Consider the following 128,929-nt stretch of genomic DNA (forward strand, 5'->3'; position numbering starts at 1 on the left):
CTCTTCATTTCTCTGTAATCATATCGTTCCATAGATCAATCCATTTTCGCAGTCAAGTTCATGTAAAGATTTGTTTTCTGCATCCTCTTCATCTTCGTCTGTCTTTTCATCCATCAATTTCGGGTTTTTTTTTTCGTTAATCCATATCAACATCTGTAAGTATTGGTTTTTAAAATTTTGGTGTAATCGGACTTTATTTATAGATCTGTTGTTTATGTTTAATAACTGTATGTTTTAGGTATAGATTTTGTTTGTGATTGTTAATCATAGCCCTAAATCGATTGTAATTTCTCTGTTATAGAAACCCTAATAATCGTATTGTCAGCATAGATCTGTTGTTTTAGGTATAGATTTTGTTTGTGATTGTTAATCCTAGCCATAAATCGATTGTAATTTCTCTGTTCTAGAAACCCTAATCCTATTGTCAGCATCGATCTGTTGTTTATATTTATTTGTTGCAAGTTTTTTTGTGTATGTTTTGATTGTTTATCATAGATTTAAACCGATTATATAGTATAAGTAATTTTCTGTTCTAAAAACCCTAAATCTGATTTTCATCCAATATCTGTTGTTTATGTTTAGTTAATGTCTTCTTTTGTTATACAATTTTATTGTTACTCATAATCCTAAACTGTTTTTAATTTTTATGTTATACAAACCCTAAATCCGATTGTCAATGTATACATGTTCTTTATATTTATTTATTGTAGTTTTTTATTATAGATTTTCATTGTTACGCATATCCCTTAACCGATTGTTAGGTATAAATATGAAATATGTGATTTACTTAGTAAAAACCCTAAATCCTATTATCATTATATAACCGATGTTTATGTTTATTTTGTGTATTTTTTTGTTATAGATTTTCATTCTTACTCATAGACATAAACTGATACATCACTTTTAATTTTCTTCCTTATGTTAATTTTTTCCTACTGGAATGCAGGTTTACAATATGCCTGGGTCATCTTCATCTTCATTAAGGTATATATATATATCTGTATTGTTTGTTTATTGTTCTTTCATTCTGTATCATTTGTTTCGAACAATAATACATAAAAATGTTTACTTACATTCTAATTTTAAAATCAGTATCAGAGAACCCTGTTTCTGTAGGCATATGAAAAAAGCAGATGAGATAATTCTGGTAAATAATATTTCATATTTTCTGTTGTTATTATTAAATTAAATTTTTTACACTTTTTTTATATTATTTTTTTATAATTTTTTTCTCTAATTATTTTTAATCTTCCACTTTTTGGTTTGTTAGTCTATTCCTTCTGATGCTGCTTGCAAGCTGTGGGGTGTTGATATGGGCCCTACAAATGTGGACATACATACTGATGATGGCCGCATTTTTAATGTTTGTTTAACCTACTCTAAAGGAAATTTCTTCCTTTTTCATGGATGGTCCAATGTAACACAACATTTGGGACTATCAGAAGGATGTTTTATAGTATTCAACCCCATCGATTGCACTACGTTTAAATTAACCCATTTTATTGATGGTGTTAGCGGTAGCTCTTTTTGGACTTATCTCCTACGTACATCATCGCATTTTTATGTAAGTTATCATTTACTTTTAAGCATCTTAAAGTATTTCTGTTTATATTTATTGATATTAAAAATAGTTATCTTATATGATTTAATTATCGTTTTTATAGGTAATACCTGAAGTTATCCTGCCGGAAACCTTTTCTACATCCATTGATTTAATATCCACTATAATGATAAACAACAATCCGTTTCATGTTAGGATTGAAACGGATGGCGGTAAATTCGGATTTACCGCTGGTATTGACGTTATTGTTAGTTTGTTACATTTAGAGCCTGGTTGTTTTTTGATATTTACAAAGTATTTTGGTAATGATTTTAACTTAAAAGTATTTGGAAAAAATTGTGTTGAAAAGAACTTTCTTGATGTAGACGTTGATGTGGTAAGGTTACATTTTGTTATTATATGTTATTTATACAATTGTTAATTTAATAATGTAATATATTGTACTAAATGTGTTATTTAATTTGCAGCCTTTAGTTCCTCCTATTGATGCTTTGAATGAAATTTATGAAGAACCACATAGTCGTGTGTATCGGTTTTCCCGTACCGTTGGTACCGATTTTGTAAGATCTATTAATATTTTTTTTAATTAGATTCATTTCATTATTTATAATCCGTATTTTTTTTATTAATTATGTTTTGTTAACAATACAGATCCTTCCCGATCGTGTCTCTGAAATGGCCATACTTAATATTTGTTTGAAAGATATAACCGTCAGACTTTTGAATCTGGAACCTCCACTTCAGTTTACCAATGGTACAATACGTGAAAGGACACATAACGGTTTTCGATATGCGTTAACGCGATGGTCTAAGTTCATGAAAACTGCTGGAATTAAGGTCCGTGACACCGTTGACTATTGTTTTGACGAAAATGATCAAGTGCTAATTGTTGAAAAGGTTGTACCTTACGTTAGTGGTCGTATTTAGTTATTTGACTCTTTCGATGTTGTTTTTTCCTTTATCATTAGTATATATTTTTACTTTTTACGGTTTTTTGGTTTTCAACATTGTTATGGTTTTCAATATCAAGATAGTACATGTTAATTTACGTTATGTTTGATTTTAACCAATAAAATTGATTTGTAAATGATAATATTAAATTATTAAAAATTCAATGTGTACAATGTTATCATCAAAATTTTGATAAAATACCTATTTCCAATTTTAATAACTTTTCAATACTGTTGATTTAAATTTCTTTATTATGTGTTACGTTATGTATTATGTATAAGTTACACCTTTACGATAATGCTACAGATGCTTATTGCTTATATGTATTATTATTGAACTTCAAACAAATAACTAAACGAAATTTGTATTCCTGGGTTGTTTTCGTATCATTTATAAGTCAATAAATAGATAGAATTTAGTTACTCGATTGCTATTTCTGTTACAATTTCACTAAATTTATCGTTTTATATCATTTGAAGTATTAAATTTTGTATAATTGTTTCACGTTTTTTGTAGTAAGATGCTTAATTATACAAAATACATATGTAATTTTATTACCTTTTCTAAACACCTATTAATTGGAGGTTTCAGGATGTTGTCGATGATGTAAATGACATGCTTTTAGCTATTAAGGAAGTGAGCTATACACAAAGGATATGTCAAATACGGTTTAGATGATACATGTTCAAGTTAATAAGAAAAACTCTCTGTCGAGGAGTGTCCGGGAATGCTTAGTGATAGCATTTTCTTATACTACTCGACAATGTCACCGACCCCTCTTAAAAACTCCATCAAAACTCTCACACCGGTTGCTTCTTCAACAGAGGGTTTTTTTTGTTTTGTTAACTGAACCTGTATCATCTCAACTTTTTTTGACTGACCGTGTATTGTTATTACATCAAGACTCAATTAAGATTAATTTCTTAATTAAAGTTGATCGGAATCACTTTTCATCACCACATATCATCTCATTTTTATGTAAGTCATTTATTTAATTTATCTATCTTAAAGCCTTTCTGTAGCTCTTTATTTATATTAAAACTAAAGTTATAAGTTGTTTTGTTGTTTATCTTACAGGTCATACGTTAATTTATCAACCCCGGTAACCTTTGATATTGACGTTATACAATCATTGATCTAATATACACGATATCGATATCCAACAAAACGTTTGACGTTAGGATTGAAACGGCTAACGGTAAATGCATTTTTACCTTTGATATTTACGTTATTAGCTACTAAATGTGTTATCCGCTGTTATACATAGTGTTTGTTGTAATCGATCTTTATTTTTATTGCTTATTATAGGTAGTGGATATAGTATAATTGTTATAATTATTACTGGTAGTATAGGTAGTTTAGGTACTATAGTTTCTATTTGCAGCTGTTATTTCGTATGTATGAATTATGTATGGATGTCATTATTTGTTTTTTTGGTCGCACACACTATTGTATATAATTTTGGAAACTGTTCAATCATATATTTTTATTTAAAAAACAAAATATGTCCTTCCTTTTAATGATTTTCAGAATTAAGGAAACTGGTCAACCATAATTCTTTATTTTACGGGTATTTTTTTAATTTAGTAAAGGTTGACTATTTATAATTAAAATTCAAAAATTCGTTTCCAAAAGTATTTTGTATCTTTGGTTATAAATAAGTCTAATTACTTATGTTTGATACACAACCCAGCTACGGACTTGGTATAATTCGACTGCATTACTTTTGGTAAGAGTTTGCAGAGTTACAATACATTTCACATGGTTATCGTTTTTATTATTTAACAAATTATGTTCTTTACAAACCTGTCTTAATTGATTTATATATTATAATATTAAATGTTTCTAATGTGATGTTATTTTTTTTTGATTTCAGAAATGGAACAGGCTGCTATAACGCTTTTAAATAATGTTGATCTTAATGTTGATGATTACACTATCAGAATCCGTATTGTTCGGCTATGGACAAGACCTTCTTTCAACAATCCTAGGAAGGTTTATGTGACACCCCGTTGAAACGCTTTCACTTACGCTAGCTTGACAGTGGCTGCCTTAACTTTCGGGACGAAAGTTCCTAAAACTTAGGGATAATGTGACACTTCGGTTTTCCCGGATAACCTTTCGATGTAACTTACGTGTATATGAATGAAAATTTGAACTATTGTGTTACATGTTATGTGTATTTAGGTATATGTGTATATAGATATATATGTGTGTTATATATATAGGAGCCGAAACCCGACTCGAGACCCGGGATGGTCTCGAGTAAACAGTAACAGTTGGGCCGGTTAGGGCCTTGCGACCGAGAACCCAACCCGGAAACCCCTAAGCCCACTCGTGACATTATATAAACCAACCCTCCCCTCCCTTAATCATTTTTACAACACACCACCCACACTCACCCTCCTACTCTCCCCTCATTTCTCCTTCACTAAAACCTTAGCACAACCCCACAACCGGCTGCAAGAACGCTTTCGGAATCGGCTCAAATTCATCACCCGGGACTCCACCTCATTGTTTTCTTGCACACCCTTTGAGTACACTATAACCGGTTAGTGGTTTTAGCTCCTTTCTAGATGTTCATGTGTTAATAATGTCACTAGGATGAATATATATTATGTGTTACTATGATTCTTGTGTATGGATGATGATTGTTCGCCATGTTTTGTGTGAATCAAAATGTGTTAAATGGATAACCGGTTAGCATGTTTATGTTTCGGAATGTTTAGATAGAATGGTTATTCATGATTGTGGTTGATTAAATATAATGTGTCTCGGATTGAATTGTTTACATGTTATATGATGATAGTTATTGATGCTTGTTATCCGGATGATGTTACGTGAAGGAATGAAGGGTTTTTATGCATAATCTCGGGGATGGTTTGTTGATAAATGGGGTTGATTGTTCATAAGAAATTTCTTGAATGTGTTTGAATATGGTAAGAACACTTTGAATGTCACTTAAATATTTTGAATATGCCTTGTTTGATCTGATTTAGACACAAAATAGACAAACAAACATGTTTAGTGGGCACAGTACTATGTTTCATGAAAATGCAATATCATTGGTTAGTACATGTCAGGTTCTAGAAGATTTGTTATGCACGTAATCACGGTTGCGAGTCGTAACCTTTGGTTGCGACTCGAGACCACATCAAGTCTTGTCGAGATCTCCCGGTTGCGAGTCGCAATCAACGCGTGTCGAATCCGGTTGCGAGTCGTAACCACTGCTGCTAAGTCGGAACCGCCGGTTGCGAGTCGGAACCTCTGGTTGCGAGTCGTAACCAAAACGTGATGAACCGAGACCTCGGTTGCGAGTCGTAACCTCGGTTGCGAGTCGCAACCACCCTTATCTCGACTGGGCTATTTTGGCGTTATTGGGCTTTAACTGTTGGGCTTTCTGTTGACTGGGCTGCATGTTTGTCACTGCTGATTATATGTTAGGGCTGACCCAATAACTGTTTGTGTTTCGCATGTTATACGTGTTTGCTATATGTATTGCCATACGTGTTCGCTATGTGTTTACTTGTACCCGACTTGACCCATATTTGGTAACCATGTTAGGACGTGGTGACCAACATACTTGACCGGGTAAAAATGTCTACCGAGCAACCCAAGGTGAGTTCACAACTTAAAAGCATGCGTCCCGGTGGTTTGGGACACGAGACTAAAACAACCCTATCCCCTTGTAAAGAGGATACCATTTACATTCCTTCCCTAGTTATTGGGAACAAACTTACTTTTCCTTCTCTTGTCATTGGGAAACCTTTTAGTTAATTACTGTTTATACGGAATGCAACCAAACGGCACTAAACGCAACTCTATCACTCAAGTCCCTACTACATAATACCGATTAGTCGCCGGGGCCAGGCGAACGGGTTATTAGTTGATAGCGCTATTTAGGTTTTACCAACCTCACACCGTGCCATGGTATGGGATCGGTCGTGAACTAATGTACTCAGGCATCCGTCAATGATGATAGAACATTGACATCGGGGCATCCTGCGGAAACGGAAACGGTTACCTAGTGTTCGGTATTGGAAAAACAGTTTAGTCGCTAACTTTTGGGGTAGCTCCCCATGGCATGTATAAACGGATAAATTAACTGGTGAAACAAGTTTTTGGTAATTAAAACTGGACAACTAGTGAACTCACTCAGCATTATTGTTGACCCCCTTACTGCATGCTTTGCAGGTGGCCAGTGACTGGAGCAGCTGCTTGGGATGTGTAGTGGTCGTCTGCCCGTGTGTTGGGCATTTATCATGCTTACCTTATGAACATTGTTTAAAACCGTTTATTTATGCTTCCGCTACTTATTACTATTTGAACTTGAAACTTTAAACTCTGAACTTGATATTTGCTAATCTTATGGTTAGTAAGTATTACCTTTTGTTAAAAAATTTATGTAAGCACTAAAATATTTTATTTTAGTGTTTGGCATCAGAAAAATCCTTTCGTCGTAGTGGTTGAAACATCATCCAAATGAAGGCTTCTCTGGCGATTTTGGCGATTTTGGCAGATCTCCTAAAACCCTAGCTTGTTCTTGATCTTCTTCCTTAATTTTCAATCGATCTGGGTTAGGTATTGGGGTGTTATCGTTCCCTCTAAGTAGGGTTCTAGATTGCAATCCTGGTTTCTAATCTTTTGACGTTGATTTTAGGGTTTCTCTTTTCGTTTCTTGTTTTGCTAGGGTTCTGCCGTTTGTTTCATTATTGCCGTTGGTTTTGTCTTTTTTGAGTTTGTTTTCACGTTGCATGATTAGGTCATCTGCTTCTTTTTCTTTCGTATGCATGGAGAATACTTATGATAACAGTTTAGAGGATCTAGGGTTTCAGTCCTTCTCTGAAAGGATGCATGGGGATGTCTTTATCAAGTCAAGCAATGCAAACCAGCCGAACCAAAAGGATTCGCGTGATATGTCTTCTTTTTGGGCTAGTCTGGATGCTAAATCGTTAAGCATTGATGGATCGTCGGTGTTGCCGAGGAGGGTTGTCGACCAAAAGGAACCTAGAGTGATTAACATAATTGATGAATTGGAGAAGGTATCGGTTTCGGTTCATGAGGCAAGCATTGATGCAGATCGGAATAAAGAGGAGCCTGCCGTTAAGGTCTCATATGCGGATAGGGTAAGGAATGCTGCCGTTGTAAAAAAAGAGGTGAATTTCCGGAAGATGGATTCTGGAGAGACAAAACCTGATGCTGATGTTGTCATCCCTCGTGAGGTAATCCGCAAAGCTCAACAGAATTTTGTCAATGTTTTATATGGTTACTTCTTGGGTAATCGGTTGCCGTTCCCGGTTGTTGAGTACTATGCTAAGAATGTTTGGGCTAAATTTGGTTTTCATAAACTCATGATGAACGGGGATGGTTTCTTTTTCTTTAAGTTTGATACTAAGGAGGGTATGGAAAAAGTGTTGGAAGGTGGTCCTTGGTTGATCAGGAAGGTGCCGTTATTTCTTAACGTTTGGTCCCCGTCCATTAGCCTTAAGAAAGAAGGAATTAAATCTGCTCCGGTTTGGGTGAAGCTCCATAATGTGCCTATTGCAATCTATAATGAGGATGGTTTAAGCTTGTTAGCTTCTAAGATTGGTGAACCAAAACGGTTGGATGGTTATACAGCGGATATGTGTTCGGATAACTGGGGTCGGAGTAGTTTTGCTAGGGCCTTAATTGAAATCAATGCGGATGCTGATATTAAAGAGTTTATCACTGTGGCTATTCCGAAGCTTGAGGAGGATGGTTATGTTACAGAAAGAATTAAAGTTGAATATGAATGGAAGCCTCAACGGTGTTCGGGTTGTTGTGTTTTTGGTCATAATGATCAGACTTGTGTTAAAAATGTGAACAATAAGAAAGATAAGCAAGTTGTGGTAGATGAGGATGGGTTTGTTACTGACAAAAGGAAAACGGCTAGGCTTGGAACGATGCCGAAGAAGCAAAAACAAAAATTCATATATAGACCAAAGGTAGTTACTATGGGTGCCAGTTCCTCGGGTACAAAGCATGATAAGCCTAATAAGAATAGTGTGGAGATTAGGAACTCTTTTGAAGCCCTTAAAAACACGGAGGGGGATGCTCGGGTTGTTGACACTGAGAAACAACATGATTCGGGTCAGGCTAATGTTGGTAATAAGAATGGTTCTTTTCAAGAAGAGGAGGTTGTTAACAGGGTTCAAACGGAAATGGCTGATTTTATGTCAAGTAAATCGGTGGGAACACACGCTGAGGGGGCAAGCACTCCCGGTTTAAACGGTTTAAATGGGTAGTATAGCTGCTTGGAACATTAGGGGTTTGAATCGTCCCCTGAAACAAAACGAGATTCGGGTTTTTATTACTGAAAATCAGCTTAGTGTTTGTGCGGTTTTGGAATCTCATGTCCAAGTGAATAACTTAGATAGAATTTGTAACAAAGTTTTTCGTTCTTGGAATTGGACGTCTAATGGGGGTTTGTGTGCTAGGGGTACCCGTATAATTCTTGGATGGAATGCGGATGATGTGGATTTAATGGTTCTGTCTCAATCGGACCAAGTTATCCACACTCAGCTCCAATTTAAGGCTGACAGGAAAGTGTTTCTTTGTTCGTTTGTTTATGCAGAAAACTCTTACCAAGCGAGGCGGGTGCTATGGGATGATCTATGTGTTACGGGTCATGCCATGTATTCGGTGGTCAAGAAAATGAAAAATCTCAAACCAGCTTTTCGCAAGATTCTTCATAACCAGGGTAACCTTCATGTTCGAGTGTCTTCTCTTCGAAAGCAACTGGATGATCTTCAGCTGCAAATTGACACTAACCCGTCGGACTCTTGCCTTCGTGAATTGCAAGCTTCATGTCTCCGTGATTTTCAAGTTGCGGCTTATGATGAGGAATGCTTTCTTAAGCAGAAAGCTAAGGTTGATTGGCTTAGTGCGGGTGATGCTAATACGTCTTATTTCCACAAGTGTGTGAAGAGCAGGAATGCGAGAAGTAAAATCTCGTGTATTAAAGATGCTCAGGGTAACCAGTTCGAGGGTGATGATGTCCCTGCTGTTTTTGTTAATCATTACACGGATTTTTTGGGTACTCCGGACTATGTTGACCAGCTTGATATTGATAACTTGTTTATTAATACTCTCTCTACTAATGCTGCAAATCATATGATTCGTCCGGTGACTAGAGAGGAAGTTAAAAAGGCTATGTTTAGCATTGGGGAAAACAAAGCTCCGGGCCCGGATGGTTACACGTCAGCTTTTTTTAAACATGCTTGGGAGACGGTGGGTGAGGAAGTTACGAACGCTGTTCTTACCTTCTTTGATAATGGCCAATTGCTTAAACAGATCAATCACACGATCATTGCTTTGGTTCCTAAAAAGGAGGCTCCTAATTCGGTTCTTGACTACAGGCCGATTTCCTGTTGTAACGTGCTCTTCAAATGTATCAGCAAGATCATCACGGATAGACTGAAAGGTAATCTGGATAGCTTGGTTAGCATTAACCAATCGGCTTTCGTCCCTGGTCGTAAGATATCTGATAACATCCTCCTCACGCAAGAGCTTATGCACAATTATCATATCAATAGAGGTCCCTCTAGATGTGCTTTGAAAATTGATATTCAGAAGGCATATGATACAGTTAACTGGTCTTTCCTGGAAACTGTCTTAATGAGGTTTGGTTTTCATCGTAAAATGGTAAAGTGGATTATGACATGCGTTTCTACGGTTTCGTATTCTCTTTGCATCAATGGTAACATTCATGGTTTCTTTTATGGGAAGCGGGGCCTTAGACAAGGAGACCCCTTGTCTCCGTATTTGTTTACGCTAGTTATGGAAGTCTTATCGCTTCTCCTTCAGCATGCAGCGAGAACTCATGCATCGTTCAAATTCCATTCTCAATGTGCTAAACAAAGAATTATAAATGTGTCATTCGCGGATGACTTATTTATTTTTGCTCATGGAGATCGGCCCTCTGTTAAAGTTTTAAGGGATACGTTGGGCTGCTTTACAAAGATTTCGGGTTTGGTTCCTAGTGCGCCGAAGAGTACCATCTTCTTTTGCAATGTTCCCAACCATGTGAAAACGCAAATCCTGGATTTGATGCCTTTTCAGGAGGGTTCCCTTCCGGTTCGCTACCTTGGAGTTCCGCTTATTTCGACACGTCTTGCTTATAGGGATTGTAAAATCCTGATTGAGAGAGTTAAGCGTCGAATTGACAATTGGATGTCTAGATCGTTATCGTTTGCAGGAAGGCTTCAACTGATCAATTCGGTTCTGGCATCTATGTACACTTATTGGGCTTCTGTCTTTATGCTTCCGGTTCGTATAGTTAAAGAGCTTGAAAAGTCTATGCGTCGGTTTCTTTGGAATGGTGGCATTCAGGGGAAAGTTCGTTCAAAAGTTGCTTGGTCCAATGTTTGCTTGCCGAAGGAAGAGGGGGGGTTGGGTATCCGCAGTATTAAGGATGTCAATATTGCTTTACTTGCTGGCCATGTATGGAGTATTATTAATCATCGTCCTTCGCTTTGGGTGCAATGGATTCATTCCTACAAATTGAAAGGTACGAACTTCTGGGAGGTGACAAAAAGGGGTAGCGTAAGCTGGGGTTGGAGACATATTCTTGCAATTCGTGACCACATCAGAGATGTCTATCTTGAGTGGTCGGCAAACGAATGCTTGGAGTGATAACTGGTGTTCTTGTAGCCCTCTTAGATCCTTTATATCTCCTCGGGCAATAGCCAATGCAGGTTTCAACCTTCGGTCTACTGTTGCGGATATTATTGATGATATCGGACAATGGAAATGGCCTCAAGCTTGGTTCGATCTTTTTCCGGTTCTTATAAACATTCCTTCTCCGCATCCTTTTGTTGATATGGCTGATCGGTGTAGTTGGAAAGATATGGAAGGGAACCTTTGTCATTTTCGGTCTTGGGATGTTTGGAACACTTTGCGGCATAGGGATGATAGGGTTGCTTGGGTCGACTCAATTTGGTTCAGCCAATGCATCCCGCGGCATTCATTTCATATGTGGTTAGTAATGACTAATAAATTAAAGACGCAAGACAGGATGGCTGCGTGGGAAGCGGGTAGTACTACTAATCTGATTCTTATGTGTTGCCCTCTTTGTTACCATGATCGTGATTCTAGAGACCACCTTTTCTTTCAATGCTCCTATGCCACGAAGGTTTGGGAAGCAGTGAGGAAAAGGGTCAACATGGAGAGTGTCAACAACACATGGTCCTCGGTTATGCAGTGGATGATTCAAAACGCAAATTCTAGAACTCTAGACCGGATTGTGGGTAAGATCCTTATTGCGGCTACTTCGTACTATGTATGGCAGGAGAGGAATAACCGGTTATTTTCTAGTGTCCAACGATCCCCTGAGATGCTCTCGCATGTTATTATCAGTACGGTTCGTTTGAAGATTATGGGATTCAAGCTTCGGAATGACCGGAAGCATCGTGACCTTTTGGAAACCTGGCAGATCTTGGTGAAGAGTTTGGATTGTGATCCGGGCTAGTGCTTGTCTTTGTTCGGCTAGCGCGTTGTTAGAGACTTAGTTTTGTCGGGCTTTGATTTTTTTTTTCGGGTTGTATGTTTTTGTCGTTTTGGTTGGTTCTTGGATATTCTAGTCTTGGTTTGTCTTGACTAGTAGTGTGTGTCAATGTCGTGGCACACCCTGTTTTATTTGGTTGGTGATTTATAAAATTTACCGGGGTAACCCTTTACCCAAAAAAAAAAGTATTACCTTTTGTTATCAATTTAATTAGTCAGTATAATTGGTGGCTGGATCCTGGTCAGTCACGCCCTCGAAGCGGGTGTTATCCGCAGGTGGAATTTGGGGGTGTGACAGATTGGTATCAGAGCCATTGGTTATAGTGAACTTGGTTTTAAAAAGGGGAAAAATCTTTTTGAGAAAAACCAGACTATAACCCGTGACTCGTGACGACACTACACTCCAAGTGCAAGGCTCGACTTATCTGACCTCATAGCTCGGACCCATATTTACTTGCTTGTTGTCTTATGCTTTCTGCCTTACTATACGTACTAGTTTGCCTGATTAGATAGATACTCCTTCTCTCTTCTATCTTATTCTCGCTATGTTACGACACCACACTCATACTATGTTTTCTGGTTATGAAGACAATGAGTGGACGCGGACGAGGAAACGTCAACATGACTCAGGCTCAGTTCACTAACCTGCTCAACACAGTGGCTGCAGCTTTCGCAGCTCACCCTATAGGTAAGCTCGTTGTTTTAGGATGTTTAGATCCTACCGCCACATCGTCTTTTCGCCTCTAAACCTATTTCGCTTCACTCCTCACAACAGGTCAGCCTGCACCTGTGCAACCACGTGTCTGTACCTTCAAGACCTTCATGGATTGCAAGCCTCTTCCATTCAGTGGCACTGAGGGTGCCATAGGTCTCCTGCACTGGATCGAGAAGGTCGAAGCTGTCTTCGCTGTCTGCGAGTGTCCCCCTGCTAATTGGGTGAAGTTTGCTACTGGTACTCTTGAGGGAAGCGCACTTTCGTGGTGGAAGGCGCAAATTCAAATGCTTGGTTTGGAGACTGCTAACGCTACTGCATGGGAAGATTTCAAGGATATGATCAAGGAAGAGTACTGTCACAGGGATGACATCCACAAACTCGAGGACGAGTACTATGAACTTAAGATGGTTGGGTCAGAGATTGAGACCTACACCAAGCTGTCCAACGACTATGCTGCTTTGTGTCCAAACATGTCCCGACCCATGTATCGAAGGATCGAATTGTACATCAAGGGCTTAGTCCCAGAAATCAGGAGCCACGTAACCTCGGCCAACCTCCCTACCATACAGCCTGTGGTTCGTCTTGCCCACAAACTCACCAACCAGGCTGTGGAGGAAGGCAGGTTGCCCAAAAGGATCAGTGCTGCGGAAGGAACTTCTAGTGATGGTAAACGAAAGTGGGATGGAAATCAGGGCAAGGATGCTAACTCTACTCAGGCCCCAGCTCAGCAAAGGAAAACTGACAACAACAAGGGCACTCAGCAACAGGGTGGCTACCGGGGAAGCTACCCTAAGTGCAACAAGTGTAACAGGCACCACAATGGGGCATGCAACAAGGGCCAGTGTCAGCGATGCCACAAGATGGGGCACGAAGCCAAGGATTGTAGGAGTCAGTTCCCAGCAAGGCAGAATCAGCAACAACCACAACAGCAACAGCAGCAGGGAAATAACCGAGCATGTTTTAAATGCGGGGCAACAGGGCACATGCGAAAGGATTGCCCTGAACTGAATCAGAATCGCAACAATAATCAGGGAGCTGGGAACAATGAACAAAACAACAATGCTGGGAATGGCGCAAGGGGAAGAGCTTTTGTGATCGGAGCTGGAGAAGCGAGGAACGACCCCAACATCGTGGCTGGTAAGTTCCTACTTGATGATCGTTATGTTTCTGTGTTATTTGATTCCGGTGCCGATGCCAGTTATGTATCCCTTCGCATTAGTAAGAAACTTAAGCACCCGCCTGCATTATTAAGTTCTAAGCACATCGTCGAGATAGCTAATGGTAAGAACATCGAGGCCACGCACATGATCCACGACTGCACACTAGAATTATCTGGCCACACGTTTAGTATCGATCTTTTCCCTGTCAAACTTGGAAGCTTCGACGTCGTCATTGGTATGGATTGGTTATCCAAACATCGCGCTGAGATCCTCTGTCAAGAGAAAGCAGTTCGTATACCTCGTCGTTCTGGCCAACCCCTCATCGTTCAAGGCAACAAAGGTGGAGAAGTCACAGGCATTATCTCGCTTTTAAAAGCCCAGAAGTGTTTGCAAAAAGGGCACACCGCTATCCTAGCACTCGTCATCAATACTCACGAAAAGGAAAAGAGGATTGAAGATTTTCCTGTGGTACGTGACTACCCCGAGGTATTTCCTGAGGAACTACCTGGACTCCCTCCCCACCGTCAGGTCGAATTCCAAATCGAGCTAGCTCCCGGAGCAGCACCCATAGCTCGTGCACCGTACCGTCTAGCCCCTGCAGAACTGAAGGAACTCTCGACGCAACTACAAGAACTATTGGATAAAGGATTTATCCGTCCTAGTTCATCACCCTGGGGAGCCCCAGTACTCTTTGTCAAGAAGAAGGATGGCACGTTCTGAATGTGCATCGACTATCGCGAGTTGAACAAGGTTACCATCAAGAATCGTTACCCTCTCCCGCGCATCGACGACCTATTCGATCAGTTGCAAGGATCGAGCTACTATTCTAAGATTGACCTACGGTCAGGTTATCATCAGTTGAGAGTACGTGACGAAGATATTTCCAAGACTGCGTTTAGGACCCGTTATGGTCACTATGAATTTCTCGTTATGCCTTTCGGAATGACCAACGCGCCGGCAGTGTTCATGGATCTTATGAACCGCGTATGTAAGCCTTACCTCGACAAATTCGTGATTGTGTTTATCGACGACATCCTGATTTATTCGAAAAGTCAAGAGGAGCATGAACGACACCTACGCCTTATTCTGGAACTCCTTCGCAACGAGCAGCTGTACGCCAAATTCTCTAAATGTGACTTCTGGCTTCGAGAAGTCCATTTCCTCGGCCATGTAGTTAATAAGAACGGAATTCATGTTGACCCAGCTAAGATCGAATCGATAAAGAACTGGCCTACACCTAAGACTCCCACTGAAGTTCGCCAATTCTTGGGTTTGGCAGGATACTACCGCAGATTCATTCAGGGATTCTCAAAGATTGCACAACCCCTCACTATACTCACTCAGAAAGGCGTCGCCTACAAGTGGAATGAAGCACAGGAATCTGCTTTTCAGAGGCTTAAGGATAACCTCTGTAGCGCTCCTATTCTCTCGTTGCCTGAAGGCACTGACGACTTTGTGGTTTACTGCGATGCGTCTATCCATGGGCTCGGTTGCGTGTTAATGCAACGCGAGAAAGTTATCACTTACGCCTCTCGACAACTCAAGACACACGAAAGAAACTACACAACGCATGACTTGGAACTGGGAGCAGTGATTTTTGCTCTTAAGATATGGAGACATTACCTGTACGGTACCAAGTGCACTATTTACACCGATCACAGGAGTCTCGAGCATATCTTTAGGCAAAAGGAATTGAACATGCGACAGCGTCGATGGGTCGAACTCTTGAATGACTACGAATGCGCCATCAAGTACCATCCGGGCAAGGCCAATGTCGTGGCAGACGCCCTCAGTCGAAAGGACATTATACCAAAGCGCGTGCGAGCATTGCAACTTACCATCCAGTCTAACCTCCCTACACAGATCCGAAATGCTCAAGTAGAAGCATTGAAGCCGGAAAACATCAGGGCTGAGTCTCTGCGAGGATCGAGACAGTGACTAGAACAGAAAGAAGATGGCGCTTACTATGTAACAGGGCGCATCTGGGTTCCACTCTTTGGAGATTTATGTGAACTCGTGATGGATGAAGCCCACAAGTCCCGCTACTCAGTACATCCTGGTTCGGACAAGATGTACCACGACTTGAAGACTACATATTGGTGGCCGGGCATGAAGGCCCACATAGCAACATACGTCGGCAAATGTTTGACTTGCGCAAGAGTCAAGACAGAATACCAGAAGCCAGCAGGTCTACTCCAACAACCAGAAATCCCGAAATGGAAATGGGAGCAAATTTCCATGGATTTTGTTACAGGGCTACCTAGGTCTCAACGCGGAAATGATACTATTTGGGTGATAGTAGATCGATTGACCAAGTCCGCACACTTTCTGGCTATTAAGGAAACAGACAAGTTTTCTACTTTGGTGGAGATTTACTTAAAGGAAGTAGTTTCGAGGCACGGGGTGCCAACCTCAATTATTTCCGACCGAGACACTCGATTTACTTCGGAATTGTGGCAAGCTATGCACAAATCCTTTGGCTCACGCTTGGACATGAGCACCGCATATCACCCACAAACGGATGGACAGTCTGAACGCACCATCCAAACCCTAGAAGACATGCTTAGAGCGTGTGTGATCGATTTTGGCAAGAACTGGGAGAAGCATCTACCGCTAGTAGAGTTCTCCTACAACAACAGCTACCACACTAGTATTCAGGCAGCACCTTTTGAGGCATTGTACGGTCGTAAATGCCGGTCACCTCTCTGCTGGGCAGAAATCGGTGATAGTCAAATCACGGGCCCAGAGATGGTGGTGGACACAACGGAAAAGATTGCCCAGATCAGACAACGCATGGCGGCAGCTCGTGACCGTCAGAAGAGCTACGCTGATAAGCGTAGGAAACCATTGGAATTCCAGGTCGGTGACCGGGTTCTACTTAAAGTCTCACCCTGGAAGGGTGTGGTCCGCTTCGATAAACGGGGCAAGCTTAATCCGCGATATATCGGACCATTCGAAATTACCGAGAAAATCGGTAAGGTAGCTTATAGATTGAACCTGCCTGAAGAACTGAGTGCGGTACACAACGTATTTCACGTATCCAATCTGAAGAAGTGTCTGTCAGATGAAACGCTCGTAATTCCTTTCAAGGAACTAACCATTGACGAACAGCTACACTTTACTGAGGAACCGATTGAAATCACTGATCGAGAGATCAAGATCCTCAAACGTAGCCAGATACCTCTTGTACGAGTCCGTTGGAACTCGCGGCGTGGCCCAGAGTATACCTGGGAGCGGGAAGACCAGATGAAGCACAAGTATCCCCAGCTGTTCCCAAACGAAAACCCCAGCACTGAAGCTACAACCGAATTTCGGGACGAAATTCCCAACTAACGGGGGGATGATGTGACACCCCGTTGAAACGCTTTCACTTACGCTAGCTTGACAGTGGCTGCCTTAACTTTCGGGACGAAAGTTCCTAAAACTTGGGGATAATGTGACACTTCGGTTTTCCCGGATAACCTTTCGATGTAACTTACGTGTATATGAATGAAAATTTGAACTATTGTGTTACATGTTATGTGTATTTAGGTATATGTGTATATAGATATATATGTGTGTTATATATATAGGAGCCGAAACCCGACTCGAGACCCGGGATGGTCTCGAGTAAACAGTAACAGTTGGGCCGGTTAGGGCCTTGCGACCGAGAACCCAACCCGGAAACCCCTAAGCCCACTCGTGACATTATATAAACCAACCCTCCCCTCCCTTAATCATTTTTACAACACACCACTCACACTCACCCTCCTACTCTCCCCTCATTTCTCCTTCACTAAAACCTTAGCACAACCCCACAACCGGCTGCAAGAACGCTTTCGGAATCGGCTCAAATTCATCACCCGGGACTCCACCTCATTGTTTTCTTGCACACCCTTTGAGTACACTATAACCGGTTAGTGGTTTTAGCTCCTTTCTAGATGTTCATGTGTTAATAATGTCACTAGGATGAATATATATTATGTGTTACTATGATTCTTGTGTATGGATGATGATTGTTCGCCATGTTTTGTGTGAATCAAAATGTGTTAAATGGATAACCGGTTAGCATGTTTATGTTTCGGAATGTTTAGATAGAATGGTTATTCATGATTGTGGTTGATTAAATATAATGTGTCTCGGATTGAATTGTTTACATGTTATATGATGATAGTTATTGATGCTTGTTATCCGGATGATGTTACGTGAAGGAATGAAGGGTTTTTATGCATAATCTCGGGGATGGTTTGTTGATAAATGGGGTTGATTGTTCATAAGAAATTTCTTGAATGTGTTTGAATATGGTAAGAACACTTTGAATGTCACTTAAATATTTTGAATATGCCTTGTTTGATCTGATTTAGACACAAAATAGACAAACAAACATGTTTAGTGGGCACAGTACTATGTTTCATGAAAATGCAATATCATTGGTTAGTACATGTCAGGTTCTAGAAGATTTGTTATGCACGTAATCACGGTTGCGAGTCGTAACCTTTGGTTGCGACTCGAGACCACATCAAGTCTTGTCGAGATCTCCTGGTTGCGAGTCGCAATCAACGCGTGTCGAATCCGGTTGCGAGTCGTAACCACTGCTGCTAAGTCGGAACCGCCGGTTGCGAGTCGGAACCTCTGGTTGCGAGTCGTAACCAAAACGTGATGAACCGAGACCTCGGTTGCGAGTCGTAACCTCGGTTGCGAGTCGCAACCACCCTTATCTCGACTGGGCTATTTTGGCGTTATTGGGCTTTAACTGTTGGGCTTTCTGTTGACTGGGCTGCATGTTTGTCACTGCTGATTATATGTTAGGGCTGACCCAATAACTGTTTGTGTTTCGCATGTTATACGTGTTTGCTATATGTATTGCCATACGTGTTCGCTATGTGTTTACTTGTACCCGACTTGACCCATATTTGGTAACCATGTTAGGACGTGGTGACCAACATACTTGACCGGGTAAAAATATCTACCGAGCAACCCAAGGTGAGTTCACAACTTAAAAGCATGCGTCCCGGTGGTTTGGGACACGAGACTAAAACAACCCTATCCCCTTGTAAAGGGGATACCATTTACATTCCTTCCCTAGTTATTGGGAACAAACTTACTTTTCCTTCTCTTGTCATTGGGAAACCTTTAGTTAATTACTGTTTATACGGAATGCAACCAAACGGCACTAAACGCAACTCTATCACTCAAGTCCCTACTACATAATACCGATTAGTCGCCGGGGCCAGGCGAACGGGTTATTAGTTGATAGCGCTATTTAGGTTTTACCAACCTCACACCGTGCCATGGTATGGGATCGGTCGTGAACTAATGTACTCAGGCATCCGTCAATGATGATAGAACATTGACATCGGGGCATCCTGCGGAAACGCAAACGGTTACCTAGTGTTCGGTATTGGAAAAACAGTTTAGTCGCTAACTTTTGGGGTAGCTCCCCATGGCATGTATAAACGGATAAATTAACTGGTGAAACAAGTTTTTGGTAATTAAAACTGGACAACTAGTGAACTCACTCAGCATTATTGTTGACCCCCTTACTGCATGCTTTGCAGGTGGCCAGTGACTGGAGCAGCTGCTTGGGATGTGTAGTGGTCGTCTGCCCGTGTGTTGGGCATTTATCATGCTTACCTTATGAACATTGTTTAAAACCGTTTATTTATGCTTCCGCTACTTATTACTATTTGAACTTGAAACTTTAAACTCTGAACTTGATATTTGCTAATCTTATGGTTAGTAAGTATTACCTTTTGTTATCAATTTAATTAGTCAGTATAATTGGTGGCTGGATCCTGGTCAGTCACGCCCTCGAAGCGGGTGTTATCCGCAGGTGGAATTTGGGGGTGTGACAGTTTATTGCTACGACATGATATTCATGGATCAGGAGGTTTTCTTAGTGTCTGAATCACATCATATTTTATTATGATTCTAACGTGTTATTATGTTTTATGATTTTTTCTTTATACAATGTCTTGGTGTAGGGCACCAAAATGCAGGCTTTCGTTTTACAAAAAAACACTACTGCTTACGAGCATTTGCTGAAAGAAAATCAGTGTTTAACTATTCGTAATCCTTCTCTTGGAGAAAACCGTCAGAAAGTGAAATACGTTCATAGTTCGTTCAAGATAAATCTAAATGAGACCACGATTGTCGAGCAATCTGCCGAACCTGTTGGTGCTGAATGGGGATTTGATTTTTCTCCATTTGAGTCTGTTGTTGAAGACCCTGATAATGACGGCAAGTCATTCAAAAGCCCTATTGGTATGTTTTAACAAAATGTTTTATTGCATAATTAATATTAAATGTTTTTTATATTTGACGTTGTTTTAATTATAGTTCTGTTTCTACATTATGTAGACGTTATCGGTTTTGTGGTTAAGTGTCTTCCGTCAGAGGAGAAGACTGAAAATAATAACGGGAAAGATGAGAAGAAGGCTACCTTTATACTGGAGGATTTGCAGTACCGTCTACTACATACATAAATTTAATTCGGTTTATTAAATATTTTTTTTGTTTACACCTTCTAACCAAACTCTATAAACTATTTGTTGTAGACACCAGCAGATTTACGTTACTCTATGGGGGGTTTATGCTGATCAGATTATTGAATTTCAAAGAGAACATAAGGATGAAAAAAATGTTGTTGTGGTTGTTCAGTTTGGCAAGTACCGTTTTGGGGAGGTATTTTTTTATATTGATTGTCAATTTAAAAAAAAAACTTCATATTAAATGTTTGAACTATATGTTTTTTTTATACTTTCATATAACTATACAGGAAATTTGTTCGTATCCAATTTGTATACTGTAACTCGAGTCTTCATAAACACTGAAATTCCCGAGATTTTGGAATTTAAAAGAAGGTACGTAATCTTATTACGTTTTTGTTTTATAGTCTACTTTATGTACATATTAGTCTAAAAAATGCCATTATTTCTGTACAGTTTCCTTGCTCAGCTAAATACGTCAACGTCTTCCGGTTACTCTGGTTTGAGTTCCCCTGTTATGAAGTCAATGGCTGAGGAGTATCTTTCTGATATTTCCTTCAGTACAATTGGAGCATTAACCAGAATATCAGAAGTAATATTACGTTTAATAGTATTTTATTGATATACCCTTTTATTTTTTTAAATTTATGTAATTCAATTAAATACAAATATGTATACAGGAAAAGTTTGTTATTATACTTGGAACAATTAAAAGCTTTGCTTCAGAAGACTCATGGTTTTACAATGCATGTAAAACTTGCAACAAAAAGGTTTTTACCAACACTATTTCCAAGGCCAAGGAAGATGGTAGCAAAGGATATGATGAAGTAACTGTCTTGGAATGCCAAACTGATCGGTGCAATAAAAGGACAGTTGTCTCTGTTCCCAGGTGAAATTACTTGATTCAGTTGTTGCTATATTATAAAACATACTGATTATTAACACCATCTTTTTTTGTTAATTTTTTAGGATAAAACTGCTTATTCGTGTTCAGGATTGTACCGGGATTGTTACTTTGACGTTGTTTGAACGTGAAGTTGTTAAACTCCTAAATGTTAACGCAAACCAACTTTTGGATAATAACATGGAGGTAAGTTATAGTATCCAAATATAAGTTTTCTTAATTTCTTTATACGTATATATTTTCTTATTTTCCATTATGTATCTAACTTATATATTAACTCATTTGTAACAGTTAGCAAGCGAAGGCAATTTTCCGAGTGAGCTGAAGGCATTGATAAACAAGAGGTTTGCGTTTAAGATAGCCATAGGTTCGTTTAATATAAATAAGAAATTAGATGGCTACTCTGTTTCGAAGTTGACCGAAAATCCTTCTATCATCAAAGATCTTGATGCTCATTTTGATGTTTAACAGGTTCTATATGTACCCTACACGTTAAATTAAATTTTTTGTTATAGAAATCTTATGTACCACTTATGAATACTTATTGGAGTTTATGAAATACATACAGGCTGCTGATGAAGAACCTTTAGATCCTCATGCTTCTGATCCAAATCCAATTGTTAACGTTAACATCCGGGTTTGTTAAGCAACTTTTTTATTTCATTAAACCTGTATTATTTTTTTGTATTCAACTTTTATGTCCATTTATATTTTTTACTTTTTTAATTTTGTTGTACAGGATTCTGTTTCCCGTGTTGTTGATGAAGACACTCCAATGTCCAATTTGAACAACAGCATCTTTACCACACCATCTGGAGCTCATATTAGTTGTTCTTCAAAGATGCTGGACAATGAGCTGAAGCGCAATTTGGAGGCGGTTTATGATGTGGATCTTTGTTCTTCTCAGTCTTCAACTAAACCGCGTCAGGGTGATTGTGAGAACAATGAAGGTTTGAAGATGAAAGCAAAGCTGGAAGATTAGTAATAACATTTAACAGTCATTTCAGTTTTTTCGAACAATTTGAGATGTTTTATTTTGGTTTGTTTATTTCGTAACATTTATTTCAGTACTTGATGTTTGGTTTCTTATGGATATTTCGTTTATTATCGTGGTATTAAAAGATGATTTGATTGCTTTATTTTTTTTTAAATTTCCTCTTCTTTATTGCATCAATTCAAACCTTTTTATTTTGTTACATGTATATTGAATAGTTTTATGGATTAAATTATTTTACATAACGAGAATAATTAATTTACTTTGTTACATAACATTTAATTTTACACAATTATTTGTTTAAAACTATTTAATATAATTTACAATAAACATTTTGAGATCAAGGAATTTGACTAACATCATTTTTTCGTCTAAAATTCCGAAATCACAACTTATTGGTTTTAATATTCGATCATCTATTCCAAGCGATTGTAAAATATTAGTGACCCGTTACTGTTTTATGTCACATCGCATTGTATAAACTTATATTTATATACTTTTTTAAAGAGTCAATGAAATCATAAACTGCAAATGTTATTTGATGTTATTATTGACATATTGATGATCTACATCTACATTGGATAGTTATGATATTAACTTTTCAATGTATTTGAACTGTAATATACTTTTACAAAATTAAGAAAGATTATTTCCTTCCCTCCCTTTTTTTTTATTTTTTTAAAGAATAATCTTTTACAATTTATAATACACATATTGTAACAAATATTAAACTTTGTTTCTAAAAAAAACATGTTACTTGAAATGTAATAGTGATGATATAATATTTATCCGTTATTTGATTAATGTAATTTATTAAATAACAAAAAGTCAAAAAATAGTTTAAAATATATGTGCTTTTAAATTTCGAAACACTAATTAATAATAAGTCTAGATGATCTACATAAATCTTCCATAAGTTTTGCATTATTTGATGAAATCATATATTAAAAAATTAAGGTTTCCAAAATTGATATCCACTATATGATGAAAGTCCTATAAATACCCATATTTCGTGTAATTCTTGCTCATTCAAAAATTGGTATAAATAACACCTCCACTTACACGGTTAGTTACTTTGAACTGTAATATAATTGTTTAATCTTCCATTGTTAATTATCAATTTTTTATACAATAACTTTGTATACAATCGTTTTTTTTAGTTATTTTTTCAGATTATTAGTTATCATGGAACATATTGGGGATGACATGATATTTGAAGAGATCTTAACGAGACTACCCGCAAAGGCAGTTTGTCGTTTCAAGTGTGTTTCTAAACAATGGTGTTATGAATTATCCACACCAAAGTTTGTTTTCATCCATACTCGGCGAGTTGGAAATTCAACAAAAAAGAAGCTGCTCTCCTTGAAAGAAAATTCCATAGTCGTTGACGACATAGTATCTGGCGACTTAGAAGACGATACTATCAAAACCGTAAATTTTCCTTTGGATGTTCATCCATCCTCTTTAAGCATTATATGTTCGTTTAATGGTCTGATTTTAGTTTGCATTAAAAGGAATCACAATGAACATAATGACCTGGTCCTTTGGAATCCAACGACGAGACGTTTTAAGTTAATATCGGACGACTACTTTATTCGTTATTTTGGTCGACATAACGATACGGGTGGAATGTACTTAGACGAGGAGAACGACCTAAAAGTGCTTCATATTAATTGTTACTGGGACGTAGTTACTGCTCGTGTATATTCACCACGTCATGACTCATGGAGAAAATTAAACTTCTTGAACGGAACTCAATTTGCTTCAAACTTTTATTCATGGTCTTCTGGATTTTATTCCAGCAAAACAATATATTTCATTGTTTCCAATTACTGGATTCCACCTGGTGAAAGGAACATAGTTGCTTTCGATGTTATCTCTGAATCTTTCACTTTACTTCGTTTTCCGGAGCGTACTGAAGTCAATCCTTGCCAAGTACATTTTCTAACAATTTCGAACATGCTCCATGTCATTGTCGTTCAATATGCTGGTGAACTAATTGCAGATTTGGTCAAATTTGAACATGATGATTGGATCAAGGTCTTTTCTTTCAATAAGGCTCGCATAGTTCAACATTTGGACCCTCAGCAAAGGACAAATGTAATTCAAGACAACAAGTGGTTGATAACCAGTATTTGTGGAGATACTGTTGAAGTTCTACTTTGCAATGATTCTTTTAACTACATCCAACATGTTGACAGCTACAACGGACCGAAAGGCGCATTATTTTTGGAGACAATCGTTTCGCCTTCCGATTAAAAATTAGGAATTAATTTGATACTATTTCATCTTTTGTTTCTCCAACTATCTAATTTGTTTCAAGTATCCCAAATTTTATCATTTCGTTACTTTAATAATAAAAGAGTATTGTATTATGTTTAACATCTTCTTATATCCAATGAACGTGTACCTTAAATTACGTATTTTAACATTCATTGTTGTGACGATATTCTTTATTAACAAATACCATCATCGATTAAGATCCATCCTAATAAAATTACAAATCTTATAATAAAAAAAAGTATATCTTTTTGATGTTTATTAATATAGATAATAGATTGTAACACCACCATAAGCATTAACAATAAATATGGAAATTTTTTTTAAAAAAATCGTATAAAATTGATTATACACAATATACATAATAAGATATGTAGTTCAATAGTTTACAAATTATATATATATTTCAATACAAAATATGCTTTGAATATGGAAATTATTAGATTAATGTTTTGAATCTAATTATAGAAAAATGTATTTTTTGTATATAAACATTCTAACGAATTTTTATTTAATTTTCGAAATTATAATTAGAAGTCCGTTTCTTTATTTAGTCACTGTTTCTACAATTATGTTGATGTTATATTCGAAAAATTATTTACTTACTATATTTTCAGTTATTGTTCCAATAATCTTTTCAACTTCACTCCAATCATATTCCAATAAAACACTCGGTTTCCATATAACAATTCATTACTTCAATGGATCTACATATATACATGCTTTTACATTCCTAACCGTGTTCATCTACATTTTCTTTTTATTCAATTGAGTTCTGAATTTCACATATCGATCTAAAAATCTGTAAGTTGTTTTTTGTTAAATTCCATCTGTATTCATCTGTTTTTTATTTTATTGAAATTATTTAAACTATCTTTATGTTTACTTAATCCTAAATCTGTAAGTTTTGCTAAGAGTTCTTAATTTTTTTGTTTTAATAATATGTTGTTGTTAAATTATATGTTGTTTATGCAAATCCCTAAATACGATAACCATTCATATATTATTTTTTTTTGTTTTTTTTTCTTTTGTAATTTTTATTTATTGACTGTAATTTTTATGAAAATCTTATTCCGTTTGTCATAAATATATTTATTAAGTTTTTTTACAATTGATGTAATATAATTTTTAATTAATTCGTATTGTTATTTAATTTTGATCAAATGGTATATGTATTTCATAACCGTATACCATTATTGTATATTTTAAAGAGTGTTAAAATTTGTTAACTGGTAGTGTAAATAAATTGGTTTGATTATTTTTTTTCGATGTATTATAATGTTATATCATATGTTTCCTTTTTTTTAATTATGTTATAAACATGACGTATCATGAAGAAACTATTACATATCTATTTTATATTATAAGATGATGTTGACATATTATTTATGTTGTTAGTAATATCTTTTTTAATGACTCAATAGATGCGTTTTGTTTATGTAACGTACTTTTGTAGGTATTTCTTATGGCTGAAGGGTCATCAAGGTATTTATTTTGAATTTTGTTACTTTATGTAACATCTAATTTGTATTATCTTTGTTTGTTTTTTCAAATTTGTTTATTTTTCTCACACTAACCTTTACTTATTACTCTTTTTTAATGTTGTAATTTTAAAATCAGTTTCATAGGATACTGCTTATGTAGGCTAATGAATATAGCTGACGAAGTTATTTTGGTATTTTGATAACTTACTTTATAATTTATATTTATTATTTTGTTTTTTATCATGATTAGATACACTTTAATATCATTGTATTGTTTATATATTCTTATTATACTAATAATTAATTTTGTATCTGTTTGTTTTTTTAGTCTATTCCGGACGACGCCGCGTGCAAACTATGGGGTGTAGACCAAGGCCCTACAAATGTCATGATACACACTGAAGATGGCCGATTATTTAATGTTTCTTTAAGCGCTGCTAAAAGAAAGTTATTCTTTTTTCACGGTTGGTCCAAAGTTGTAGAACATCTACGCCTAACCAGAGGTTGTTTGGTAGTATTTAATCCTGTAGAACCTACTACCTTTAAATTAACATATTTCGTTGATGGGGTTAGTCGTGGCTGTTTCTGGACTTATATGCTTCCTCCATCATCTCATTTTTACGTAAGATAAAGTATTTCTTTTTTTTTTGATATATATTGATGTATTACGTCACTATTATTAAATACAAATATTTTTTCCTTTTTTTATCATTCCCACAGGTTATTCCTGAATGTATCTTGCCAAAAGTTTATGATTATTCTTCAAATGATGTAATATCTACGGTAATAGTAGACAACAAAACTTATGACGTTGCCATTGAAACGTCTGACAAGACGGTAAAGTCGGGTTTACTGTTGGCTTTGATGTAATTGTTAGTCAGTTACAGTTGACGGACGACTGTCTTTTGTTATTTACGAAAGGGTTTGGTAATTTATTCTATTTAAAAATATTTGGAAAAAACTGTGTTGAGATGAAGTTTCCTGATGTAGATGTCGACGAAGTAAGTTACTTTTTATTACTTAATTGCATGCTTTATATATGTTAATGTAATACATTTTATATATTTAATTTTAAGGGTGATGTTGTACCTACCGATGCTGAAAATGAAGTCAATGAACAAATACATGGGGGTGTTCGTCGTTTTATTCGTATGGCTGGTGATCGTTATTTTGTAAGTTCTAATATTATTTTGTTAAACTGCTAAAATACATTTCTTACTGTTTGTTGTTACTTAATAAACATTGTTGGTTTAGGTTCATATGTATTAATAATGTTATTTTTACGACAATACAGAGGATTCCTGATCCTGTTTCACGGATGGCTAGACTTGATGAAGGTTTAAAAGATATCACCGTTAGGCTTATGCATTTGGATCCGCCACATGAAATTACCAACGGTACCAGACGTGAAAGAAAATCCGACGGAGGTTGGCGATACGCATTTACCAGTTGGAAGAAGTTTATGAAAGCTGCTAGAATTAATGTCCGTGACAGGGTTCACTATTCTTTTGATGAAAACGAGCAGGTGTTGAGTGTTGATCTGGTTGTACCCTTCGTTAGGCGTACTCACTAGATATGAAAGCTGTTACAGTTTATGACATATACTTCAAGTTATCTCCCGTTCATATGTTAGATATTAAATTTTTATATATATGTTTTTTTTTACATCCGGTATGGATTTGACATTTGTTTGCTGTTTATTTACGTTATTAATTTCATCAAAAAGCATTGTAAACACAATTTTATTGTAATCATTTAAACTTTTAACATGATTTAAAAAAAAAGTCTGTAATTATAATAATTGTTATTTATAGTAGTTAATAACTAATAAACTTTTATTATATATAGTGCATAAAATTGTTAATTTAATTGTTTTTTAAATTAATTGTCCGAATTCATTAATTAGCACAACTTACCTTTCGTATATTCATTTGTTTTATTATAATTGTTACATTTCCATATTACTTAAAATATGTTGATAAAAAATAATGTTATATATCATTCCATTTATAATTCTATTTTCAAGTAATACACTATCTTAATATACTAACTACTAATCACGATATTTTTTTAAAATATAAAGAGATATACAATTCTATGTTTAATTTTTTTTAAATTTACGGAAAGTTTCTTAAATTAAAATCTATAATTTATATTGAGATTGCACAAATTCATAGTATTAATTACAATGATTTTTCTGATTGTGTAATATAAAGTTACAATTAGCCATTTTAAAAATAAGACATTTTAATTATTTAAATATACACTGAAAGTATAGTTAGAGATAATATGGGTAAATGTATTAATTTTTGATTATTGGTTACATTTACAAAAGTATTCGATTACAATAATATAAACCCAATCAGTTTTACTAAAATTGATTTAAATTTACCTTAATAACATAACTTTCTATTTATAAAATCATTCTATATGAATATAAATTATAACATACATATGTATTATATATGCAATTTTAAGCTATTCATTTGTTTCTTCAGCCAGGTATTATCCAAAATTTTTAATTTATACAAAATATATTTTCATGTTGAAGATACAAAGTAATGTAATATATGTTTTATTATACGTTTTTATTTTACTAGGTACACTACTAGAAAATTGAGCAATTGTCACTAAAATTTGCTACCGAAAAAAAATGGTAGCAAATTTAGCAACCCGCTTCCCCCAAAATTGAAATTAAGCGTACTTGTTATGATATGGTGGCTAAATGGTTGGAAATTTTGCCACCGTTTAGTTTTGGTAACAAATCCATAGGAAAAATACTAAACAAAATTAAAAACATCGAAAATACATTAGAAATAAAAGGGCCTTTTTTAATTGCCACCGTGTTAGCGGTGGCAAGATTGTAACATTTGTGCTTGTAATCGTTATGAACAGTTCAATTATCAATAAAACAATGTTATTTGATCCCAATGTTTGTTTGGTTGTGTTTTACATTTTTCATGTTTTAACTTTTGTTCAATTTCAAACTCTACATCGCTTTCTGGAGCATTATACGCAAACTGGTGCGTAAACGTACTCAGTTTATTGCGACAAATACTCCGGAACATCAACATATACTCAACATACCTTAAATAACCTTTACATAACTTAGAAATAAGTTTTGAAGGCTTGGTATAGCAAAGACAAGTTAATTCGCTTACAGGGACTAAACTTGACAAACTGCGAAAGTATGCAAATTTGAACTGTAACGAACATTCTGGAACATGTCCATAAGTTACACATACCATAAATATCCTTTACATAGCTTAGAAATAGGCTTTGAGGGGTTTGGTATGCTAAAACAAACTTTTGGATCATTCAGGGGCTAAAAGTGTCAAAAAGTGCACAAGTTTGCACTTTCGCGCATAACTTACGTTCTGAATACATCCGGACATCCAAAAATTTATGTAAGCATCCTAATATTATGCCTTAGTGTTTGGCATGAGAAAAATCCATTCGTCGCGTCATTTGGATCGTCTTTCGCGCTTATGCGCATTCCGTCGTAATTAAGCGAACATCGCAATCGTACGGCCAAACGAACCGACATCCGGAATATTTTTGAGCATATTTCATGTCCCCTACACTTTAACTTCATCTTAGAGCCTTGAAATGAGGTTAACGGGGCTTAAACGTGCCAAAAATGGGCCAAAATACGTGTTTCTGAAGTGCAGGGACCAAAATTTGTAAATTCTGATCTGGGAACCTTAGGCGGGGCGCGTAAGGATTTACCAAATCCTTACGCGGGGCGCGTGAGACTGTCAGACAGATTCAATGTATCTATTTAATGCAGTTGGCCTTTCGTTCGATCAAGAGGCAATGCCCTTTCACCTAATCAAGAGCCAAGGGGCAATTTCTGACTTACCACAAGAATTTGACAAGTGTACGCTCGAGATCGCGGCACGATATTCGATAAATGATCCTAACGGTTCCACTTTTCCTATAAATACCCCCCTTTGTGTAAAAACCCACAAGAATCAGATCTAAAGCTCTAAGTTGGAACCATTGTTTCATACCTGAGCTATTTGATCTAGATTAGCACTCGGGGACCCTCCGTAAGTCTTCTTTCGCTCTTTTATTCGCTTTTCGAGTCTGAAAGTCAACGTTTTGTTGACTTTCTGCATTGACCAGCTTATGGTCGATGCGAAGTTCATAGGAACTTCATAACGTGAGCGTGATCACGATGGTTATGGTCCGTAGTGACCATACCTACTGATTACCCCGTTATCTAGGCTCAGTGACGAGCCGTAGTTTCGGCCAACATGCGCATTCTTGCGTATTTTGTAACCAAACTACTCGTGAGCATCAAAGCCGTTTGTTTTGATGCCAAACCTGTTTTCTAAACTTAGTTAAGCATGTTCTAACATGCTTAGCTCGTCACGTTTAGTATAGTGCTTATATAGGGTCGTAAGGTAAGCGATCTAAACCATCGCTTATACTTTCCGAACGCGTTCTACGCGAACGACGCGTTAGGGTAGCGTAAGCTACCTAAACAGGTCGTGATGGACCGTAAGCACTTAGGTTAAGTTTCATTTTAGTATGTAGGCTTTGTTAAACCATATTACACGAGTCTCCATACTCGTTTGGTTTTCGAACCCGCGTACTGTCCGATCCTTCCGATTTGGTCCGGTATATTAGCATAAGCTACCTATTAGGTGCCGTTGATATTCCGTGATCTTTAGCACTATCTGGTTATTATACAAGGAACTCAAAGCAATCTCAGGTGAGTACATAGAACCCCATCTTTTACTGTTTTCCAAACTGTTTTGGGGTGAAACACATGTGCCTATCTGTTACATTCATGCTTTCCATGTTTTCACATCATATGCCTGCTATGTTGTTAGTACATTATAGTACACGATTTCATTACATTTTATGCTATGTATGCCCATTGTGTGCGTACTTAGTGCATCGATTTACATAACATTTCTGTTGCATATGTTTACTCAGCATATGGACACATCGATTTACATGAACATTTCAGTTGCATATGTTTACTCAGCATATGGACACATTGATTTACATGAACATTTCTGCTTCGTATGTTTACTTAGCATACTTAGTACAATTGTTTACATCACATGCCTTCATTTTGTTATGACATTTGGTTTGTTTAACATGGGACAATACATTCATTAACATTAGCTACGCCGTTCGTTAGTAGGTAGTGGTACCATAGGAATTGACAACTCCCATTCCTGAAGTCCTGGGTTTGATAGGACTGGAAGGAGTGACCGAATTCGATATACATAACTTAGATAAACCTTTAATTTGTTTAAGGGTTTATCGCCGCAGTCTCAAGGCTTGGATGTATGCATAGTTTACAATGCCACATAAATGTTAATATCAATAGAGCATGCATTTTTCCACAGAACATAACGTTGATTTAAACCACGTGTTACTTCAACGACTTGTTTCGTGCAGTTTACATATGGTTTAAGTTGATACATTTTGCTTACCATACATGATTCATTTTGGGATACACATTACATGATTTACATTGAACATAAACACGTTGACATTGACATACACATTGGTGGTTTACATTTGAACATAAACATTTGACATGGTTTACACAATAACACTTGACATTTGGTTTACACATGAACAATTTACATGGTGGATTGGTTTGGGTAAATGATTTAAGTAACGTGGCGTATGTAATATGATACAAACATGGTGGATACGCCACTGGTACTTCCTATATATAAATGTTTGTATAATATTACATATCGTGGCGTTATCTAAGTCATTTCAGTTTAGACACATTACATTTTACATAAGTAACATATACTTCACAAGACATTATTTTCACAAACAACTTATCTTATTCAACTCATTTTGCTTGGTTATTCATTTAACCTTGCACTTATTTATACATACCCTTTGATGTTATCGTTTTTCAAATGGTTTACAAAGCAAGACAAATTACAAGGTTCATGACTGACTGTTATTAAACATTCTTTAAACACAAGTCATGAATCCCATTTTCACAAAACCTATGTATCTCACAAGCATTTTTATGCTGACGTACCTACTTTCACATGTGTTTTCAGGAGCTGTTCCATAGGACGATGAACACGACACTAGGGCGGACCTGTGCCTTAGAGACTAAAAACTGAAGATAGAACTAGAATAACTGTGTTTTGAATTCTGTACTTCCTTTTAAGACAATGTAACACCCTTGTTTAATAAATAAAATGTAACTTTAATTTCCATGGTTATATAACAATTATTTCTGTCCACAACACTCCCCGACGTTTTCCGCCACGGTTGCATGTTATACGCGGTCGGGGTGTGACAAAGATGAAAACTTAAATTAAGCGGGTTAATTTGTTGAGGCCCGCTCTTAATTTCACATCACTCCAAATCTCCAATATAGTTAGGGTTTTGATCTAATGAGGAGGTAACCCCCCAAAGTTAATTTCCTCTTTCGCACAACCTCAATATCCTTTAGATTTTCTACCAAGTCAAAGAACTCAGCTTCATTGTTCGAATTCGAATGTTGCTACACGGTTTTCAATCTGCTCGGTTTGTCAGCAAAGGCGGGCGGATAGCTATTTGGCTCATTCAGTCTGTAGCAACAGCCCCCTTACCAAACCGAATCTAAATCAAAGGTGGAAATTAGTTGGTTTCATTCCAATCGTTGCTCCAAGTCTTGAAACCGGAATCGTAATTGCCCTTCGCCCAAAATCGCAGGTCCCGACTGAAGATGGTGACGATCTGTTAGATCCTAGTCTACTGGAGGTTATGATGATCGGAGAAAACGCAACCTCAGTTGTCGGAGATCTGAACCTCTTCGAATAAATCGATCCTTTTTTCTGGAACCTCTATCGATATTTTTCTGGGACCTTTATTGGAGGTTATTAATTTTCATTCAGTTAGTAAGTTTTTTTTTCGGGTTACTGTGTATGTTAAGTTTAAATTTTAATTTATTAATTTGGAAAACCAGACAGGGACGGGTGTAAAACGAGTTTTATATTGCTGCTTAAACAGGTGTAAATGATAGATTAATTAGGTATTTAGGTTTTCATTTGTTTAATTTGATATTGCTCCGAAACAGGTGGATATGAATTTCTCACTAATGTTGATACCCTAACTCATAGGGAGCCTCAGTCGATGCTTGCTGCCATGTTCAGTGGTCGCCACACTGTTTCCAAAGACCCTGAGAAAGTGAGATTATAGACAAAACTGGTATACAACATATTTGTTTAAGTTTGATAGAATACTCGGATTATACTTAGTTTCTTAGATCATTGAACATGAAGTTTTTTTCCACTCAAAAGGAACATGTTTTGACCAATCTGAGTTTTTGCAGGGGTATGTGTTTGTTGACCGAACAAACACCAAGGACGGTATGTTTGTGTTCATTCATTTAACTTTTACCAACATAAATGAACGAACATAATCGGACATTCAATACATGTGTTCATGTTCATTCTTTTAATTAAATGAAAATAAAAAAATTGGTCATCTTTATGCTTTTATTAGATAACTAACTTCGCACACATGAATAGGGATGTTTGTTTGATAATGGTGGTTTAGACATTAGCACCGATTTAGTGGAAGTTCAAACTTAATTCTGTTATGGAATTAAATTGTTTTTCTTGAACGTTTGAAACAACTGTAGTGTAATGTAGTTCTGCACATTTGCAGGATGGGAAGGTGGCTCAGCTTGAACATGTGTTTATTCGGGGAAGCAAAGTCAGGTGTGTATTCGTTCTTTGAGATTAGCTATTGGGCGTTTTTTGAGAAAATACTAAGGCATCTTAGGTAGTAATGTTTTGTTTATATAGTTATTATATGTTCTAGTTATCTTCTTGGGTTTAAAAAGCGCGAGCCTCAGGGACTTGAGTGAGTGCCTCTTGCACATTTGGGTTCAAAATTGATATGTAAATACAACCAAAGGATGAAGAAATTATGAATGGGTTACTAAGATAAAAAGGCTGATATTTAAAAGATATGAGGGGATCGGTTAACTATTTTTTATCAATCAACTTTTGTCAACTGTTTGGAACAGTCAAACTAGTCATTTAGAAAAGTCATTGTATCCAATACTTAATACTCGTATGTACACGTAATCTAACAGCAACACTTGACATTGTATTCTAAATATGCCACTTACACATTGTTCTTTCTTACACTAGAATGATGCACTCACCTAATTAAGTTGAGCTTATCAAATCTTTTCAGGTTCATGATCATACCAGACATGCTTAAGAACGCCCCAATGTTCAAATGTTTAGAAGCTAGAATTAAGGTACCATCTTTGAGTCCCTCAAATCCTCAACGTGTCATGTGTGAATAGGGGTGCAAATGAGCTGAGCTACTTGCGAGCTACTCGAGCTCGGCTCGAAAAAAAGCTCGAACGAGCCGAGCTTAAACGAGCTCGAGCTCGAGCCCGAGCCTAAAAACAAGCTCGTTTAGTAAACGAGCCCGAGCTTCGCTTATCGAGCTCGAGCCGGCTCGCGAGCCTAATCGAGCTTTCTGTTTATATATTTTTTTTTATTAATATATTAAACATATATCTATATAATAATAATTACCATTTATATAAATATAAAAAAATAACTAAATGATATGTATAATAATTATAATTAATATAAATTAAATCATAAATACTAAACGAGTCGAGCCCGAGCCGAGCTCCAGCTTGAAAAATTACCTTCGAGCCGAGCTCGAGCTTCAGAAATAAAGTTCGAATCGAGCCGAGCTCGAGCTCGAGCTTTCATATGTTAAACGAGCTCGAGCTCGAGCCTGGTCAAGCTCAGGCTCGGCTCAGCTCGTTTGCACCCCTAATTGCATATATCTCTAATTCATACAATTTTGTTTTCTTGTAGGGGAAAGGTTCATCACTTGGTGTTGGTCGGGGCCGTGCTGTTCCTATGCAAGCTCGGGTAAGTATTACAATTACTTTTAACAATATTATTATTACTTGAAACAGATTTCAAGTCAAAGCCCATGAGAGTAGAGGGTGTAGGTAACAGTCAAAACTGGTTTTCTGGAAACATGTACAAAACTGGTTCGGTCTGGGCTAATCCACAAACATGTTAGTGTTCTTTTTTGGTACATTTTTCTTTATAATCAGTTAATGAGTTAGTTATTAGTAGAAAAGCAGTATTATCACTTTAGTATTCTTGATCTTGGAATAAAAACAACCTAGGAATTTTCAGTTAACGATTCAGTTAATGAGTTAGTTTTTTGGCTTCTTTATAATAATGATTTTTTATTTTTGTGTACAGTTATGGCAATTCAAATGTTTAATACTTGAGTCTGAAATTTGCATCATGAGTTACACTATCAGCTACTATGGTTACTATGGTGAGACAATATCCATTTGTACAATTCTTGTTTCTTTTCTATGCTGGTAGTAGATAAAAACCAGTGAGTCTTTTTGTATTCAGATTTTTTCTATGGTGAGACAATATCCATTTAGCTTCTAGCACTTGAATTGTAGCTTACAATTGGATATTGTTATCTTTGCAACCAACTTGACCCGTTATTAGTTTTCATTAATTCTGAATTCTTTGATTTAATTCATTGATTGTTTTGTAGATTGAAAAGTTGAACTTAGTTATCAAGGAGCTCGTTAAGGAAAATGATGAAGAAAAAGAAAGGCTAAATGGAATTATTGCCGGGTTGTTGGCTGAAAAAGAAAAAGATAAGGTGGATAAAGATGCTATGCTCGATACGATGTCACAAATTGAAGCTATGTTAACAAGTACAATTTGAAGATAGGCTACAAACACTTGGTTTTGAATGTGTATCATATTAGGATTTTTTAGTTATTTGATATTTTAGCTGATATTTCTATTAGAATGTTTTATACGCTTTTGATGCACATATGTTTTATATAATTTTGGGTTTTTGTGATCTTATTAAACTTTTTATATAATTTTGTAATTTTATTGATTATGTAATTTTTATGAAAAAACCAGGGAAAAATGAAAAATCAAGCTGAATAAAAAACCAATATTCAAGCAATCACAAAATGGTAGCAAATAATTCAACAAGCTTACTAAAATGGTGGCAAATCGGTAGCAAACATGGTGTTTAAATGGTGGCAAATCGGTAGCAAACAAGGTGAACCGTAGCAAACTTTTCAATGAAAATGGTGGTTAAATGGTGGCAAATCGGTAGCAAACATGATGGTTAAATGGTGGCAAATCGGTAGCAAACAAGGTGGAGCGTAGCAAACAAGAAGCAAACAAGAAGCGGTGGCAAATAATTTTGACCAATTTTGTGGTGGCAAAAGTAAGGTGGCAAAATATAAAAATGGTGGCTATTTGGTGGCATTAGGGCAATTGACACGGGTGTTTTTGTCACCGCATTTTTGGTGGCGAAATGGTGACAACAGGGAAATTGCTACTGTTTTGTGACCAAAAGTTTCATGACAAAAACCCTCTTTTCTAGTAGTGGTATTCCATATAATGGAACAAATTCCGTTTGATGTTGTCATGATGGAAATTTTTGTTAGGCTTCCTATGAAATCAATATGTCGGTTTAGAAGCGTATGCAAAAAATGGTATGAAGATCTTTCAAGTTTTGAGTTTTTACAGAGACACACCAATCGCGTTAGTAGTAGAGTGGTAAGATAATAAATTTGTTATATAATTTCAATGATTACAATATTAGTATTTCGTTAACATTGTTCATACTTATTGTTAAATTTATTTATCATATATGTTTTAGGATGAACTATTGGAACAAGGCATGTTTCCAGATCCTTTTGACGTTTGAGAACCTGCATGGGTGTACATTGTCTTTATATGTTTTGAATTTTTCTATTATTGACCATTTTTAAGGATTAATGAATAATTTATCAATCGTAGTATTTGTTTCATATATTCAAGCACAATGTTTATTTTATTTTTTTTGTTTTGCAATCTTATTTATTCTTATTATATATATTTTGTATTATTTGTATGTATTATTATCAATCAAAACCCATTGACGTGCATACCACAATTTTATTTTTAATCCATTAAAAATTAAAACTATTAATATTATTCAAACATAGGAAACACTTATTATAACGAACAAAAAAGCCAGAACGCTAATGTTCGAAAATACTAATTCTTTTTTTCCCCAATCGTTTTATCTTCTTCAATTGCCTCATATTCTTCGATTTTGTTGCGTTTCGATTCAGAAGTAAAAAAATCTTTATAATGTTCTCCATTTAACGATAGGCAATCCTCCCAAAAACTTTCCTGTGTGCATAATTGGCAAATAAATTTCAATTAAAAAACCAACAATTTTCATACATTTAATTTAAATTTTGAAAATTAGAAAAAAACAACTATAATATAATACCAGACATTCGTTAGCGTAGTTGACGTGTAACCATTCAAACGGCCATGATGTTAGCCCTTCATTCCACTGTTTGCACACACATTTGTTTTGACAAATGTATCTTACATTGAGCCTAATCAAGATTTCAAAGAGTATAATATCGAAAGGAATATAAACCATTGTTTATAAACTTCAATACATATAACTGAATATGCAAAGTATATCCTTTATATAATTGTTTATGTTTTGCATTATAAAAAAAAATTTCGATTTGTATTTAAAAAGGCAAGTCGATCTTTGTAATCACAAATTTGAATATGTTAATGTTTTTAATTATAATTCAAATTTATTTATACATCTATCTAAGTCAAGTTCATTATTTTTGGCGGAATTTTATTTGTAATTAACAACCATATTTATTTAAGTAAACCTAAATATCTAACTTTAGAATGTAAATTAGATTTTATTTTTACTAATTCATTTGTTAGTTAATGATGTTTTAACCAATAAAACCGTTAATATTTATATACATAATTTGTAACATACAAAGATAAAAACATGTTGTTGTAAGTTAAATAGAAATCCATTATTAATGTAATTTTTAAAAGTTTGTGGGTTGTTTATGTAAAATATTAAATGACGGTTGCTTGAAATATAGTCCATCATTACATAGCAACCTATACCATCATAGCATGTCTCAAATTCTCACGACCAGTCACTTCATCGGCGACGGAAACTAGGGCTCCGATACTATCCATTTTCACCGATCTTAAGCTTGCCGTCGGAGTTTTCTTAGATGGATTCCTCATCTAAAGGTAATAACATTCCACTTCACCGCGATTTTTCTTTTATTTTGTTACTTAATCGTTTGAATCGTTGATTGATGATATATAATTTTAGATATTTTACATCTAAACCGGTTGTAGTGTTGTTTTTTTAGGGTTGAATCTTTAATTGTTTGGGATTTATTGTTCGTAGTTGTGATTTGTTATGATTTCTTCATTATATACATTCACTTATAATTTCATAGATACAGTTATTAGAACATTAGATTTCAAAATCATTATAGTTTTGTCTTTGTAAGATTCAGTCTTTATTTGTCCGAAATTAAGTGTTTGTAGTTATCTTTTGTTCAAATTTTGTTTACATACCAACCGTAATTTAGACATTATTTACATTGATTATTTGATTTTTAGTCATTCACTTAGAATCTCATAGAACCTTTATTAGGAACAATAGATTTCTGATTCTTACAAATTAGTTATCGGATTGAATGTAATAAGAAAGAAAATGTATGTTTTGTTAACCTGATACATTTTGTTTTTTTTCATGAATTCAACTTGATATGTTAAGATGTAACAAAAATATATATATATCTTCAAAATTCAGGTGAATTCATGAATGTTTCGTTTGTCAAGATCCTAGAAGATCCAAACTCTTTAAAGCTGGTATGATTAATTACATTTTACTGAATAGTATGATGTTTTGTACCCAAATTCATATAATATTTATTTAACTTCATTATATATACTTAATAGTATTATCTTTGTGTTCAGGAGTTACCTCTCAGTTATGTTTATAAACATTGGGGTCGTCCATGGCCACGTATTCATCTCAAAATAGTTCATGAATCTGGTAAGTCTTGGACCGTAATTATGAAAACATTAGACTCTAGACCGGCTTTGGCTGATGGTTGGGCAGCAGTTGTTAAAGGCCTTCAATTGCCAAAGGATTCACTCTTGGTTTTCAAGTCGATCCTACATGATGTTTTTGAACTGAAGTTTTTTATTGACGGTGTATGCGGTCAATCGTATTTCACATATCAGCGATACACACAATTGGGCTTGACTGTATGTATCTTTATTTCCTTTTGCACATTATTAATCTAACTGTATACATGTTATTTAGTATATATTTATGTTACATTATATTATTAGTTATGTTTACTATAATGAATCAACATTCGCGGGAAGTTATTTATTTTAGTTTCATTTAATACAGGTAATTCCAGATGCTTTTATTAAAAAGTTTTTTCAAAAACAAAATCTAAACGGCACTTATGAAATACTAGCTGCTGGTAATCGATGGTCTGTGGAATCTGCTAAAATACATAACTGCTATGGATTCACGGACGGATGGCCTACTCTTTGCGAAAGGCTTAAAATCGTTGATGAAGATTTATTGATTTTTAATAAGATTGATAATGTTTCCTTTCAATTATCAGTTTATCGTGATTGTATTCCTGTTGGTTTGGTTGACGAAGTTGATTCAGTTGATGATGATGAGGTTGTTGAAATAAGTCATGGTCAATTTGTTGATGAGTTAGACAAGGTATTTATCTTTTTTTTTTTGTTATATACACCTGATTTTATTAAATAATATTTCAGAAGTTACTACAATGTTTTTGTTATAGGCATATGGTATACATTCTGGCGACATCATCCGACATGAACTAAAAACAGATAACAAGGTAATGTTGTATTTGATATTAGTATTTATAATGTTTACACTTCATAATGAAATTAAGGATGTTACATAATAAAGTTATATATTTATAATAATTTGTTTGATTGTTTGATGATTGATATGTGTATCGACGAAGCTACCTGACATTCATAAAGGAAAAGGTATCATGATTAAGAAAGAACTTTTCAAACCAATGAAAACGAGAGAAGATGTTGTTCATTGCACTTTAAAGGTATGTATCCGTGTTAAGTATGACCATGTATTTGAAAACGCTCATTTTGTGTATGATACTATTTTAATTTTTTTACGATTATAAGTATTTAGTATACTTTTTTTTAACATCTATCAGGATAAAAAGATCAAATAAGTGAAGAAGTATAGCCTGCCGAAGAAGGTACAAACAGGGAATGTTAACACGGACTCGGAATTTTTCGACTTTACTCGGAAAGGAGAATATAGGCTGGTATGATTTGTAGTATATTAAAATCTGATATACATTTTGGCAGTTAATAATTAATTTTAAATATTGTTTATTTTTAACGTATGTTGCTAAGCAATGTCTGTTGTTAATGCAGCGTCTACCCGTCGAAGTTGCTAATCGAGCTGGGTTCAAGAAGAAGAGACATTCATTGAATGTTCAGAATTTGGAAGGTGAGGTTGTTGTTTACACTGCCAAGATTGAAAAAAACGGAACTGCGAACCGTTATTCTGTTGAAAACTGGCAAAAATTCATGGATGACAACAAATTGATTGATGGTATGATGCTTGATTTCACCTTTGTTACTTCGAAAAACACCATAATATTGAAAAACGTCCGATCCGGTTAGTAAAACTTTTGATATTTGTATTTCCAAGTTAAGTGGAAGTTGACATGAACTAAACTTTTGTTGGTTTGTTAACTTTTGTGTATTTGAACCAGTACTTTAGCATTATTGTTTTTGTTTGTATGTTACTCTTTGATCTTTTAAATCTAATTGTCAAGAACTTGATTAAACCATTTTGTTTGTATGTAGCGTTATTGGGTTTTCTTATGCAACTAATAATATATAGTATTAACATAAATGTTACTTATCAACGTAAACATTAACTTGCAATAATCATACGAATCCATGTTTGTTAAAGTTATTAATTAATGTCAATCGATTTTTTAAATGAATTTAATATATCCAGTTCATATTATTTCTTTCTAAATGTTTCATTACTTATATAAAGACATTATAATTATATGCATAAATATAAGCAATGTAAACATTTATGATTTTACACACAATATACCTAATAACTTTACAACATACTTTACAAGCATAGTTCAGAAACAAGTTATTCCGATACATTGTTTTATTTGATAGCTATAGAGACATTAATATTTCTTTACACAAACAAATATAATTTTCAATTTAATATCTTTTTTAAAAACAGACAAATCGAATTTAAAAAAAAACAAAAAAGAATAACGTGTTTACTTTGTAAATTTAAACAAACTATTGTAATTATTATTTTAAATTGTTTGATTTCGTTTATATTTAGCAATGGATATGCAATACATATTTTTAGTTTTTAAATTAGATGATAAATATCTTTACAAATTTAGATATTAATATGCTGTAAAATTTTACATAATATGTTTAACTTTTAAATTTGAACAACTAACTTTTCTTATTACCATAAATTAACGTTTACATTATTTTTGGGAACTGCTAAATCAAAGAAATTATTTAACGTTGATTTGAGTATTTTAGTAAATTTTCATTACCAGATTTTAAAATTTAAAATTGATTGATAAAATTTCAAACCCATCCTCTATTATAAATACCTTTCTTTCATTGTGTTTCATTCACATCTAACATTTAGAGTTTCTGTCAATCCATTCTACACGATCAAAAGGTAATGCTATTATCTATTTCATCATTCATCCATTGTCCGTTACTATCAACCTAATTTCTTTGATTTCTTTTCATCTTTTGTTTTATTTATTTATAACAATGTTTTTTTTAGAGTAAACGTTACATGATCATGTACTCTTATTAGTATTAGTATTCAGTCTACCTCTTATTTCCAGATTACAATTTAAATTGTTATACGGAATTATTAAGTTTAATGCGTATGTGGATTAATATTTTTTTATAAATCAGTATCTTATTGATTTTTATTTTATATACTATGCAATTGGTTCCGGTTATACTTAATTCCGATTATCTTTATACATAATAAGTTTAAGAGAAATAATAGTTACTGGATATTTTTGAATCTTTTAGCTTTATATTTTTATACCATGCAATTGTCTCCGGTTGTAGTTAATTTCGTTTAATGTAACACATCCTAAGTGAATATTATAAAATTTTATTGTATAAGCATATATAAATTTTAATGTGTATTACAATTACAATTTGTTTTTGTTGTTATTCTTCTTTTGAACTAATAACATTAGTATACATTCATATATTGTTTAAGTTAACAACTTAAATTTCCGTTATTATATATTTTGATACCATTTTAGAGATTTTTAATTAATGTTCTTCTATGTTGTAATACACAGGTACAAACATGCTTACGTGATTTTTGTATTATATTTAATTTTTTTTATTCTCATACATAATAGGTTTTTGATTTAAAAAATTATTGTGTAATTATAGCAAGAAATAACATATAGTTTTTTTTAATATATACATAAAGTTTTTTTTATATCTTATATCTTTTATTGTAGCAAATTTTTAGCATAAAATGGAGAAGCTTGGTTCTGAATTGATTGTGGACGAGATTTTCATGAGGCTGCCTGCAGATGTGACAACCCGAACTTTCAAGGTTAGTTACGTTTAACCCTTGTGCTCTTAATTTCGTTAATCATTGGTAACTCCGTTGTGTATGGTGCGTTGGGCCATTGGGTCACAATATTTAATCTCGGTTGTTGTGTGTTCGATTGGGCCGTATGTGCAATTGTTTCCGTTCATATCTCAAGTATTCTCGGTTGCCTTTGTAAACCGACTCACCACATCAAAACTAATTAATAATAAGAGTCCCCCCACATCACAATTGATTAACAGCAAGATCTGGCCCAAACCTTTATTATACCCGAACCACTTTCCCGGCCCAAATGCATTATTATGCATAATACACGTAACCGACTAGATGGCCATTCAAAGTAAACCCTACTTGCAAACTCTTGAGCGACGGTAGGAGAACCAAGATTCTGAATCGCACGGTTCTGCGGAGAAACCCCCCCTCTCATCGTGACTTACTGTATTCGATTGTCTTTTGCCTCTCGGTTAGTGAATCATACTCTTATTCATTCGTGATTGTACGTGCCTTAATCTTTTGTTCGTTGCGATTGTATGTGCACCGGTTCTTGATTTGTTTATGATCATATGTACTGTTCGTTCATTCATTGTCTAATATAATTGTTATGCATTGAATAACACGTAATCGAACATTTATATGTTAGAACTGGCATGCTACAGGAATTCACGGGTAAGTGAAATCACATGTCGCTTGTTTGATTGGTCATTAGCTGCTGGAAACGTGTATAGTCGTTTGGATGTGAGTTACTCGATTGTGTGGTTTCCTTGTGTGGTTTCCGATGATCTTGCTATGCGGCCGAATAACATACGGTGGTGCAAATTTAGGAAACTGGGTAGTAGTCTTATGTAATGAGATTAAGTGCTCATACAGTATGTGTAGTAATTGCATGTGAAGATAGTGGGAAGTATGGTGGTCCAATGATATCCATTCGATAAACAGATATTTGGATGTTAGATTTAGGTGAGGTCCAATAGCATTACAAAATTCAAAACAGTTGTCGGCCATTTATGGATGTCATAATTCTTTTAAATCAATCTATTTCATGAGTGCATGTGACAAAAGGCATCTTTGTAGAACACTATAAAGTTCATCAGCTAGAATAGATGATTGACGGTACATGGTAGTAGTAAAGGTATTTGATTGAGAATTTTGATTTCTAAAAATTGTCATACAAATAATCAGATATGTGATGACCCCTAATATGATAAATGGGTTGGTATAGTTTGTGTGTAACTAAGTTGGGCCTTGCTAGATTGGACCGCACATCAGGCCAGTGGGCCACTGGTTTTGGGGTCGCGCAACAACAGCAAATGGGTCATGTAATGATAATGAATTACAAATAATTGGGGCCGTAATCTTTAATTAACTCGCATCAGTGAGCCGGGTATTCAAAGGGGGGGGGGATGCACGAGGGCCCAAACGATTGATACATAGTATGGGCATTGAAATAATTGTGGTCAAGTAACTCGGGCCACACATGTTTTCATTGGCAAGGCCTAGTGGGCCATACTTTAGGTGGATTGATGTGTTAAATTTTCATGAATTGTTCGTCAGTTATACTTGTGAAACCAAGTAACTTGTGACTCGAATGGTCATCATGAAATTTGTAGTCTAGCTTGTGAAGTTGATTGTTAGTTTGCATGATATCGGAAAATACAAACTTATGACATGAGAATGTTTGGGATTTGTACACTTGTTATGATAAGCAGTAGGAATATGTGCCACACTTGCTTGTTACTTGTATATACGTGACAATCTACGCGATGTAATGTGAGTATAAACTGAACGTTGTTGTTAAACAATGATAGGACGTATTTGACCGACTATTAAGCAGTTAACTAACGCTACCGAGCAAAACCAAGGTGAGTTCACTGCACTTTTCTAAGCATGCGTCCCGGTGGTTTGGGACATCTGGTAAACGTTTCTAAAGGGAATACTGGGTAAACTGTTTATTTGGGATGTTGGTTATTGAACACAGTATAAATCATGTAAGACCCCATACATCTACCGTGTTGCTGAAGAAGCAACGAGGTATTTAGTTAATAGCGCTATTAGGTTTGGCACCCTCACACCGGGCTGAAAGGACGGGCATGAACTAATTACCTGGACCTCATGACCAATGCCTAATTAGAGGCATTGGGGTTGGGCATTCACATCGTGTATATATAAGACCCCTTACATCTATTCAAGGTTGTTTGATACCTTGGCAACATGACCAATGCCTAATTGGAGGCATTGGGGTTGGGCATTCACATCTAGTCGCCACATACGGTAAGCGAGTAATAACAACATCAAAACAAATCGTTGAACTGTTTTATGTACATATTTGGTAACTAAACGCGTTAACAAAACTTTGAACTCACCAGCGTCGTCTGACACACTTGTCTGCATGCTTGCAGGTCTATAGGTTTATATCATGGAACTTGCTGTCTGGAAGGCTGGAGTGGTCATGGGTCGAGATACATGGAATAGTAACACAAGCTTAATGGTTTTTGAACACGTGGTTTGCGAAACGAGTAACAAGTAATTTATGCTTCCGCTGTATACAATGAATTACATTTAATGATTTGTAGCACTTTATGGTAATGAATGAAAGTTTTTATTTAAATATATGTTATAGTTCAATGTGATTGGTGGCTTGGATCCTGGTACGTCACATGTCCCGCGGTGGTTCCGCATGTGGTATTTTGGGGGTGTGACAGTTTGGTATCAGAGCCACTGGTTATAGTGAACTTGGTTTTAAAACGTTTTTATAAAACCAGACTATAACCGAACAGCTCTGAATACGTGAATACGACCATGACACTCAGCTCCAGATTGCAAGGTTCGTCTTTCTCACTTGTTGCATACATTACATGACTAGTACACATTTGTTTATGACGTAACATACAAACACACACTCGTCGCTATAGCATGATTACCTGAACTACTTGCTTACATTATGATGCATTGATAGTTTGTCATAGTCCTTGGATTTCTATGGTTTTATCGTTTTGATAACCTCTGATTGGCATTCGAGTTTGAGGAACCATTTGACATGAGTTAAGAGGAACTGAGATGAGCATTCAATTCGCAATATTATTGTGGGTGCACACGCAATAATAATGTGGGGTGCATGTGAGTCCCGGTGAGGCTTAACAAGTGGAAAAGGGGTTCTGCTCTGTTATTTGAATCAATGTGAAACGTAACAAGTCTATAGGAGTCATAGCAGTAATTGTCTCCTACTCGAACGTGATCTTTCACCCCTCTCTGAACCCTTTCGAATGTCGATGCTATCGAGTATTACCTGAGCACCCATCTGAACGCCTAGCGAACTGTGTAGAATGTTAGGTGCTAGTACGAACGTCCCTGAGTTGGATGTCACAGCGTCGAACGATTGGTCGATACCTTTCTCACTACTCTTCGTTTGCTGGAACTCAATGTATTGACGTCTTAGATCCCGAAGTGTGATCCCTTCTGCAACACTCTGGAAGCATACCGTGTATTACTCAGTCAACTTGCAACATCGATGGACAAGAGAATGAGCGCAGTACTTTACCGACCTCAGTATTTGGACGACCCTGTCTACCGGCAGCAGTCACCAACAGATTGACTTCGATCGAATCCTTAACCCTAGTCAACGACTTATGGGAGTCAACTCTTACGAATCAATCAGGACATAAGCGATGACAACTGATCATAGTGTGGAATGTGTAACTGCCAGCATAATGAGTAGCGCCTTAGGACGTGGCACAGAAGGTGAAAGGATGGACCCTGTTGGTGAAAGATCGTAGGGCTCCGTTTCAAGCCACAACGTTAGAGGCAACGGACAGGGCGACATCAAGGTACTTATAAGTGTAGCTAGCAGTATGGAAACGAAGGTGACATCGGCAAGGGTTGACTGTGTTAAGTCAACAACCAAGGGAACAATGACAGTATTGGTAAATCCACGTGACCGTAACAACAGTAGGAATGATGCTCATGGAAGGGCATTTAGGATCGGCATGGACGACGCCAGGCATTATCGCAACATGGTAGCTTGTATGGTAGCTAACCACTTCATCTCTGTTCTGTCTGACCCTGATGCTTCTTGAAACCAAACCTGTTGTGGAACCGACTGATGGCAAGTCAAAGGAAACCTCCTATGTTCATTGGGATGTAAACTCGACCTTGTGGGACAAGTGATCGACATCGACCTTCCTTCTGCTATTCTGGATCGTTTCGATGCAGTAGATAGTATGGATTGGTTATCCAGGTGTTGTGAAGATATACCTTGTGAGGAGAAGATTTTGCGTATCCCTCTCCTTATTGGAGAATCATTATTTGTTCTAAAGCATCAGTGTGGTGTAAAGGATAGTATCATTTCAGCAATGAAAGCCAGGACCGTCTACGGAGGAACTACTCCGCTATGTTAACAACCGTTACCAATGTTAAGGCTAGGAAAAAGGAGGATCAAGGATCCACCAAATTGTTCGTGATTCCTCTTGGTGTGCTACACGAGGAACTTTCAGGTTTACTCCCACAACTGTTAGGCAGAATCTCAGTTTGATCTCACGACAGGGGCAGCCCTGATTACTCGTGCTACACACCGTCTTGCACCAGGAGGGTTGCAAGGACTATCTACAGGAACTGTTGGACATGAGTTTTATTGGACATAGTTTTTGTTCGCTTTGTGGGAGTCCCAGCTATATTCGGGAAGATAAAGCCTTTTCGTGTGTGTACTGATTATCCAGAACTCAGCAAGGTGACATCAAGAATTGTTTGCCTCGACCTTGTATTGACGAAAGACCAAGAGGATAATGTTCCTGAAACGGCATATCGAACGCAATACGGCCATTGCGACTTTGTACACCATTACCATTGAGTTAATCAACACACCAACAGCTTTATTGACCACATGAATTGACCGTGTTTAGTGATAACGTTTCCAATCGTTTCTAGGGGAAATGAACATCATGGGCGGCGTGTGTAACTTATCCTAGGGCTTCTAGGGGAGGAGCAACTCTACACGAAGTCTACCAAGGTGTGACCTCGGGAGTACACTTTCTTGGTCACATAGTCAACGAAGAGGGAATACACGTGGATCTCGCTAATATCCATTTTGTTAGGGGCTGATCAATGTCTTTAACACAACAGTGTGTTGTGTATCCGTGGGAGACGAAACAGGAGAACGTCTCTTCAAGCTTGAGGCTCAACACTACAATCAACTGAATATTGCCTTTACCCGAGGATATGGGTGATCTAGTGGTGTACCATGACGGTTCGAATCAGAGTTCCTGTTACACGCCGACGCAACACGAAGAAAGTAATGATCTACACGGTGGATTTACAAGAAGATTTGCACGCGTCACAACCTATGATGGAAGCTATGGTCTCTGGATTTAAGCTGGAGGCATTACTTGGACGGTACCAAATGCACAACTTAGACCGATCACAAAGGGCCTCCCGTGTACCTTTGTTTCGGAAAGAGCTAAACATATAATAGCATCGCTGTATGGAATTTTGAATGATTGCGACGGTGAAACCTGAACGTGCACGAACCTTGCAACTCACTATCGACTCTAACCTACCTGTTCAGACTCGCTATGTTCAAATTGTAGAACTATAGAAAGGGAATTTTCAAGTTGAACCCATGCGGGGCATGGAGAAGCAACCTTTGGCAGGTCGGACGATATTCGCTACCTCATGGAACGAATGTGGGTCTCATTATACGGCAACTGTAGGGAATTTATGTTGACCAGAGCACACCGGCCTCGATATTCTAGTCGTTTGGGTTTTGATGAGAAATATTAGAATCAATGAATCTCGTACTGATGATCGGGCATGAAGGCCCACCTGGAAATGTATGTGAATGATGTTTGACTTGCGGGAAAGTCAAAGAGGAGTATCAGCAATCAGAATCACCCATATGTGAATGATGTGAATGATGTATGGAAATGATGTTTACTTACAACTCGAAACGGAAGCAATATCACCTAGGTGATCGTTGATGGTCTCACGTTACCAGCACACTTTCTTGCAATCAAGGGAACTGACGAGTCTTCACCGCTTGAGAATAGTCCTCTGGGAGAGGCGGTGTCCAGGCACGAGGTGCCAACTTCTATTACCTCTGATTGTGACCTGCGTTTATACCTGATTTTTGATAGGCGACACACAAATCCTATGGTTCACGTTTAGACGTGAACACTGCTTATCACCCACAGACGGATGGTCAGAGTGAGCGCACCATTCAGACGCTTGAAGACATGTTGCGGGCATGTGTGATTGATTTTGGGAAAGGATGGGAGAAACATTTGCCGTTGATAGAGTTCTCCTACAACAACAGCTACCATACTAGTATCAAGGCAGCTCCGTTCGAAGCATTGTACAGGCGGAAATGCCGTTCTCCTCTCTGTTGGGCCGAAGTGGGAGACAGTCAAATTACCGGTCCTGAGCTTGTACTGGAAACTTCGGAGAAGATTGTTCAGATCAGGAACCGCATGGCAGCAGCGCGTGACTGCCAGAAGAGCTACGCTGACAAGCGTAGCAAACCGTTAGAGTTTGAAGTAGGTGATCGTGTTATGTTGAAAGTTTCACCGTGGAAGGGTGTTGTACGTTTCGGGAAGCGTGGCAAGCTTAATCCGCGATACGTTGGGCCATTCAAAATCCTGGAGCGGATCGGTAAAGTCGCTTACAAGCTTGAGTTACCTGCTGAGTTGGGTAATGTTCACGATGTCTTTCACGTTTCACAGTTGAAGAAGTGTTTGGTTGACGAAACACTAGTTGTACCGTTTCAAGAGCTCAAGATTGATGACAAGCTACAGTTTGTTGAAGAGCCTATTGAGATCATGGATCGGGAGATCAAGGTACATAAACATAGTCGTATTCCGATTGTTAAAGTTCGTTGGAACTCAAGACGTGGACCGGAGTTCACGTGGGAGCGGGAGGATCAAATGAAGCTTAAGTATCCTCATCTTTTTCCTAACGACAAGTCTAAACCGGGTGAGACTAGTGAATTTCGGGACGAAATTCCTCTTCAAGTTGGGAATGATGTGGCACCTGAGCAAAATCCGCAACAATCCTGATTATCACTTCACTCCTTTGTGCTTACTTGTCAAATTTCGGGACGAAATTTCTTTCAAGTTGGGGATGATGTGACAACCCGCACTTTCAAGGTTAGTTACGTTTAACCCTTGTGCTCTTAATTTCGTTAATCATTGGTAACTCCGTTGTGTATGGTGCGTTAGGCCATTGGGTCACAATATTTAATCTCGGTTGTTGTGTGTTCGATTGGGCCGTATGTGCAATTGTTTCCGTTCATATCTCAAGTATTCTCGGTTGCCTTTGTAAACCGACTCACCACATCAAAACTAATTAATAATAAGAGTCCCCCCACATCACAATTGATTAACAGCAAGATCTGGCCCAAACCTTTATTATACCCGAACCACTTTCCCGGCCCAAATGAATTATTATGCATAATACACGTAACCGACTAGATGGCCATTCAAAGTAAACCCTACTTGCAAACTCTTGAGCGACGGTAGGAGAACCAAGATTCTGAATCGCACGGTTCTGCGGAGAAACCCCCCCTCTCATCGCGACTTACTGTATTCGATTGTCTTTTGCCTCTCGGTTAGTGAATCATACTCTTATTCATTCGTGATTGTACGTGCCTTAATCTTTTGTTCGTTGCGATTATATGTGCACCGGTTCTTGATTTGTTTATGATCATATGTACTGTTCGTTCATTCATTGTCTAATATAATTGTTATGCATTGAATAACACGTAATCGAACATTTATATGTTAGAACTGGCATGCTACAGGAATTCACGGGTAAGTGAAATCACATGTCGCTTGTTTGATTGGTCATTAGCTGCTGGAAACGTGTATAGTCGTTTGGATGTGAGTTACTCGATTGTGTGGTTTCCTTGTGTGGTTTCCGATGATCTTGCTATGCGGCCGAATAACATACGGTGGTGCAAATTTAGGAAACTGGGTAGTAGTCTTATGTAATGAGATTAAGTGCTCATACAGTATGTGTAGTAATTGCATGTGAAGATAGTGGGAAGTATGGTGGTCCAATGATATCCATTCGATAAACAGATATTTGGATGTTAGATTTAGGTGAGGTCCAATAGCATTACAAAATTCAAAACAGTTGTCGGCCATTTATGGATATCATAATTCTTTTAAATCAATCTATTTCATGAGTGCATGTGACAAAAGGCATCTTTGTAGAACACTATAAAGTTCATCAGCTAGAATAGATGATTGACGGTACATGGTAGTAGTAAAGGTATTTGATTGAGAATTTTGATTTCTAAAAATTGTCATACAAATAATCAGATATGTGATGACCCCTAATATGATAAATGGGTTGGTATAGTTTGTGTGTAACTAAGTTGGGCCTTGCTAGATTGGACCGCACATCAGGCCAGTGGGCCACTGGTTTTGGGGTCGCGCAACAACAGCAAATGGGTCATGTAATGATAATGAATTACAAATAATTGGGGCCGTAATCTTTAATTAACTCGCATCAGTGAGCCGGGTATTCAAAGGGGGGGATGCACGAGGGCCCAAACGATTGATACATAGTATGGGCATTGAAATAATTGTGGTCAAGTAACTCGGGCCACACATGTTTTCATTGGCAAGGCCTAGTGGGCCATACTTTAGGTGGATTGATGTGTTAAATTTTCATGAATTGTTCGTCAGTTATACTTGTGAAACCAAGTAACTTGTGACTCGAATGGTCATCATGAAATTTGTAGTCTAGCTTGTGAAGTTGATTGTTAGTTTGCATGATATCGGAAAATACAAACTTATGACATGAGAATGTTTGGGATTTGTACACTTGTTATGATAAGCAGTAGGAATATGTGCCACACTTGCTTGTTACTTGTATATACGTGACAATCTACGCGATGTAATGTGAGTATAAACTGAACGTTGTTGTTAAACAATGATAGGACGTATTTGACCGACTATTAAGCAGTTAACTAACGCTACCGAGCAAAACCAAGGTGAGTTCACTGCACTTTTCTAAGCATGCGTCCCGGTGGTTTGGGACATCTGGTAAACGTTTCTAAAGGGAATACTGGGTAAACTGTTTATTTGGGATGTTGGTTATTGAACACAGTATAAATCATGTAAGACCCCATACATCTACCGTGTTGCTGAAGAAGCAACGAGGTATTTAGTTGATAGCGCTATTAGGTTTGGCACCCTCACACCGGGCCGAAAGGACGGGCGTGAACTAATTACCTGGACCTCATGACCAATGCCTAATTAGAGGCATTGGGGTTGGGCATTCACATCGTGTATATATAAGACCCCTTACATCTATTCAAGGTTGTTTGATACCTTGGCAACATGACCAATGCCTAATTGGAGGCATTGGGGTTGGGCATTCACATCTAGTCGCCACATACCGGTAAGCGAGTAATAACAACATCAAAACAAATCGTTGAACTGTTTTATGTACATATTTGGTAACTAAACGCGTTAACAAAACTTTGAACTCACCAGCGTCGTCTGACACACTTGTCTGCATGCTTGCAGGTCTATAGGTTTATATCATGGAACTTGCTGTCTGGAAGGCTGGAGTGGTCATGGGTCGAGATACATGGAATAGTAACACAAGCTTAATGGTTTTTGAACATGTGGTTTGCGAAACGAGTAACAAGTGATTTATGCTTCCGCTGTATACAATGAATTACATTTAATGATTTGTAGCACTTTATGGTAATGAATGAAAGTTTTTATTTAAATATATGTTATAGTTCAATGTGATTGGTGGCTTGGATCCTGGTACGTCACACGTCCCGCGGTGGTTCCGCATGTGGTATTTTGGGGGTGTGACAAAAGCTATAGGCCGTTTCAAGTGTCTATCTAAATTTTTTCGTGATGAACTATCAAATAACAATTTTGAGATTATGCATTCTAGGCGAATTATAACTTCGCTACAAAAGAAGCTTCTTTCCTTAAAAGACAACACAATTATTGTTGACAACATAGTAGGGGGTAATTTGCAAGCCGATACAAGCAAAACTATAATTTCTCCATCTAATGTCCATCCTTCATACTTACGTGTTTTAGCGTCCTTTAAAGGTCTGATCTTAATTTGCAATGAAAGGATGTTTTGTGAGCTCATTCTTTGGAATCCAACAACAAGGCGCTATAAAATTTTGGCCGATGATTACTTTGATCGTAATTTTGAGCGAAACGCTTCTACTGGTGGAATGTACTTTGACGACTCGAACGATCTCAAAGTTCTCCACATCAAACGTTACCGTAACGTTCTTACTGCACGAGTTTACTCACGTCGTCATGAGTCATGGAGAAAGATAAATTCATTTAACGTCACTAATTATGCTTCAACATATTATTCATGGTCTCCCGCAATTTATTCTGGTAGAAGCATTTATTTTATGGTTTCCAATTATTGGTTTCCACCAGGTGAGAGACACATGGTAGCTTTCGACGTTGTCTCCGAAAATTTCAGCACAATTCCTTTTCCCGAAGCATAGAAATGAAGCTGCACGTCATTGTTGTTGGACGGTCTGAAAACCTATATGCTGATTTGTTCAAATTTGAAGATGATGCTTGGGTAAAGGTGTTTTCTTTCGATACGCCTCATGTTGTTGATTATCTTGAAAGGCGTCGAAGGAATAATATAATTCAAGACAACAAGTGGCTCATAACAAGCATCTGGGGTGATATTGTAGAAGTTGACCTTTCCAACGAATCTTTTGAGTACCTACAACATGTTGATGACTACACTGGTCCTAAAGGAGCTTTATTTATCGAAACCACTATGTCTCCTATAGTTTAAATATTTTTATATTATTGTTTCAACCGCTTAATCTTATATCCTATCTTAAACTGAATAACTAAAGACCTTATTATACTTTATTTTTTTATTGGTTTAATAGAGCATTTGAAGTTATGTATTCACATCAATTGTGTTTTGTTTCTGTTTGTGAATTTTTTAATTTTTGTGATGCATTTATATTGTGGTTGTATAATGTTAATTTAGGATAATATAATTGACGTATCAATTACTATATAATACATAAGAATAAGAATGTTATACATAGATGTATTTAAACTTTACTACAATTTTGGAATGTCGTATGCTTAAATCGTATCACATTATGATTTCAGGAATGTCTAAAAGAAAAAACGTGTTTTCAACTGAATCTTACAACAAAGGAAAAGAAAACATTTCTAACGGTAATGTCGTTAATTTAAATATCGATTTTTATTTCATATACTTATATTTTTTGTACATCTTTATACATAATTTAATCATGTTAATTACAGGTGTTCCAGCCATCTTAAATACGAATGCATCTACAAATATTACAACTGGTCATACAAATGGTAATTTAAGTTATTATAAATACTCAAATCTTTTTGCTTTACCATATGATTATATTAATTTTTATATTGTATTACGTTTACTTTTTATCATGTATATCTTAACAAACAATCTGTTTTGCTAAACTGTCTATATTTTTCCCTTACAGTTCGTAGAGGTAGAAGGCCATTATCGACAATTACTAATGGTACTAATTTACTAACTTTTTTTACTTTCCTGTTTTTGTACATTCATGTTCATTGATGTGTAGCTATTTTTTCCATATTCTTTATAAAATTAATTTTTATGTATGTCGTTGTTTTAGTTGTTGTTCCCACTGTAACACAAGATCAGGCAAGACATAGTCGAAAAATTAGGAAAGTATTATTGGATAACAAAAGATCAAAATTAGATGGATGTCCATCAAATGTTGACCATACAATGGTCATAACAACTGATTCGATACCCACTCCTTCTATTCGACCGTTACCCAACAATTATCGGCTTTATCTGCAGGTTAGTTTGTATTTTGTTTTTTTGTAATTTTTAATAGCCGTATTTAAAATACCTTATTTTACTAAACTTACATTTCACAATATGTTTAATTCAACGTTATCATATATTTATTTAATGTTATTTTTATATAACAATCTTTAATAATTTGTATATATAGATAACAGCCGCTTTAGGGAAGTAAATTTGGAGAATACAAGATCTCCTCTGAGAAATAGTATATCATATTCCAATAGGAGTATACATCGCTCTCCTGATCTAGAAGCAACTCCAAATGTCATTACTAATCGTACTGCATCATTCATGGGAACAAGTAAATACTTATTAACTTTTATACACTTCAATGTTTTTGTATATAAATTTATATCATCAAGATTATATTTTATTTTTTATATATATTATAGGAAATTTAAGTTGTGTTACGAACAACGGTACACCACCAGCAGACGCTACTCCCGGTCATATTGCATTTAACATTACGTCATTTAGTGGCACCTCCGGTATTCTTCAAAATTCTTCTTTTGAAAGGTTGTCATCCGGTAAACGTAAGTTAATTGGTAGACCACGAATTACTTCTCCAATACCAATTATTGACTTTACCACAGAGCAAATTGTGGTTCAAGATCCCTTGAAAGGTGTTTCAAAAGGTGCATTTCAAATAATTTGTATTCTTATGCACAAAAAGTATCAAATTTGTCGATATAATGTTATCTTCTTTATTAAATAACATTGTTAACAATTTTTTGTTTTTTTTTTCATAACAGATTATTTGGACCATGGTGACCAATGCGTTACTTGTGAAGTATGTAATGCAAAGTTGTGGAATGCAGAAAAAGGAAAAGGAAGAAAAAAGGATGGAAAAGTTTGTTATTTCATTTGTTGTTCTTATGGCATAGTAGAGCTTCCAGATTACAAAGATGCAAGAGGAAGTTATCGAATCCTGTTTACTAACAATGGTGATGAAAGCAAGCACTTTTTGAAAAATATTCGCCGTTACAATTCTATGTTCGCATTTACTTTAATGGGTGGTAAGGTTGATTCGACGGTTAACAGAGGCGATGGTCCTTTTTGCTTTAGAATTAGTGGTGAGAATTATCATACCATTGGAAGTCTTATGCCAATCAACGGAGCTCAACCAAAATTTTGGCAACTATACATATATGATACTGAGAACGAAATTTCAAACAGGCAATCGATATTTAGGTAAAGTCCATTTTATATTGTTACCATAAATCCATTTTTTCAGATTAATAGTTCATATTTTGTTAGACGGTGAATAATCTTTGATAACAATTTTGTAACAGGGGTTCAGATGGTGCATCTTCTTCTTCATCGGCAAATGTTGATATTAAATTAATCGAACATATAAAGGATGTACTAGACAATGACAACGAGTTGGTCAAAACTTATAGAAGAGTTAGGGATTCCTTCCAAGACAACCCTAATGTAAATGTGAAGCTTCGAATAATTGGATCAAGAGAAAAAGATGGTCGCACGTATAACTTACCAACGGCTGGTGAGGTCGCTGCTCTTATTGTTGGTGATATCGAAAATGTGGTTGACAATAGAGATATTGTAGTTGAGACTCGAACAGGTGAACTAAAAAGAATTAGTGAGTTGCATCCATCATATCTTGCACTACAATATCCGATTCTGTTTCCGTATGGAGATGATGGCTACAGAATTGATATCCCTCATAGAGGTGTTGTTGATGTTGTTAATAAAACACGTCCAAAGTGTACTATGAGAGAGTTCTTTGCCTATCGTATCCAGGATCGTATAAATCAGTTTTCATTAATCCTTAATTCTAAGAGGCTTTTCCAGCAGTTCCTGGTTGACGCATATACTATGATAGAGAGCGAGAGACTTAGGTACATACGATATCAACAAAAAGATCTTAGGTCCGACACATATGAAAGTCTCCGTAAATTACGAAGTAAAGGTCAAGATGATATATCTAAAGCTGGAAAACGCATTTTTTTGCCATCTTCTTTTACTGGTGGAGCACGATATATGATGCAAAACTATTTAGACGCTATGGCTCTGTGTAAGTGCTTTGGTTATCCAGATTATTTTATTACCATAACATGCAATCCAAAATGGCCAGAAGTTCAACGGTTTCTCAAAGACACCAATCTTAGTCCGGAAGATAGGCCTGATATCCTGTCTAGACTCTTCAAAATAAAATTCGATTCAATCTGCAAAGATTTAAAAAAGAATCATCTATTAGGCAAAGCGTCAGCAGGTAATGTTAACAAAATAATTCAATTATTAGTCATCATCAAAGCTAACACTTTGTTTTATTTTTCTGTAGTTGTTTACACTATTGAGTTCCAAAAACGTGGTTTGCCTCATGCACATTTATGCTTATTCATGGAACCTGAATTCAAATTACCTACTGTGGACCATGTTGATTCATTTATATCTGCTGAAATTCCAAACAGAGATGAAGATCCAGAATTATTCATCCTGGTGAAAGAGTATATGATACATGGTCCATGTGGTAATGCTAGGTTGAGCTCTCCATGTATGGTAGATATGAAGTGTTCAAAAGGCTTTCCAAAAAAGTTTCAAGATCATACAACACTTGATTCAAATGGGTTTCCATTATACAGAAGGAGAAACAATGGTTCTTCTGTTGTGAAAAATTAAATTGAGCTTGATAACAGGAGTGTGGTTCCTTATAACAAAAAATTATTGAAAAGATATCAAGCTCATATCAACGTTGAATGGTGCAATCAAGCCGCGTCTATAAAATATCTTTTTAAATACATCAATAAAGGTCCTGATAGAGCCACTATAGCTGTTGTGCATGGTGATAATCAACCGGAAGAGCAACCACAAGACGAGATCAAAGAGTATTACGATTGCCGCTATATATCAGCTTGCGAAGCATCTTGGAGGATATTTGCTAATGAGGTACATTATAGAAGACCTTCTGTTATGAGGCTTCCATTCCATTTACCTGGCCAACAACCTGTTGTTTTCGGCCCTGACGAGGATATTAACTCCGTTCTAAACAAACCTTCAGTTAAATCTTTAATGTTTCTATCATGGATGGAACGTAATAAAGACCCAAATGACCTGTTGGCACGTACACTTACATACGTTCAGTTCCCTATTTTTTATGTATGGAAGCTTGACAAGCGAGTATGGGAACCAAGAAAAGGGAAAAAATCAATTGGCAGGATTCATTCCGTATCTCCATCTTTAGGTGAAGCGTATTTCTTGAGAATTCTTCTTAACAAGGTTAGAGGACCAACATCGTTTGACGACATTAAAACAGTTAATGGTAAAGTTTACGATACATACAGAGATGCTTGCTACGCACTTGGTCTTTTAGATGATGATTCAGAATATGTAGAGGCAATAAAAGAAGCAAATTTAACTGGAAGCGCTTCATACATTCGCAATTTATTTTCTACGATGTTGTTATCCGGTAGTCTATCTAGACCTGAGGTTGTTTGGGAAACTTCGTGGAGATACATGGCGGACGATTTTGTTTACAGATTAGCAAAATACCATCGAGTTACAGGTACGTTTTGTTTACACTGAAATTTATTACTTATATTTTTTGAAAAAAATAATTTTATGTGTTCATCATTATTTAAGTTATTTTATCTTATTATGATGAAATGGTTTCCATATTCATTAGATGAATTTGTTTTCTTTCTTATTTCGTAGCGTTATCAATTCCGGATCACCAACTGAAGAACTATGTGTTGGTCGAAATTGAAAAGTTTTTATTGCGAAATAATTCTTCTTTGCGAATATTTGAATCAATGCCATATCCAGATATGTCGTCTTCAGTTATTTCCGATTGTCGTTTGATATACGAGGAGCAGGCATATGATACAACATACCTTGGAAATCTGTACGATAGTCATTTGACAATGTTAACTGATGAACAACGCTCTGTTTTTGAAGAGATTATGGCAGCAGTAAACAGTGATAACGGTCAGATTTTTTTCCTTTATGGCTATGGCGGAACAGGTAAAACATTTCTATGGAAAACATTGTCCGCTGCAATTAGATCAACAGGTCAAATCGTGTTAAATGTGGCTTCAAGTGGAATTGCATCGTTGTTGTTAGATGGTGGCAGGACTGCACATTCCAGGTTTAGCATACCGTTGAATCTTACTGAAGATTCCGTATGCCATATAAAACCAGAAAGTGATTTGGCTAAATTACTTCACGAGACTAAATTGATAATTTGGGATGAAGCACCTATGGTTCACAAACATGCATTTGAAGCGCTCGACAGAACAATGAATGACGTTTTCAACATTGACACATCTCTAAATTCTGAAATCCGCTTTGGAGGTAAGGTTATTGTTTTTGGAGGGGATTTTAGACAAATATTACCTGTTGTTCCAAATGGTGGCAGACAAGAGATTGTTAATGCCTCCTTATGTTCGTCTTATTTGTGGAGTAAATGTAAATTGCTAAGACTAACTAGAAACATAAGGTTAACGGTTGGAAGATCTACGGCTGATGTTGATGAAATAAATAGTTTTGGCAAATGGCTTTTGGATTTGGGTGAGGGTAACGTTGGTGGTCCAAATGATGGAGAAGCAACTATTGAAATACCACGAGATCTTTTGATTACTGATCCATCTGATCCAATTGGAAGTTTAATTGATTTTGTTTATCCATCAATCTTGGAAAACGTAGACGCCCATAACTATTTTAGTGACCGGGCCATACTTGCACCTAAAAATGAAGTTGTTCATGAGATTAATGACAGGTTACTAGCAATGTTTCCTGGTGAAGAAAAAGAGTATCTTAGTTCTGACAGTCTTTGTCCGTCTGAAGATGTAAATTCTACACAACAAAGACTTTACTCTCCAGATGTGCTCAATGGTCTTAAAATATCTGGCCTACCAAATCATAGGTTAGTCCTTAAAGTTGGTGTTCTAGTCATGTTATTAAGAAATATTGATCAACGGAATGGATTGTGCAACGGTACAAGGCTACAAGTAAAGAAGCTGCACAACCGTGTAATAGAAGCAGAGATAATATCTGGTTCAAATATTGGTACTTGCACATATATCCCTCGATTAAACTTGATACCTTCTGATAAAAAGATTCCTTTCTCTTTTCAAAGAAGACAATTTCCACTGGCCGTATGTTTTGCAATGACCATCAACAAAAGTCAAGGTCAATCTCTTTCAAGAGTAGGTTTGTACCTCAAACAACCAGTCTTCTCTCATGGTCAGTTGTATGTTGCCTTATCAAGGGTGAAAACAAGAAATGCTGTGAAGATACTCATACTTGACAACAATGGAAAACCTACGGATAAAACAACTAATGTGGTGTATAAAGAGATATTCAACGATTTGTGATATATACGTTATAATTGTTAATAAAAAGTTATTACATGATCTGTTTAAATATGTGTATATAGTCATAACATTTAATGTAAACAACTATTATTAATCCATATTATCTTTTAACAACCCGTGTAATACACGGGTCCTTAGGCTAGTTTGTGAATATATAATTAACAACAATCGTAATTGAACACCTAAAATGCCTCATCGCATAAATGCATAATTGCATGTTGCATAGCAAGTTAATAAAGTAGGATTTTATAAACTCATAGTTACATTTCATTTACAATATAAATAATATTTACTGAAAACATGAAAAATAAAATTAAGAAATTCATGATCAATACCAACATAAACAGAAAAAAATAAATTTAAGTGTATAAATAAAGAAACTATAAATCTTATATAGGCTGTAACTTGTTAACTAATAAGATAAAAACAGTTAAAACATTAATATGTATTTAAAGTTCAGTTGTGAGACATCTGTCTTAATTAAATTGGTTGCTTGCCCAACTGTATTTAAAGTTCGGTTAGTAAATCACATACATATTTGTCTAAATTAATATTTTTTTTGGCGTTTTTCTTAATGGTTTTGTATGGTTGATTTTTTTCTAGCTTCCCGCTAGCCGTATATGATATAATCATTGTTGTCGTTTGAAAAAAATAATCTAAATTAAAATTTAAAAAGATCAAGTTGCATTATTAATTATTGTTAACATAGTGTATATAGATATAAATATTTTTTTCTGCTTATCATATAACTTATCAAGTTTTGAACTAAAAGATTGTATATCTAATAATTAAAAGTATGTTACATTAATATAACTTAATAAATTATGTACATGATAGCAAATGATCATAATCTATAAATATACAATTACTTTTATTAGTAAAGTTTGGACGTAAAAGGAATAATATTAAATGAAATTTTAACTAAGCTTTCTAATGTCTCATTGGTCGTTGAAAATTTGCCACATTTTGTAAAAAAGAAGTGTTAGAATAGAGACTCACTTTTTAATAAATTATTTTTTTTTTTGTTCCAGCATGTTGGATGCAGCCTTTGGCTTTCAAATTGTGGCAGAGAAAATCGACACGTTGTCAATTAAAACAATAAACATCAAATGATGCGTTGGATTATTTCTAAGAACCACACATGAAGCTTCCATGTAGTTTCCCACACACCAGGTGCTCTCTCTGTGTGTAATATCCCTATATGTATATATAGTCCCTATGTACAACCATACAACATACCACATATTCATATTCATATTCATATTCATATTCATATTCATCTCCTTTAAACACACACACATCTCTCTTAGTTGTGAAATATGAAGATTATGAAATCAAACTCCATTTTGGCAGTTGGTTTTCTTTTGTTTATGCTTATTTTCTCTTATCCACCATCTATTGAAGCTCAAGAAGTTGGTAATGCTTGGAACACAATTATATATAATATATGCTATACATTTAGATCAATGGTTTTTAGTTTAATAATATCTAACCTTGTTTCTAAACCTAGTAGTTTAATTACATGTGTTTTTTTTATAACTTAAGTTATTTTTGTGTGGGTATATATGCATGTGTAAATGTAGAGAATCAAAGTGGATTTGATTATTTGAGAGGTAGCACGATGGGACCGGATAGATGGGGTGCGATGAGGAATGAATGGTCGTTGTGCAGCAATGGGACGATGCAGTCTCCCATTGATATGTCGAGTCGTAGGGTGGAGATGGTGCTCCATCCTAAAAATATATACAAAAACTATAAGCCTTGCAATGCAACCATGGTTAATAGAGGTCATGACATCATGGTAATTACTATTTCATAATTAATCCATATATAAGCCTTGTATCATTTTTTGTTATTATTGCATGTTTCAATCACTGAAATTTACAATGGATTTGATGTTGCAGGTTAAATGGATTGGAGATGCGGGATCAGTTATCATCAATGACACCGAATACGCTTTGAAACAAGCGCACTGGCACTCACCTTCCGAGCACACCATCAATGGCAAAAGGTTTACTTTGCCTTCCGAGTATATACATATTTTTTTCAACGGTTAAACGTACTTTTAAACACCTTTTGTTCATTACGGGACTTAACCTCTGTAGACACTTTTTTCAAACATCTTGATACCGCTAGACCAAATACCTTTAGTATCTATCTAGCATAGTTTATTGGCAGTTGTAGATAAGAAAACATGGGCCCAGTATCCCAATTCAAACAAATATATGGTTTTAGGTGTTGAGCAAATTAACTCATTAATATATGAACAGGTTTGACATGGAACTACATATGGTCCACCTCAGCATGGACAACAAAATAGCTGTCATTGCTGTTCTTTACAATATTGGCAGACCAAGCAATTTTCTTTCCAGGGTAATCTATTCGATTCTCTCTAGTTTCTTACTGTAATTCCTAGTTCTATTTATATATACATGGATCTAAAAGAGACATACTTTTGCTTGTTAGTTACTTGAGATCGACTTGTGAAAAGCTTGAATCGAATCGAGTCGAGCATGCACGAATTCGAGCCTAAAATAAGTTCGTTTAACTAACGAGCTCGAGCATCTTTAATCAAGCTTGAGTAGGCTCGTGAGTCTAGACGATGATCATGTTATTTCTATAATTTAACATAATAATAACTATCATATAAAACTATGACAAATAATTAAAATGTATATAAAAGTTATAAATGTAAATTAAATAATTAATATCTAACAAACAATTTGAGCCGGAACTTTAGATCGAAACAAAGTAAGAAATGAGCCAAGCTCGAGCTCAAACTCTCATAACTTAAATAACCTGAGCTCGAGCTTAGATGAGCAAAGACTCAACTCGACTCATTTACGCCTAGCATATCTTCCCCAAGTAAATAAAATATATTTTGATACATGTGTACACACATCATAGAGAAAGGATCATGCAATAATCATAAGGTTTGTTGAGAACAAAGGGAACAGCCATCAAACAAGCAATTCTTTACACTTTTTTAAATATTACTAAGTTTTACGAAAACAAAAAAAATTACAAATATATTGATTGGCGAGCTACGTATATGTGCCTCATTAATACACACACATACACACACACATATACATCCCTAAGTTTTTTTTATTTTTACAATAACAACTTCTTAATAAAAAAGTTGAAAAAAGTAGATGGTAGTTCTCTAATGATCTGAACCAATATATCATATTTGTTAAATACAAAACTGATTGCAATGATTCGTTTAAGCACACGTTTCACATTTTCATTACAATTTTTTTGACTTGCAGTTAGCTGTAAACATATCGTCTATGATAGATCAAAAAGGCATGCGTGGACACAGTGGGATTGTAAATCCTAGAGAGATTCAAATGAGTAGTAGGTTGTATTACCGATATATTGGTTCACTCACGGTCCCTCCTTGCACCGAAAAAGTTGTTTGGACCATTAGTAGAAGGGTAACAACCAATACTTTTTGTAATTACTTATATGAAAATCTTTTTTTTACACAAACTTATTATTTATGTTCATACAGGTAAGAACGGTTTCAATACGTCAAGTTAGATTACTTCGAGAGGCTGTAAAGGATGTAAGTATATACCGTATGAAATCAAGTGAATGCCAAGTTCTTATTGTTTTCTTTACGGTAAGATGAACAAAATAAATGTTAATTGGTGTTTATGTTGTAGTATGCAGAACATAATGCAAGACCAGTACAACCGGACAATCTACGAGACATTCTTCTATATGCGCAGGCTCGAGAGAGGAAATAGGAACGTGCGTTTACACACATGTTCCACTACTATGGTGTAATACATGAAATCTATATATCTTAAATTTTGTTGTATTGTTTTAAAAATTTTGTTTTTCCATCTGTACCCTATTCATATCGTGAGATTATTATTATTTCATTTATTTTTTATCTTTAAGTTTTCTGCAATGTTTTAAAAACCGGTAAATACCGGCCGGTTATACCGGTATTACCGTTTTCAGATATAAATCTGGTACGAAACACCACGGTAAATAAGTGAAACGGTATAAGGTTTGTACCGACGGTAAAATCCGGTATACCGGTTTTAAACGTAATACCGGTACCGACCCAGGGTTATTTTAGTTTGGGTTGTTACTTATTTTTATTATATATGTTATTTATCTTACGTAATTATTATATATTATGATTATTCGCATAGTTATCAAAGGCGCGAAGCGCACTCTAAGCGCATAGGCACCGATTAGGGCCTAGGCGATAGGCGCAAAAAAAACGTGGGCCCGAGAAAAAAAAGCGCACTTAAAAGAAAAAAATTAAAAATATATTTCGTAATGAAAAATAATATTTTCTTCAAATAAATTAAGCAAAACTTGAATGTAACTCCAAAAAAAAGAATATAAAAATAAAATAACAATAAAAATAAAATAAAATTTGCTTATTAAGAATTTACTTGATAAAAAAACATTATGTGTGTCTCCTAATTTACTTTCAACAAGAATGTGGGTCATTCAAAAAGAAAACAATAATTGCCTATGAAGAGTTTAGGCAACACGAACTGAACAGTCCTGATATTAAGGACTGAATAATCTTGGTGATAATGTGATATACGAACTTAAACTTACAGCCCTATAAATACTGCAGAAAAAGTGGAAATTACCAATTAAAAAAAATAAAAAGCATCTATATATCTATATATCTATCTATATATATATATAATATGAATAAAAAATGTGGGACACGTGTCCTCTCCTGATGCAACCATTTTGATGTTTTGGCGGGAAAATGAGGGAAAACACGTATTTTGGCATTTGGATCCCGCACTGGGTATCCATACCCGTATTTTTTACCAGAGTATATAATGAATGATAAAACCCTAGATCTTCTAATCACTCATTTTTCACACTGTCATCCCCAAAACCAAGATTTCCTGTGTAGATCATACCTTCTTGATTCGTGAACCTCTTAAGCAACTAAATAACCCTAATTTTCGTAGCCCAAGCTTGCATCTTCGATCTCTAATCGCCACGATCTCAATCTTGGTTTTTTGACTGTCACCGCCACGTTTTACAAACCCTAGATATCAACACAGGTGCTTCTTCTTTCTTCATTAATTGTTATTCTAACACTTCATTTTCATTTTGATTTTTAAGATTTCATTGATTTTAGATATCAATGTTTCTTCATTTATTTTTTCCAGATTCAGCATTTGTTTGAACGTTTATCCGACCCGTTGATTTTCTCTCACATCTTAGTTCTTCCAGGTATGTTGATTTTGTATTTGATATGGATTTTATACCTTCATTCGATTCTTCTTGCTCTCAAACCCTAGATTGTATCTTCCCCTTCATGTTTCCTAAATGTGAGTTTTTCTTCTTTTTTCAATCAAACCCTAATTTCTAATCGCCTCCTGCATGTACTCTATCCGTTTTACTCTTGGATCGAAGAAAAATTGGAAAATGTTTCAGTCATGCCAAATCGACAAGGAGCTAATTGGTAGAATAGTGGGCTAATTGAATCCATGAAGCTTACACTGTAAGTTTGTAACTAAATGGTTTCTAACTTTTGATTGTAAACAAACAATTGGCTGTATGAATTGTAGCTTAGGGTTTCGTTTTAAGACGATACGACAATAAACATTGTTGATAATCGATTTTATTGAACAGAATTATCACTTTTGAATATGGATTTCGTTGTTAGGGTTTCAGATGACGTCAATTAATCAGTTCAGGTTCCTTTATATTAGATTGTATTAAAATGTGAATATTATGTTATACAGTTGCCATTTTTTTTTGTGGGATTGTTTAAGATATGAAATTAGGTACTTGATATTGTTGAAAGAAATGCAAACGTAGATGAAATATATAGAAGACTTGGTGAGCTCTTGATGTTAAGGACTTGATAAGTATAATGACAAAAATTACATAACTAGAAAAATTATTGATGAAAGTTCTTTAAAATATTGACATGCTTGCTGACATGATTTTTACATAATTGTAGAACTGGCACAATCGACGGTACGATGGTACATGGAAGGATGAAGGTGTTCTTCGATTAACAATCAGGTTTGATGTCTACCCTCATGTCTTTGTCAATTAAAGTCTGATTAGTCTTTTTACTAATTGAATTCATGAATATGTCACATTCGTCATCCGTTAGGTTCTGTATGGTGATGTTGTTTTGCATGGAATCTATAAACCTGATTATTAAAGGTGTTTTGGTGATGCGATTGATAAATGGTTTAGGTAGGATGTGGTTGAAGAATCTGTAAATCTGATTACCACAGGTGTTTATGATGTTGTTTCATTTGAATTCTTGAATATCTCACATTCTGTCATTGCTTTTTTGCATTGGTGTCGGCTGTTTAGTTTTTGGGTCTAGAAAACTTGGTTTGAAAGAGTCAGTTTTCACAGTTTCGTTTTTCGTAGCAGGTTCTTAGCTTGATCATATCTTGTGATTTAAGGTAACATTATTGCTTGGCTAATTATTCCTCTTCTTCAATCATCGCCACCACAAACCTATCTTCAAAAGATTGTCTTCAAGTAAGTTTATGGTTCCAATTTGTAGTTACGAACGTTTGATTTTGTAATTTTCATCTTCACCTTCAAAAATCTTGGTTTAATTGATGTTAGGTTATGTTTAGACTAGAGTTAAAACAACAAACGTGAAGATGTAGACGAATTGTTTATACAAAATTTCTTTCAAAGAAGAACTTAAAATCAAATAAGGTTGGATTTGCTTCGTAGGTTGTTGAGGTGGTAAACAACTCTGACCCACGAAAATTAGGCGGGTTTGCTGTGAAATTGATTTTTCGTGTGTGTATTGTTTTCCTTTTACTTGAGGTGTATTTGATTCATATAACATTATCAGTTTTTCTGTCGAAGTTTACAATCGAATTTATTTTTTGACAGATGGTTTTGATGTATTATCTCTTAACAAATCAGTAAGGAAGCACCAGGAAAATAATATAAAACAATTTTGCTGAAAAAGTTAGTTTTGTTAATAAACCATGAAATAAATCGTCAAAAAAGACCTTTATACCCTCTGTTAAATTTGCTTGATCTGAAATATATTTGGTTCTATCACACTAAGGGCTATTTTGGTACATGATTGTTGCGATTCTTGATTTTTCTTTATTATTTCCTCTGTAATCACGATAGTACATCATTGGCAGTGGTTTCGTTGTTCATTCTAGGTTGCACAGGATCTGTCATGTTCCTTCATGCCACCAATTTCATGTTCCACCCTTTCGCTCATCAAATTGCTATTCAATTTCTCATGTTTACACTTATTCCCTACTCATTTCCTTTTTAATGTTTGATTTTTATTGGTGAATGTTTATTAAAGTTTATTGACTAATTTTGAACTCATGTGACTTATTCATTGGAAATTCGGAACTGAGCATGTATGAAGTTTAAGAATATAACTAGATGAAAATCAGGTCTTAGATAAAGGCTCTTTTTAACCGTGAAAACGAATCTTTATTGCCACTCAAAAATCCATCCTTAGCAAGAAACTATGGGGCATCCCATACAAAATGAAAGGATACAACAACCAAAAAAAAAAAAAAAACAAAACAAACAGTACAAGACCCAGATCAAAGATCTAAACATCTACTTTGCTGAATTGTTTCCGGTTATCTCATAGCTCAAACAACCTTTGGGACGTCAAGTGCCAAGATTGTTTCAATACGAAAAAGTCATGTTTTGTTTACCATTGAATTTCAAATAAGTTAGGATAAGTATGGTTTATTTATTTTAATGTGTCGTACTCCTAATTGGGTTAGGATTGGAGTTATTATAAATAGTCTGCTAGGGGCAGGGCTATTGTTTATGTTTTTTTTTCGGTTTATTCATATTATGAAAGTGTCAATAAAAAATTGAAGGAAATTAGGTGAAAAGGAAAAGTGCTCTTTGATGTTCGGTAAAATGGTAAACGATATTGGGGTGTCGCGCATGGGTTAGCTGAGGTTATGCCCGTTCTCATGCATTTTAATCTTAAACACAATGCTCATGCAGATGCAAATGTGAAGAACACTTTTAAATACATGATCAACAATCGCTTCTCGAGTGGGAATTACTCGCGTGATGAAGAGAGGAAGAGTGATGACCTTTTGTATTGGTGTCATGGAGCACCTGGAGTAGCCCTCATATTAGTCAAAGCTGCTGAGGTACTAAAAGGTGTCATCTTTGAGAGGATTATCCATCTTTTTTATCGTAAGTTTCCATAAAGCTACCTGAAACACTACTTGAAACTGATACAAAAATAATCAGGTTGTGTTTCGTTGCCTTTTTAACACTTTTAATTATACGCTGCTGGGCTACTAAGTGCATATATAATAAAGAAGTTATTTTTTGGAAGGTATAAAGTTCTTTTATACGTTGATGAATAAATAGAATGAGATGGTAATTTTTTGCGTTTAATATATTATCAGAGTGTCTTGACATCTTAACTTGGTTATTTAGTTTCCTTGAGAATGGGTCAAACAAGTAAAATCTGGAAATTATGCTGAAAATAAAATGGGTTAAAAAGGTTCAAACGTCAAAAGCCTCCTAGCGTGTTCAAACGTAGACATTATTGATGACACTAACACTTCTTTGGTCTATTGGATTCTAGGCAATCAACGGATGGAGAAGTTGCGATCATGATACTCATGGCTATTCTTTCTTAAATGCTAGCTGAGGTATATCTTTCTCTTTGCTTTAATTATATGTCTTTTTTATTATATTCTTTGTAACATTTTGAACTTTTGATACGGAAAATGGGCCAAAGACTGCTGAGTGTATGTACACGATCAAGTAAAATTAAATTAAAACTGTAGGTTTAATGGTTCAAAGTGTCTTAAAGTTTAAAGTTGACACTAATAATTCATAAGAAAACATTGAAAGTTTTGGTGATGATGATTCTCAGGGAATACCAACAACAATGAATTGGCTTCTATTGAGGGAAAAGATTATAGTGAAACAACTGTTAAATGTTTTGAAAACAGCATGGCGTTTTCATCACTTCCATTGGCTATTAAGTGGTGGAGAAATGCTGCTAAACAGAACCGGTATGTTCAATTTCAACTAATTAATCGTACCCGTTTATACTTTTAATAATTTCTTATTTAATACAATAAAGATGAAACATATATTGAATTCGCTGTTGAACGGGTTGGCTTACGTGGTATGGTATTCATTTATCAAAGATAAAAGAAGGCATACATTGATTTATGTGGTGTACATGCGTCCTTTTTTCTTTCCTGAGCTCATTTTGAAGTCTATTGGTGGCAATTTTGCTTAAAACCTAACCATTGGGAGAAAAATAGATATAGTTAATATGCATATACGATCAATTGAGATCGAAATTGAAGTGTTTGGAGATAAAATTGACCTTGCGAGAGGAAACGGAGGAGGCGGTCATGGTGGAGGAGATGATGCCTTTGGTTTGTACCGGAGAGAGTGTATTGTTGGTACAATATTATTTTATATGATCATGATGTGAAATTTCCTTAAATTAATTTTTTAATGGTGAGTCGTTTGCAAATATAATTATGGTGGTGCAGTATAATACTCTAATTCATAGCCGAGAGCACCGGTCTATGGTTGTACAACTGATAAAACCGAAGAAATACTGCTCGATAGGAATGAAATTGCACAAGAACATGGTAAGGAGAATTTTGGGACTATATGAATTTAAAAAATAATAATCGTATATTTTCTTTTATAACTTTTTGTAAATTCTTTACTTGCAAGGTAAGTTCATATGGGCTTTTCATACCCGATACGCAAGATTATAATATATGTTTCATTTTTAGATTTTTAGATGATTGTTAATAATATTTTTCGCTCTTTTCATTCCATGTTACTTTTTTAAACTTGATTCTTCTTTTGTAGGTTTCATTTCGCTACAGTTCAAGCCCCACCAGACTGCTGTTGGAGCTGCATGTCTTGCTGCAAGGTCCTTAAATTTGGATTTTGTTTCATGTCAAAATAAAGGGCAAGAGTTCTACAAACCACCATTTGTGCTCAGGGGTATTTATATCATTCTTGCCTAAGGATGGCGGAGTTGGGCGAGTTGGGTAACGGGTCAGGTTAATACCCTAAACATTTTTTTGGTTACTTTTTGTTCTTTTAAATATTAAAATATTGTTTGATTCAGGGAGCAAAAGTTGTAGGTGGTAAGAGGAATAACCTAGGGTTTAATTTTTATGAGCCTACAGTTATAAGTGATGTCAAGAATGAGATGCTCATATAAAGGTAATCTCAAAACTTTTTATGGTAGTTTTTATGGTATTTGGGTGGCTATAATATTTTGTTGTAGGTAATTTGATACTATTTTTAGACTCAAGAGGTGGTAAAAGAGATAGATTGGGTTTGGGCGAAAATAGTAATTTTTATGTACGGTTCAAAATGTGTCAGGTCAGGTGCTAATCATGACCCGTTCTTTAGAAAGATGGGTTGACTTAGATAACTTTTGTTTAGTAAATATGTTGATTTGGGTCTATTCAAATTATACAATAGATCAACATGGATCACTTTTACTTAGAATGGGCCCAAATGGGCCAGCACCACCCACTGCCACCACCTACTTGTCTAAGGCTCTAAGCCGCCACAACTTCCATCACAGTTACCTGCACCCTTGCTGACCTGCTGTCACCTCTACCTATCGATCACCACTAGCCGCCATACAAAAACATATAAAGTGGGATAAACCACTTTTATACCTTTTCTAAAACCTATTATTATACCTTTTTTTCTAAAACGAGCTCATTTTATTCGTAATTCTTTTGGTCCAAACCAAAGCGGTACTTTTTAACACAATCATTTAATTTTTTATATTTTTTTATAATGCTAGCTTTAAGTAGTTTATCTGGTAAATTGGAAATGTGCACATTTCGACTAATCAAAACCGAACCAAACTCTCTCCAAAAACTAAGTTAACTGAAACCGAACGGATTGGAATCCAAAAAATCCAAACTTTTCGGTTTAGTTTTAGTTTTACACAAAAACCGACCCGTAAATGATACTTTCCAACTGTTGTATTCACATCTTTCTATTTAAATTCAGGGTTGGACTCTTACAGTAGCCGGGATTACTATAGCTCTTTGCGCTGCACCATTCACTGCCTTCTTGAATTCAATCGCAATTGTTGTTTGGCCTACTTATGTAGCAGTCGCTATCTCAGAGACTGTTTGGAAGGTTTGTTTATCTATTTCCTTGAAGCTATTGATTCATTTCCTTAACTTCGTTTTGTAGGTGGTAACATATTCTATTCAAACTGATTTTAACCCATTTGGGTAAATTCGTTGATAAGGTATGCTGTTTATTGATCTCTCTTTGATTGGTCAGAGGATGCTTTTCAGTAATCAAAAGATCTTATTAATTGATATTTGCTTAAAATGTATTGTTTTGCAGGTGGTAACATATTATATTCAAACTGATAGTGTGGAATCTCAAAATGTTTCGACTTCTGGACCAGATATGAATAGGTTATCAAGCACATCTTCACTTCCTTCAGGTGATGATGATCTGCGAAACGGTATACAGTCAATGAAAGTTCAACGAGCTCATACTCCGCCCATTGATGCAGTTGCTCCTTATGACAAAGTCAAGGTAATTCAATGTTGTCGTACTACTTTAGTTCTTCATGTTTTTCATTTTATATCTTGATTTTAAAAAAGCGCATCTTTGTACATATGCAGATTTTGTGCATCAGGAGGTTGTACAAATAGCTTATAGAGGTTATATATATCAAATCATATGTATATTAGCGGATATTATATATATCCGCAAGTTTATATATAATACCCGCTAATAATGTAGAGGTTATTTTTATATTTAAATTTTGGGCACATGATGATAGAAAGTTAGAAACATATGAGAATTATAAGAATAGCTATACAAGAATATTGCGCCTTGCGTACATGATGCCTTCGCCTTGCCCCTCGGCTTAAAGAACCATATTGCCTCAGTGCACCTCTTGATTTTTAAAACCACATTTAGAATACGTATTCATGTTTATTTGATACGCGGAAAACTGGGTCTGGGTTGAAGGTGTGATGCAGTTGAGGAAGGTCCCAGAACGAGCAACGCCTCTCTTCCCAAAGGAAGAGGAAAGACACACTTTTCTTGAACAGATCCGGGCCAAGGTACAAATTTAAGTTGCTTCATGTTGTTTTCTATTTTACATAATTTTTACATTTTATTAGGAAAAAATAGATATTTGTTTTGACCCATATCGTAGTTACCTGGAAAAATATATATTTGTTTTTGGACTAAAATGTTTCGTATCGATACACCCTGGTCTATTTTGACCCGTATCAAAATTATTATAAATAATTGACTGAATAACACTTGTGTTTGGGCAGTCCTCCAACTTGAAGCCAACTATCAAAAGCAGGCCCATTGTTATTCGGGGCCCCATGACGAACTTGAGGGTAGCTGCCATTTTAGAAAAAGCAAATGTAATTCGTCAGGTATTTGGTGGAAGTGATGATGATGAAGATGACAATGATAGTTGGAGCGACTCATGAGAACATATAATTGATGCTATATCACCATATCTTGTGTAAATGTTTGTCCTTTTCATCTTGTATACCTGTTTGTCCTTTTCATGGATGTTACTTGGGCTGTATCATTAGGTGCAAATATGTAATTTATCATTTACTTTTTCGGGTTTAGATTATGTTATGTATATAGGTGTTTTAATGAATGATACATGTTATAATTTAAACCATTATAATAATTTAACCTTGGCCATTTGCTTAACAGGCCCTAACATTTATTTGATTGTTATTCACAACTTGATAAACACATGCAATGCGGCTGCCACAAACGCTGCATGGCATGGATGTTGCGCAGCGCAGCCATGTCTCTGGGTGTTATATTACGTATAAATAAAGTGTAGGAATAAATGTAAAGTTTCAAAATATACCAGTTTATGGAAAAAAATTTGTGGCCAAATTATAATATAAAAAAGCTTAGTGATTCAATTAAGAAAAGTTAACGCTATACTATTAACAAAGTGGGCTTTTAAATAACCATATCATGTAATATAATGTAATCTTATTAAGAAGCAAAGCAAATTGTATGCTTTAGTTTAGTATTAGTGCCAATGTTATTTGATCATGCATGTGGTCATTGGAGTCTTTGAAGTTTGTTTTCCTTATTGTATGATTTTTTAACTTCTTTGCTTCAAATGATGAGGGGAAATATGTTGTTGAATTAAACAATTTGTGCAATCCAAAAATTTATGGACAATTGGCCCCTTCGGCTATTCATCCACCATGGCGTGTCTTTTTTGATGTATGAGTTTCGAAAACATTTTTATACAGAGATCTCATTATGAATTCAAAGGGAATTAGCTTTACATGTAAACTTTGAATACATATGGAGGCAAAGTTGGGATACTTATGAAACCGAACTAAAAATTTGTGGTGGAGAAGGGAGAGGATACTTTAGAGGTTCAAAGTGTTATTTATGTACTTTTGTTTATTGTAAATTAATTTTTCCTAACCCGGGATGTTCCCGGGTGATAGCCTAGTAAAACAATAAATACGCATGGGATGAAATGTCTGCGCTATAATTACCTAGGAACCATAAGCGCATTTAATGCGAGTCGCCCAGAAAAAGCGCCTAGGCGCCAAAAGCGCTCGCTTTTGACAACTCTGATTATTCGTAACTAAAAGTTCTTATTTAATATTGTATGAAACGAAAATAGTTGATGTATTCAACACTCAAATGGCTTAAACATTTCGTACGCTTTCATTTAAAAGAGCTTGTTGGAAAATTGAATGATTTTCGATTATCTTTTGGATTATTTTTATTATGGATTTTCTTTTGGATCATCTTTTAATATGTAATCATTGCATTTTTGGATTAACTTTTGAATTGATGTTGTAATTTATGAAATTATAGAGTGAGCTAGTCAACCCGGTTGAACCGCTCGGTATAACCTGGTTCAACCGGTTGGACCATTTTTTAGCCTAATCCGGTTTGATTTAAAAACCGGTTTCTAAAACATTGGTTTTCTGTGACTTTGGAAATCAGTTGCATACTCATGCATCAATGCATATACATTTGTATGTTATTATTTAAATTTTTTGTTGGTGATTTTAATGTCTATGGCATAAAATACGGATACGGTCATACGGATACAATCTGAATATGACATGCAAACAATAAGGTTTTGGGCGGGCCAATGCAACCTGTTTAAAAATGGGATGTGTTTGCATTGACAACCTATATAATAAGGCTGGAGGGTGCGGGAGGGGTTTTATCAACGCCACGTCATACAGGGGCTTTAAGGCCTCTCCCTTTAACTTGCAGAGTGTGGGATAAAGCCCCCTTTACACTATAGCGCCCCCTTTAACCTAGCTCAGCCGCCTTTTCTTCCCCTTATAGCGCCCCTTTCTCTCGTTAACATCTTGGCGAAATCACCATGGCACCCCCCCCCCCCCCCTAAAGATGGTGGTATGGGTGATGGAGCCCCACTAGCGCTATAGAAGGTGAGGTGACAGGGGTGACGCCTCCACACCCTCCAGACTAAGTGGATTGAGCTGTGATCCCATTTAATTAAGTTTGTTTGCCATTAAAAAAAAGTTTGTGTTCATTAATATTATTTATTTCAACATAAATCTTATAATTGTTAATTTATTTGGGTTAATATTATTTAATAAATCTTATGCCTTGAATGTCAAGAAACGCGAATCAAAATCGTAATCCAAAAATTCAAAAGCAATAACTCTTTCTAAATTCAAATAATTGGTAGAGCATATATTTGTCCTTGTTTTATACAAAAACAATGCTTGATTGCTTGTGAATTCAGTTTATTAATATAAACTAGGTTATAACCCCGTGTATTACACGGGGTTAAATAAATAAATTTTATATACTAAATAATAAAATAATATATCTTTAAAACCTCATTTATTGTACGCATTGAATAAATATAATTTTATATATTAAATAATAAAAAGTTATATCTATAAGAACCATATTGTACGGGTTGAATAAATGTAGTTTTATATACCAAATAAAAAAGTTTTATCTTTAAAACCACGTGTATTACACGGGTTGAATAAATGTAATATTGTTTACCAAATAATAAAATAATACATGTAATTTTATATACCAAACAATAAAAAAATCACATCTTTAAAAATATGCGCATTACACGGTTTGAATAAATGTAATTTTCTGTACTAAATAATAAAAAAATATATATCCTTAAAAACCTCCGTGTATTGTACGAATTGAATAAATCTAATTTTATATATCAAATATTAAAAAGTTATATCTTAAAAAACCTCATGTGTCACTGGTCGAGTAAATGTAATTTTGTATAGTGAAAATAAAAATATTTAATATATTAATACAAAGTTTGGTTTTCGTGATAATAATAAATTATTCTGTTGTTGCAAATTTGTTAACGAAGTCTAAATAAATTTAACCCTTTATTTAAAACTCCGTAAATGTATAAATGATAAATAATATTAGTTAATTTTATTTTAAGTTTCGTAAAATTTATTTGATACCAAACTAAACAAAACGTTCAAATATAATTAATTCAAGTAAATAATATTATAAATGAGAAGGAGATTAAACTTAATAATAATTATCCATCAGATATTAAACTAATAATATTTAGTAGGAGGGTTATTTATAATATAAGATATTAATTTAAAAAATATTTAGTAGGAGGTTATCTATTATTAATTAGAAGAAAATTAAATTAAAATAATAATTATCTATAAGAGATGGCCTAATATGATGACAAGTGTCTCTAAAGTGGTTTCTTTTATTATTTAGTAAGATTATAATATAAATTTTTATTATCAATAATTTTAATCAATTAAATGAAAGAATGACAAGTGTGTCCCAAAACATGTTTCTTTTATTATAGTAGATAGATTAACAATTTAGATTTGAGGATAATATTTTATTAAAGTATGATAAAATTTAATATTAATTTATTTTTTATTTAGTTAATATAAGATAAATATAGATTTGAGTAAAACTTCAATGAATGACACGTGTTCAAAATTTGATTTCTTTTATTATAGTAGATAGATAGATATGTTAACATATTAAGTACTCAAAATATGTTTTTAATGCCACCTTTTTTATTAATGGCATATTGTATTTTTTTTATTTAAACCATTCAATCACATTAAATATTTTTTTACTTTAACTAATATACTTTTGAACTTATTATTTAGAGACTTGAATAAAAGCTTTGATATAGAGTTTAGTAACGAAAAAAATAAAAACTAAAGCTATATAAAACAGATTTTATCCAACGTTATAACGTTTATTTGGAAACAATATCTTTTTCATTTGATAATTTATCCCTGAAGATATTTTAGTTTTTCTATCCTACACCTTCATATTATTAATTATCTTTTTATTTTCTTATATATTCTAATACAAATTTTTATTATCAATAATTTTAATCAATTAAATAAGAGAATGACAAGTGTCCCAAAACAGGTTTCTTTTATTACAGTAGATAGATAAGGAATGTCTTCATTATCAAAATTACAAGGAATGTCTTCGTCCCTTCGTTTTCAATTTGCAGCTTCTTCCAAATTTCAAATTCCATTCCATTCCAGTGGATATAAATTGTAACAATTTTCATTTCAAAGTAGGTTATAACAGTGTCACTTTTTTTTTTTTTTTTGCTAAATCATGAGATTGCAATACACTCCTAGTTACCTATTAAACATGTTACCTATTAACCCATTTACACCTATCTATTGGACTAATCTTGTCATGGTCTAATAGTCAAATGAGTTAACTAGTAAGTTTTATTTATAGAGTTGTATTTTAGATAAAAATGAGGTTTTAGGACCCGCACGTTGCTATGAAGAAGAAGAGAGGATTCGACAAAAGTAGGCAACATTGGATCCAGTCTCATTTGGCATGAGAAAGAAAACGGAAAAAACAAGTACTTGTGTTTTCTTGTCGGTCGAAGAAGGTTGTTGAAGCGGGAGTGTAACACCCCAACCCGTATAGGGTTGGCGTGTCATAATATCAGAGGTATTTAGAGACATAAGACATACTTTCATTAAGTTTTAAAGTCGGAAATACATGACATAAGTTAGATCAACCTCAAGGTCAAACACAAATTATTTAGAGTTTCAAAGCTAACATATAACATTATTAGATTAATCCTAAAGCATGACTAAGCATCTTCAGATAACACCCTAGAGTTTTATTCCACTCTTTCCATCCCGTCCAAAGTAACTTGTGAACCTGTGTGGGGAAAAAGGTTTACGGAATGAAAATGCTTAGTATGAAATAATAGGCTCGAAATAACAACGATAACAGTAATAACAATGGAAACTTTAACAAAACCATCAACATACACAATTAACAGAAACATAGTCAGTAATAAGATATGATACAAAGTAACTCAAAACAACAGATCGTGTCTGACGAGGTGTGACCCACATCGGTCAACCCGACCCGGTTACAACCTTTTATATTTATATAAATACAAACGTTTATTCTAGAACCTTCCATATCTACATGGAAGGTGCACAACTAAATCTCCAACTTTTCGGGAAGATCGTGTAAATCTCTAATTTATCGGAATACATCCTGGGATAAAGGAAACCCTAATGGAAAACCTATATATAGAGACAAACGTATAAGGTATGATTATCTTGTTCTCATACATCTTCTTCTCCAGAAACTTTTCTTATAATCCAATACTTATTCTCACGCCGGAGGGTGGTTACAGGAATAACCCCATTCCTGTAACGAGTCCTAACGGTGTTTCTGTTTTGCAGCCAAGCGTTCGAGTCACTAATCATTGAAGCCGTAGGTGCTGTTTAGGTCAGTGTTTCTTCATTGGCGCCATCCGTGGGACCTATTTAGCGACAAGAACTTCATGGCAAGTGACCAGAACATGGCTGGTCAGACGTTGGCAAATAATAATTTGGCGCTAGGGGCGGGAACTAATACCGTTCCACAGTCTTCCCCGGCCGTCACGAGGTCGTTAGATCCAGAGTTCGAGGCGGAAGGGCCACCTCCAGGTTTTGACAATATCACCACCGTCTCTTCCCAGACTGTGGTTACAAGCCCTTTCCTCTATATGCCCTCACAAACACCACCAAGGAGGTTGGAAGGGACTGGCGGTAACACATTCGCCCCGGGAACAACTGTTTTTTCACAGGCTTCACGCCTCTACTCCACTCCTGTTATCACCTCGGCGAGCCCCAGTATCTTAGTATCAGAAACCAGTACGCCTCAATACTACCAGCCGTTGGTTTCTAACCCAATGCCGCCGCTATACTCAGCCGCGCTTACGGCGGCATTATCTACACCACCTCATCAGCCGGTTATCATGCCAACGGGGGTAATGAATGCCCCTGTCACACCAGGAAATCAGATGTATTTCCCGGGGTATTGCTATGCGCCCCCATTCGGGTATTTACCCTCATACGGGGGAACAGCGTATCCGTTTCAGGGAACAGCGCAAGGAAGCTCTCAATCGCCTTACGCGGCTTACATGCCGCCATGGTGGAATTTTCCAACTCCACAACCAATGTATACCCAAGCGCCAACTGAACCTGTGCACGACAGAGAAAACGCGGTCAGACCCCGGGTGACCCCTTTGGAAAACTCCAGTCTGGTGGCAGGACCTGCCCCGGGTGCGAACGTTCCACCTGCACAACCCGTGAATGTGGAAGAAGACGAATTAACCAAACCATACAAGCCGGTAGACGCGACGTTCCGATCCAAATTCACTCGTAGGATCGCCGAAGCTCCTATCAAGGAAAAACCTAAAATGCCCCAAACGGTCGGCAAGTACGATGGCCTCACCGACCCGGATGACCATCTCAATTTATTCAAGAGCGTGGGTGAAGTGGCCTGCTGGCCCATGCCCCTATGGTGTAAAATGTTCGTACAAACCCTAGTGGGAGCGGCACGAGTATGGTGGGACAGCCTGCCCACAGGTGAGATAGACAGTTTTGAAGATTTGGAATCAAAGTTTATCCTACAGTTTAGTCAGCAGCGCCGACACACGAAAGATAGGAACGAACTCCTTCATATTCGACGTCGAGACAATGAGACGGTAGAAAACTTTATCATCAGGTTCAACAAAGAAAGCCTGGCGATACCAGGCGTCACCAACGATCTGGCATGCGGAGCATTCCTCCAAGGGGTTAATGATGACGAGCTACTGAGAACACTGCATGGAAGGGATGGGGTACCCCCAACCATAGATGAAATATTGCGAATAGCCAAGGTATATGTTATACAGGAAAAGGCGGTAGCGGCCAGCCACGCAGCCAACAGAAAGAAAGAAGCCCTAAAAAGTCAGGAGGAAAAAGATCACCGAGGGTCTAAAAGCAAACATAGGGGAGACCGATATCAGAGAAACGACAAGGACTCGCGATACGACAGACACCGAAGCTCCTATTCAAAGAACGAGACGTCAAAACCTCGATCTGAATATCCCAACTTAAGCAAGACCCTGGCTGAAATTCTTGCCTCAGAAAACCTCAGGCTTAATCCACCAAAGCCGCTGAAAGATAATCCGAACAAAGACACGAGTAAATACTGTGAGTACCACAAGGGAAGCGGGCACGATACCAACGACTGCTTTCAGCTTAAGAAACAGATCGAATATTTCGTGAAGTCGGGTAAATTGGCACACCTAGTGCGAGATATCAAGCAAGGCCCGCCTGTGGTCAAGGAGGAGAGCGACAAGGCGGTAGGCAAAAGGCCGCGCGAATTGAACATGGTTCGTGCTGACATAGGAAGGGGGCGAAGCGGAGTTTCTCCACACTCGAGCCTTGGATGTTGGCAACAATGACTATAGAACCACGAATGGAGGATTTGCACCTCACCACAGACGCCCTGATCATCTCCGCGGCAGTAGGAGACTACCGCATGAGGCGAATCCTAGTCGACACCGGAAGCTCAGAAGATATCATCTATGAACATTGCTTTAACAGAATGCAATCAGAAGATAGGAAGCTGCTCGAATCAGTACACGCCCCTATCAAAGGTTTCACAGGGGAAAAGGTCGATCCTATTGGTCAAATCACTTTCCCGGTAACTTTCAGGCAAACACCCAAAGAAAGAACCATACTACTAACTTTCTTTGTGGTCCGCGCTGAGTCATACCACAATGTGATTATCGGAAGACTCACCCTGGGAAAGTTAGACGCCATAGTCTCCACGGCAAGAGGTTTTATGAAGTTCCCAACACCGCAAGGTATCGCTACCGTATTTCGCGATAAAATCGGAGAAGTATTGAATACTAAACGATGTCGCCAAGGGCCCACCGGGGCCACAGGACCAGAAAGGTGGGTATTGAGCACGCGCCACCCGGACCAAATGGTCACAATTGGGGACACTCTGTCCCCAGAAGTTAAGAGCGATTTGAAGCAATTGCTAAAAAGAAACGCGGACATTTTCGCTTTCGAGCACTCCGATATGACGGGAGTCCCCCGTGACAAAGCGGAACACAAGCTCGCCACACTACCAGGCGTTAAGCCAGTCGCTCAGGGTAAGCGCAGCATGGCCCCGAACCGCCGGGCAGCGGTCGTTAAAGAAGTACGCAAGTTAGTGGAAGCTGAATTCTCAGGGAAACACAGTACCATACTTGGGTGTCTAACCCGGTCATGGTGAAAAAACCGGACGGCACATGGCGAATGTGCATCGATTTCAAAGACCTGAACAAGGCGTGCCCGAAAGACGCGTACCCGTTGCCCGAGATTGATTTAAAAGTCGATTCCCTGGTACCCTATCGATTCAAGTGTTTCCTAGACGCGTATAAAGGGTACCACCAAATTAAGATGTCCAAGGAAGATGAAGAGAAAACTGCGTTTCATACCGACGTTGGCATCTTCTGTTATACCAAGATGCCTTTCGGACTACGAAACGCAGGAGCTACCTATCAGAGGCTCATGGACAAGGTGTTCGAAACACAGATCGGGCGAAATTTGGAAGTCTATGTAGACGACCTTGTAGTTAAAAGCAGCGAAGAAAAACAGATGTTGGCAGATATAGAGGAAACTTTCCAGCGGCTCAGAGAATACAACATAAAATTAAATCCAAAAAAATGTTCGTTTGGGGTGGAAGAGGGGAAGTTCCTGGGGGTAGTCGTCACCCGAGACGGTTTTAAAGCTAACCCAGAAAAAATAGCCGCCATATCGCGAATGCCTTCTCCCCGAACGCTGAAAGAAGCTCAAGCCCTAAATGGACGACTGGTAGCAATCAACAGGTTCTTAGCGAGGCACGCCGAAAAGTCATTGCCATTCATAAAAACATTAAAAGATTGCCTCAACAAGAAGAATTTCAAATGGACCAGCGGAGCGGAACAGGCTCTGCAGGAAATGAAGCGTTTTATAGAAAGGTTACCTACGCTGACCGCGCCCAGACCCAATGAAGTACTAAAGATGTATTTAGCGGCAGCTCACACGGCGGTGAGCGCCGTGCTCATGGTCGAACGAGAGGGGAAACAAACACCAATATACTACATAAGCCGGGTGCTAGCGGGGCCTGAAACGCGCTATCCTACACTGGAAAAGCTAGTCTTAGCATTAGTACACGCCACGAGGCGATTAAGAAGGTACTTTCAGCCACACCGTGTACAAATCTTAACCAACTACCCGCTACAGCAGGTTCTGCACAAGCCAGAGGTTTCGGGCAGGTTGGCTAAATGGGCCATCGAGCTGGGGGCTCTAGATATTGAGTATCAGAAGCGAACGGCGGTTAAAGGGCAGGTGATTGCTGATTTCTTAGCCGAGATACCGGAAGGAGAAGTCGTTACGGACCCAGTCATTCAAGATACACCAGAGTCCAGCACTACAAGGCAGACTTGGAAGCTATACACTGACGGATCATCTAGTGGAAAGGGGTCCGGTGCAGGCCTAATGCTGATAAGTCCAGATCAAATCAGGCTAATGTACGCCCTACGTTTTGAATTTGAATGTTCTAATAATGAAGCGGAATATGAGGCATTATTAGCAGGGTTACGAATGGCAAAATCCATGGGGGCGGCCAGAGTAGACGCATATGTCGACTCGCTGCTGGTTAACAATCAGGTAAACGAAACGTATGAAGCTAAAGACGAGGCAATGGCGAAATACCTGGCGAAAACCAAAGAACTCATGGATTCCTTCGACAAGGTCACGCTCAACCATGTACACAGAGGGAAGAATCAAATAGCAGACGCCCTAAGCAAACTCGCCACCTCAGGCATGGAAAAGGAAGTCAAAGTCGAAACGTTACAGACACCCTCAATCGAACCACGAAGTGTCTCCGCTGTCACAATAGAAGAACCTTGCTGGTATACTCCTATCCTACGCATTCTCGTAGCAGGTGAACTACCTCCCGCCAAGGGCGAGGCACAAAAGGTACAAACGAAAGCGCTACAATATGAAGTCAACGATGGTGTCCTCTACCGAAAATCTTACTTGGGTCCGTTGCTCCGATGCGTTTCCCCAGTAGAGGCAAAGTACCTCCTCAGCGAGATTCACGCGGGTATATGCGACATACACGCCGGACCTAGAGCAGTGGTTGCCAAAATCCATAGTGCGGGATATTACTGGCCCGGGATGCACGAAGACGCTGTAACGGAGCTGCGAAAATGCCGCAGTTGCCAGAAGTTTGCTCCTCAGACGATACGGCCCAAAAACAGCCTGGTACCGGTGACAGCAGCGTGGCCTTTCCAGAAATGGGCCGTGGATATCGTAGGACCTTTCCCGCCGGCCCCCGGAAAGCTGAAATACCTAATTGTGGCGGTTGATTACTTCACCAAATGGGTAGAAGCAAAACCTTTGGCCAAGATAACGGCGGAAAATGCCAAAAAATTCCTCTGGGAGCACATCGTATGCAGGTTCGGGTTACCGCTCTACCTGGTAAGTGACAATGGGACACAGTTCACGGACAGAATTTTCCAGGAATGGTGCACCGATCTCCACATCCAGCAGATTTTCACGTCGGTAGCACACCCACAGGGTAACGGACAGGTGGAGCGGACGAACAGGAGTTTGCTGGAGGGCATCAAAAAGCGACTGGGGCACGAGGGAAGCTCGTGGGTGGAAGAATTGCCACATGTCCTTTGGGCACATAGAACAATGCCCAAAACTAGCAACAACGAAACCCCATTCAGCCTCACCTACGGAATGGAGGCAATGATACCCGCTGAAGCAGGGTTACCATCATTACGCCGTCTCAGCATAGGCAATGACAACGACCAATCGCTGAGAGAGGGTTTAGATCTGTTGGAAGAAAGGCGTGAGGCGGCCGCCATCAGCGAGGCACGATACAAGAAAGCGTTGGAAAAATATTACAACAAACGGGTAGCTAAGCTAAGTTTCCAGGCAGGTGATTACGTCATGCGTGACAACGAAGCAAGTCGAATGGAACCTTCAGGAAAACTGGGTCCAAACTGGGAAGGCCCCTATGTCATTCAAAAAGATCTTGGTAAAGGGGCCTATCGCCTATCCCGACTAGATGGCACGCCTGTACCGCGCAGTTGGAACATCGCCCAGTTGAGGAAATGCTACCTGTAAAACCTTGCTCCTAACAGCAAGAGTTAACTATCTTCTCAAATTCACATTTGTAACCCGTGTTGGGATTTTTCTGCTTTTCTTTTATTGCTTCATGCAAGTTTAATAAAGATTTAAGTTTATTTGTTACAAAAGTACCATCGCACGATGAACGCATCAAACAATAAAAACACAAACAAAACCCTTAAACACGAAATACTTTTCATTCATATAAGTCATAGGGTTAACAATAACAAGCGCTTACGGCGGGTATCTTGGTAATAGATACATACACCGCCCCAAAACAGATAGGCATCATCACATGTACATGACCTATCTCAAAAAAAAAAAAAAAAAAAAAAAAAAAACCAAGTACTTGTCCCTATCCCTAAAAACAAAACATAGGGGAACCAAAATATAAGACAGGTTCAAAACACCTACTGAGGAAGGCTGGGCGCCATCACCACTGCAGGGGTATGCACCACCACCTCATCATCCACAACTGGTCAGATGAACCATCAACCATCGGGGCCATCGTACCTGAGCCATCCACCTGCTGCCTCCTCGTCCGACCACCAGAATGGCGCTGGTACGTTAGACGGTATCGCTGTTCAGGGTCCACCGGAATTAGACCAGACAGCACATCAGCTGATAGCTGCGGCACTCCGGGATCCACTGGTTGAGGATCCTCAATAACAATGCTCTGACAGGCTTGGTTGGCACGAACCGGAGCAGCATTGGGAATGGGTCTTCTCCCCCTAAGCATCAATTTTGTCACCGGGTGTTGCAGCATTAGCAGGCCATCGGCAGCGTCAAGAACCCGGAAGATCTCGGAGAGTCTTTGTCTATATCGTTTTCTTTCCATCATAAACACACAACCAAAAAAGGAAACGAAAGGTGAATTTATAGCAGTAGTTAAAAAGTTTTGGCAGTGGTGACGTCGGATGTATTAATGAAAAACAATCATCACAAGTCACAGAGCCATATTTTACAAGTCGGCGGTGTCAGAAATCATGACATCTGCATTAATTTAGCTGTCAAATCAAAACAGAAATGGGCACTAAACCCAATTCAAACAGTGTCATTAACAAGGCAATAAGAGTACATAACAAGCAACAAAAAGAAAAACGGAGTAGTCATTCTTCTTCAGATTCATCCACGGGGTCCAGCATCAGACGTAGCGATTCTATTCCATCCTCATTGACTTTATCCATTAAATCGCCATAGCAAGGCAGCGGCTCGGTATACGCCGCCTCAAGGGCGCTCGCCATATCAGTCTGCAACTTACCCTTGACAGCTTGAAAATCCGGCGGCACTCTCTCCAACTGCTGACAATCCATGTAGCCCTTATATACACCATCATGATGCCCGGATTGGTAAGCAGCTGCGGAGAGACGGTCAATCAGGCTAGTAAAGTGGGACGATTCACGCAGATACTCAAACGCTCCCACAAGCCCATTAGTTATCAACCAATTCCTGTCTCCCCGCATAGCCGCTAGCTGGCTGGTCAAATCATCGACTTCTGCATTGGATTGTGCCAGAGCGTTTTCCACCTCTTTTAACTTAGAGGACGACGATACAGCAAGTTTGTTGTTTTGAGTGACAAGTGAGTCACAATGATCCTGCAACTCCTTGACTTTTCCTTCACGCTCCCCCAGCTCTCATTGCATCAGCCGGAGCTTGGTATGGGAAGCTTCTACTTCAGTTGTCAAACTTTGGTACCGCTCCTGAACCTGAGACACAAAATCAGTGTCAACACGAAATTTTTCCAATTGGGCTGATAACTCGAGTCTCACCTTCTGAGCCTCCGCTATAGCCTTACGTTCCAACTCCTCCTGTACATTCTTAGCCTGAGCCAAAACCCGATCTTTTTCCGCCATATCGCGGGCCCATAAGATCCGTTCCTCAGCAAGATGGTTAGTCACCCTCCGCAAATCTTCCTCAGCCTTGTTTTTCTCCGACAAGAATCTTGCCTCCCTTAACCCCACAGTTTGAAGTTGACTTTCTAGGCGATGCTTGTCGTCCCTCAATTCTTGAATAGTCGCTCGGGCCTGATGAAGTTGGGTGTTATCATGCATCCACCTGCGACGGATCTCTACCAACCTTCGTGGTAGGTTCACAGAGTCAGATATTGAGGAATTCATCAAATCTTCATTGTTTAAACCCTCAACGTACGCCGCTTCGGCAGGAGGATACGCCCGCTCGACCCAGTGTTGAACCACAGGGGGGAAGATCAGCCTTGACGATTCAGCGATTTTCCATTGAGGATGGTAGCGTCTATCTTGAGCATGGGGATCCCAACGAACAGTTGGTATAAATAGGTCGTCAATCAGACGGACACCGTCGTCAGCAATACCGCTGCTTGATCCCCGAGTTTCGCCACCACCCACGCTGGTCACCTCCTGCGCTGCCGACACGGTAGCGGCATCTTTATCCACATCAGCAAAAATGCCCCTGGGCGAGTCATTTACAGGTGTATCAAGACCGCCTGTCCGAAGTGAAGATAGCGGATCAACAGTTACAGCCACTGATAATGTAGGAATAGGGAGGGGCATGACACAGCTCACAGCAGCAGTAGCAGAGGCCAAGGACTTCGGGTCCGTAGACATACTAACACTGGTACCAGGGCACGACAACGCCACGGTCGGCACAAGGGTTGGTATCACAACTCCAGATGACACTCCCACAGAGGTACCTGCACCATAAACGTAGTAGGATGTTAGTAACATGAACGCTAGTATGCTATAATGGTAGTTAGCAATAGATACCTGGTGAGAAAGCACAAGCAGCCTGTACCGCTTCAAAGGCGCTTAGAGTAGGCGCGACAAAGGTTTTTCTTTTCTTCGAGGCACGACTTGGACTGGTCAGGTCGGCGACCAAGGGAACATCACGCCCAACACTGGACGTTTCCTCCATTATGGGCACACTCCCATGGATTGCTGCATGTTTCTTCCCGGTAAGCTTTATTCGGGCAGGTTTTTTCTCCGACATCGACACGGCGGTACTCGCCACACTTGACAACGGAGTAATGTACGCCGCGGGGTCCGCCGGTATAGCGGGCAGAAGAAACTGCTCAAGATGCACCTTTAGCACGTCCGGTTCCCCTTCGTCCAACACGCGGTCGGCAGGCTTCAACGCGAGGTGCCGCGGTGGATCAATAAAGTCGAACATACCCCACTCCCCTGCGTGACATATGAGGATAATAATAAAAAACAATAACAAATAATAAACACTGCAAAACTAGCGAGGCATGATGATGTAAACATACCTGCATCGTCTCTTTGAAATGAGGGATAACGCTTAATATCAGGCCACAATAAACTCATGCTGGCCATCACCAACGCACCTTCTGGGATAATTGTGCACTCAAAGGGGCGGCCACATAGCTTCACGTATAGGGCATTTGATGTGTACGAATCCTCAGGAGGAGCATCGTCTCTCACTTTATCCTTTGGCCCTTTCTCTCTCCAGTGCATCTCCCCAGGGATAACAGTGGCATCAAGATAGAAGAATTTTTTCTTCCAATCTTTGTCCCTCGAGCTGGTGGGAATATCCCTTAAGCATGACGCGTCCGTATCCCTCCGATCGAAAGTAAAGAAAGGGGATTTCCACACAAGCACAAAGAAAGCCCTAAAGACAACCAGTTCTGGGATATGGCCCAGCGCTATACAAGCATACTCAAATTGCCGAAGTTTCACTAAGCCAAGGGGATGTATTTGAGAGATGTGGATACGGTAAAAATCGAGAACCGATTTCAAAAATTTGGTGATGGGTAGCCGGAAATTGCAGAATTTGAAAAAATCACTGAACAAAGTGATTTTACCTCCCTTCAAGGGAAAGGCAGTGTCGGCCTTCGACGGCAAAACAGGGTTCCATTCGGCCCTAATGCCGTAATCATGAACAAGGTTATTGAAGGATGTTACGCCCCACTTACAAAACAGTATGTCGGTAGGGGCGGTAGCGGTGGAAGACGATTCATTTGTTTTCAAAGCCATTGAGTAGAAAGAATAACGAAGGAGTAATTTGGGGGAAGGGATTTGAGCTCCTACATAAGGAGTCGTTATTTATACGCAAAGGCAACTTTTCAAATTCAAAAAGATGTACGGACGGACACACGTGTCCACGCGGGGTACAAAACAGCTGTCACCGATATGATGACCCAACTGTCACATCCTGTATTCTCGCCGTCATTTTCCAAAGCCGTTGTAACAATCATCATATGCTAATTTTTTCTTTTTTCTCTTAGTCCGACCTAATGGATTTTTTCCATGAGCTCGGACTGGGGGGACACGACGAGGTGTGACCCACATCGGTCAACCCGACCCGGTTACAACCTTTTATATTTATATAAATACAAACGTTTATTCTAGAACCTTCCATATCTACATGGAAGGTGCACAACTAAATCTCCAACTTTTCGGGAAGATCGTGTAAATCTCTAATTTATCGGAATAAATCCTGGGATAAAGGAAACCCTAATGGAAAACCTATATATAGAGACAAACGTATAAGGTATGATTATCTTGTTCTCATACATCTTCTTCTCCAGAAACTTTTCTTATAATCCAATACTTATTCTCACGCCGGAGGGTGGTTACAGGAATAACCCCATTCCTGTAACGAGTCCTAACGGTGTTTCTGTTTTGCAGCCAAGCGTTCGAGTCACTAATCATTGAAGCCGTAGGTGCTGTTTAGGTCAGTGTTTCTTCAGTGTCATATGGATGTACCCACGAGCCCATATAAACAGTAAACAGTCCGTGACGATACACATACGACCATTCATGTATACCAATTACATGAAATGGTACATGTTGGCATACCTGCAACTATTTCCCGTAACAGGTCAGTAAATAGCTAGAACCAATCCATATGCCTCTTAATAGTCAATGGGCCACACTTGCCCTTAAAAGATGTCGTGAACTAATCTCTCCATCTTGGGGGAGCACGTGTTGTTGATGCCATAACAACACACTCATCGGACACTCCACGAGAAGCTAGAACCCAGGGTAACAGAGTACAAATATCTTAATCCCAAAATTGTATACAATAACTATAGTAATGGAATAACATTACAACATGTAACATATATCAGAGCATGCGATAATGAGTTTAGGAAAGTTTAAATCTACTGCCTGAAACAACGTCGAAGTTAAGACATATTATTGACCAAAGCATAATAGATCCTAGAAGTAATCGTAACATGAAATTCGCATGTCTTGATTAATGGTACCTTGATAATGTAGTCGAGTGTTTATGTATAGGAAGTGTCGCAACGGATCCACCTGACGTGCTTAGATAGTAACAATAAAATTGACACAAAATGCACGTTCTAGGCAAGCGTACCTAACACTATATAATATAGCCTAGGTAAGTACCTAAGTTATCAATCCATGGACACTACAAGTATCAAGTACTAAATCTATTACTTAATATGCAATCTATTAACTAAGAGAATAAATACATAAGATCTAACAGCCTCAACTGCTAAGAATTTGTCACACCCTGATTTTCCGGTAGGCCCGGACCTGGGGTTATGTGTGACGATTGATAACAGATATTCATATATAGCACAATGGAAGTCTTGGGATTATAAAATAATATTACAAAGTATAATCGTCCGAAATGTTCAAAATAAATATACAGACCGAAAGTACTAAAAAGATCCACAGGCAGATCGGAAATAACAAAAATGAATGTTAAGACTACTAGGCTTTGCGTGGAGTCACAAATTCCAATATGCATAAACCGAGCAGCTCCAACCTATTCCGTATTTGCTATTAAACCTATGCTTAGTCTTTTGAAAATACGTCAGTTTTCACTGGTAAATACAATTAGCCGACACATTTTGAAATCTTTTCAAAATCATTTTATACCATTTGGTATATCATTTTCATAAATAACTTGGGACAAAGTAATATCTCCTATTACCATTTTCATAAATACTTGGGACAAAGCAAATTTTACGTTTTTGATTTTTATTTAATATAAATTTGACTCGTCATTTCGCCTACTTAACGTGATCTTCAGATGGTGTTACCACAAGGGATTACCACCTTCATTATTACGATCACGTTGTAAAGTTCGATTCGACGGGTTTAGATAAAGGGGATAAACAACTCATGTTCAGGTTACATAAATATAAGTGTATTTAGGTTAGGTGTAATATTCTAGACAAGAATAAAAAGTGTGTTGTGTTCGGTTAAGCAATTCAACCCATCAATGTGCAACTTGCATTCTTATTCTTCTACAATATTTTATGATTTGTGCATTTTCCGATATCCTGTCACATTGCGTCGGAGAATTCTGCTAGTTAACAACTATTAACAATATATCTTATATTTATATCTTGAAGTTCTATCTATATTACTAAAGATTAAGTTATAAGTAGTTTTCAAATCATAACAAATATAACCAAGAATGTCTTAATTACTATTTCACTACCCATCTAAACTAAAACCATTTCATATCCATCCGGGCATTAACATCACATGAATGCTGAACTCTTCTTTATGCTGCTTCTGAGTGAAACTTTTACATCCAAACTGATCACAAACCCTTTTATTGCCATCATCAGCGTACACTTGCACCAATGGCTTCTTGCATTTTTGCCAAATAACAAGCATCTTACTGGGTCGTACTTGTGGGTTATAACTTTTGGTTACAATTTCATACAATGAACATACTAACGGCTTGTGAGTCACTTAATTCCGCATTATTGATGAATAAATCAAAAGCATCTCAATACTCACGCATCATGCATGACGCCATTGAGTCGACAACTAAATTCAACAATTACCCTATCCTGTTTTGTACCTAAGGATTCAACCAATCCGATAAGTGTGTCCTTTTTATCATGAGACTAGAACCCTCAATCATTAGAAGATGAAGATTTTTACTACATTGATAATGCTAGGCTACAGCCGTTCGGTACCACCTACGATTATGTTCCTGGTTGAAACCATTGTTACTGGTCAATCCCAAAGATTGAAATCTATTAGGAACTAAGAAAATGCCAAATCTGATATTAATTCATTTGTTGTATTGAACTCAATGGAGTAGTTTCCTCAAGTCACGTGCACTACACAAGAGTAGTACCCAAGTCATAAGAGACGCCAAAGGCAATGACTCCCACTCTCCCATGGTATCCGCTACTAGTATAAACGGGATAAGTCACTAATGAGCTAGTTGAGATTGGCTCGCTAAAAGTTTGAATCGAGGCAAGCCAAAAATAAGTTTGTTTAATAAACGAGCTAAAGCCAAAAATAAGTTTGTTTAATAAACGAGCCCAAACTTCACTTATAGTGCTTGAGTTGACTCGCGAGCCCAAACAATCCTATTATATATATATAGTTCTTATTTAATATATTTATTTTTATATAGTATCTGACACACATAACTTATGAAAAACATAATCAAAGAATGTATATTTGTTTCGTGCCTGCTTTGTAAACGTCTGTGGTATTTTTTTTTAATAAATTCACCATGGAATCTTTTTTTTTTTAAATAAATTCACCATGGAATCTTATTATAACAACCTTTTGATGTATCAGTTTTAAGCGTTTATTTGAAGAAATCTTTCAAGATGTCTGGGTGGTGTAGTCGGTTATCACGCTAGTCTCACACACTAGAGGTCCCCGGTTCGAACCCGGGCTCAGACATTTTTCTCAATTGTTTTTTCTAGAATTTGTTAATTTGAAGAAACATTATAGCTGCTGTGTTAAACTTAAAAAGGGTTTATCTTACAAGTAGTAACCATTAATTAAATAAAAATGATAGCGTCACTTTATCTTCATTAATAAATTATCGTAACAAATATATATTTATATATATATATTTTTTTTAAATCATCCATTTTCATAGGTCAATCCCGTGGATTATGGCTCAAAATCATGTTTTGAACAAGGTTTGATCAAAGTGTTTTTTCTTTTTTTTTACATTGTCATTGTTTTTGAACAGTGGAAACAACCCAAACCCTCATTAATAATCAATAATCCGAAACTCAAACAACGAAGCAGTGGCGGATCTAGAAACGAAACTAAGCCGTAACGTTTTATAAATAAGCCGTAACGAAATCGAAAAAATGTCGAATTTTTCCAAAATTTACACTAATTCCAAATTTTTCCGCGCCAAGCCGTAGCGGAGGTTGCCCCCCGGTAAGCCTTATGTCCGCCACTGCAACGAACTAGAAGAAGCCGAATTCAAAGTCACCTGAACCCGAATTAGAGAATACCCGAAAAACCCTAACCCAACCAACGTAAACCTTCTATAGGTCCGTTAGCGAGTCACTTTTTCCGTATCAGAAACCCGAAAAGTCCAACCCGAAAAACCTGAATAAAAACCTGAACACACCTTGTCAACCCAACAAAAAAGTTTGTTTACTATTGATATCCACAGTAACAAAGCAGCAGTAACAAAGCAAATAAAATACTTTTGCTTTCTATTGATATCCTTCTATTTCGTGGCGATTGAACTAAAATATAAAGGGGGATTTACAATAACTTCGATCGAACAAAGGTGAAGGAATCAATTTGGCCGGCTGTAAAAAGAAAACTAATTCAAACCATTTTTTTCTCTCGCGTTGTATTTCTCCCGTGTGTAGCGAGCCTAAACTACGATACTCACTTGTTAGGATTGAGTACACGCAAACACAAACACGAAAGCGATAACAAACACTTGAATCTTTGTGTTCTTTCACTGTTTTTATTACTGTTTGTGTTTGTGCGTGCTCAATACTAACACGAAAGTAATAAACAATTGTGGGAGCCTTATACAATGGTTTTGCCCTTTTATAATTGTTGGAATGGAATTGAGAAAGTTCCGGATTTTGCGTCCGTCGATAAAGGACAACTTGTTTAAATGGATCAGGAGGAAAAAAAATGAAAGAATTTTTGATAATCTATGAAATAATTGTTTATATGGAAATACAAATATACCATATTCCGATTTAAAGGTAATTTATTATTGGATTAATAAATTTTGAGCTTGCGTTGCACGCTTATATATTGTATTTTCATTAATGTTTAAACACTCAACTTGCGTATATTTTTGTTAACTAATGCCCGATCGATTTGATTGGTAAACCGTAAAATGGGCGATTTGATGATTGTCTCTGTTGATAGCCATTTAATCTTCGCGCTAACATTTCTTGCTACAAGATTATATTATACACATAAGTAGGGATGCAAGATAATATGATACCACATAAGTAGAGGTGACATTGAATTTGGTATGCTTCAAGCATTAACAATTTCAATCTCTTATGTATGTGATTATAAAACTATGTTTCATACCTAACCTATTACACATGGGATATTAGGTTTATCCGTAAGTTTTAGAAAATATATTTGTCGGGATTTTGTTAAGATTTTTTTTCTTTCCATTTTAATTTTTATATACTTTATAATACATATTACAAGGATATAATTGGAATTTGACATCAATTTAGTAAACTTCATTAAATAAACTCTATTTAGTAAACTTTTCGTAACTAAGATATCATTTAATAAACTCTATTTAATTCACGTTTGTGTTTTGAATAAATAATAAATAATAGGTAGTATCCACTTGGGAATAGCCCAGTTGATGAGTTTGGATAGAGCTTAATTAGAATAGGAGAGGTCAGAGTTCAATCCCCATAGTATGCAAATTTAGCCATTAAAAAAATAATAGGTAGTAAATAATAATTATAATTGTATCCATAACCACAATTTAATGAATTAAACTTAACTATAAGTTTAGCAAATGATTTAATTATAAACAAATCATAGCGGTTAGTGTGTAAGTGGCCTTGAACTTAAAGGTACCAATACCGATTCTGTATCGCTTGGCACCGAGCTCATCCCTACCACTGAAACTAAAAAAAGAAAAAATTAAAAGCTGAAGAAAATCAACAAAAAAAGTTTTACGATACCGTTGTTCGTACGGTAACCGTGATCAGGGACGATCAAATGGTACCGGGTAGCAGCACTGAATTTTCCGAACCAAAAGATTCCCAACATCAATTTGGCACCAAGTTTCGGCGTTTTCTGTATTAGTGCCGGTTTTTACCTTCATGTACTGATACCGAACAGGACCGTCCCAGTATTTTTGATACCATTACTGGTTCGATACCAGTTGACACCAAGCTTATGCCAACCCCTAATATTAAAAAAAAAAAATTAAAGTTAAAAAGTAAAGAAAATAACTATTATTATAATATTAAAATAATAAAAGTATTAAAAAACTATATATTATTATAATATTAAAATCACTATTCATTTCAATTCGTTTAATAATACTAGTGGGAAACCCGCGCGTTACAGCGGAGTCGACAATATGGGCCGAGAACATAATTTAAACCTAAAACGTTAAAAAATCATATATACATGTGTGTATATATAATAGTTGGAATGTCTGCGCGTTGCGGAGGGTATCCTAACTGATATCACAGAAAATTATAAGTCACTAAAACTCACTTCTTGTTTTCGACATACGTTCCAACCACCTTAAGCCATTTCAAGATCGAGCCAGCTTCTTAGAACAGCTTTTCACATGCACTGACATCAGCTGCTTGCGACTCCAAAACATCTTTCTCGTATGTGGTTGAATCAACAATCCTTTTAACACATGTAAATATCGCTATTTTGGGTATGTATGAGTTCACTTTACAACGGTTTATAAGTAACTCTTTAATTGGTGAGTTTAGGGCTATGCACGGCAGATCTCAGCCTTTTTGATGTCTGGCAATGGTATTTCCACATGCACCGATCCATTCTTTAGTGGTCTTGTTGGTGCACAATTCCCTGACTGCTTCTTCATGTATCAAAACAAATTGACTCGGTTTAATGTAAATATTCAGTTTTTTAAACTTCCAGGGTTCGATTCTCTTTGGTTTTGACTTCGACCGAAATTACTTGATGAACATCCACAACTTTCACAGTCAGGTATAAAACTGATAGTACCAGTACCTATCTCATACGTGTCCTGCAGGAACATAAAAATCAAATCTTTTTCCAAGTCGAATTAGACTCGAAACCAAACACACTACCATAAAGAGACTGAACGTTTACATAGGTCATTAACAAGCTCCCAATATAAGTTGGGACTTACAAGCTCCCAATATAAGTTGGGACTTACATAGGTTGGGAGTTACATAGGTCTCTAAACAAGTTCATGAAATACAAAACCATACATGACACACAGCTAAGTGAAGCAGATTTCTCCAAGCATTCAGAACGGGTTTAACGCGCTCTGTAATCAACATCAACTTCATCATCTTCAACAGGGACCCCGTCATCATCAACGGTGTTAACACGTTCACATTCATCGATCCATTCACTAAATCTACGTGTTATTAACGTTCCACCATGAGTGTGTGTGTGTGTGATATATATATAGAGAGATAGGGGAAGAGAAGGGTGTAGACATTGCACTTACATGTCTATTGGCTCAGTCAAAGCTGCAAGCCAAAATAAGAAAAAAAAACAGTTAGAAACAACGGTTATTGTTTTCCAAAAATAACTTAAAAATAAATAAATGAATAAAAAGGCTAAACAGGGCCGGTTAGGTTCACACTGCCAAAAAGTTGGTTGGACTGTTAAACCGCCAAAACATCAAAACCGAACCGCATAAATATCTAACCGGCCAAAATGGAATACTTGTTTTTGTTTGGACGATTCTGTCAATTTCAAAGTTTTATGAACACTCCTAGTCATGACTCATGGCTATCACAGATCATAACAATAAGCTTTTATGTACCGAGATTTAGAGAACACAATAGTACCTGTGACAGTAGTGCTGAAGTTTTCCTAGCAAATTCGGCAAGATGCCTCACCAATCAAGTTCTTCACATCACTGAAATCAAACAAGTACCAAAAAGGCAAAAATAAATGAATTCTACTTCCAATTATCTCATTATTATTTCAAATGATGACTTTAAAAATGTACATCCAAACATTGTATTACGCTTGGCTAATCATAAGAGATCAGCACCCAAAAGGAACCAGACAACAAACAGATACTTACATGCGACATTCAACGCTAGTTCCGTGGTTGCAAAAGGGGCAACTGAATACAGTGTCAAGTTTGTCCATCCGCTTCAAAGGAGCCGGCTTTGCTCTAGACTTCCTATTACCCATACTGCAAGTAACTTCCCTGAAACCAAAACCATGTCACCAAATAAGAATTGCAGCTATTCGATGAAACATAAGGTTAGGGAAGATTTATTATTCTATAAATGGGTCATAATCCTCATAACTCATATGAAACCAAAACCATGTCACCAAATAAGAATTGCAGCTATTCGATGAAACATAAGGTTAGGGAAAATTTATTATTCTATAAATGGGTGATAATCCTCATAACTCATATACTTTGTAAGTTGGGGCTAACAACCTAACGTAAAATAAGGCATATGCACATTGAAGATATTTTTTTACTACAAAGCTTAGTGGGCGGGTCGGGATGGGTAACGGGTCATTTTAATCCGAGTCCAAACAGTGTTGACCCAAAATCCTTTTGTACAATTTTTTATCTAAAAATAATAAATGTGGAAAACATTGATTACAGAAGTTATATTATTTGAATAATAGTCCAAATATTTAAATAAAAGTATAGGTGGTTGTATGCAAAGATATATTTTTAAGATGAATTTAGATTCATTAGAGATATAGAACGTACTCGAAAAGACCAATTTATAAGTAAGAGTAAAGTACACGAACGATTAGTCAAACATCTTTTTTACCAAATAAATTTATAGATTAACAATTTAACGTACACTGAATTCAGAATTTCCTTTTCGAGAAAGTGTCTCCACATAACTCTCTAATCCAACAGCTGTTACAGAAACGTCATCAAAACGAATAAATTCAGTTATCACAAAAGGCACAGCCTAAAGTCAACAAAAAAATATGAGTAAAAGGAAAGAGAACAAACCGGGCTGTATCGGACAATCTGTCGTCACAATTGACTTTTGAGCATTTGATATAATATCAACTTGCAAAATTCGCCCAACATCATATGGCTCGGGTGCACAAACTGATTTGTTCGCACCTGGTGAAAAAACAAAATTTTGTTATATAACGTAAAATAAGACATATGCACATTGAAGATGCTTTTTTACTACAGGGCTTAGCGGGCGGATCGGGATGGGTAACGGGTCATTTTTATCCGAGTCCAAACAGGGCTCATCAACATTTTTTTAACTGAGGCATTTTACACATTAAATTAAGGTTTTTATCAAAATATGTGCTAAGTCAAATGTTGCAAATTTTTTATAAGATACCTCTTGCTGAAGTTTTACGGAGAATGAAGACTTCTCTTGGATTTGTAGCCTCAACGCTCGAAGCTCATGTTCCATATCCATCACCTAGAAAACAAATGCATAAAAATCAAGATTTTGAAATGATACATAGGCGCCTAGCGTTTGTCAAAGACGCCTCAGCCTCACTTTGCTTTGATACATAGGCGCACACCTGAGCACTTTTGATTACATAGATAAACTGTGTAAAAAAGGCTTTGAAAGAAGGGCTCAAATATGGTGGTGACACAAGTTATGAATGACAATAATCAGTCACCACTCCTTCTCCCCATGTTCATATATTCCTTACTTTTGTTTTGTTCATCTATTTTAATTAATAGACAAATATATATACCGCACATGTAGCTCATTCGAAAGATTGTTTAGGTTGAACCAATGACTGAAGTTTAACTAAGATTAAATAAACACATGGCCACATTAGAGTTCATGATTATAGCAAGGCAAGGCTAAATAATGTAACCAATTTTGGTCATTTTATGGGTTTTAAGAAGCGCGCCTCAGGCACCCTGAGGCGCAAGGTGCATGGTCCGGGACTTTTCGCTCAGCGCCTAAGGCAAATACAAGAAGCGTACAAAAGGGGCAGATTTTAGGGGGAGTTTTCGGCTTTTTCTCCATACTTTAAGTTATTTATAATACATAATAATAATATTCTAATTGGTTAAATAAACCTATTTAAAATGAAAATCAATATTTTTACAAAACTGAATACATGTGAAAGCCATAATAAGTCGAGAAGCATACCTCTGAAGTTGCCATGGAGTCTGATACCCCATAACCCTTGTTAGTGTCAAGAAGTTGTAATTTGCAAAACCTCTTAACCCTAAATTCAATAGCCATGACTTTTCAACCACAAAACATAAACTCACAAACAAAACAACTTATAACCCTAGAAAATAACAGATCAAAAACAAAACCCTAAAATTAAAAAAAAATCAGGATCTAACAGATCAAAATCAAAACAATACCTGCACTGCAAGAGGTAGGAGGATCCTTCTGGAGATCCTTGAGTTCTTTCAAGATCCGTTTCGAAGCCATCAGGAATTCCTATAGTTTACAAAAGTAAAAACCCTAATTTTGAATCTGATCGTATATAGAAACAATAATATCACGAGAAAAGAGATCGAAAGGGGGGTGACTGGCGGAGCGGGGTGTAGGCTCTCTCCCCCTTTGTATAACCGAAAACGGATAGGTGCTCTTGATTTCTCCGGCCGTTGAAGGGTGGTAGCCTGCTGGGGGAGGGTAAAGGTAACGACTGTCTTAATAATCCATTTAAGGACACCGTGAGCGAACACCAGATTTAATTCAGTTTTGAGGGTTTGACATTATTACCATTCAATAACTTTGGAATTAAAGAATTAAACTCAGTATTTGTAACTGATGATAGAGTCTCAATCATGCAACGTTTCAGTGATGCAAGAAGTCTCAATTTCAATACTTCAATACTGATGTTCGCTGATGTAGGGTAGAACAAGGGCAAGAATGGAAGAAAAGGGCAAAGAATTTAGGATTTGAACCGACCATTCACATGCCATCTTAAAAATTGAAAGGAAATTACATTTCTATCCTAAGGAAATGCTTATTATAGATATAAGATATAGTAATATTCATTTCAATTTGTTTATTAATATATAGTAATAATAATTGTGACTATCAGAAGCGCTAAGCGTTAGTCTCCTGTCAACTCCATCAAGCAATTAACGTATCTCTTTTTACCCCCTATCAAACTTTAAGATCAATAACATAACAAAAATATAAATATACGAAACATAATATGATAAATAGATGAAACTCGAGTATTTGGTTTTTAAATTCGTGTATCCATCTAAATTGTGTTTGTTTTAAAAAACGAACCATGCACACATTTGACGATGATTGTGTTTTGCCGTATCACGTGAGCATCCTTCTAGTCTAACAAATACAAACAACTAAATATGATGTTATTTATCGTCTAAGGGTAATGCTCCATAGAAAACCTTATATTTTTAGAAAACTTTGCAAACCCATCTAATGGCCTACATTTGGCCACATGTCCCAGCTTCCATAATATCCTTTTTAATCTTGAGGGCACATTGGTAATTCTACATATTCCTAGCCCACTCAAAAAGTTATCTTGTCCAAAGTGATTTGACACCCTCATTAATATCTAACATCACATCATTCTCTTTCATCCTCCTCCATTTTCGATGAACCAAATTCAAATTAGAAAGGTTGTTTTTTCATAATTTCTTCATCTTCTTAAACCACTTATTTCAAACTAGATCCACCATTAATGAACTATGGAGCATCCATCAACAATGGTAGATCTATGGAGCACCATTAATGTATTGTGGAGTATTCATCTTCCTAAACAAGATCTTTACTACAATCTGGGCTAGTGGGCTTTGGTTCGCTTTTCTTCTTCTTCTTCTTCTCTCACCTTCCAATGTTCGTCCAGATCTTGTGGTGAATAGGGGTGTGAATAAAGTTTCTTCCTTTTTTATTATTTGATTCGATTTGAGTCCAATATTTGTGGTGATATTTGCGATGAGGTAATCTTGATTTAGTTTCTTGATTTGATTATTGCATTGTGGGTTTTTGTTTGTTGTTTGGATATGATGATTTAGGGGGATCTCGTTAATGTGAAACACGAACAACTAGTCTATTAATGTTCACGTTTTTATCTTGCTTGTTTGCTTTAGTAGTTTTTTTCTTTTCAGCCGATTATAGAATATGGGTTTTAAAACACGAACACCAAGTATAATAGTTAATGTTTGTAATTAGACCGTTAATGTGTCTTATAGATTACAGATTACAGTTTGTATAATTCCTACCGTTATTGTGAAACACGAACAACCGTTAATGTTCGTATAGATTACAAATTATAGACCGTTAATGTTTCGTATTTTAGATCTTTAATGTTTATGTCATTATCTTCATTTGTGTCCTTATTTGATGTTGTTTTCTCATTTTCAGCCGTTACACTTGCTGAATGAAAAAACCATGGTTATGAATGTGTTAATAGTTATGGATACAAGGGAAACAAGATCCAATTCTCGGGACCATTGGTTTCGTCAAACGTGGATCAGATGCTTAAGGATCATGACCAAGTTTATGTTACAGCACAACACAACTAACACGTGTTATAGTTTGAACTTCTAGACATGCATGTGTTACATGTGACATGAAACCCATGTACAACATAACACGTGTTACGTGTGACATGAAAACACATTTTTATAACTTCCCTGGCATACGCACACCCACATGTTTACAAACCGTTTCAAGACCGACCCAAATAATAAAGCAAGGGTAGCCGCTGAAAAGCTAAGGCAGCAAAGGTAGCCGCTGAAAAGCTAAGGCAGACCGTCAAAGGAAGCTCCACCATTTTCTTAGTGCTATGTATTTTCGTTTACTAGTAATATGTAATGTGGGACTCATATTATTTTGTGTATTACATGATGTTAAAACGGTATCGACTTAACACATTTTGTGTTGGAGTCGGCCGTGTTGGTACTTCTGCTGTTACTAAGTTACTATTGCTGTAACATTCACCAAAAACGGGTGTCTTAACACACGTTATAATAGACGCTTAACACACGTTATAGCAGGTATACTCTGCTGTTAATAAGTTACTACTGGAGTTTATGCATCCATTCTGAAAGTCTTAACACACGTTATAATAGAGGCTTGACACACGTTATATCAGGTATACGGGCATGGGTATAGTAAATGGCCCACCATTTTCTTAGTGCTATGTATTTTCGTTTACTAGTAATATGTAATGTGAGGCTCTTATTGTTTTCTCTAGTACACGATGTTAAATCGGTCTAGACTTAACACATTTTCTGTTGGAGGCACCAGTATTTGTACCTCTGTTGTTACAGTTACTATTGAAGTAGGCGCTAGTCGGGCGGTGGAGTACCGACTAGCGATTAATCGGGATTAGTCGGATTGAGATATTTACATGTAATTTTTAATTATATATATGCACACCCATTTTTAAACGTGGTTTTTAAAGTAGACATGCTTTAACACCTTATTAACCAATTGTTTATAAGTAATTGGCATAAATTTATAAGGTTTGGTCAAAAAATAGCCGACATATGGCCAAAATTTGGCCAGAATAGGATCGTCATTGACCGCCTAGCAATTAATCGGTCGTTAATCGGTGAACCACCGATTAGTGATTAATCGGGGACTATTCGGAGACTAGTCGGGATTTTTACAACAATGGTGCTATGTATTTTCGTTTACTAGTAATATGTAATGTGAGACTCTTATTGTTTTCTCTAGTACACGATGTTAAAACGGTCTAGACTTAACACATTTTCTGTTGGAGGCGCCCGTATTTGTACCTCTGCTGTTACAGTTACTATTAAAGTCTATGTATCCATTCTGGAAGTCTTAACACATGTTATAATAGAGGCTTAACACACGTTATATCAGGTTTACTCTGTTGTTATTAAGTTACTATTGGAGTCTATGCATCTATTATGGAAGTCTTAACACATGTTATAATAGATGCTTAACACACGTTATATATTTCAGTCGCTTAATACATGTTACAGTATGTATATACACATCATGGTGTTTTGGAAACCACTAGCTTATACATGACACCATGTTAGGTTAAACCAAGATTATAACAGAAGCTTAACACATTTTATCCCAGGTATACATGACACCATGTTAGGTTAAACCAAGATTATAACCGAGGCTTAACACATGTTATACATTCCAAAATGTGCAAAACAAATGACCCGTTTCATATTATATGTTCCAAAATTACCGGAACATGTGTTACCATAAATGGCTCGTTTCATATTACACGTTACATACTAACTTGTACAAGTTTTACGCTCAGTATCCACATTATCGGATATTTTAAACATCAACAAAAATAAAATAGATATTACTTGTTTTTTTTAATTAACAAAAGGTTAACACACGTTATATATCATTCTAACAGGGGCTTAACACATGTTATACATGAACACATGTCAGGTTACATCATGGTGTTCTGTTACAGCATGAACCACCAACACATGTTATAAATGAACGAAGACTTCTTTCCCAAAGGATGTGACTTATTCAATGTCACGCATTAACATCGCCTACATCCATCCAGCTTGTCAATTGAATATCTTTTATGGATCTGTTTCTGTAAATCAACACACGTTATATATCATTCTAACAGGTGCTTAACACATGTTATGGGTCTGTCTCTGTAAATCAAGCAATCCAACAAAAAAAAAAAAAACAATTATTGTTAAGATCAAAAGCCCCAAACAAACAACCAAACCAACAAAAAAACTCGTTCAAAATCTCATCCTAAAGTTTTGGATTTATTTAAAAATCATGAACATTAACCATTACTAGAACACGCATTAACTTCGCCTACATCCATCCAGCTTGTCAATTGAATATCTTTATGGGTTTGTTTCTGTAAATCAACACACGTTATATAACATTCTAACACGGGGGCTTAACACATGTTATGGGCCTGAGTATGTGAATCAAGCAACCCAACAAAAAAACACTTACTGTTCAGATCAAAAACCCAAACAAGCAACCCAAACCAACAAAAAAACAGCTACTGTTAAGATCAAAAGCCCCTAACAAGCAATCAAACCAACAAAAAACCCGTTCATGCATAACGTCCTAAAGTTTTTGATTTATTTAAAATACATGAATATTAAGCATTACTAAAATACTTTTAGCACACAAAAACATATTAACAACCATTTCAACAAAAAATTAAGTGTGAAATGATATTTCAAGAACACTTACCGGATCTATACCCGTCCGATGAACACAGAGAAGATCTTCAAACCTTCTTCTCACACACACACTCGTGCGTGTGTCTTTGTGATAAAGATTGTTGTTTCCCTATCTAAACATCAACTTTCTCTCTCTAAAAACATTCATCTTGTCATCGTTCTCTCTCTAAAACAACATACTTCAAACTTCTTCTCTCTCACACACTTGTATGTGTGTTCTTGGTGTTATAGATGAACATGATGAAGATTGTTGTTTCTCTCAAAATTCATCTCTCTAAAAACTTGTGTCCTACCATCATTCTCTCTCTAAAAGATCTGGGATTAGTGTTTCTTGGAATCTTGAAGGTAGATATTTGAATTTTTAAATGAGATCATCATCTTCTTGTTCTTATTCACGTTTGTGGGGTGGGGAGGAAAGAGAAAGAGGTAAGAGAAAGAGAAAGAGTTGGTGATTTGATGGTAATGCATGAGGAAGTGGAGTGAGTTATTGTCAATGGTCAAAAGCCACTTTTCACTACCCAAATTGCCCTTTCAGTGGTTCTAGACAATATATAAGAATTATTTTAAATATAGTAATTACCTAAAAAAAAGTAGAGCCATTGATCAAACACAATCAATGGATAAGGTTTAGTTTCCAAAGTTTTTAAAAAAAGATGGGGTTTTCTATAGAGCACAACCCTTTTGTCTAAATCTTGAAAGGTGCAAATATTGATGGTTAATAGTTGTAGATTATTAGCACTATGTGCCGTTTGAAGTATATAAAAAATATAAAAATAAATAAAATAAAAAATAAAAAACTTAATAATAAAGAAAAACTAAAAGGAAAGGATCGATGTAACCATTACCCGCGTTTTAATCAAGAAATAGAATTTCAGTATTTCATAATGAAATCTCACAAATTCTAATATCCCCTATATATACTATTATAAAACCCTAATTTTACTCCGTCGAGTACACGCATCTGCGGCAACCGTACACAAACCTTGCACCACCACAACGCCGCCTATGCAGTGGAGCAGTTGCAACCGCATACACCTTTACAACCTGCGGTAATGATTGTCGAACAGTTCCTAACCTACAGGAACGGTTGGTGACGTTAGAGGAGACGACGTCGTTTTCAAAGTTTCCAACGATTCAGTTATCGCCATCTCGATTCAATTCATTCGTAGAAGGCTACTAGAACTATCGTCGCCGGCCAGGTTACATACATATTTATTCAGTTTTAGTTTATATAAGTTAAACATTACGGATTTACGATAGTAAGTTGTATTTAGATTTTATATGAGTTTCATGGTTCGATGTTTGTGATTTACTAGAAAAGTTGGTCAGTGATTCGTTATGGTTATTTTGATGATGCATGATTTGGTCTAGAAGTAGTAGTTAATATCTGAACATTATGTCATAAGAACGTGGGGTATGGTGGGGCGTGGGTTGGGGTCATGGTGCGACACGTGGAGTATAGGGCACCCTAGACCAAAATTAAGCTAATTTCAAAGGGGTATGGTGGGGCGTGGCTGGGGTGGAATGGCTAGTGCTCTTGGTCAATGCGGTTTCACCATGTCATGTGGGTAGCCCCACCCAACGCCCGGGCTGAATCCCACGCCAATGGGGCCACGCCCAAATCCAAGCCCACCCGGGGTGGTGACTTGGGCGTTTCTCTCCAACCCACGCCCCATACCCCATAGACTAAGTTGTTTCTATTTTGAGTTTTTGACTGATATCCTAACGGTTAGACTATATATGTGCTCTGGAATAACAATCCCGCTCAATAACTAGCAAAAGTGATGCCACCTTAGCGCCACGTAGGCAGAGAGTTGCGAAACGAAGCGTTGTAATATGTTACTTTGCGATACGAGACGTTTTATTTAGTTATTTTGCGATATACGTGAAACCGCTACTTTATAAACCCACCCTCCTCTCCTTTTTGCGCCACCAACAAGCCCAACCCCCACCCCAATCCCCTTGTGCGAAATATCAGGCCCAACCCACACCCTCTAGGGTTTTTGTTGTTGTATGATTAGTTTCGGGTATTTAGGCGATTGTGTGAATTAATTGATGATACGCGTGCATACATGATCATTGGCTGCGTTTTTGTGAAAATCATGATGTTTTATATCTAGGGTTTTGTGATTATTGATATGGTTAGGTGATAATTGATGGTTAACCTGCTGTTAGTTGTTATTAGGAAGTGTCGGGATCGTTTAAACGTGTTTTGGTGTCGTTTAACTGAAAAACAGAATGCTGATTGATGAAAACAGCCAACTTCAGTTGACTGTAAACAGACCGTTAAAAATCGAAAAATTGATTTTCTAAAGTCTAAATTATACTTTTTCGAAAAACGCTTCAAATGACGCTGGAATCACATTTTTCTGAGGTCGTTTGCTATTTATAAAGGCCCGTTTTTCACACCAGCAAAAGCAGCGTTTTTCCTTCAGAAAATGTGTGTTATGTTTTTCGTCATAACTTGTAATCTGGATAGAGTTAGGTCATGAAATTCGAATAGTAGATGGCCACGGGTGTCGTCGTAAATCTTCAACTGAATTTCGTCAAATCGGACTTGCAATGAATTTTAAATGAATTTTTCCGTGGACTGCAGTCAAAAAATGACGAATCTGACTGCAGCCCAGTAAATGATTTTTATTTAATAATCGGTAACGAATTGAGTCCCGAGATTTTTACACAATGCAACGTGGACCGTTTAGAACTTTCTGTAAATTTATTAGAATTTTTGGAATAAGTTAACTATTTTATAAAAATACCGAAAACAGCCCAGTTTTGGATGTTAAAGCTGAAACATTATAAGTTGTGAATTGCGTGTCTAAATGTCGGTTATGCTATCTAATAATGATCCAACTTGTTAAATGTTAACGAGAGTGTTATGTGAAATACTGTGCGCTTGTTCATGAGTAGTTATAGGGGGAATATGTATATGTGCGTAAACTGTCAAAGTGAATGCATGTTATGTGGTAGATACGTGTAGAAGCTGCATGCCTTATTTGAACACACTAATGAACTGAATGCTAATCATACTAGGACGTGATTGACCTACCTTGACTGTTAACCATTTTAAGAGACCAACCGAGCAATCAAAGGTGAGTTCACACTTTCGTCAAAGCATGGGATTCTCGGTGGTTTGGAAATGGGTTAAATAAGAACTATCCCCCTTAGGTGGCATACAACCTGCGTATTCTCCTTGGGTAGAATACGTACCTCCACCCTCCTTGGCAAGGGTGACAACCATTATAATTCATGTCTTAAGCTTACTAGACAACAACTCTATCTTAAGTCCTCCATTTTTGCATCGACTTAATCGTCGGGCCAATAGCGAACGGGTCATTAGTTAAATAGCGCTATTAGGTTTCCCAAGCCTCACATCGTGCCGCAGATGATGGGCGTGGACTAATGTACTTGGGCACTTAGTCAATGACGATAGACATTGACACGGGGCACTAAACATAACTACAGTCAGTAGTCGGTACGGTAACGGGTCTAGTGGTTTAAAACAGTGGGGTAGCTCCCCATGGCATGTTTTTATAAAGAACAAGGAACTTAACAACTTTTGGGTTTTTGGAACAACATTAAAATGAACAACCAACTGTGAACTCGCCAACCTTTTTGTTGACACGTTACCACATGCTTTGCAGGTCGTTAGGTACATGGCTGAGACTTGCACGAGGAGTGGGCGTTGTGGCAGGGAACCAACTGTTGGGTTCCTAACATTTAAACTTTATGCTTCTAAACTGCTTTATGGGTTTTGATACTTTATGCTTCCGCTAACTTTTGAATTTGGTTTTGGACTTTGGTTTTGGGAACACTAAACGTTTTGTTTGCTATGGTTTCACTTTACTTCACTTTACTTAACGTTTATTATGATTGGTGGTATGATCCTGGTCAGTCACACGACTCGCGGTAATACTCCGCTTGCGGATTTTGAGGGTGTGACAGATTGGTATCAGAGCCATTGGTTATAGTGAACTTGGTTTTAGAAAGGGAAAAATCTTTTTGACAAAAACCAGACTATAACTTGTTCAGTGCTCAACGATCCACAACGACACTTCGCTCCACGTGCAAGGCTCAACACTTTAGATGGTATGATTTATGTTATGTAGCCTACTTGTTAGTTTGCATTTGCATGATGTGTTGCTCATGGTATGCTTAATTAACGTGGTAGCATGTTACCTTTATTAGTCCTAGTGTGCTCGCTTTGACACTTAACTGTTTGCATGAAACCCGATGTGCTTACTCTTTTCTGTCATTCTTTTCCACACTTCTGCGTCGACGTTCTCTTTTAGTGCTTTGTGAATGTGTGTTCTTTTGGTTTAACGTGTATGTTACGTTATTAACTCGACAAGCATGTCTACATCATCCGCATCATCCGACCAGTCCCGGGTGCGAGGGAAGGCACTCGTTGCTACTCACTCACCCTCGCGTCAGGTGGAGACGCGTGCGGCTTATCGAAAGAGACTCGCGCAGGACGGGGAGTCGTCTTCCCGACCTACACATGCACTGCCAGTTAATCCGATCAGCGCCCAAACCGAGTCTGCTGTGATAAAGGCTCTTAGGGATTATAACCAGATGTTGATAGAGCAAAACCAGATCTTAATGGAACAAAATCAGTTACTGCTGAAATGAGTTGCTACCCTAGAAGGGCAGGTAGGATCTCAAGGAGAGCAGATACAGGTGCTCTTTGAGAGAACGGTTGACTTGAAGAAAGAAGCCTTAAAGGGGCGCGAGGTACAAGGTCTAATAATGGGAGACGCATGGCGAGAGGATTAGTATGTTGCATTAGAGGGTCCATCAAGCCTTTCCCTATCCGCACACACCACTAATAATGGGAGACGCTCGTGAGGATAGGGAAAGGCTTGATGGACCCTCCAATGCAACATACTAATCCTCTCGCCATGCATCTCTCATTATTAGACCTTGTACCTCGCGCCCTTTTAAGGCTTCTTTCTTCAAGTCAACCGTTCTCTCAAAGAGCACCTGTATCTGCTCTCCTTGAGATCCTACCTGCCCTTCTAGGGTAGCAACTCGTTTCAGCAGTAACTGATTTTGTTCCATTAAGATCTAGTTTTGCTCTATCAACATCTGGTTATAATTCCTAAGAGCCTTTATCACAGCAGACTCGGTTTGGGCGCTGACCGGATTAACTGGCAGTGCATGTGTAGGTCGAGAAGACGACTCCCCGTCCTGCGCGAGTCTCTTTCGATAAGCCGCACGCGTCTCCACCTGACGCGAGGGTGAGTGAGTAGCAACGGGTGCCTTCCCTGGCACCCGGGACTGGTCAGATGATGCGGATGATGTAGACATGCCTGTCGAGTTAATAACGTAACATAAACATTAAACCAAAAGAACACACATTCACAAAGCACTAAAAGAGAACGTCAACGCAGAAGTGTGGAAGAGAATGACAGAAGAGAGTAAGCACATCGGGTTTCATGCAAACAGTTTAGTGTCAAAGCGAGCACACTAGGACTAATAAATGTAACATGCTACCACGTTAATTAAGCATACCATGAGCAACACATCATGCAAATGCAAACTAACAAGTAGGCTACATAACATAAATCATACCATCTAAAGTGTTGAGCCTTGCACGTGGAGCGAAGTGTCGTTGTGGATCGTTGAGCACTGAATAAGTTATAGTCTAGTTTTTGTCAAAAAGAGTTTTCCCTTTTTAAAACCAAGTTCACTATAACCAATGGCTCTGATACCAATCTGTCGCACCCTCAAAATCCACAAGCGGAGTATTACCGCGAGGCGTGTGACTGACCAGGATCATACCACCAATCATAATAAACGTTAAGTAAAGTGAAGTAAAGTGAAACCATAGCAAACAAAACGTTTAGTGTTCCCAAAACCAAAGTCCAAAACCAAATTCAAAAGTTAGCGGAAGCATAAAGTATCAAAACCCATCAAGCAGTTTAGAAGCATAAAGTTTAAATGTTAGGAACCCAACAGTTGGTTCCCTGCCACAACGCCCACTCCTCGTGGAAGTCCCAGCCATGTACCTAACGACATGCAAATCATGTGGTAACGTGTCAACAAAAAGGTTGGCGAGTTCACAGTTGGTTGTTCGTTTTAATGTTGTTCCAAAAACCCAAAAGTTGTTAAGTTCCTTGTTCTTTATAAAAACATGCCATAGGGGAGCTACCCCACTGTTTTAAACCAATAGACCCGTTACCGTATCGACTACTGACTGTAGTTATGTTTAGTGCCCCGTGTCAATGTCTATCGTCATTGACTAAGTGCCCAAGTACATTAGTCCACGCCCGTCCTCTGCTGCACGGTGTGAGGCTTGGGAAACCTAATAGCGCTATTTAACTAATGACCCGTTCGCCATTGGCCCGGCGATTAAGTCGATACAAAAATGGAGGACTTAAGATAGAGTTGTTGTCTAGTAAGCTTAAGACATGAATTATAATGGTTGTCACCCTTCCCAAGGAGGGTGGAGGTACGTATTCTACCCAAGGAGAATACGCAGGTTGTATCACACCTAAGGGGGATAGTTGTTATTTAACCCATTTCCAAACCACCGAGAATCCCATGCTTTGACGAAAGTGTGAACTCACCTTTGATTGCTCGGTTGGTCTCTTAAAATGGTTAACAGTCAAGGTAGGTCAATCACGTCCTAGTATGATTACCATTCAGTTCATTAGTGTGTTCAAATAAGGCATGCAGCTTCTACACGCATCTACCACATAACATGCACTCACTTTGACAGTTTACGCACATATACATATTCCCCCTATAACTACTCATGAACAAGCACACAATACTTCACATAACAAGTTGGATCATTATCAGATAGCATAACCGACATTTAGACACGCAATTCACAACTTATAATGTTTCATCTTTAACATCCAAAACTGGGTTGTTTTCGGTATTTTTATAAAATAGTTAACTTATTCCAAAAATTCTAATAAATTTATAGAAAGTTCTAAACCGGTCCACGTTGCATTGTGTAAAAATCTCGGGACTCAATTCGTTATTGATTATTTAATAAAAATCATTTACTGGGCTGTAGTCAGATTCGTCATTTTCTGACTGCAGTCCACGGAAAAATTCATTTAAAATTCATTGCAAGCCCGATTGACGAAATTCTAGTTGGAGATTTACGACGACACCCGTGGCCATCTACTATTCGAATTTCATGACCTAACTCTATCCAGATTACAAGTTATGACGAAAAACATAACACACATTTTCTGAAGGAAAAACACAGCTTTTGCTGGTGTGAAAAACAGGCCTTTATAAATAGCAAACGACCTCAGAAAAATGTGATACCAGCGCCATTTGAAGCGTTTTTCGAAAAAGTATAATTTAGACTTTAGAAAATCAATTTTTCGATTTATAACGGTCCGTTTACAGTCAACTAAAGTTGGCTGTTTTCATCGATCAGCATTCTGTTTTTCAGTTAAACGACACCAAAACGCGTTTAAACGATCCCGACACTTCCTAATAACAACTACAGTAGGTTAAAACATCATGATTTTCACAAAAACGCAGCCAAAAACGCTAGATAATCACAAAACCCTAGATATAAAACGTCATGATTTTCACAAAAACGCAGCCAATGATCATGTATGCATGCGTATCATCAATTAATTCACACAATCGCTTAAATACCCGAAACTAATCATGCAACAACAAAAACCCTAGCATAATAAATCAATATCATAGCCATGTCTACGCAATTTTCACACCGTGAATCGCAATCCAATCAAGAATGGTAACCTTGGAGCGAAGAGGAGGACTAACGAGGAAGAAGGAAGCGAACAAGAAGCTGAACCGGAAGCTTGTTTGCGCAAGGGGGGGGGGGTTCTCCTGGCCGTCGCACACAATAGGGGTGTTAGGGTTTTGGTTCTTATTATTTGCTCTCCATGCATAATACGTATAATAAAACATAAGGGGGTTTGGGCTTAATGGGCTGCAAAGGACTAGAGGGTGTGGGGGGGCCTGATATTTCGCACAAGGGGATTGGGGTGGGGGTTGGGCTTGTTGGTGGCGCAAAAAGGAGAGGGGGTGGGTTTGGGTTAGGTTTATAAAGTAGCGGTTTCACGTATATCGCAAAATAACTAAATAAAATGTCTCGTATCGCAAAGTAACATATTACAACGCTTCGTTTCACAAAAACATGATTCATACAACCAATTCCATAAAGCACGAGGCATAAAACACAATTCCCGGGACCATAAATCTTGATCTCTAAAGTGTGAAACATGAAGCCGAAAGCCCGAAGCCCATTCTTATGTAAGGTGAATTCACTTTTTCTTCAACTATTTACTTTTTCTTGTCAAAACATATTTGCTATCTTGGAGGGAGCCGCTACTGCCTTTTAAGCCCGCTTGTGGATGGAGAAGAGCATTGTGTGAAAGATAACTCTTCAGATTTAAAAGTCATTATGTTTTACTCATTTGTTTGCGTCTACTTGTTTTGAATTAACATAGGAGATGTTAGACTCAATCGGGTTTATCCACAGGACAGGAAAATCCGAACTTGGTGTCCACGGGTCCGGGTAATTCTTATTTGGTTCAAGCGGTAGTTTAGGTTTTTTGTTTTCGTACAACAACCTCCCTAGTAAATCCCACAAAATAGCAAGATATTGATAGGGTTTGGGAGGCTGGGATGTAAACAAACCTTACGCTAGGAGGCTTTATTTCTAACAATTGTTATCAACGCTTGTTGCGAAAGTATTTGAGAGTCGACTTTCGGGAGGGGGAACAACCTTTGACGAACAATTCTTTTGAAGATCCATAGCCAACAAGCAAACTACTAAAATAAAAGAAATAAAAATGTCATATATGTACCAAACAAAAAATAATTGCAACTACATAAATGTATAAGATTATTTTTTACTATCTCTTGAACTCACTTAATTGCTTACACCCATCATATATTTCAATACATCCTTCCGTATCTAGGAGTGTTCAACTAAATAATGATTTTGCTTTTGCTCAATTGGCTGCCAAAGAATTTAAAGCCTTTGGTATTTCATAGGGTTCTAAACCCATCGGCTCCAATTCTTTTTAAATTTCCTCACGTATTTTGGTGTTGTCATTTTTGTGCAATCGGGCATTTCTTTCTTTAGCATTTTTAGCATGTGCACCAGATGGTCCATCCTTTGCAAATAGTTCTAACATTTCATTGTAGTTTGACACTTTTCTTGTCTATAACATTACAAACTCAGGCTTTTAACTTTTTTTAATACAATAATAAGAATTAGTATTATAAACTATAACATAGATATTTAAGGAAATAACTAAAATACTTACACCTATCAATTATTCTATACTCCCTCCTCTGCTTCAATTAGTTGAATATTAGAATTCCATTTCATTGAATAGGTTCTATGGAATTCAAGGGCATCTTGTGATTATAAAAAAAAAGTAACCCTAGATGAATTGCACAAGGTGTCCAAGTAATTAGAAACATTATGGATAACATTTTGAACTACATTCTTAACCCTAACCAATTCAAGAATATCAACAAACAAATTACACAAATTCATAGAATTGCTCTTTGTATCAGATGCATCTACAGATTTAAGAAATGAAATACCTTTCTCATAACAAACCAAGAAATTAATCAAATGACGGTGCCTAATATTCATCCACCCATCACTCATAATTGTGTAACCACTTTCAACGCAGTCAAAGTTGCCCTTGATGAATCTTGTAACTTAAGGAATCTTGTGACTGCATTTAAAGTAGTAACTTGCGAATCTTGTTACCGAGTTGAAAGTGGATGCATGATTATGAGTAATGGGTGAAGGGATATTGGGCACAGTTATCTGATTAATTTCTTGGTTTATTGTGAGAAAGAGATTTCATTTCTTAAATTTGTAGATGCATATGATATAAAGAGCAATTCTGTTAATTTGTCTAGTTTTTTTGGTGATGTTGCTGAAATGGTTGGGGTTAAAAATGTAGTTCAAATAGTTAAATAGTTAATGACAGTGCTATACTAGTTACAAGCTTGCTTATAAAATGTTATCTGATAGATATCCTTCAGTTACCTTGATACCTTATGCAGCTCATTTTCTTAATCATGTGTTAAAGGATATTTTAGAGTTGGATAATGTTGTAAGTTTGGTCAAACTAGCATCTAGGGTTTACTATTTTCATTTATAATCACAAGATGCCTTGAATGTCGATAGATGCCATATCATTGAGTGGGTTCTATGGGATTCTAATACTCAACTAGTTGAGCAGATGACAACGTATGGAATAAAGTAATAGATGAAAGAGTCTTGGTATTTCCTTGAATATTATCTAATTGTTTATAATACTAGTTGTACTTGTTTTGTTAAACAGTCAAAGGCAAATGTTGTAATGTTGAAGATGAGAAAAGCGTCAAACTACAATGAAATGTTAGAACTATTTGCAAGGGATGGGGGCATCCGGTGCACCTGCTCAAGCTGAAAATGCTAAAGAAAGAAATGCTCGATTGCAAAATAATGACAACATTAAAATGGATACAATTACAAAAGCTTTTGACTATTTAGTTGCCAATGAAATAACTTTGGATAACAAATAAAGTAATGATGATGATATTCAAGTGTAATGTACCACATCTTCTCCATCTGAGCAGCAAGTAGTCTTATAATGAGAAAAATATATATACATAAAAGTAAAAAAAAAAAAAAAAAAAAACCTGAACTAGAAGTTGAAACATTTAACTCAAAAATTATGGATTACGCTGACATTAATGTAGCTAATTGTCACACACTCCATTATGAAAATCCAGAATTATCTATCGGATGGGGAACAACCCTCCCCATCTAAGTTTAAAAGAGATGACAAATGAAAGCAAATCGGATAAATGTTGAAGTCAAACGTCATCACCGGCAAAGGAGATGACAGATCCTTCATCGTCACTTTCATCCGGCTCCTCCTCCGGATCCTCCTCTGGTTCTTTTTCTGGGTCTTCTTCCTCCTCAGCATTGTTTAACACATCGTTCAGTCTTGTATTTAGCTATTGGTTGTTTACATGAGCATGTTCCAGACTAGAACGCGAACGCATCCTGAGCACCTGTGCCTGTAGTTGTCTCATGTAGGCGACCAAATTGTTGTGTGCCTGCTCCATAACAACATGTCTCTCTAATAGTGTCACACCCCAACCGATGGCGGAAACATCAGGTTGAGACGAACAAATTGCTCAAAACTTCATAACACTATGTGACAATATAATTTAAATTCAAATTTCATTGCAATACTAAATTGTCATACAAAGATTCAAATACAAACAACATTGTTTCATAACATAACATCATATAACAAAATTAATCTAGGTGTGTTTCTAAGTCCACCTAAATTTCGTTTCTTCATAACATCACCTCGTCTATCAACCTGCAACATGTATTAAAATATATCAACAAAAAGTTGGTGAGTATACAAGTTTCGTTACATAGCATAATATAGAATAAAAAGTTTAAAGTCTCATATCCAACATGAATCACAATATGCAAGTTACTAATATGCTGAAACGGTGTTCTATATGTTCAAACCCAAGTATACAACGCGTTAATTTTGCCTATCCCAAAGAATAACGGGAGGTTAACATGTTTAACTTAACAATACCCCAAGTTTCATGGGCGGTGCGTTAATCCTATAGCGGTATAATTGTTAAGGTAGGCTAGCAAAGTTAATGAGCATATATCGACACAATAGTTTACATAGCATACAAGTCTAATAAGCATCATATAGTTTCATGTTAAGCATAGATAGAGATTAAAAGAGTTTAAGTGTCGTGAGATTTGTATAACATACATGTTGCACCCAAAGTATCCTTCTACACGAAGAAACATAGGTGTGTGGGTATTGGAAGTTAACGGAGGAGTAAAGATTCGGAGTTTAGAATACATGAAAGTAAACATATGAGGAAAATAATCATCTAGTCTTATAATACTTGTTTTGACACTATGAACCCAAAAGGGTTAAAATATGTTTATGGGTCGAATTACCCATTAGAATCATAACAAGTTATTAAAGTCTAAGATGATGTAACCTACTATCTTGACGAATGACAACTAGTTCATCATCAAGAGTTTGGTTACTTGAGTATTATATAAGTTATATAGATATCATATTGTCATATAAGTCAAGCATGGGGTAGGAGGATAAATCCTCCATTTAGGAACCTCTTTTGTGTATCATATAAGTCATGCATGAGGTAGGAAAGACAAGTCTTCCATTTAGGTACCTCTTTGTGTCCACCACTACACATGTTGTCATAGACAACAAGGAGGGTCATGAACATACTATAAAGAATAATTTAACTACAACTAATCCAAGAAATCATCAAGTGATGTGTGGATTTTCAAGTAGGATAGCCAAGCTAACCTTATAATCACACAAACTACAAGCTTTAAGCTTGTACACCACTTGTGGGTTAAAACCCTAACCAAACAGGATGTTTATGAGGTTTAAACCTCTAATTTTACATGTCACAACCTTGTTTTTAAGCCCAACTAACCATAGATTTGATTAAGAGCATAAGGACATAGGAATGTGTATGAGAAACAAGTTTAAGTAGTTTAACAAGTGTTTATATCAAAACAGAAAGTTTACTTCACTTTGGAGCCTGTTTTAGTGATGTTCTAGGTCTTGGTTTTCCATGGAAAACCTGTGGAAACACACCTAGGCTTGTTCCAAGTGATTAGAAAGAAGAATCAAAGAAAAAGGATGAGAAATGATGAAGTTATGCTCACTTAAGTGACTTGATATGATTCTGATCTTGCTTCTGATTTCCAGCAGATTTGAGAGTGAATTAAGAGTGTTGTGAGTGAGTTGTAAAGTGGAAAATGTGTGGATGATGCTTGGATTTTATAGGGATGAGTTAGGGTTAGTGGTTGGTGCTTATTTAATGCAAGAAGCACAATAAACACTCAACAAAACACACATTTTGGCCAAATCCCGTAACCAGCTGTATTTTCAGTGGATTTGAGTCCATCGCGAGGCGCGACTCGCCCAGAAGTTGTCTTCGCGGGGCGGGAGCCTTCATCAGCTCGAGTTTTGCTGTTTTTTACACTTTCACCCCTTGAACCCTCATATATTTGATGTTTTAAGTTATTTTAGGGTGCTATAGGTATAAGGAATCATATTTAAAAGCATATTATGTAATTTAATCTCAAACCAAATATAAAACAAGTATAAACATATATATTTGTCGAGAATAAGTGTCGTATTTGAGTAAGTTGAACATATAAGTCACTTGTTTGCATGTTTAACGTATTTAGCACAAATTGTTAATAAAGTGTCACATGATTAATTGTTTTGAACGTATGAACATGTATACTGCGTGTATAACGTGAATGTAAGAAAAATACGAATTTCATTATGATCCAAGTCTCGGATTTTTCAATGATTACAACGAAACAACGATTACAAGAGTACAAGACTTCTAAAATTAGAATACAAGCAATGGTTTCTAATTATGGAAAGTATGAAAACGCAGGGCGTTATTGTCTCCCCTCCTTTAGGAAATTTCGTCCCGAAAATTAGGAAGAAGTAACGAAAATTTGCGGATACTTGGTCTTCATATCACTCTCGAGTTCCCAAGTAAATTCAGCGCCACATTTTCCTTCCCATCGAACCTTAACGATAGGAATTTGACTGCGCCTCAGTTTGTTGACACCTCGGTCCATGATTTCGACGGGTTTCTCCACAAAATGCAAAGTGTCGTTGATTTGGAGATCTTCGAGAGGAACTTGAAGTCCTTCTTCAGCTAGACACTTCTTGAGATTCGAGACATGAAACGTTGGATGAACGTTGTTGAGTTCTTGAGGTAAATCGAGTCGATAAGCCACTTTGCCAATCCTCTTGAGTATTTATAAAGGACCAACATAGCGAGAGGCAAGTTTTCCCTTTTTATCAAAACGAACTACTTCTTTCCAAGGAGATCCTTTAAGTAGTACATGATCACCAACGTTAAACTCCAAGGGTTTGCGTCTCTTGTCAGCATAGCTCTTTTGTCGACTTCTAGCCTTGAGTAAGTTGTCACAGATTTGAAGAATTTTTTCCATTGTTTCTTGTATGAGCTCAGGGACGGTAAATTGTTTGTCACCAATCTCATGCCAGCTAATAGGAGATCGGCACTTGCGACCATACAATGCCTCAAAAGGAGCCATTTGAATACTGGAGTGATAGCTATTGTTGTACCAGAACTCGATCAATGGTAAATGCACATTCCAACTACCATCAAAGTCGATGACACAAGAACGGAGCATGTCCTCTAGGGTTTGGATAATACGTTCAGTCTATCCATCCGTCTCAGGATGAAAGGCCATACTGAGATTCAAATGAGAACCCATAGCGGACTGGAAAGTTTGCCAAAGACGCAAAGTGAAACGACCATCACGGTCAGAGATGATGTCGATGGGTATGCCATGACGACATATGATTTCATTTGTGTAGAGTCGAGCAAGTTTCTCAACCTTGAAAACTTCACGAATAGGAAGGAAATGAGCTGATTTGGTCAAACAATCGATAATCACCCAAATGCTATCGTGAACAAATGATGTACGGGGAAGTTTGGTTATGAAGTCCATATCAATGCTATCCCATTTCCAAACGGGGATTTCAAGTTGTTCGAGTAGCCCAAAAGGGTATTGATGCTCAACTTTGACTTTCGAGCACGTGAGACATTTCGAAACGGAGGAGTAAAGATTCGGAGTTTAAAATATATGAAAGTAAACATATGAGGAAAATAATCATCTGGTCTTATAATACTTGTTTTGACACTATGGACCCAAAAGGGTTAGAATGTTTTCATGGGTCGAATTACCCATTAGAATCATAACAAGTTATTAAAGTCTTAGATGACATAATCTACTATCTTGATGAATGACCACTAGTTCATCATCAAAAGTTTGGTTACTTGAGTATTATATAAGTTATATAGATATCATATTGTCATATAAGTCAAGCATGAGGTAGGAGGATAAATCCTCCATTTAGGAACCTCTTTTGTATATCATATAAGTCATGCATGAGGTAGGAAAGACAAGTCTTCCATTTAGGTACCTCCTTGTGTCCACCACTACACATGTTGTCATAGACAACAAGGAGGGTCATGAACATACAATAAAGAATAATTTAACTACAACTAATCCAAGAAATCATCATGTGATGTGTGGATTTTCAAGTAGGATAGCCCAAGCTAACCTTATAATAACACAAACTACAAGCTTTAAGCTTGTACACCACTTGTGGATTAAAACCCTAACCAAAACAGAATGTTTATGAGGTTTAAACCTCTGATTTTACATGTCATAACCTTGTTTTTAAGCCCAACTAACTATAGATTTGATTATGAGCATAAGGACTTAGGAATGTGTATGAGAAACCTCAAGTTTAAGTAGTTTAACAAGTGTTTAAATCAAAATAGAAAGTCTATTTTACTTTGGAGCCTATTTAGGTGATGTTCCAGGCCTTCGTTTTCCATGGAAAACCTGTAAACATACCTAGGCTTGTTCCAAGTGATCAGAAAGAAGAATCAAAGAAAAAGGATGAGAAATGATGAAGTTATGCTCACTTAAGTGACTTGATATGATTCTGATCTTGCTTCTGATTTCTAGCAAATTTGAGAGTGAATTGAGAGTGTTGTGAGTGAGTTGTAAAGTGGAAAATGTGTGGAAGATGCTTGGATTTTATAGGGATGAGTTAGGGTTAGTGGTTGGTGCTTATTTAATGCAAGAAGCACAATAAACACTCAACAAAACACACATTTTGGCCCAATCTCGTAACCAGCTGTGTTGTCTGCGGATCTGAGTCCGTCGCGAGGTGCGACTAACCCAGAAGATGTCTTCGCGGGGCGCGAGCCTTCATCAACTTGAGTTTTGTTGTTTTTTTTACACTTTCACCCCTTGAACTCTCGTATATTTGATGTTTTAAGTTATTTTAGTGTGTTATAGGTATAAGGAATCATATTTAAAAGCATATTATGTAATTTAATCACAAACCAAATATAAAACAAGTATAAACATGTATATTTGTTGAGAATAAGTGTCGTATTTGCGTAAGTTGAACATATAAGTCACTTGTTTGCATGTTTAACTTATTTAGCACAAATTGTTAATAAAGTGTCACATGATTAATTGTTTTGAACGTATGAACAATGATTACAACGAAACGATGATTACAAGAGTACAAGACTTCTAAAAATAGAATACAAGCAACGATTTCTAATTATGGAAAGTATGAAAACGCAGGGCATTACAAATAGTTTCTAAGCCTTTTATGTCTCCCCTTCTGTGTTTTGCTCTCGCGGTTTCTTACTAGGACTTGTAGCAGGCTCTTCATGAGTAGGAATCTCGAGTAGGCGTTTCTCACGTCGGTTTAACCTAGACCCAAGATAGGATCTGGGGGGGGGGGGCTGTGGGGGTGAATCGGTAACGGCTGGTTCTTACCACTAGCGTGTTGTGAAGTAGACATATCTAAAAAGCAATGCATGTGTGAGTGTTAAGTGGGTATGCGTGTAGTGCATGCAATAAGAATGATGAACCATGTAATTTAAAGTGTACTATCAATGTAGTTTTTTCCAAAGAAAAAGGTTATAGTCTGGTTTTTCAAAAATTTAAGCCGAGATCACTATAACCAATGGCTCTGATACCAATCTGTCACACCCTCAAAATCCTCATGCGGGTTTTACAGCGAGGCGTGTGAGAAACCAGAGTTAAGCCGCTAATCATGTTGAACCATTGATAAATAATTGATAAATATTAACTACCACATTCAACATGGATAGTGATAATATTTTAAATGTTCCAAAACGAAATTTTATGTTTGACAACGGAAACTAAAAGTATAAAACCCCCAGACATGGCAAAAACCCATTGCTTTATTAAACTGTTTTCTTTTGTTATGCAAAACAAGTGTGGGTTTTTGCCATTTCTGGGTTTTTATACTTTTAGCTTCCGCTGTCAAAGTTAAACTTTCGTTTTGGAACTTTTAAAATATTATCACTATTCATGATTAGTGGCTTGATCCTGGTTTACCACGCGTCTCGCGGTAAAAGCCCACATGTGGAATTTAAGGGTGTGACAGATTGGTATCATAGCCATTGGTTATAGTGAACTCGATTTATTTATTTTTTTTTTGAAAAACTAGACAATAACCTTTCTCTTTCGAAAAACTACAATGACCCTACACTCCAAGTTGCATGGTTCATCATTCTTATTGCATACCCTACACTCCAAGTTGCATGGTTCATCATTCTTATGTCTAGTTCACAAAACGTTAGCGGTAAGAAACCCGCCGTTACCGATTCACCCTCACAGCCCCTGGATCCTACCTTGGGTCTTACCCTGGGTCTAGGTTAAGCTGACGTGAGAAACGCCTACTCGAGATTCCTACACATGAGGAGGCTGTTGCGGGTCCTAGCAAGAAACCGTGAGAGCAAAACACAGAAGGGGAGACATTAGAGATTCAGAAACTATTAGAGAGATAGGCTGTCATGGAGCAGCAACACAACAATTACACCTACACGAGACAACTACAGTTGGGGGTGCTCGGGATGCGATCTGATCTGGAAGATGCTCATGCAAACATTCAAGAGCTAAATACAAGACTCAACGATGCATTAAACCATGTTGATGAAGAAGAAGACCCGAAAGAAGAACCAGAGGAGGATCCGGAGGAGTAGCTGGATGAAAGTGACGATGAAGGATCTGTCATCTCCTTTGCCGGTGAGGACGTTTAACATCACCATCTATCCCTTTTTGCTTTCATATTCCATCTCTTTTAAACTTAGATGGGGAGGGTTGTTCCCCATCTGATAGATAATTATGGATTTTGATATTTGATTTAGAATATTTTTAGACGCTTTCAATTAATTCTAGCAAAGAATATTATTGGGATATTATATATTGTGGTTTTATCTTCTTTTATTTTACTTATGCCATCATAATGAATTGTGTGTGTTATATTTTTCTCGTTTTTTGCATTTATGAATGAAAAGACAATGAGTGGATGAAATGGAGGATGTAACGGTGGACGTGGTGGACGTGGAAACATTAACATGACACAGCGCTGAGCTTACGGCCCTAATCATCGTGTCGCCAAACCTCTGCAGCATATCAGGCAGCGCATCCTAGAGGTAAATCTGCTGTTTTAAACTGATCTAGAATATCTATTTCTATTCTGATTCCCTCTTTACATTCTCAGTCCAGGTGAACCTGCTCAACACCAGTCTGCACCTTTAAGACCTTTATGGACTGCAAACCCCACCCCTTTAATGGCACTGAAGGAGCTGTTAGTCTCCTTCACTGGTTTAAGAAAGTGGAGTCAGTTTTCGCCATGTGCAACTGTGTCATAGAGAATCGGGTCAAATTCGCGACATGAATTTTGGAAGGAATCGCGTTATCATGGTGGAATGTGCAAGTTCAGATGCTCGGATTAGACGTCGCCAAAGCAACCCCTTGGAATGACTTCAAGGACATGCTCAAGGAAGAATACTGTTGTGACAACTCGTATTTCAAACCTATCTTTGTGTTTAATGTAACGTATGTGGACCTTATGTAACTATATGAACTTGGTTGATCAATTAAATGTTATGTGATTGAATTGTAAGTTAATGGGTATAAAAATCCAATCGCACAACACCCTTGGGCCGTACACAATTAATCCGACCGCACAACATCCTCTCGGCTCATTTTGCTTGAACTCGAAACCAATGGGCAGCCCAATTAAGGGTTCGGCCCACTCACTTTTATATGCGTACAAGCACCCATGTGTGGGGTTGCTTCTCATTTGTTACAAAACAAGAACACACAAAACCCTACTCGTTCTCTTTCTCTCCTCTCGAAGCCGACGGCACACATCTCCACCTCTTGAAGCTTTTGGTGTTCGGATCATCCTCATTCTATCTCTAATCGGTTAGTGTTTGGGTTTATCGATTACATGTTTGATGATGTTTTTATGTGTGTGCTATAATAATCTTGCATGATGATCTAGGGTTCCTGTTAACATGATTGATTATGATGTTGAATGATAGTGTTCTTGATAATCGGCTCACATGTATGTTGACTATGATCAATATAAGATTTGATGATTTTATGATATTACCGCTAATTTAGAACCGAATAGATGATTAATCGGCTGAAATGTGTTCATGTGCAGATGATTTCGTGGTATTGTTATGATTAGATTTCATGCTAGTAATCAAGAACACGAATTGTCTAGTCGATATTGTGTTTGATCATGTCTAGGGTTCATAAGAAATTGATATTAAAACCTTGTTTGATCGATTACTGTTTGGTTTGGAAGTTGTTAGCATTTATTGATAAATTGTAAATTTGGAAACTAATTGAATAGATGTAACTGATTGCATGAATTACGGAAAATAGTTAATCTATCGCACAAGCCTCTCGGTCGCACAAGATCAGGTCACACGAGACCAGATCTGATCGCACAAGACCAGTTGCACAACACAATCGCACAACAAGGGTACTAGTAGATAAGCATCATGTACAATTAGTATATGCATGATCGCACAAGACCTTGTGGATCGAACAAGACAGTGCCGATCGCACAAGGCTTGGGCCACACACGAACATTAGACTGTTGGGCCTTAAAACCCACTATCCACTCGCACAACCCAACTGGATCGCACAAGTCATCTGGATCGCACAAGTCATCCGGATCGCACAAGTTGTCCGGATTCGCACAATTCAACTGTTGTCTATTTGTTGGGTCGTATACGTGTTGGGCTTGGACTGTTTATGTTATTTGGGCCGGGTATGATTGAATCGCACAACCCATTGTGGACCGCACAAGTTATGCTGATCGCACAATAGGTTGGGCCGCCTGTTCTTTTGGCTTATCATTCGGATCGCACAAGTATGAAAATGCTATGTTAGGACTGTTAACGTGTCAATACGTGTTTGCCATGATCATTGCGTGTACATAACCTGTTAGGCTATGTGTAAACCTATGTGCACTACTTGAACCAAAACCTGACTTGTATGGTAACCATGTTAGGATGTGGTTGACCCCTCTTAGCTCAAGTAACCTTTACGTATCCTGCCGAGCAAACCAAGGTGAGTTCACACCCTTTCCAAGGCATGGGATTCCCAGGGGTTGGGAATGGGATTGAATAACTACTCGAACTATCATTACTATTGAACTACTTACTACTGTCCTCGGATTGAAGGGCACGTACGTAAAACCTACGTACACGATCATAAGACCATCAACTCTATCACTTTAAGTCCCTCATTTATCGACTCAATCGCCGAGGCCTATGGCGAGCGGGTCATTAGTTAATAGCGCTATTAGGTCTAACAAACCTCACACCGTGCCAGTCGGACGGGCGTGTACTAATGGACTATGGGAAAAGGGTCAATACTGATAGACATTGACTTAGGGCACCTCTTACATTTTCGTAGCAGTCGATACGCGTGGTCTAGTAATACATGGGAAACCCCCACCAACCTTCGCAAACATGTCTGGGAGACCGCGATACTAATTAACACAATACATGGGTTACAAACGAATATACGATTTACAAAACAAATGCTATAACTAAACAACCCACTGTGAACTCGCTCAACTTTGTTGTTGATTCGTTGCTACATGCCTTGCAGGTCGTTAGGTACTCATGGAGCTTGTATAGGGAGGCACGGTCGTTGTGGGACATGGCAGTGTGTGCCATGCTAAATACATTACTTTATTTCGTACTTAATACTTACATTGGGTTTTACAAATTATGCTTCCGCTAAACAGTTACTATGCTTTGTTTTGAACACCTTTCATATTGTTTGGTTGAATTACATTTATTACTTATTATGTTCAATATGATTGGTGGTTTGATCCTGGTCATGTCACGCCTCCAAGCGGTGATACTCCGCGTGTGGATTTTGGGGGTGTGACAGATTGGTATCAGAGCCATTGGTTATAGAGAACTTGGTTTTAATAAGGGGAAAAAGTTTTTTTTTTGTTAAAGCCAGACTATAACCTGTATAGTGCTCAACGATCCACAACGACGCTTCGCTCCACGTGCAAGACTCAACATTCTAGGTAATGTGACTATGTTTAGATTGCCTACTTGTTAGATTACATAGAAACTTTGCTCAGGGTATGCTTAGATAAACGTAACAACTATTGCTTGAGAACACGTATGTGCTTACTCTCTTCTGTCATTGCACTTCCGCGAACCTCTCCTTACCCATGTTTTCTTTGGTATGAAGATCATGGCTGGACGCGTTAACCTAACTCAAGCCCAGTTGACGGCTTTGATCAATGAACGAGTTGCTGAGGCACTCGCAGCCGCTCAGGCAGGAGGTATAACCTGTTATGGCAGCTTACTCTAGGATCTTCAGATCCTACTCTCTCAAACCAACTCTTATGTTTAATTTTTATTCCCTCTTGTCTACGTAATAGGCCAGTTTACTCAGCAGCCTGCATGCACGTTCAAAACTTTCATGGACTGTCGTCCTAGCACTTTAAGTGGCACAGAGGGAGCAGTTGGACTTCTCCACTGGTTCGAGAAGCTCGAGTCAGTCTTCGAAATGTGTGAATGCCCTGAGGCACGAAGGGTGAAGTATGCCACTGGTACTCTCGAAGGCATCGCGCTGACTTGGTGGAATGCGCAAGTTCGGATGCTGGGGTTGGCGGCTGCCAATGCCACCCCATGGAACGATTTCAAGGAACTGATCAAGCGGGAATACTGTAGTCGGGATGACATCCACAAGCTGGAAGTGGAGTTCTTTCACCTGAAGATGACGGGGTCAGAAATAGAAGCGTATACGAAGCGGTCAAATGAGCTGGCCATCTTGTGTCCAACTATGGTGGACCCTCCCATCAAGCGTATAGAGCTGTATCTCAGAGGCTTAGTACCAGAAATTCAAAGCCATGTGACATCGGCCAACCTTGTTACCATCCAGGATATTACTCGTCTAGCTCATCGTCTCACAGACCAGGCAGTGGAACAGAACAGACTGTCTAAACGTATCAGTGCTACCACTACCGTTACTCCCAGTGACAACAAGCGAAAATGGGATGGAACCTCCAGCAAGGGTTCAACTTCGGTTCAGTCCCAGGCGCAGCAGCGAAAGACAGATGACTACCAGAGCCCCAGTCAGCAGTCTTCTGGTAGTCACGGGCAGGGTGGATATCGAGGAAATCACCCAAAGTGCAATAGATGTAACAGACACCACAGTGGTCAGTGCAATAAGGGTCGTTGTCAGAGGTGTCTCAAGATGGGTCACGAAGCTAAGGATTGCAGGAGCTCGCGACCTGCGAATCAGAACCAGCAACAACAACCACCAGCTCCACAAAACCAGCAGCAACAACAGCAACGAGGCAACAGGGGATGCTTTCAGTGTGGTGCTGAAGGCCACTTCAAGCGAGACTGCCCCCAGTTAAACCAGAATCAGAACAACAACAATGATCAGGGCAATAGGGACAACAACAGGGGAAACAATGATGGAAACAACGGCGCTAGGGGTCGTGCATTTGTGCTAGGTCAGGGTGATGCAAGGAATGATCCTAACGTGGTGATGGGTAAGTTCCTTCTCGACGACTTTTATGTTACTGTATTATTCGATTCGGGTGCCGATACCAGTTATGTGTCTCAAAAAGTTAGTCAATTGTTAAAGCGTACACCAACACCTTTAAACACCAAGCATGTCGTAGAATTAGCTAACGGTAAGAGTCTAGAGGCCACACACATAGTTCAGGGTTGTAATCTTGTCCTCGCTGGTCAGACTTTCTCTACCGATCTCATTCCCATAGTTCTGGGTAGTTTCGACATCGTCACTGGGATGGATTGGTTATCCCAACAGCGAGCAGAGATCCTATGCAAAGTGAAGATCGTTCGTATTCCTCGTTCCGGTTAGGAACCTCTCGTGATCCAATATCACGGCCCCCGTGCCCGGTTTGACCCGGTCCAGGAGCCGCGGGACAGAAAATCCCGTGGTACTCATTTTCACAGCGGAAGTCTTATCAGGATCGTTTTAAACTTGAAAATGCCCGAGTTTTATTTATTTATAAATCGGGATAAACCCCGTAATTTACAGTAGAAAATTTCATAATTTCTTTATTTTACAAACATGTTTATTTCTTTATTCGAGCCACTACTTTAAGCTTCGGAGTGCTCCTGAGCACTTGTACTTGATTCAAAGTAGATCACCTGAAACATGTTGTAAAAATATTTTGTCAGCGGGGAAATACTGAGTGAATCATTCATTTTAATAAAACGACACATAGTTATAAATTACAGCATAAGAGCGATTACTATGGCAATATCTTATTTTTATCTGGCGCCTTGTCACCTCCTGGTGACTATGGTCATGCCACTATTGGGTCCTTTCACCCAAGTAGTGACGATTATCACTGTTAGGACTTATTTGCCTAACCGTGAGAAACTATGTAATGTGCACAATACCCCACTAGCCAGTGATTCAAGATAACCACGACTTAATCCCTGTAATTATAACACTTTGAAAATAATTTGGAGTATTGTAAAACAGTTGATAAAAAGAGAATGACTCACATTGTAAGTTTAGACGGGCAGCACTTAGCCTACTGGTAAGCCGAATAACCTAGTTTAACAATAATGCACACAACCAGGTTAGTAACTAATACAGCAGTTACGATAATTCACGAGATACAACCCTCACAACAAATGACAAAGTGCGATACTTAATATCCAGCGGATTCACAACGAATAACAGAGCATAACTCAGATATCCTGTTGGAATCACGACGAATAACAAAGTATAAACCCAGATTGAGCAGCACTTAAACACTCGTTGGATAGTTTCAATCGATCGGATATCGAATCGTAATAGCGCTCGAGTTATTACCCGGTATTGTGGCAGCACCTCGCTACTATATGAAAATTATAATTTTTCACAGTAAACTTTCGTTTGGAAACGAATTTGAACAACACGGAATGAAAGCTCCTGAGCTAGGCTATTTATAGCCAGAAAATGATCCTGACGTGGCCCGCGTGGGATTACGCTTAGGCATTACGTGGCCCGCATTGCCGCCTAATCTAGGCGTAGGCCTGATTAGTCATGGGCTAGGTTTAACAGGTGGCCAAAAACGTGGCCCGTTTGCGTTACCGGATAACTATGAGTTGTCGCGGCCCGCATTAATTTACCTTCATCTTATACGCGGCCCGCCCGGACTCATAAACTCATCCGGTTTAATTATTAAGTTGAAGCGGCCCGCATCGAGATTAAGTTATCTCTTACGCGGCCCGCCTAAAACCCAAAAATCTGATTTTTCTTGATTTTTCATGTTGGTTAGGGTTTTAGGGTCCGGGTTTTTATATACAGGTATACTAGAGATATTTTTGAAGGTCCTTACATCCTCCCTACCTTAATAAAAATCTCGTCCTCGAGATTTACTGAAATAAGTGTGGATACTTGCGTTTCATTTCCGATTCCAGCTCCCAAGTATATTCAGGTCCTCTCTTTGAATTCCACTTGACCTTGACTAGTACTAGTCGTTTATGCTTGAGGAACTTAATCTTTCTATCTTCTATTTGGAGTGGTTTTTCAACAAACTTTAATCTTTCATTTACCTGTACATCTTGGAGAGGTACTACCAGAGATTCGTCAGATAGACATTTCTTAAGATTGGATACATGAAATACATCATGTACTCCAGATAATTCTTCTGGTAGTTGTAAACGGTAAGCAACTGGTCCTATTCGGTGGACTACTTGGAATGGTCCTACGTATCTTGGACTTAGCTTTCCTTTCTTTCCAAATCGCACTACTCCTTTCCAAGGAGAAACCTTTAAAAGTACCTTATCTCCTACTTGGAATTCTAACGGCTTACGACGGTTGTCTGCATAACTTTTCTGGCGATCCCGAGCGGTCTTTAGTCTTTCTTTGATTTGAGTGATCTTGTCGGTAGTTTCTTGCACGATTTCAGGTCCTGATAATTGACTTTCTCCTATTTCTGCCCAACAAACTGGAGTTCTACACTTGCGTCCATACAATGCTTCGAACGGGGCAGCTTCAATGCTTGCATGATAACTATTGTTATAGGAGAATTCAATTAAGGGCAAATGATCATCCCAGTTTCCGCCAAAATCTATTACACACGCTCTAAGCATGTCTTCCAAAGTTTGAATGGTTCTTTCACTTTGTCCGTCTGTTTGGGGATGATAAGCCATACTTAAATTTAATCGTGTACCCATGGCCTCTTGGAAACTTGTCCAGAAATGTGAAGTGAAACGACTATCCCTATCCGATACGATCGAGAGTGGAACTCCATGTAGGGATACTACTTCATCCACATATAATTTTGCTAATCTTTCCATGGTGAAAGTTTCTTTCATGGGTAGAAAATGAGCTGACTTGGTTAATCGGTCCACAATTACCCAAATCGCGTCATTACCTTTTCTGGTTTTGGGTAACTTAGTAACGAAATCCATGGTTATCAGTTCCCATTTCCAAACAGGCATTTCTAATTGTTGGAGTAACCCTGAAGGTTTCTGGTGTTCAGCCTTAACTTGTGAACAAGTAAGACACTTAGATACATATCTAGCTATGTCCTTTTTCATACCTATCCACCAGAAATTATTTCTTAAATCTTGGTACATCTTATTATTTCCAGGGTGCATGGTATACCTAGATTTATGGGCTTCTTCTAAAATCTTATTCCTTAAATTTCCCTGTTTAGGTACCCAAATTCTTTTCTTATGGAATCTCCAAATTCCATCATTTCCTTGCTCTAATTCTTTTGTTCGTCCTTTCATTCCTTCAGCATCATCTTTGATTGCTGTAGTTTGAGCATTCTTTAATTGTTCCATTAAATCTATCTGTAGATTTAATCTAAGAGCACGAATTCGCCTTTGCTTTTCATGGTATTTACGACTTAAGGCATCTGCGACTACGTTTGCCTTTCCTTCGTGATATTGAATATCACAATCGTAATCGCTTAGGATTTCCATCCATCTTCTTTGTCTCATGTTTAATTCTTTTTGCCCAAATATGTACCTTAAACTTTTATGATCTGTATAGACAGTAAATTTACTTCCGTACAGATAGTGTCTCCAAATCTTAAGGGCAAAAATTACGGCTCCTAATTCTAAATCATGAGTTGTGTAGTTTTCTTCGTGCTTTTTCAATTGTCTTGAGGCATATGCAATTACCTTTTTGCGTTGCATTAGCACACATCCTAATCCTAGCATGGAAGCATCACAGTAAGCTTCAAAATCTTCTGTTCCATCAGGTAATGCTAAGATTGGGGCATTTGTTAATCTTTGCTTTAAAATCCTAAAAGCCTCTTCCTGTTTTGATCCCCACTCAAATTTTACAGCTTTACAGGTTAGCTTGGTTAATGGCATGGCTATCTTAGAAAAATCTTGAATAAAGCGTCTATAATAACCAGCTAATCCTAGAAAACTTCTAACTTCCGTTGCTGATTGCGGGGCTTTCCATTTGGTGATGGCTTCAATCTTGGAGGGATCTACGTGAATACCTTCGTGATTTACCATGTGTCCTAAGAATTGCACTTTCTTGAGCCAAAATTCACACTTCGAGAATTTGGCATAAAGCTTTTCTTTTCTTAACAAAGTTAAGAGCGCATGTAGGTGCTCACAATGTTCCTCCTGACTTTTGGAGTAAATAAGTATATCGTCAATGAAGACGATCACAAATTTAT

The 128,929-nt window shown here is 37.1% G+C and overlaps 5 protein-coding genes, 3 long non-coding RNA genes, 1 other non-coding gene and 1 pseudogene across 12 annotated transcripts; 9 read left to right on the top strand and 1 right to left on the bottom strand.

Annotated features, from left to right (window-relative positions):
• The first annotated feature begins 943 nt into the window (after window positions 1–943).
• LOC110887419 lies at window positions 944–1,379 on the top strand. Its single transcript, XR_004873277.1, has 3 exons — window positions 944–984; window positions 1,093–1,147; window positions 1,271–1,379. It is a non-coding gene; the product is annotated as an uncharacterized LOC110887419 (long non-coding RNA).
• An 18,445-nt stretch (window positions 1,380–19,824) lies between these two features.
• LOC118484200 (replication protein A 70 kDa DNA-binding subunit B-like) lies at window positions 19,825–21,001 on the top strand. The gene is made up of 5 exons (XM_035980192.1): window positions 19,825–20,155; window positions 20,252–20,354; window positions 20,449–20,555; window positions 20,670–20,754; window positions 20,836–21,001. Exons 1-5 carry the CDS (start codon window positions 19,885–19,887, stop codon window positions 20,999–21,001), a joined length of 732 nt encoding a protein of 243 aa, XP_035836085.1. The 5' UTR covers window positions 19,825–19,884.
• A 208-nt stretch (window positions 21,002–21,209) lies between these two features.
• LOC118484305 lies at window positions 21,210–21,607 on the top strand. Its single transcript, XR_004873278.1, has 3 exons — window positions 21,210–21,268; window positions 21,349–21,469; window positions 21,575–21,607. It is a non-coding gene; the product is annotated as an uncharacterized LOC118484305 (long non-coding RNA).
• A 12,079-nt stretch (window positions 21,608–33,686) lies between these two features.
• On the top strand, window positions 33,687–34,938 carry LOC110887420. The gene is made up of 3 exons (XR_002563292.1): window positions 33,687–33,747; window positions 34,232–34,298; window positions 34,879–34,938. It is a non-coding gene; the product is annotated as an uncharacterized LOC110887420 (long non-coding RNA).
• An 18,148-nt stretch (window positions 34,939–53,086) lies between these two features.
• LOC110888909 lies at window positions 53,087–59,775 on the top strand. Its single transcript, XM_022136406.1, has 13 exons — window positions 53,087–53,339; window positions 53,722–53,790; window positions 53,881–53,940; window positions 54,087–54,125; window positions 54,243–54,433; window positions 54,591–54,610; window positions 54,667–54,743; window positions 54,835–55,077; window positions 55,195–55,633; window positions 55,735–56,675; window positions 56,745–56,943; window positions 57,100–57,965; window positions 58,115–59,775. The coding sequence occupies exons 1-13, from the start codon at window positions 53,087–53,089 to the stop codon at window positions 59,773–59,775; spliced, it is 5,058 nt and encodes a 1,685-aa protein (XP_021992098.1).
• A 1,234-nt stretch (window positions 59,776–61,009) lies between these two features.
• LOC110891294 (alpha carbonic anhydrase 7) lies at window positions 61,010–63,686 on the top strand. The gene is made up of 7 exons (XM_022138991.2): window positions 61,010–61,191; window positions 61,359–61,576; window positions 61,680–61,786; window positions 62,046–62,148; window positions 63,048–63,215; window positions 63,293–63,346; window positions 63,447–63,686. Exons 1-7 carry the CDS (start codon window positions 61,095–61,097, stop codon window positions 63,528–63,530), a joined length of 831 nt encoding a protein of 276 aa, XP_021994683.1. The 5' UTR covers window positions 61,010–61,094; the 3' UTR covers window positions 63,531–63,686.
• A 4,539-nt stretch (window positions 63,687–68,225) lies between these two features.
• Window positions 68,226–72,478, top strand: LOC110891296 (protein SCAR2-like). 4 transcript variants are annotated; one of them, XR_004873279.1, is made up of 11 exons: window positions 68,226–68,275; window positions 68,360–68,426; window positions 68,654–68,795; window positions 69,291–69,392; window positions 69,622–69,685; window positions 69,887–69,984; window positions 70,795–71,041; window positions 71,143–71,340; window positions 71,430–71,446; window positions 71,782–71,876; window positions 72,096–72,478. XR_004873279.1 is itself a non-coding variant. In XM_035980335.1 (6 exons), exons 4-6 carry the CDS (start codon window positions 71,044–71,046, stop codon window positions 72,258–72,260), a joined length of 546 nt encoding a protein of 181 aa, XP_035836228.1. In that variant the 5' UTR covers window positions 69,236–69,392; window positions 69,622–69,685; window positions 69,887–69,984; window positions 70,795–71,043; the 3' UTR covers window positions 72,261–72,478. The 4 variants fall into 4 exon arrangements, 2 of the variants coding, with proteins under 2 accessions (XP_035836229.1, XP_035836228.1); XR_002565215.2 differs by lacking the exon at window positions 71,430–71,446; XM_035980335.1 differs by lacking the exons at window positions 68,226–68,275; window positions 68,360–68,426; window positions 68,654–68,795; window positions 71,430–71,446 and having other exon boundaries at window positions 69,236–69,392; window positions 70,795–71,340; window positions 71,793–71,876.
• Window positions 72,479–80,399: 7,921 nt separating this feature from the next.
• LOC110888911 (protein NYNRIN-like) lies at window positions 80,400–83,267 on the top strand. The gene has a single exon (XM_022136407.1). It carries the CDS (start codon window positions 80,400–80,402, stop codon window positions 83,265–83,267), a length of 2,868 nt encoding a protein of 955 aa, XP_021992099.1.
• A 7,560-nt stretch (window positions 83,268–90,827) lies between these two features.
• TRNAV-CAC lies at window positions 90,828–90,901 on the top strand. The gene has a single exon. It is a non-coding gene; the product is annotated as a tRNA-Val (tRNA).
• A 3,375-nt stretch (window positions 90,902–94,276) lies between these two features.
• On the bottom strand, window positions 94,277–113,175 carry LOC110891297 (annotated as a pseudogene).
• Window positions 113,176–128,929: the final 15,754 nt, after the last annotated feature.

This window comes from Helianthus annuus, chromosome 11 (assembly GCF_002127325.2).
Source record: "Helianthus annuus cultivar XRQ/B chromosome 11, HanXRQr2.0-SUNRISE, whole genome shotgun sequence".
NCBI classification, from domain to species: domain Eukaryota; kingdom Viridiplantae; phylum Streptophyta; class Magnoliopsida; order Asterales; family Asteraceae; genus Helianthus; species Helianthus annuus.

Coding starts and splice junctions, on each gene's coding strand:
- LOC118484200 (XM_035980192.1), top strand. CDS start 19,885: ATGCAGGCTTTCGTTTTACAAAAAAACACTACTGCTTACGAGCATTTG. Junction 20,156..20,251: donor GTCATTCAAAAGCCCTATTG/GTATGTTTTAAC, acceptor TACATTATGTAG/ACGTTATCGGTTTTGTGGTT. Junction 20,556..20,669: donor TGTTGTGGTTGTTCAGTTTG/GCAAGTACCGTT, acceptor ATAACTATACAG/GAAATTTGTTCGTATCCAAT.
- LOC110888909 (XM_022136406.1), top strand. CDS start 53,087: ATGAAGCTGCACGTCATTGTTGTTGGACGGTCTGAAAACCTATATGCT. Junction 53,340..53,721: donor ACATGTTGATGACTACACTG/GTCCTAAAGGAG, acceptor TTATGATTTCAG/GAATGTCTAAAAGAAAAAAC. Junction 56,944..57,099: donor GGTCCATGTGGTAATGCTAG/GTTGAGCTCTCC, acceptor GCTTGATAACAG/GAGTGTGGTTCCTTATAACA.
- LOC110891294 (XM_022138991.2), top strand. CDS start 61,095: ATGAAGATTATGAAATCAAACTCCATTTTGGCAGTTGGTTTTCTTTTG. Junction 61,192..61,358: donor TATTGAAGCTCAAGAAGTTG/GTAATGCTTGGA, acceptor GTGTAAATGTAG/AGAATCAAAGTGGATTTGAT. Junction 63,347..63,446: donor TTCGAGAGGCTGTAAAGGAT/GTAAGTATATAC, acceptor TTTATGTTGTAG/TATGCAGAACATAATGCAAG.
- LOC110888911 (XM_022136407.1), top strand. CDS start 80,400: ATGTGCATCGATTTCAAAGACCTGAACAAGGCGTGCCCGAAAGACGCG.
- LOC110891296 (XM_035980335.1), top strand. CDS start 71,044: ATGCTGTTTATTGATCTCTCTTTGATTGGTCAGAGGATGCTTTTCAGT. Junction 71,341..71,792: donor CTCCTTATGACAAAGTCAAG/GTAATTCAATGT, acceptor GGTGTGATGCAG/TTGAGGAAGGTCCCAGAACG. Junction 71,877..72,095: donor TTGAACAGATCCGGGCCAAG/GTACAAATTTAA, acceptor GTGTTTGGGCAG/TCCTCCAACTTGAAGCCAAC.